General features: G+C 38.2%; 2 protein-coding genes across 5 annotated transcripts; both read left to right on the top strand.

Moving 5' to 3' along the window:
* The first annotated feature begins 2,721 nt into the window (after nucleotides 1–2,721).
* On the top strand, nucleotides 2,722–5,417 carry LOC139712923 (putative nuclease HARBI1). Its single transcript, XM_071624703.1, has 3 exons — nucleotides 2,722–2,971; nucleotides 3,370–3,559; nucleotides 5,213–5,417. The coding sequence occupies exons 1-3, from the start codon at nucleotides 2,722–2,724 to the stop codon at nucleotides 5,415–5,417; spliced, it is 645 nt and encodes a 214-aa protein (XP_071480804.1).
* Nucleotides 5,418–33,811: 28,394 nt separating this feature from the next.
* On the top strand, nucleotides 33,812–134,413 carry LOC139712915 (iron-sulfur cluster co-chaperone protein HscB-like). Of its 4 annotated transcripts, none has more exons than XM_071624695.1 (6): nucleotides 33,812–34,256; nucleotides 70,278–70,374; nucleotides 71,204–71,293; nucleotides 92,603–92,744; nucleotides 112,924–112,971; nucleotides 134,080–134,413. In XM_071624695.1, exons 1-6 carry the CDS (start codon nucleotides 33,826–33,828, stop codon nucleotides 134,166–134,168), a joined length of 897 nt encoding a protein of 298 aa, XP_071480796.1. In that variant the 5' UTR covers nucleotides 33,812–33,825; the 3' UTR covers nucleotides 134,169–134,413. The 4 variants fall into 4 exon arrangements, with proteins under 4 accessions (XP_071480796.1, XP_071480795.1, XP_071480797.1 ...); XM_071624694.1 differs by lacking the exon at nucleotides 112,924–112,971 and adding an exon at nucleotides 95,611–95,723; XM_071624696.1 differs by lacking the exon at nucleotides 134,080–134,413 and adding an exon at nucleotides 95,611–95,723 and having other exon boundaries at nucleotides 112,924–112,959.
* Nucleotides 134,414–137,175: the final 2,762 nt, after the last annotated feature.

Raw genomic sequence — 137,175 nt, 5'->3', positions numbered from 1 at the left:
CATCCTATTCACTACATAGATATTGTAGAAGAATGTCTCTTCTATTATTTCCATTGTATTTTATGAAAATAAAAGTGTCTTTGCTATACGACCGGAACTACGACTTTTTAAAGGCATGTGCCCATCACAGAACATATTGTCTTTTGCATTGATATTACTGCGTTGTTTCTATATGCTGCCATAGGGGTGGGGTAACTTTGAGAACCTCCCACAACTTTCTTTTCATAGGTACATCCTACTCACTATATAGATCTTGTAGAGGAAGGTCTCCTCTATCATTTCCATTATATTTCATGAAAATAAATGTTTCTTTGCTATACGGTCGCAACGACTTTTTATAGGCATGTACCCATAGAACCTGCATATTGCATTGGTATATTATACTGCATTCTGTCTATGTCGTTCCGTAGGGGAGGGGTAACTTTGCGCACCTCCAACACCTTTCTCCTCATAGGTGTACCCTAATCACTATATAAATCTAGTAAAAGCAGGTCTCCCCTATCATTTCCATTACGTTTCATGAAAATAAAAGTGTCTTTGCTATACGGCCGGAACGACTTTTTAAAGGCATGTACCCACAGAACATGTATATCGCATTGGTATATTATACTGCATTGTGTTTATATGTTTCCATAGGGGTGGGGTAACTTTGCGCATCTCCCACCGATTTGTTTTCATAGGTGCTCCGTATATTATATTATATCATATCATATAATCATATAATTATATATATATATAAATATATATGTATATATATATATATATATACATATATATTTCTTGTAGAGATATGTCTCCTCTATCATTTCCTTTATATCATCACCTTATTGTCTACAAAGACTGTAAAAGACTTATCAATCAAACAGATTAACTTTATGTATTTTGAACTGTTTCAGTGTTAGCCAAAACAAAGAAATATATTAAGGTACCACAGTCATGTAAACTTTTGTGAAATGACTACTTTATCATTCATGAATTCGACTACTAAGATCCAGTACCACAAAAATATAATGTCGTAGCAATAACAAATTTAATGTAGTTAAGCAGAGTTAGAGAGAGGGGTAATGGAGGAGAGTGGGGAGAGGGAGGGGGGAGAGGAAGGGATTTGACAGAATAGATCAACATAAACCAGCAGAGTTCAGATGGGATTAATACTTTCCATGAATTGTGTGTACATATCACATGCATACTCTATAGGGCTCACACGGGTAGATATTTCTGTTGTAACTTGTGTTTTATCTTGCGCACTCTTTGCCTGCGCATACCATTGTCTTAGGGTATGCGCACGCGCGTAATAGTGGGCGCAAATCTATGTACCCATTGGATTACATGGTATTCTGAAAACTGTTTTATCTTTTGTTGTAACTCATACCACGTGTAAATATATGCCTCTGAGATAAAACAGGGTGGAGAGTGTTTTATCTTCGTACGCGACATAGGATACTAACATCATGGCGGCAATCTTTCTAGCGCAGAATTATCTCGGCCGCGAAGAGAGGAGATATAGAAATCGCATCAATCTTGCGAACATTCCCGAGGCATCATTTCGAAGAAATTACCGTCTCGGGGTGAATGAATTTGCTAACATATGCGACGAGATAAGACATGATGATATATTCGTGCATCATTGCGACAGAGCACTTTCTGTTGAATTACAGGTAAGTCTATGATTTTTTTCGAGTTTGTGTTTTATACATATTGTACAGTGTACATGGAAAAGAATGACAAAAGTAATATAATCTACCTATATCAGGGAAAATAAAACTACATAACTATGCATAGATTTTTTTTTTAAAACACCGTTAACTTAACCAAATATTAAAACTATGTCGCAAAGTATGCCCTAATTCTAAGTCAATTATCGCCTTCTTAAAGCTTTTGTTGTTCCATTATTGACTTATTCTATTTAAGTATCAATGCATGTAGGCCCCTATTCTGAGGTTTATTTTACATGTAGTAACAGTAACCGTAGTCCTACAAGTACAAGCAAGTAAATTAGATCTAGGTGTCAGTTCTATGTGATGAATTTAGTTTTCAATAATTTTGTACACGCATAAAGACAATCTTATGGTATTATGCGTTTCTAAGGACTGACTATTATTATTATTATCATTATTATTATCATTCATTTCTGTAAGCGACAGACCGTATAATTTGCTATCAGTACATCTGTTGAAAATATTTCCATCATATTCTCTCCTCCAACGTCACCGTAAAGCGCATAAGCTCCAGTCACTTTCTTATTAGTCTATTGTCGTAAATGTATTCGAAATTATGTATAAGATTGCTTATGATATGATACTTGGATAATTTTTAGAATATAATGATGGTTTATTATGGAAATAAAATGAGTGAAAGAATCAGACTGGACAATTTATACGACTATCAGTTACAAGCACTTACATTACATTATTTCATGCTACTTTCATTTATCTTATTACAAATCTTCTTTGTGCCCCCCCCCCCCCAAAAAAAAGGCTTATACATTTCTATAACTCTTATTTCCAATCACAACATAAGGTAGCGACAACGTTGAGGTTCTTGGCGAGTGGAACTTTTCAAAACGTTGTGGGGGACGTCACGGGTATCAGTCAACCTTCCCAGAGTCGATGCATCGCTGCTGTGACCGACGCCCTTGCTGACAGAGCAGGTCACTACATCAACTTCTGGCGGCATGGCAACGCAGCCACAAAAAAAGCATCATTTGCTGCCATGGCTCGGATGCCGAACACCCTTGGGTGCATCGACTGCACCCATATTGGCATCCGATCGCCGAAGGATAACGAACATGCGTATGTCAACCGGAAGGGCAGACATACCATGAATGTCCAAGCGGTGGTAGATTCGGATCTCCACTTTTTGAACGTTGTTGCAAGGTGGCCGGGGTCTACCCACGACTCGTACATCTGGGATAACTGCCGTCTCAACGACGAGTTCAGAGAGGGACGAATGCCTTCTGGTTGGCTTCTCGGTGAGGATTTCAGTCTATTAAATAGATATAAGGAAAGTAATTACTGCCGACCTCACTTAAAATACGGATAATGCACTTCTGAAAGTTATAGTCCTTCTATAAAAGAAAATGTATAGTCAAATAGATTAGATTTTAATAATAACCGTATATTTTGGTGTACACACTCATACATCATATTGAGAAGAATGATTAACGACTTTTGTTGAAACATATTCATGCAGTGGAAAATATGAGAGAATAGAAATACATTGTTTGTATAAATGTTCTCTGTTGTAATTCTACAGAAACACGTTTGACATTACGATCCTTTTAGTTTCGTATTGTATATTTGTCCAATTACGTCATATGAAAATGAATGAATGCAATTTCTATTTCAATTCCATGTCAAATACATATAGGGGATAGTGGCTACCCCCTCCAGCCGTGGCTTCTTACGCCAATCTTGCGGCCACAAAACGACTCGGAGGAGAGGTATAACAGAAGCCTTGTCCACACCAGAGTGTGTGTGGAAAGAGCGTTCGGCGTTTTGAAGGCACGCTTCCGCTGCCTTGATGACTCCGGAGGAGTTCTCTGCTACCCAGTGAACAGGTGAGGTATCGTCAGTTTTGAGATTAATGAATTGCTCTTTAACAAGACATTAAATCCAATAACGCAATGGAATGGTGAACTCGAATGTCTTCATGTCCTAATAATAATGAATAGAGACTTACAATAGTTGCTTATACGATATGCCAATCTGCATGAATTTTGTCACGTTTTATAGAAAGATATAACACTTAAAAAAAAACATTAACATACGATTTGAACGCAAGTTTCCTCTTTCAATCATGCGTTTGTTATTGATAAAACTGGTAAATGAACACTTTGATATTGTGTACTTCAAAAGTGATCGTAGTCAGGAGTAACTTTAGTAATCTGATACAGTGCAATAAAAATGATTGCCTTTTACTACTTGCCCCGTCATAATATGAAAACTTTACAGAGGCATTCAAATGAAGAATGTAGTCGCTTTGCCTATTGTGCAAGTAATTCACAACTTGCTCTTAATCGCCGAGTAAATGAAAAAAAGAAAGAAAACAGAGCCTCGAAGCAATAAGTGTTATGTGTTGATCATTCTGCGTGTAATGTAGATCTATATTGGAATGCATTGTATGTAGTTCATCTGTTAAGCAGTGATCATTATTATGAAAAAGAGGAAAAAAGTTATATCAATCAGAAAGGTTATAATGGGCAATCCGGTCTACAAAAAGAAAATGAAATAAAGGAAAATGAAGAAAAAAAGGGAGGTAAAAATGAAAATAATTAAGATTATAAAAAAGGATAAAACTATTAGAAAAAGACAGATAACAATAGCGATAAGAGAAAGAAATACAGTAAAAGAAGGGTCGAAAGTAAAGTGACATGATTAAAAAAAATGTATATTATATATATATATATATATATATATATTACATATATATATATATATATATATATTACATATTATTGGAATTTTCTCCGTGTTTGGACTTCGACGAATGTTATAATCATAAGAAGAATGAGTCTCAAAAACGTCATCTCTAGATCCAACTGGAAGGTTAATTTTTGTTCACAAAATTTTCAATCTGCCTCGGGCCTTCGTCAGTATAGGATTTACAGATGGTGTATAGTATAATTGAGACTCATATTATATATATAATATGTAGTATACAATATAAAATATGTAATATATAATATAAAATATGTCATAATACTTATGTAATATATAATATATAATATGTAATATATAATATATGATATATAATATATAATATATAATATAATATATATATATATATATATATATATATTTTTAGAATATATTGTAGTTGCTCCGCGTATTGATAAAACTAGAAATAGCAATAATAATGTCACAAAAGAGGAATGCATTAACTACAAAATGCTTTCATTTTAATTCAAAATCCGAATTTTCGGGGCTTCCCCCTTCGTCAGGGATGACGGTATGATTCGCACTGTCATCCCTGATGAAGGGGAAGGCCCCCCAAAATTCGAGTTTTGAATTGAAATCAAGGCAATTGGCATTTGATGCATTCCTCTATTGTGAAATTATTATTGCTATATCTTGTATATTATATATATTATTGCACATGTTGAGATGATAATAACTACGTGTTTGTATTTTTGTTCGTGTGTGTGTACATTTGTTTTTATTCGTTTTAATTTTCAATTAAAGTAATTCATGTTCACTCTTCCATATTTCAGAGTATGCAAAATTATCATGGCCTGTTGCCTACTTCACAATCTTTGCCTGGAAAGGAACATTCCTTTGCCAGAAGACGCGCAGGAGAATCACGCCGGCCTGGAAGACCGAGAAGAGCAACACCATCAGCCATACCAAGCCAACAACAACCACCGCGAAGGACTCGATGTGCGAAATGCACTCGTTCAGACTTGGTTCACACGTTAATTATCATTTAACTCATCGACATCTCATTGTTTGTGGTTATATGATATCCATCTCTCGTTGACGTACTTGTTTGAATGCAATGCTTCCATAGGTACAGATTTTAGTCAGTGTATTGACATATAGTAATATCTTGACTACAGAAGACTTTTTTGGGGTGAGGGGGTTGGGATTGTAACGGAGTGATATTTTCATATTGTGCTAAAAATGGTTTAATTAGTTAATTCAAAATGTCAATTTTGAATGTGAAAGTATGAAGACATTTAAATGTATAAACGTTGTAATTCCAAACAAACATACTGCGCATTAAATCATTATGTTTTCTAACCTGGTGAACCTCAAGATTAAATAATCATTGATGCTATTATTATCTGAAATGCATGTATGCATACTTGTATCTACACGCGTACATGATAACAGTGCCAATTTACAACAAGCGTCAGTTTTTATAATAACACAAGACAAGTGACACATTCAGATTCTTCTATATGGGTGCGATTCATGTTTAATGAAAAGAATGAATACACTGCGTCCATTTCTTGACGTTGGGCCTACAGCATGCGGTTGTCTTACATCTGTCCGAACCCATTTGACGAACACGGCAGCGAATCACCAATTCTGTTAAAAGATATCAATGAGAATATTGTCTACAACAAAGTCGTAAAAATGATGTAAATGTCTGATATGAGCTCCATTTCCTGTATATATCAAAACTGAAAGTAGCTCTTTGGAAACGTGAAGAATAATTTCCAAAATGACGAAATACATCCTGATGATGTATTTTCCTCTTCATCGCAAATTATGTTGTTATGTTAGCCTGTTGTAATGCAGTAAAAGTTTGGATGAGACAAAGGTAGCAATACATTAAAAGGACTGACTACCTTATCATACTCTGAGTTTACATTATGTATTGTGTTTGCTCTTGATCATTTCTTTAATATAAAAATTCCCATTTTTATGTACACCTTATATAATTCTAAAGAATGCAATAGGATATTATACCCGAGTCTTCTCTCCTCCAGCCTGACTCGGTATCGCTCCAGCTCTAGTCGTTCTCTTTCTATTGAAAGTCTTTCCCGCTCAACTTCAAGGCGCTCTTCTTCCATACGCAGCCACTGCTGCCACACATCAAAGAAGTCTTCACTCTTCCTCTTTTTCCTTTTCTGGGTCGGAGATGGCGTGCTTTTGACCGAGATGGGTTCAGAAGACCCTTCTGGATCTTAAAAACAACAACAAAGATGGTTACGAAAGATAAGATAGTAAAAATAAACAGATTATTTAAGAAATTAAATAGAGAATGTCGAAAATATTATTTACTGACACTGCATCCTTGTGATTGAGCCTGTATAGACTCCTACTCCAAGATAATCTTATTTTGCTAAAAGAGTAATGGGTAGCATTCAATGGATGCATTTTGAAACATCTTTAAAAAATGAAAGAAATACACGTGATTAAAGATTGTGTATTTTTATTTGAATACGATACTATACAATCGCACTTGCAACCTTAATGAATATTTCCATACATACATGGTATTACGTCATGTTGCATGTAAACTAAAACTTGCCATACATAACATCATATTTTAGGCAAACATGAACTTTTTAACTGGTCAGTTGATAAGCACAATACGACAATACGCCAACTATAAGGGTGTGAACTTGACTAGGAGAGGAATAAGTTTAAAGAGTGATAATGATAAATCAATATAGACTTTAGTCTGCAGCATTTTGTAAATACATACCAGTGGGAATGACTCCAGATGCGAGACTAGCAAGCGTCTGCAACGCATGGTCTTCGTCACTTGAAGGATTATGAACCGGCTGGACAGGACATGCAGGACCTGAATGAATGACGATGAGATTTTAGAATTGTATGGTAGATAATTTTAAGTCTTTTAAAGTGATGTGAATGATTTCAATCATGCTGTTACGTGCATGCGTTCATTACTTCTTCTTTTTTTTTATGAGAGGGATGACTGACACTGTACTCTCTCTATGGATCAAACAACCCCCAGTTATATCCTACCTTATTCACGCCTGTGCATGTAGAGTATTAAATGTAAAAAGAAATAAACAAATCTTATATTGTTATCAGACTAACAAGATCTTCGCACAGTCGTAGATTCCCCACTCACTTATACAAATTATATTAATTGTCCGAACATTTACGGTATCGCTCCCCCCCCCCCCAAAAAAAAAAGAAGAGAAAGAAATAATCAAAACTAAACTAAACGAAAAACAAATACGAAAACAAAAGTTACCTTTGACAGGCGTTTCAAGGCCTCCTTCAACTCCGGAAACAACTTCTTCTCCCATTAAGTCTAGAAGCTTCTCCTCCCAATCATCCAAAGACGGAGGAGCTGGACCTCCACCAGTTCCTTCCTCGTATCTCCTCCTCTTACTGGCTTTCTTCTTCACTTTGCACTTTTCTTGTCTCAGCTTGGCCTTCATTTCCTCTGCACCTCTGTTCTTGCCACACACGGCGTTAACACTTTCTGTTACCATATCCCACGCTCTTTTCTTCATTCTGTACGTCAGATTAGCTGACAAGGGATTTTTTTTTATGATATCCTCTCTTGCTGCAACCTCCATGACCAACCTTTCTACTTCCTCTGGGAGGAAATTATCCGCTCGTTTCTTAGCCATGTCTATTCGATTGTGGCGCTGACAGAAAACATTGCAAATTCTCTCATACACGTGTGTGCCAAGCAGTCAACTAAACGATGCGCCAACGCCAAAAATATGCGCTTGTTAAAACGCGCATAGTTGAGGCAAGGCGCGTTCCCGCGCCTTTGCCCAAGGTAGCAATCTCATTGGTCAAAACGTCTCGGATTCCACTTGCAACAGTATTTCCTATTGGGTATGGTTATTGCGAAGGGCGTGGCTTTCATGACTTACAACACCGCTAAAACAGTTTTCAGAATACCGAATAACGACTGTTTTAGCGGTGTTGTAACTCACGGACTTACAACAGTAGTTACAACAGAAGTTACAACAGAGATAAAACAGTGTTCAGAATACCACCCCGGACTTTTTTTATGCCTCCGCCACGAAGTGGTGCCGGAGGCATTATGCTTTCTGGTTGTCCGTCCGTCCTTCCTTCCGTCCTTCCGTCCGTCCGTAATGAATTTTGTGGACAGCGTAACTAAAAAACCCTTTGAGGTATTCTCATGAAACTTGCCATGTATGTGTATGGGGGGGGGGGGGAGTTGTGCCTATCAACTTTTGGGTGCACATGCTCAAGGTCAAAGGTCAAAAGGTCAAGGTCAAATACATAAAATTTCACTATTTCCCCCTTATCTATGCAATGCGTGAAGATATTTTCTTGAAACTTAGTGTATACATGTATTACCCAATTGAGATTCTCTGGTGAAAGTTTGGGGTCATGAGGTCAAAGGTCAAAAGGTCAAGTAAAAATATTAAAACTTCACTTTTTTCTCCGTAACTTGGAAATTGTTCAAGGTATCTTCATGGAACATTGTATATACATGTACTGACTGGCAGTGATTATCTAGAGAATTTAGGGTTCATGGGGTCAAAGGTCAGGGGTCAAAGGACAAGGGCAACAATTCAAAATTGTACTATTTCCCCCATTTATGCAATGCCAGCAGGATAATGGTTTTTTTTTACACTTGGTGTATGCATGTATAACCTAATAGAGATTCTCTGGAAACTTTCTCTTTTTTTTTTGCCTCAAAGGTGAAAAGGTCAAAGATCAAGGGAAAGTGCTGAACAAACTTTTTCCTCCATATCTCGGAAGTGGCTCAAGTTATCTTGAAACTTTCTACATATTTATGCATGTTCTGCCTGACAGTGATTATCATATGAATTTAGGGTCAAAGGCCAGATGAAAATGGTAACAATGTACTTTTCAATACAGAAATTGCACTTTTTGAAAATTACTCAATACATAAACTTATGAATGGATCAAAGTCAAGTTAAAGTCCTTAAATCCCCAAATACATGCTCTCCTACTCATCCAATTAAACCTAGGTCAAGGAAGGTGAACATTCAACACATTTGTGACAAACTTGTCATTTTAATATTTTTCCCAATTTTGTGAAAATGTAATCACATATTGTCCACATGTACTATAGACCTATCAGGAGAATCATGCATTATGGCGGAGGCATACCAGTCGCCTTAGCGACATTTCTAGTTAAAGCCATGTACACATAAAATCACTCCTCCTTTTGGTATTGGAGACTGCCACTTTAGTGTAAATCTCACTGTACAGTAAATCTCACTTAGTAAAAACCTGGTAGGTGCCAAAATTATTTTTCCATCCATAGGCAGCGCTCCGTAAAAAATAATCCAAGCAATGATCAACGGATATACTTCGTTGTTGTTCTTGTACTTTAATATCTTAAAAAATGATAGAACAATATTTGGCAATTCTTCCTTTTTTCTCCAAAAGGTGCTGGAAATGATGGAGAAAATATACATAGGTTTATATAGTTTCTAGAAAGAATCCAACGAATATTGGAAATGGAAATTATGCATGTCAAAGTGCAGTAATTATAATAATGTGACGTCGATCCAGAAGCGGGCGTTTTTCAATGACAAAGCGAATAACACTTCCCAATATCTATAGCAAAGAGGGTGCGTATTTAAAGGTAAAGGCCAGAAGGCGCTGGACGTGCTCAAAGTTACCCCACCCCCGCGTTCACATCTAAAAACATGTAGTGTGTACTCCAACGGTATTAGAGATGCTTATACATGCCCTTAAAGACGTCCCGGCCCTATAACATAGACACTTTGCAGGGGCGGATCCAGGATTTCTGTAAAGGGGGGGGGGGGGTGTGAGTAATATTTCTGGTGTCACTTCCGGGTTTCATTTCATTTTTTTTATTTTATTTTTAACGAAAAATAAAGGGGGACGTGCGCCGGTTGCGCCCCCCTCTGGATCCGCCACTGCTTTGTACTTTCATGAAACAACATGGCAATGATAGAGGAGACATGATTGCTCTTCAGTATCTATATTAGTCAAACTGTGCACATTCAAAGGTAAAGCTAATCAGGCGCGCCGAAAGCAGTTTTGGATTGGGGGGGCAAACATTGGAGGGGGCTCAAGATTAGACCATGCATATGTTACACAATATACACATACACACACACACACACACACACACACGCACACACATCTATTATATATATATATATATATATATATATATATATATATATACATATATATACATTTATATATACATATATATATATATATATATATATATATGTAAAGTGGCGTACGGTGGGTCGAAACATGGGGGGAACCATAAAGTAATTTTAGACGGTCTGTATGCTTACAAGTGCGTGTGTGCGTGAGCCGCTGGGACTACAATACATTACGGAATGTGATACATTCAACAACACAGTCATTGAGGAACATTGTAAGTTTTCCTTACATGGATTATGGAATGACGGTGTGAAACAATCGACAAATTATATACTGTCAGCAACATAAGGTGAATGGCATAACAATAAAATGCGAGCGAGCGAAGCAAGCGAGCTTGAAAATTTTGATATTCTACAGTTCCAAAACTGGAGTTTTAATTGTAGCTATATATTTCGCTTTGGAAATAAGTGGGGGCGCATCGGGCGCAACTGCTGGCAATTATTGGCAGCAACATTAGGAGAATGGCATAACGATTCAATGCGAGCGAGCGAAGCAAGCAAGCTTGAAAATTTTGACATTCTACAGTCCCAAAACTGGGGTTTCTAGCTATATCTGTCACTTACGAAATTAATGGGGCGGCGCATCGGGCGCAACTGCTGGCAATTACTGGCAGCAACATTAGGAGAATGGCATAACGATTCAATGCGAGCGAGCAAAGCGAGCGAGCTTGAGGATTTTGACATTTTACAGTTCAAAAACTCCCGTTTGTAGTTGAATATCTTTCGCTTTGGAAATTAAGGGGGGCATCGGGCGCAACTGCTGGCAATTACTGGCAGCAACGTTAGGAGAGTGGCATAACGATTCAATGCGAGCGAGCGAAGCGAGCGAGCTTGAAAATTTTGACATGTTACAGTCCCAAAACTCCCGTTTGTAACTATACCTTTTGCTTTGGAAATTAAGGGGGGGGGGTATCGGGCGTAACTGCTGGCAATTACTGGCAGCAACATTAGGAGAGTGGCATAACGATTCAATGCGAGCGAGCGAAGCGAGCGAGCTTGAAAATTTTGACATTTTACAGTCCCAAAACTCCCGTTTGTAGCTATATTTATCTTTCGCTTTGGAAATTGAGGGGTGGGGGCATAGGGCGCAACTACTAGCAATTACTGTCAGCAACATTATGAGAATGGCATAACGATTCAATGAGAGCGAGCGAAGCGAGCGAGCTTGAAAATGTTGACATTCTAGAGTCCAACAACTGCCGTTGTAGCTATGTTTTTCGCTTTAGAATTTATGGGGGAGGCGCACCGGGCTCAACTGCTGGATGCGAGCGAGCGAAGCGAGCGAGCTTGAAAATTTTGACATTTTACAGTCCAAAAGCTGCCGTTTGAAGCCATATTTTTTCCCTTTTATTCATATTTTTTATACATATTTATTTTATTTTCTTTGTTTATTCATTTATTTTTATTATTATTATTTTTTTTTTTGGGGGGGGGGGCTTTTTGGGGGGGCAAAAATGCGTTTTGCCCCCCCACTTTTTGGATTGGGGGGGCGGCCGCCCCCCCTGCCCCCCCACTTCCGGCGCCTATGAAGCTAATTACCCCATAACCCTCACGTCAACTTTGCAAAATGCTGTATACCAACGCAAATAGAGTTTTTCTATGTGTACATGCCTTTAAACTGTCGTTCCTGTCGTATAGAAAAGACAAATTTATTTTGATGAAATTATTCATACTCCAACGCGAATAGAGTTGTTCTATGGTTAACTAAATTTCTTAGATTGGAAATCAATCTATAAGATTGTAGTGAGGGACAAATTTAGAATTAGACTGAGGAAAAAGATTGACTTCTTTATCTATTAGACTGAAATTTTCTATCTAATTTTGGATTTGTCCCCATCTCAATCTAAAGAATTAAGAGAGTAGGACCTACATGCCTTTAAAAAGGGCGTATAGGAAAGACACTTTAATTTTCATGAAAAGGCATGAAAAAGATAGGATAGACACTAACTCTGCAATTTCTATAATAACCGTATCAAAAGCTGACAAATTAAAGGCAATCCCGCGTGGAAGGGGTCCGAATGTTTATCCCCGTACAGCTCCATAGAAACATGCATTATACCAACGAGGATAGTAAGTGAACATGCTTTTGAAAAGTCGTTCCCGTCGTATACATAGCAAAGACTTTTATTTTCATGAAAATGTATGAAAAAGATAGAGTAGCCATTGCTCTACAATGTATTTACACATATTATAGTCAAACGCTTACACATTCAAAGGCAATCCCATGGATGGGATGATGGATGAAAACGATAGAGGTGACATGACTCTAATGTCTATATATTAAAAAAAAATACATATATATATATATATATACCAACATGGACAGTTATTTTATGTGTACACGCCGAATAGTAAAAACGCTTTTGTTTTCATGAAAATAAATGAAAAAGATAGAAATGACATTACTCTACATTTTATATAAAGTTCGCAGATTCAAATGCAATCCCGCTGGAGGTGCTGAAAGTTTACCCCCTCTCCTACAGCTCCGTACAGAAAACATGCATTATAATATACCAATGGACAGTCAAAATGCTGTTATTTGGTGTGTATCTCGCCCTTCACAAGTCGTTCTAGCCCTATAGCAAACACATTTATTCTCATGAAAATGAGTGAAAAACATAGAGTAGACATTGTTCTATCAAAGGTGTCTATACAATGTCACAATGTCTTACAGTCAAAAGCTGGCACATTCAAAGGATCTTCCGTGGGAGGTGCAGAAACTTTATCCCCCCCCCCCTCCCCACTCATAGCTTCGTATAGAAAACATGCAGTATAACAAAGCCGGCATTTTCTCATTCTATATGTAGAATACATGACTTTAAAAAAGTCTTTCCGTGGCCGTATCGCAAAGACACTTTTATTTTCGTAAAAAGGCATGAAAAGATAATAATAATAATAATAATAATACAATACATTTATAAGGCGCTTAATACCGATGTTTCTAAGCGCACAGTTTACCGGAAAATTAATATCTATACCAGAATAATACAAAAATACCAAAATACAAGTACAAACATACCAAAAAGAAAAAAAAATAGATACAGAGTATAATTACGATAAATAATGAAAATCAAAACCAGTGTGCACCTCCATTGACCGACCCACAACTGTACTATTCCAAAGAACTATCTACTAAAAAGATAAGTCTTAAGCAAAATCTTAAACTGATTAACGGAAGTGGCTTGATGTATATAGGCGGGTAGAGAATTCCAGAGAGAAGGGGCAATTGTAGAAAAAGCACGATCACCGTATTTTGTGGAAGTACGTGGTCCAGGAGTCAATTGCATTGTAGAGGACGAACGGAGGGGTCTTGAGGAAGTAATGGAACGTAAAGAAACAAGATCTGTGAGATACCTGGGGGCTTGCCCATTCAGAATTTTGTACGTAAGCAAAAGAACTTTAAAAGATATGCGGTGATGTATGGGAAGCCAGTGGAGAGAACGGAGGATTGGAGTTATGGGCTCGGATTTCCTGGAGAGGGAGACAAGTCTTGCGGCAGAATTTTGTACCCGTTGAAGTGGGAATATATGTGTCTGAGGGAGGTTAGAAAATATGGAATTGCAATAATCTAGATGACAAGAAACAAATGCATGAGTTAATTTGGCAGTTGTAGGTCGGTCAAGTAGTTTCCTCATCTTCCCAATTTTGAACAATCCAAAAGATGCTGCCTTACAAATGTGCTTAATGTGGTGTTGAAGGGTAAGATTTTTGTCAATGATCAAACCAAGATCGCGTACCCATTCACTACACTTGGTAGAAACATTATCAGAAACTAAATCTGGGAATGGATTGGTGTTTCTATGTTTGGAATATATATGGATCATCTCTGATTTTTGTTCATTGAGGCAAAGCTTATTGTTTGAGGACCAGATTTTGATGTCCTGAAGACAGTTCTGAAGTTTTTGAGCTGCTTCAGCCGTCTCATTTGGTTTGAGTGTAACATAAATCTGTGTGTCGTCAGCATACACCAAATGCTGAACGCCTTGGTGAGATTCAATGACTTTGGACAATGGACTGGTATATAGAAGAAAAAGGAGTGGCCCAACCACAGAACCTTGCGGAACCCCGCAGGTCAGGGGGAATGGTGAAGACAGCGTGTCATTGATGATGATTCGTTGAGTACGGCTGTGAAGATATGAACGGATCCAGTCAAGAACAGTTCCGGATATCAGGAAGTCTTTTTCAAGGCGGCGAAGTAACACACTGTGGTCAATAGTGTCAAAAGCAGCTGTGTAGTCCAGAAGTATTAACGCTGCTTCATTTCCCTTGTCTACGGCCAGTAGAAGATCATTGAAAAGTTTAACCAAGGCAGTTTCTGTCGAATGATGATTTCGATATGCGGATTGAAAAATAGGAAACATGCCAGAACTTTCAAGGTAATCTTTGAGTTGTGATGACACAATCCTCTCCAAGACCTTACCCAAAAATGGAAGATTAGCGATGGGTCTATAATTGTTGAGTTCATTTGGGTCAAGTGAAGACTTCTTCAGGAGAGGGAGGAGTAGAGATGACTTAAATGGTTCTGGGACGAGACCAGTGGACAGAGAAAGGTTGAACAACTTGGTAATGACAGGAAGAATATCATCCAGCGTGTCCTTCAACAACCAGGTAGGTATTGGGTCCAGTTTACAGTACTTCGGTGGTAGTGATGCAATAAGTTCCTTAACTTCCAGATCAGATACAGGACAGAATTCTGAAAGTTGAAACTGAGATGGACCAATCAAAGCTGCGGTTGATGACACTGGAACAGAGTCGGGGAAGGCAGATATAACGTTGGCTACCTTCTCAGCAAAAAACTTTGCAAATTTGTATGCAAGTTCAGAGTCCGACGAGCGTTCAGGAAGAATCAGTGAGTGATTTGATGAGGAGAGTGATTTCACAAGACTGAAGAGTCTCTTGGTGTCAGCATCAGCGATGAGATTCTTAAGGTAAGTTGACTTAGCCTTGAAGATGCATTCGTAGTATGATTCACACTCGTAACGATACTGTTCCCGATCAAAACTAAGTCCTGACTTGATCATTCGACGTTCTGCCCGGCGTCGTCTCCTCTTTGCCTCTCGAATCTCGTCATTGAACCATGGTGCTTGAGGTCTGATCGTTACAGTTCGCACCTGGAGAGGAGCGTACCTATCTAGCAGAGAACGGAGACAGGTGTTGTAATGATCAGCAACTTCAGTAGGACAAGTCAGATCAAGAGAAGAACTGACTAACAAGTCAATGTCACTACGTAGAGAGTCCATGTCGATGTTGCGAAAGAAAAGACATTGCTCTACAATTTCTTAGTCATAGTGGTCAAAAGCTGGCATATTCAAAGGTAATTCCTTGGGAGGGGTTCGATCCCTCCCCCCCCCCCCCCCCCCCAGCTCTGTGGGAAATATCGATTACCAACGAGGACATTGTTTTGTTCTATACGCTATAAACATGCCTTTTAAGCGTCTTTCTGGTCGTATAGCAAAGACACTTTTATTTTCATGAGAACGAAAGGAATCAATATAAATAAAATTGAATCATTAAAGATTAATCCCTTCAATACTAATTCAGCGAATCATCAATCACTCAATGTTGATGAAAGTCAGGAAATTATTTCCAATTTTCCTGATGTTGATTGAAAATATGTAGACAAAGAAATAGAACAGAGTACGAAAAGACACCCAGGTACCTTGGATCTCAAGATCAGTCCTTCGTTCAATTAATAGGAAAAATCGTTTGTATTATAAATACAAACTGGAAAAAACTGAGCGATTGAAGAATAGATATACATCATACAAAAATACTTTGACAATGATTTTACGTTCTGAAAAGAAAAGATATTATTTCAAGCAATTATCGAGAATTAATTTTGATATGAGAAACACTTGGAAAGTTTTAAAACAGGCTATGAGTGTTCCTAGTAAGAATTCTGCCATTGAATGATGAATTGAAATAATCCTCTTCATATTGCAAATATTCTTAATTCTTATTTTTCAAAAATAGGTGAAAATTATGCTCAAAATATTCCTGTAACAGAAATTCATTTTACTGAATTTTAGGTCAGCGTAACTCTGATTCCATACTTTTTTTTTACACCAACTAATAGATTTGAAATTATTGATATAGTTTCCTCTTTTGAAAACAAACGAAGTTCTGGTTGTGATGAGATTGATAATTTTATACTTAAGGGTGTTATTTCCTCGGTTGCTGATCCACTTTCACATACATTTAATTTGTCAATTTTTAACGGTGTGTTTTCCGATAAAATGAAATTAGCTAAAGTAATCCCAATATTTAAGAAAGGTGATAAACTTGTAGTCAATAATTATAGCCCAATTTCATTATAATCTTCGTTGTCTAAGGTTTTAGAAAAAACTTATTTACAAGAGAATGATCAATTTTTTGAAGGTACATGAAGTTTTTACGAATTCTCAGTTTGGTTTCCGTGAGAAACATACTACGCATGCTCTTTTGCATTTAGTTGATAGAGTGGTTCATGGAATTGATAATCATTCTCAATTAGTTAGTATTTTCTTGGACTTCTCCAAGGCCTTCGACACCATCAATCATGACATTTTACTTTATAAGTTATCGCATTAAAGAATACATGGGAAGGCCTTGGAGTGGTTCAAGAGTTATTTAGTTGATAGAAAACAATTTGTTACAATTAAAATGATGCTTCAGTTATCAGAGAAGTTAAATGTGGCGTCCCACAAACAAGGTGACAAGGAAGTCTTTTAGGGCCGCTATTGTTCATTTTTTATATCAATAGTTTTTGTCGCGTATCTGATGACCTCTCTTTTATTCATTTTGTAGATGACACCAATATTTGCTCATAATGATATTAATTTTCTCGTTCACAAAATCAATATTGACTCGAAAAAAGTGACAAACTGGGTCAGAGCTAGTAAGCTATCACTCAATGCTAAAAATATATATATATATATATATATATATGCTTTTTAGTAATGCTGTTGATAGTTTAAGCAAAATATAGCATTAGATGATTCTCATTGCAAAGACTATCACACATCAAATTCCTGGGTGTCATTGTAAATTAGATGACAAATCTTCTAGTAGAGGCTACTATGTAATCCCGTGCGATTTTTGTGCCAAAATTGATTTTTTTTTTTGGCTAACTTTGTCAATTTGGGGGTGCTGAATCCAAAAAACTTTGGTTCCATCTTTTCCGACCACGTCTGTGCACAAGAGATTTTGCATATTTTGAATTGAAATTCAACGATCTGGTGCACACTTTGAGTGAAATATTAAAAAAATATATATATCTTGATGAAAGGTTGCAAAGGAGACCCGCTTCATGTGCATGCATACAGTATACACGCATTTTTTTTCCGCCTCCCAAATTCCCGGTCGAAATCTTAGGGTGGGGGGGGGGGCGATGGGGGCGGTCTGCTCCCACTGGCTATGCCAGTGGGAGCAGACAACATGCGATGCAGTATTAAAAGTAAAGCAAAGATCCATTAGGAGAATGAAAATGTCAGTGTCTATACGTAATAATCATCAATATCTCTGAAATTCCCTGTTGCTCTTGAAGTAGCATCTAATACATGCAATGGAATGAGGATATCTGCTTCCTCGTTGTGACGGGTGACAGCTCCCATGGCGTCTTTGATGAACCCTTTGTTTGTTTGTTTGTTTTTCCCCGTTCTATAATGTCAGATGGAATTGACTGATCAGTATTTCAACTTTCAGGCTGATTATTTGGCTCAGTTTTGTGGGTTTCTAAGGCATGGGTATGAAAAATGAACCTTTTTGTTAGTGAGAATGAGGAGAAGGCCATAAAATTGTGAGATGAAGAGTGATTGTGGAATTACTTAATAGAACAGTAGAACTTATAACTTCCGATAATTGTATCGTCCAGCAATGACTGGATAATGACAGGTCTATCAGACTGTTGTACCGGTAGAAGTGTGATAAGAAGGTAATGGTCCTCTTAAGCTTAATGACTTTTGATCCAATCTTACATGGTGTATTTCAATTGCAAGAGCTGAATGTCTGGCCTTTCTCATATTATCCCAGACAGATTTTTTTTTTTAATTCTTTCAGATACAAATTCTTAGAACAGAACATGAAAACTTCCCTTTTCATCTCTTTCTAGAATAAATTATCCTCCTTGAATGTTTCCGATACCTGATTGCCAAACACCACATTCATCAGTTTCAATGCAGTGACAATTTTTGAGATTGTCACAGAACTGAGCTATTATTGCTCCTTTGTAATTTTAGAGTCATTGGTGGTACAGCAGTAAGCATCTTGGAAGTCTTGATAATTGAGGATAACCCACACAAGGGCAATCAGGAAAAACCTACTCATTGGCATTCCTTATTCATTCTGTGTTATTCCAGAAATACATCCAGCAATTATGAGCTCCCTGATGAGTTGTTTCATTTTGTGGTCAACAAACAAGCGTGTGAATGGGATGCCTGGTAGGGTGACCATGGCATTTCTTGCCATTGCGAGACTTTTCCTTGTTTGTCTTCATTCTCTCCAGGCAACATCAAGTTTTTGAAGATCACCTTTAATCGTATCAATGCTTACTTTTGTACAAATATTTAACGAGGTTCCACGACACCAAATAATGTTTTGCCTGAGAGGCAAAAACCAATCACGTGTAAGCGAACCACATACCCGCTTGGCGCTATTATGGGACGTGGGATGTAACGCTTACACGCTTGCCCACACTTATGGGAAGTGGTATGGGACCCCTCCCCTCCCCCCCCCACACACACAGTTTTTACCCCTCAGGATGGCTTGATGACGTCATTGGAACCTCGTCCTTACAGTCTGAATTTATGGCGGCCATTTTGAATTAAGATATGGCTGTCGTTCTGCGTGACCTGAAAATGAATTCGGTCTAACTAAGACAATTTTGGCAAATTTATCTAAGGCGCTTACCACAGTATGTTTTTCAATGGCCACCATCTTTAATTTCAAGATGGTGGCCTATCTAACGATCGACAATAGGAAACAGCTGTACTGGAACGTTGGACACCATAAGCATGTGCATTACTGAAAACTTGATGCTCCTACAATAATTGCAACATGAGAAATGGGTAAAAACGCTATGGCGGCCATTTTAAATTTCAAGATGGCAGCCGATAAATTGTATCAAAACAAGCCACAATAACAGAAAATGATATATCAGAGTATCTGACATCACAAACCATGCATTTTGCACCAAATTTGAAGCTTCTACAATGCTCACTGTATGAGATATGGTTCAAAATACTGTTTGCTATGGCGGCCATTTTGAAATTCAAGATGGCAGCCTACAAATTGTATCAAAACAATCCACAATATCAGAAAAAGATATACCAGAGTGTCTGACATCACAACCATACATTTTGCACCAAATTTGAAGCTTCTACAATGCTCACTTAATGAGATATGGATAAAAATACAGTGCACAAGACTTATCACTTATATTCCGAAAACTCAAGGTTCCCTCATGTATAAGGGGAATTTCCCCTTTTAATCGACCCTTTCCTCCCTCAGTCCCCCCCCCCCCCATCAGTTTTTTTTTTTTCTTGTGATTTCCCAAATGTTGATTCCATCAAAATTTAATATGCGTACACGAGATATCTCAATTTCAACCTTAAAAAGGCAAAAGCTCCATCGGAAGGGAAGGGTGGAGATAACACTCGCCCACGCCTTCTCCCTGCTCGCCCGCCCCTCCCCCCCCCCCTTCCGCCATGCATAGAAGTAGACTGTGGCTATACCCAGATCGCTTTATTTCAATTCTAAAAACGCAAAAGCTCCGCGAGCGGGAGGGGGAATCCCCCTTCCCCTAAGCTCTACCTCACTAGACTTCATACATACACACAGATGGTGCACATCCGGAATAAGAGCTAAATTCCGTGATTTTAACACTTCGATGAAAAAGTATTGCACCAAAAATTTGCACCAGATCGCTGAATTTCAGATCTGAAAACGCAAAATCACCTCCGTGTGGGAGGGGATATGCCCCTATCTACACCCTCGTGTGCATGCTTATTCTGTTTGATTGCTGAACAGACAGCGTTCATGATATTCAGTGTAAGAATTAATACAAGAAGATTATTTAAATGATACCATTTTATAGGCAAATTGTTCAATAATAATCTACACTAAAATATACTGCAACCTTAAACAAGTGGGACTGTTTCAACTCGTTAAAACACGCAAAACATGCATCAAATCGCACCATTTCCAACATCAAAATGCAAAAAGTTCTCACGTGGGAGGGGGGACACCCCCCTCCCACACCCTCCCCTCCCCCTTCGCTCGCTCCGCTCGCTCGGGTTCAGTCGTGTTAATATATTCAGGGAAAAGAATTAATACAAGAAGTGTATTTAAATTATACCATTTTATAGGCAAATTGTTCAATAATAATCTACACTAAAATATACTGCTACCTAAAACAAGTGGGACTGTTTCACGTCGATAAAACGAGCAAAAACATGCATCAAATTGCACCATTTGCAACATCAAAATGCAAAAAGTTCTTACCGTGGGAGGGGAGACACAACCCCTCCCACAGCCTCCCCTCTCCCCTCGCTCGCTTCGCTCGCTCGGGTTCAGTCGCGTTCATGATATTCAGTGAAAAGAATTAATACAAGAAGTGTATTTAAATTATACCATTTTATAGGCAAATTGTTCAATAATAATCTACATCAAAATAAACTGCTACCTTAAACAAGTGGGACTGTTTCACGTCGATAAAACGCGCAAAAATATGCATCAAATTGCACCATTTACAACATCAAAATGCAAAAAGCTCTTACCGTGGGAGGGGGGGACACCCCCCTCCCACACCCTCCCCCCCCCCCCCTTCGCTCGCTCCGCTCCCTCGCAGACTAACCGCCCCCCCCCCCCCCAAGATGAAATCCTGGCTACGCCGTTGTCTGCTCCATCACTGGAAAAGGGGAGATGATTAAGTACAATTGACATTGTTGAGAGATTATGTTCTGCAAATTGTTGTGATAAACAAAGGTCTGCTTGGTCATGCCTTTCATGGCACAGGCTGAAGTTGAAAATTTGAGGATGTCTCAAAGAGCAGATGGATCATGAATTCTCTTAGCCTTGAATCATGCAGAATGTGCAATGACACAGTCCATGCCTTCCAGAAGTTGGGCGTGGATGACTTCAATCTGGACAATCTCCCGCTTTGCTCTCGTAGAGTCTTGATACAACACATCCAGAGAACAAGCCTTGTAAACCTTCACAACCTAATTTGTGCCTCTACTTACAGGGGAATATGATATGGTACATTGTAGTTATTTCCAGCGGATACACATAAACTGTGCAATTAAATGCTTTGAGCTTCCTACACCAACGGTAGCCACAGAATTCATTATCATGTTCATAATAATGGCAAGAAATGCAAAAGTCATTGTTTCTGGAAGAATTTAGAACCGATTCTCCCCTGTGTACAGCCCTGTATACAAGTGCTGTGTCTTTAAAGGACAAGTTCACCTTCATATACATGTGGATTGAGTGAAGGAAACAATGTTAGTAGAACACATCAGTGAAAGTTTGGGGAAAATCCGACAATCCGTTCAAAAGTTATGAATATTTTGAGTATCTGCGCAGTCACTGCTGGATGAGAAGATTACTACAGTGTATGATGTCACATGCGTACAACAATATAAGGAAAATAAAAAGAGACTTTCACAAAACTTGACTTTTTGAATAAAGTGCACATTTCCTTGACTTGTTACTGACTTATGTTAGGGGTAATATTATTCCCCCTGACTTCTGAAAGAGAGAAGTCGAGTGTTCTTTTATTATGTGAGAAAAGTGAGAATATCTTGAACTTTCTTTATACTTTCTTTATATAGTTGTACTCATATGACATCACAAGCTATAGTAGTCTTCTCATCCAGCCGTGACTGAGCAGAAACTTCAAAATTTCATAACTTTTGAATGGATTATCCGATTTTCCTCAAACTCTCATTGATGTGTTCTACTAATATTACTGCATTTACGCAACCCACATGTCTATGAAGGTGAACTTGTCCTTTAAAAACACATGCAGGGAATGAGCCTAGAAGACGTTAACTAAGTAAATTTCCAATAAATTTTCTAGTACACGGCTAATATTGTTTATTTAAACTCTACAACCAAATCGTCTAGATGGGGGCATTTAGTCACTCAGACACAGTTATTGAGGCACTTTTGAAAGTCATTTGCTTTGACACCAGAATCACATGATTTCCCATTCACAAGTTTTACCCAAATGCAATGCTCTAAAAATGAATGTTTTCCATGGCAGCCATTCTGCATTTCAACATGGCAGTGTACCTACAGGAAGCAGTCCCTATGCAATAATACTATTTATTGAAGTGATTGACTTTACACATAGGTCCTACATGAAAGTGCTCCAGAATGCTTGAGTTTGCAGAGTAAAGATTTTACAATGGTCACCACATATGGGTCGAAATCCATCTTGAATTTCAAGAGTGGCAGCCAATGCGAATAATCCATTATTATAGAATGTATATAATTATGTCTGTATGTCTGTGTTTGTAAAATAATGTACAATATGCCTAAAAGATGCTTGATAACCATAGATATTAGCTGAAAAAGCGGTCATTTTGAATGATAAAATGGCTAGCCTCAAAATGATCTGCAATTTTAGGGAGGGGATCAAAGTACATCCTGAATGTTCAACATCATGAGCCCCGGTTTATGCCCGAAATGTGAAATTTCTGTATTGTTTACAACATGAAATATGGGTCAAAATATATATTCTGTAGGCGGCATGGCGCCATTTTGAATTTCAAGATGGCCACTTATAATATCAAAATGGACCATCATTTGAGATAAAGATGTTTCAGAAAGTCTGATAGCAAACGCATGCTCTTTGCCCCAAGTTAGAACCTTACACAATGCATACGATATGAGATATAGGCCCAATTACATTTGCTACGGTGGCCATTTTGAATTTCAAGATGGCCGCCAAACCAAAATTATCCATCATTTAAAACAAAAATATATATGTTAGCATATCTTGATATCATAAGCATGCTTTTTGCCCCAAATTTATACTTTCCATAATTCTTACAAGCTGAGATACAGGTAAAAAATACATTTAGCTATGGCGGCCATTTTGAATTTCAAGATGGCAGCCCTCAAATTGTATTAAAACAATCTACAATATCAGGAAATGGTGTATCACAATGTCTGACATCATAAACATGCTTTTTGCATCAAATTTGAACCTTCCATGATGCTCACATTATGAGAACTGGGTCAAAATACAGTTTGCTATGGCGGCCATTTTGAAATTCAAAATGGCGGTTGAAGACGTGGTCGAAAAAATGGAACCAAAGTTTTTTTGGATTCAACACCCCCAAATTGATCAAGTTAGCTAAAAAAAAAATCAATTTTTGCACGAAAATCTCACGGGATCCAATATTTCGACAAAGCAGACCATACTATTCCTGGAAATCTGTTGATAATGTTTGCAACAGTGATAAATAGATTGAAATTTCATATCCCCACAAAAATCATTACTTATGTTATATTCGTCGTTAACATTGCCTCATCTTAATTATGGAGTTTTAGTTTGGGGTAACACGAATCAGAATTTATAAGAAAGAGTTTCCCTTTTGCAAGAGAAAGCTCGCCGCGTAATCTGTTATTCCCCTGTACGTTCTCATACAAATATATTGTTTACCTCTAAGAAGCTCTTAAAAATCAAAGATTAGTGTTTTCGTTTAATTTAGGGCAATTTATGTACAAGTACAGCAATAATTTGGTTCCGTCTATTTTTGATTCTATGTTCCTCAAAAAGCAATCATTATTCATGAATATCCCACCAGGCGTTCCAATGAATTTCATTTACCTCTTTTACGAACGATTTTTGCTAAAAAATCACTTATTCATGTAGGCCCAAATTATTGGAATTCTTTGAATCATGACATTAAAAAAAAGTCCTTTTTATTGCAATCGTATGACTCTACAGTATACTGAAAGGGACTCTACAGTACTGGTTGAGGTGGTGATTCAGGTTTTAACATTCCTAGGTGAGATAACGAGAAATCTCTTATGAAATATGAAAGAGCATGTAATTTTAAGAAGGATTCGACATTTATTTGATGAAAATTAGTTTTCAAATGGCTGAGATATCCAAAAAAGTGATAATAATAAATGGCGACAGGCCACGCCTTTTATTAGGATCTCTTTGTTTCACCTTGTTTTTGGATATCTCAGCCATTTCAAGACAGATTTTCATCAAATAACCCTTTGATGCCCCTTAGAATTGCATGCTCTTTGACATCTCATAGAGCGGTTTCTGAATATCTCGCAAAACATTCAAAGCTAAATCCTCACCTCAACCAGAACTACACCCTTTAAACTATATAGCCATTTGGCCTTCTTTCTTACATACTGACTTACTCACTTTGTCTCCTCTTCGAAGAATTAATTGTATTTTTTTTATGTTTATTGTCATCTATGCTATTGCCCAAAGCGTCTATAGGAGCAAGCAATAAGCAACAACAAAAAGAAAGAAAAAAGGTCTCTTCAATTTTTTTGCTACCACTTCTCCACTTAAAAACAAAAGAACAAAACGAATGAAAAAACAAGGGACAAGCTCAGGACCCCCCGACCCCACCCCCCCCCAAAAAAAGACAAAACAATAAGGAGCCCAAGGGGTTTAAACCCCCTAACCACACCTCTGATCCCCCCCCCCAGTAGATCTGCCACTCACATTTTTTGCTGCCACTTCTCCACTTTTAAACAAAAGAACAAAACGAATGAAAAAAAAAGGACAAGCTCGAAGGGGGGGTTAAACTCCCGACCCCCCCCCCCAAAAAAAAAGACTAAGGGGTTTAAACCACCTTACCCCCCCCCCCCCCAGTAGATCTGCCACTAAACCCTCCCCCGCACCAGAGCCCTCTCCCATTCTTTTTTTTCTTTATTATTATTATTATCATTTTTTATTTTTTTTACTTCGTGTTTTTTCACGATGTCTTTATAGGGCTCACACCTGTAAATAAAATGGACTGTCCCAGACCCCTTCACAAATTCGTACCAAAATACCAAAATAAATGAAGAAAAAAATTAATTAAAAATCAATGATGTAGTTTGGCAAAAAACTGAATAGCTGTAGATATTGAGTATGAATTCCTCTACAAACTGCATTTTGGTTGGAAGATGAAAGCTTTTCTGATGGAATTTGAGGGGACTATATTTCATTGGGTACGTGTACGGAAAATAGGTGATTTTTTGAGTGACAAGAACTCGTAGTCTGGCTTTGCGGACCCCTGGACAGAATTAGAGCAGAACAACCCACCCTGGCAATCTGATGGATGAAAGGTAATATCTCACTTATTCAGGTTAGTGAAGATGAAACACCTCATTTCTCCCAGCTATTTTACAGAATTTTTTGAAATTTGAATTTTAACACACGTCTCTATGGGGAATTATTTACCCGTGTGAGCCCATTACTGCACTGGCGTTCCATAAGTAGCCATCGTGCGGATCTTAGCTCTTAGGGCGGACTCACACTGTGCGATTTTTACTGCGATTTACCCTTTGCGATGTCGCACGACGAGAAATCGCACAGTGTGAGGATGTCTGCGATACGACAACCGGCGATTTGGGGATATCGCAGGGATCGCAGCCCCATCGCAGAACTTTGAACATGTTCAAAATTCTGCGACAATCGCTTGCGACGATGATCGAAAACTTTCAGTGAAGCAAGGTGGTAGAAGAAGTACAAATCAAGATTTGGCTGGATATGCTTCCTTTATTCCACAATTGCTTACTGATCTATATCTACATGATGACGAAGATGAGATGGGGAGGGAGTTTTACAACGACTAAGAGTGCAATCGTGAGTAATTCTACCATGAATATGGGCTTCTCGCGTCCATTGCAGCCGTTTTTGTCCATACGTAGTCCCATGTATAGAGTTTGAACGAGGGCAGATTACACAGTCTGTGGGTTGGTTAAAATTCTGTTTGCGTACCGCCGGACCGGTACTGTATCATATGCATAGCCTTGGACTAACTTGTTAAGTGTTTTAGTCTAATGTTTGAATTATACTAAGCCTAGGCCCTACTGAGTATGCTATAAAACTAGACCCATATCTAGCTAGGCCTAAATACGTGTGTGGGCCTAGAAGTGGTTCTAGGCCTAGTCTGCCCTAGATCTATGTACATACGTGTTCCAGTCGAATTTTATAAATTAAATCGACATAGATCTAGTCTATAGTACACGTTGTATAAACTAAGTTACTAGGGCTAGGCCCCTGGTCTGGACAGGCTCTTGTAAGTCTAGACCATAATGGCTTAGTACTATTGCACTGCTACTGGATCGACTGACGTGGACGTGAACACTAACACTAGTAACAGTAACAGTAAACACATAACGTTAGGGCCTAACGTTAGACGTGGTTTCTGTCTAAACGACATAACGTTGAAAAAGAGTAACCAACAGTTAGAGATCTAGTCTAGTCTAGAGGCTTCAAATGTGAAACATTCTTCCTGCCCAGCCTGCACATACGACCATACTAACACACAGTTACAAAACGTTGGTGGAGTACAGTTAATTCTGAGTAGACCTCTATACCGACGGAACCGGAACAGAAACAGAAACAGATCCAGATATTTTTTACACGTTGATAGGAAAGGATATTGATAATTGAAAGTCTAGCCCATCAAGATGTAACTGATATTATTAGTGATAAGATCTCTAGAAATCTACATTTTATTATTAAAGTCTTATATAGATTACCTAAACTAGTCTGTCTAGACCCTAAGCACTAGATCTAACAGTTAATTAGTCTAGCACTAGCAGTCGTAGCATGCACTAACGTTAGCACTACTCGCAGTCAGCAGGCTTCTTCTTAGTTTTAGACCCGTTCTACAACATTAAACGAAAGTAATGTTAGTCCCTTACGGTGATCTAACGTAAGGGTACTAACGTTAGATGGGTCTACATTTTTTTTTCTTCCAAAATGTGCTCATGGATTTCCAAATCATACGGTTGGTCTACTCTGGTTAAGCTAGTGATGGCTACAGAAATACAGTGTCGATTATTACTTAGGCCTAGGCACCTACTGGATCTAGATTGTCAGTAGCTGTGCTAGCCTTTCCTGTCCTTGGCTGTGGTCTAACCCTAGAACCGTAGGCTTAGACCTATTTTGTATCAAACGTTAGAGGAATTAGAACTCTAACCGTTGGAGTTAGACCTACACTGTAATTGAGATCCATTGCTATAGTTACAAGCAGTATGAATCCAGATCCTAGACAAAAAATAAACAAACTGTTCCCAAACTTTTTTTTAGAGTAGACGTAGTGTCTAGTCTCATGGAAATTACCTAACTAAGCCAGGAGTATAGCACTCTAGATTTGTAACAATAAGGCGCAGACTAGTGCTACAAAGTATTTGATTATCCGGCAGTGCGTCATTTGTTAATCTGTGTCGATAATAAACACAGCCTTGTCGTTGCTGCCTCAGCAAGTCACAAACGTGCTGTGCACAGCACTTGGTAAGGCTATATAGTATACAGTACAGTACCGGTGTACATGTCATACTCTCTGTTAACTTTAATTGCCCTTTAATTTCATAACAAAGTATATCAAAATGAACTCTCAGTCTGAAATCATCAAAGACCCTGCCCCAATCTGTAGGGTGTACAAACTGTACTTGCAGTTTGATTGCAGAATGTAAAACATCATTCAAGGGCAATCATGAATTATCCAAAATTGCAGATTGTAGGAAACAATGCTGTGTGCGTCATGTGTTACACATGTATGTATATTGACATACTTGTACTAAACATACACTATATGTAATGCATAGTGTAATTTAGTTAAGCTTTCGAGCCCTTAGACCTTAGTAAATGACTGAAATAATTATGATTATGATATATGAATTTATGAAGCACTTATGTACAGGCCTGTCCAATGATCAACAATGGTGAATAGTTGAATAAATTTGTTTATCACTATATGTGTTTGTTAACTCTAGATTCATTCCCAAATGTTGTCCTTTTTACCCAAATGGTAAATTTAGAGTCTACTGTAATTATCATAAATGCCTGAAAATAGTTGTCCCTTTGTGTCACCCTAAACAGGTCTGAATAAAAATGAAATCTCTAAGGAATTCATACTGGAGGCTTGTCTCAATGTTGAAAAGGAAGAGCAGAAAAGGAGCAGCTGGCAACTGGTTGTCCTGCAGAAGTACATGAATCCCTCTCTTACCTGCACTTTCTGAGGACAAACATGCCAAGAGGATACCTAACCAATTTTGGAGACTGAGGTATAGTATACATGTATATGTTAGAAGATAAAATAAACACTTTTTCATACTTTCCAAAATGTTTATGTGACTGCATGTGTGAATACATCAGTTTCTTTTTCTTTTTATGGTGGCTTGACAATTAAAAAAAAAACAACATTAAGTTGCGAGCAAGAAAGATATTATTTCAAAAAGTGTAATTTAATTGGTCTTTTACAGTATTTTGAAGAAAATAAAAATTTCATTCATGCTACCCTAAAAGTGATGAATAGTTTGTTCATAGAACTTCAAATACAGTCATTGTAAGCAATTTCTAGAAATAAATGAAAACATCATTTCTTTGAAAGAATGAATCCATTGTAAGACATAGGGGGAATGCATCCCTCTTCATCATTCTAATTCAATGCAATATGTAATCATGTTTGTGTGGTTTTTTTTCTTTTTCTTTTTCTCCTATTTACTAGGAATTACAAGATGATAAAGACTCTACCAGCAAGGCGTCAAAGGCTGAAATGCTACACATAAGGAGCAGGAGAAGGAGAAGCAGGACCTGTCAAAGCAAAACCTAAGAAGATAAGGAGGAGTCAAGAAGCAAAGGAAACCAAAATCTTATCAGCAGTAGGTACCCTGCTGATGCACTAATGGAAAATGTTTGCCTTACCTCTAAAATAGAGAGAGAAAGAAAAACAAAAAAATGCTTGTTGTTGCTTTTTTTTTCCTCTCTCTCTACAGACAAGTGCAACATATTTATATATTTGGGGTGTACCCGAAAATCCCAAATTTGATTTACATACTTCAAAGAACATTGTTGAGTAGACTTTATTCAAAGATTTATCATCCAGGGATACTTCTTTTTGTCAGGGCGTTCAGATCTATGATCACTGTCGAAAGGATTATTCAGGCGTAAGTTCTCTAAGTATAAAATAAAAACATGCCACATTGTTCTTTTACTTTTTCAAGAAAATAAAATTCCACGGTCAGTTCCATGGTCGAGGAACTTCATAAAAACTCAACTCGATAACTCAACTGTGGTTGTCAGTTGCTAATGTGTGTAGTTCAAGTGCTGCAAACACTGTAAGCAAATGGGCGGAAAGTTGGAGGCGTCCTAAACTACAAACATTTGCTTCACAGGGAACCTTATGCATTTTTGTAACAATATTTCCCCTATTTTCTCCCTTTTGCTCTCTTTTTTGTGTTTGTTTAGCCCTTGTCATGTAGTTCACCTCAACACTTACACCTGTAACTGCAAGATCGGTGTGGGATGACATTGCTGTCTCTCTGGGACTTACTGGAAACAAAAGCTACTACAAAGCTACTACAGCAGGCAGTCGTGAAGGTGGAACTTGAAGAAACTAACATATTGACTTGTTTCTTTCATTTGTGTTGGACCAGTGCAAGTTTCCATGAACTTTACATGCATTTGATGTTAACTTACAATGATTTGATTTCTGTTTTCCCACCAACTACAAACACAGCTACTCTCGAAAAACTCAAATTTACGTGCAATCACCGTGAGTCATTTTTTTTTTCTGAAATACCATCAAACAGCTGAAGAGTTTCAATGTGCAAGGTTTTGTCATGATTTTAAGGCGATTTTGCACTGTTACTCCGACAATGCACTTTCCCTTTCTCTTTAAAATGTATCCTGCAACTTTAAATCATGTGCAACAAATGCAGGGGCGGATCCAGGAATTCTGTAAAGGGGGGGGGGCGTGACTAATATTTCTGGTGCCACTTCCGGGTTTCATTTCAGTTTTTTTCTTTTTATTTTCTTTGTTTTTAACGAAAATTAAAGGGGGGGGGCGTGCGCCGGTTGCACCCCCCTCTGGATCCGCCACTGAAATGTACCATGTTTTGTTTGTATCACTGGAAAACTGGAGAGGGAAAAATTCCACAAGCTTTTGTTTGATTTGTGAGGGCCATTACAATGTTCAGAGACAATTAGCAACACTCTTTCCACTACTGTTTAGAAATGTACTGTTTTGTGCAACTTTACAATAAACTCAACATGTGGGCCAAACATTGTTTTAATGGCTCGAAAACTGGGGAAGAAAGCTGTTCTTAAAGCCGTTACATAACTTTGAGGGCAATTAGTGCTGTTACAACGGCAACACACTTTGCAGTGAGCTGAACATGCAAGCAAAACTTCTTTTGAATCGATGGAAAACTTCAGAAGTTCAAGAGATGTTTTACCTTGAAGTTGTTGTATAATGACTTGCACTGTTGCAAAAGTGGTAGTGACATGACATCATATTTCTTCGTCACTCACAGGACTGCACAGAGTAAAAACACCTTAGGCCTTTGTGGAAGTGAGAGCTTATTGCAAGTTGTCTAATATTAGTTTAACTTGACCATTGAACAACTTAGTTTTGTAAACTTATTAATCACCCAAATAATGCCAGTCTACATCAACAAGGCTTTTAATAATCATTGCACAATGATGGAATTGCACAGTGTGTTTTCATCGCCCTTGTCTAAGCGTATTGAAATGTGAGTCTGACAATGATACATGTATTGCCAGAAATGTTTGAGCTAGAAAAATGGAGAATGGCACACGTATCATTGCAATAAGTTGTACTATAGCTGCAAACAAGAAATCATGTTACTGTGCAATTCTGAATTTAGAGCAATGTGAATGCAGCTGTCAGCGTTCTGAGATAGCTATTTTTTTCCTATGCAGTCGTATATATGCTACCGTATAAGTGCTGCATGGTATTTTAATCATACATATTTTAACTGCTGATCTCCCCCCTCTGCACAAAATTATGTTTGTTTGTTTGCTTGTTTTTTATCATACCTCTATCTGCATCGATGGATAACATTTATTACTGGACTCAACATCTGAGAGTTTGAGTCAGAAAATTGTTATACTGTAGTTGGATTTGCTACATTGTAGGCTACAATTTGCCACTTACCCTTATCAGTCAAAGCAATTCAATGTTCATTCATTTGTATCTTCCTGATTTATTGGTAACACAGTTGTATATTTCTTGCTTATAAGTCAATTCTGGAAAGTAATATGTGTAACCAAAATTACATGTACTCTAGCCTTGAACCTTTTATTTTTTTTCTTCCGCACATTTTAACCAGCACATCTTCTTCTTGCAAAGAATGCCTAAGGTAGGCACCAACATAATCTGGGATGGACAGAAAATGGGCAATGTTGAAGATGAGATCTCCTGTAATGATATTCATTTTTAAGTTATACAATTAACAAGGTTCACACACAGTTGGAATTTCAATTCAAATGACTGCTTTGCCACAGTATTTTGCAGTGTATGCAGTGTCTGATTAATCTGGATTAGGACCAGGAGCACATCTAGTGCATCTCAAAGCACCCCTTCGGATGCTGGTATGATCATTTCAATTTGGCATTTTTCAAAATACACTATATGTTTGCAGTAAGTGTTTATGTACCTTTGTACACAAACTCTAACTGTAAACATTGCTTGTAGAGTATGTTAGATTGCAGCAATTTCCTCTCTGAGGTTTGTTTGTTTGTTTTTGCAACATTATTTGGGAAATTGTAGTGGCATAGGTAGTTGTCTCATGCAAATTGTAATGGTAACTCGTTGAGCTGAACTTATTGTAGATGTTCAAGTTGACTGAATTTATTCATTGTTTATGTGGAAAAGAAATGGAAGTTGATGTTTTTTTGTCACTTTGTGTGATACTTTTAAGAACTATGACATCCATACTGCAGTATGTATATATGAATTGTACAGCACGATTATGATATTGCTTTTCCTACTAGTTTTGCATTTTTTTTGCATTTTTTTTGACAGTACAATTGTATTGAACTAATTGAAGCATACAGCTGTAGTCATGATATAGAAAGACAAATCGACAACTTGAACTGCTTTGTACCATCTTATCTTTTTCTTTTTTGATGATGGAAATAAACTATTGAATTGACTTTAATTGTGATCAATGTGTCTATATTTAAGATTTAATTTAATGACTTGAATATATCATCTTTATTCTTGTCACGTTTTTATTTGTGAATCAATATATATTGTAAATAAGTGTGATTCCCTTACATCTGGATGGTAATTACATACCGTACACAAAACAAGAGTGAATTTTTCAAGGGCCACTCAGAAAAATATGTCAGCACAATATTTTATGTGTTTGAGAAACCACAATGCTAGAATTCCACTATCAAAGCCTTAGAAAAGCACTCAGAGAATACAGACCTCCACCAAGCAGTACTTTTTCACCCTTACTCTGATTTCTACCCATTGTAATAATTACATAAATATGCGTAATATGCTGTAAATGACTATTTCCAATGATCAAGAATCCTACAACCACGTAACCCCCCCCCCCTCCTCAAAAAAAAAAAGGGGGGGGGGACTTTGATCCAGGCAGTGATCCAAATTAATACCAAAATATGGCATTTCTTTTTTCTATCATTATTAACTTTATTTCTTAGAATATACACTGTTATTCGATTCATATCTAGTAATTTCTGTAGTTACTTTGGAATAATAAAAAAAGCAAGCTTGAACATACATGTACTTTTCAAACCAACGTCGCCAAAAAAAAAAAAAAAAAAAGTCACGAGTGACTTCTATTCATGGTGACCGTTCTTTATGATGAACAGGTGCCGTAATGTACGATGTACGCATGCGCACGGTGTAAATCGTAGGCCACAAATCGCACAGTGTGCGGTGTACATCGCAGCACCTGCGACAGAGTGCAACAGGCTGCGATATCGCACATTGTCGCAGCGCAGCGCATCGCAGTAAAAATCGCACAGTGTGAGTCCGCCCTTACGATTTACTCGTTTTTACCTGAATTTAGCAGACTATGTTTTGGGGCTTCCATAGACAATGCACGTGCGGAAATCGCTAAAAGTAGTCTGAGCGTACTAGATTGGCAACAACATTTGGGCCGACTTGCGCTGTTTACGGTGCATTTCGACAACACGCGTTCCGGCGGATCAAACACAGAGTTCTTGTGGGATCAACCCACGGGCGCGGGTTTGTGAGTACAAGTAAGCCATGGCCGATCTGACAAAGTGCATGGGAATGACTAATCGTACCTTCTCCTTTTGGCTCAGTTTCTCGCCTTTACGGATTTTCGTGAAGAGGAGACTACCGCCTCACACAGAAAGTAGAAGTCTACCAAGAACGTTACATTCACAGCTCCTCCAGTCAAAGAACGTTTGTCAGCGAATGCGGCCACCACCGCGACCAGTTTGCCATGTGAACAGTAGCGTTAGAGATCATGTGAACAGCGGTGTGAAGTACGTCCGTTGCTCTTCTTCGACAACCAGAACCTGTTGGAACTGTCACGCTGTGCTTTCGGGCAATTTGTCGGCAAGCGCAGGCCATGAAGACGCCCTGCGTCCCTCCATCGCGTTTTTCTGTCAGTCATGCAGTATGATACAACCACTCGATGAAGACCTGAACCATTTCCAGATCCTGGGAGTGTACGTTGCCGTTACGTTAGAGAGAGTTCAATATGTACATGTAGCATTATTGTTCTAACTTCTATTTATTTAACAGTCTAACTTGCTATTTTAGCTATCTAGACCATCTAGATCTATTATAAATGAATGTGCTATGGGATGTGATCGCAGGAACACACGTCTCTCTGGTGCTCCCAAAAATTTTTATATTTTCTCACTATTTACATGTTTCAAGTCACTAATTTGAGTAAACCTCATTGAAAATATTAATGACTGGCCACCTAGACTTATTCTGAATGAAAATTTGTCATTCCTGGATGCATATTTTACAATCTTTTTCTTATGATTCGCGGGTATTCATCAAGACTTGTGCAGCCATCTTAAAAAAGCCAACCTGGCTCAGTCCCACATATGCAATTTCTATGTTTGCATGAGACATGGCATGACAGAACGAAACTTCCAAGACAGAATGCGGTGATGTATACAGTATATGAATTATTGTTATCGACGTGATTTTGTTTATGACAAGCCATCTGGAATTATTTAGTTGTTTGATAAACAGACTTTGCTAGATGCATGCTGTCTACAAAACCGAACTTCCAAGATAAAAAATGTGGTGATGACTGAGACTTTTGAATGTGGTACGTGATACTGCGATAGTGATCAGTGATCACGTTGATATTTGGATGATGCAAAGGTTACAAACTCTGGAAGCATCGCTCACACCTACCAACCGCAATCTAAGCGTGCAGGCCTTAAAACCAAGACTCGTCGTCGGAGTAATATTTTTTGTTAGAAGAGTTTCAGATCTTGATTTTCACTGACGTGATAAATTGCTGTTTGATATTTCGTGGATTCCGCAAGCTTATTTTTTCATTGCTTTGTGGTGATAGTGCATTCATTAGTAGCCCATACAACGTTTCTCGATACCCTTTACGCGTTATTAAGACGAATCATGTTCAACTCTCAGGTACTAGCTGGGCTCCTCTTTATGCCCATTGTCATGACGAACATTATGAACCATGAGCAACTCGTTACCCCAAACTCGAGTGAGACAGAAGGGAAAACTTTAGACTTCGACCCTGATCTACGTCATCCAGCTGTTTGTTTCTCGAAAAGAAGTCTTCACATAACTTACAAATTTCTCCAAGCCTCATGGATGACATCTATGTCAAGCCTTACCCATTCTAGATTTAGACCTGAACCCAACAAGAACTCTGTGTTAATGTATCTTGCAGTACTTTTAATCATTCAATCTCATGACACGGAAATCAACCCAGGCCCACGCACTCCTAAATTCCCATGCGGAGTCTGCAAGAAAGCCGTCCGCTGGTCAAAAACAAGGACAGCAGTTGCTTGTGACAAATGCGATACTTGGTACCACACAGACTGCATGGGAATGACATCAGAATCTTACGAGAGGGTCAACAAATCCAACGTTACCTGGATATGCATGGTCTGCGACAGCCCTAACCATTCACTTTCTCTTCTCGACTCGTACATCAGTGAATCTGACAATAACTTCCAAGCGTTACTAGATGAAGGAGATTCACCTGCTAATCGTACAGATGCCAGTACGTCATTACCTTGTAATGACTCAGACCTACCAGCCACTCCACCCTCCATCTCGAGCAACACCACACAGGCTTCTCCAAACTCAGAGATCAACCCTGGACCTCCTGTACACCAATCCTCTCCAGTGATCAAAAAAGGCAGAAGAAGAAAGAATGTTGCAAAGCCATTGAAGGTCCTCTCAGTCAACCTGCAAAGCTTGAGCGCCAAAAGAGAAGCCTTTTGGGAAGCAGTTGATGCAAGTCAACCCGATGTCATTGTTGCAAATGAAACTTGGCTGAAGCCTTCGCTACTTAATGCCGAAATGATGCCGCCAGGTTATAACCCACCCATCAGAAAAGATCGTCCCGATGGATATGGAGGTGTACTGCTTGCCACCAAAAAGGATTTAATCGACTGTAAGATTCAAATTGTCAATGACTGTGAACTTGTTGCATCCAAAATACAAGTTTATGGTCAGCAACCGCTCATCATCATCTCTGTTTACCGACCACCAAAAAATGACTTAACCTATGCACAAACAATGTGCGAGTCTATCCGACAAGTGGTTCTTAGTAACCCTTCTGCTGTAGTGTGGGTCAGCGGAGACCTGAATCTTCCTGATATCAACTGGAACTCATCATCAATAATTGGTCACCAGTACACAAGCGTCATCAACAATCAATTTTTGTCCACTTTCAGTGATATTGGATTGACTCAGATTGTCAATTTTCCAACAAGGAATGATAAGACTCTAGATGTGTTCCTCACAAACAGGCCTGCTCTTGTAAGCAAATGTGTGCCCATTCCAGGAGTAAGCGACCATGACATGGTTCTAACACTATCTGATGTCCGTGCCAAAAGGCAGAAACCAATCCGCCGTAACATCTTCTTGTGGAAGAAGGCTGACATGGACAAAATCAAGTCAGAAACTAGAACCTTTTGCGACAACTACTTGGAGGCAAATACAGTCAGAACAGACATTGATAATCTTTGGAGTCAGATATCGACTGAACTGCACAGGATCATCAACACTATGGTCCCCTCCAAACTATCATCAGCACGTTATAGTCAACCATGGATAAACCAAAATCTTAAGTCACTCTCCAGAAGGAAAGGGCGAGCCTACAAGAAGGCTCGTAGGTCAAAGAAGATTAAGGACTGGACTCGCTACAAAAACCTCAAAAAACTAATGCAACGCGAATGCAGATCTGCATACCACACTTACATCAGTGACATGCTATGCGAAGAGGAAGGCAAGCCAAAGAAATTTTGGTCATACATCAAAAGCAGAAGGTGCGAAAACTCTGGAGTTGCTCCTCTAATGAAAGATGGCTTTCTTCAGACTGAACCTGCTGCAAAAGCCAACCTGCTGAATGAACAATTTACATCAGTTTTCACCCAGGAGACCACATCTGACCTGCCAGACCTTGGAGAGAGCCCACATCCAACAGTTCCTGTCTTTTCTGTTGACAAGGAAGGGGTAAGGAAGCTTCTAAGCAAACTCAAGCCCCACTCTGCCAGTGGTCCAGACGGTCTACCAGCCTATCTCCTCAAAGAAGTGGCAGATGAACTATCCCCTGCTATGACACTCCTCTTCAATGCCACACTCCACCAAGGAAAGATCCCGCAAGAATGGAAATCAGCATATGTCACACCAATCTATAAAAAGGGGGACAAACACAGACCGGAAAATTATAGGCCCATATCTCTGACATCTATCATCTGTAAAGTTGTTGAACATATAATACACAGCCAGATTATCTGCCACCTTGATAACCACAAGCTTCTTTCTGATTGCCAGTTTGGCTTTAGGAAGAAACGTTCGTGTGAGTCACAGCTCTTGGTAACTGTTCACGATCTTGCCACTGGACTTAAAGATAAAAAACAGATGGATGCCATCCTGCTCGACTTCTCCAAAGCTTTTGATCGAGTACCACATGAGCGCCTTCTTCAAAAGCTTCATTTCTACGGAATCAGGGGACAGATCCTACATTGGATCAGGGACTTCCTCACAGGGCGTACACAGCAGGTCATACTAGAAGGGACTAAAAGCAACATCACACATGTAACATCTGGTGTTCCTCAAGGCACTGTCCTTGGACCCTTGCTCTTTCTGGTGTTCATCAATGACCTCCCAGAGTGTGTCTCTTCAAATATCCGCCTGTATGCTGACGATGCCCTGTTATACCGTACAATTGACTCACCTACAGACATTGACATTCTTCACAGAGATCTTGCTAACATACAGGAATGGGAGAGGAAGTGGCAAATGACCTTCAACACGGAGAAGTGTGAAGTGTTCAGGATATCAAACAAAAGGAAGAACATCGTAGGAGATATCCAGTACTCAATCCATGGAAAAGCACTCCGCACTGTTGATGAAGCGAAATATCTCGGAGTCACACTTCATCGCAATCTTAGCTGGAAACCACACATACAAAATATCTGTAAGAAGAGTAATAGTACACTTGGTTTTCTTCAGCGCAATCTGAGGAGGTGTCCGTCCAACATCAAGGAACAAGCTTATAAGACATATGTCCGCCCAACGCTTGAATACTCCTCCTCAGTTTGGGATCCCCACACCAAAGAACTCATATCTGATATAGAAATGGTCCAACGACGTGCAGCAAGATTTGTGACGGCTGACTACAACCAACAAAGTAGCGTGGCTCTAATGTTACACAATCTTCACTGGCAGTCTCTACAGGAGCGTCGTGCGCACAACAAGGCCATCATATTATACAAGATCATCAACGGCCTTATTGCTATCCCTGCTTCCCCACCATATCTGTATCATTCATCAGACCTGACCAGAGGCCACCACACCCAACTCCGGCAACATCACTGCAGAATCCTCTCTTATCAACACAGTTTCTTCCCAAGTGTTGTTTGCATCTGGAACGGCCTTCCCACAGCTGTGGTTTCAGCTCCGTCTCTCGAGACCTTTCGGAGCAGTTTGAAACCACTTACACTCCGATAACCCTCATACTAAGGAGGTTTTTTTTACTTGCACCATTAACTTTATCTTGCACCAGATGTTATGTTTGTTCCTGTAGTCACACCTATAGCACCCAGTACGACAATACTCTTTGAGAGTGATGTACTTATTGGAAGAAGAAGAAGAAGAAGAAACCTAGCCCGACCAGACGCTAGCTCTCCGACTACCTACGTTGCTGTACGTTGTAGTATACGAGAGTGAATGCCATTCAAATAACACGCAGATGAGGAGTGAAGCAATAAGGACGTTTACAGACCTGATTTCAGCCACAGATTTCGGTGAGTGTTTGACGTAATTAAACAAAAAAATCGCGTACCGATTATTGAATGATTATCATAGATTGCGATAATTCCTTGTATTTTAGTTTTCCATGATTAATAAAGATATTCATGAAGGAGTCGCACAACCACACTGAAAAATGACAACGTCTGCGAGGGAATAGAGGTGCAGCCGCGTCGCGCTTCGTGACAGCGGCTGCGTGTAGTTATGTATTGACCTAGTTATTATAAACCTAACTCAGTAACTGCGACCAGCCCCAACACGCAGCATAACTGTGTACACGGAGCGTCCCGGGGTTATTTATAATTATTCTTTAATATAAACCTAATGTTAACTGGTGTTAGACAGAAAGATCCGGAGCCGGAGGAGTCTTTTTTGACGTTATCGCTCTCCTCTGTATATGAGGGGATCCGTGAAGCCAGACACAGTCTCCATGGAACATTTCCCCGACGACCAGATACAGACTGATCTTTCGGTCAAGATCTAACCCTGAATCCAACCTATCCCTGGGGCGCTCCTTGTGTAACGTTAGCCCCAACGCTTCGCGACCAGCTCCTGGTCGCAGTTAAAATCCAACCTAGCTTAGACAGAAAGATCCGTCTGTCTGGAGGAGTCTTCTATTTTATTTATTTTTTTGACGTCATCACTCTCCAGAGAGGGGATCCGTGAAGCCAGACGCAGTCTTTGTGGAACATATCCCCGACAACCAGATACAGACCGATCTTTCGGTCAAAACCTAGCTAGGCTTAACTAGAGAAATCTTTGTCTACCCCTGGTACACAGCCTTGCTGCTAACGTCAGATTACGGCGACAAGATAGATTATTTATATAGATAGATAAATAGATAGCTGGTAACTTCTATCAGATACCATACTCGAGAACTGAATCACATTGTCATTTGTCCTTTCCAAGAACAGTAAAGGACCTGGAATTCCCTGTCAGAAATTATTGCAGCGCCATTTCGTAACTGACTAATGGTTGGCTAGTCTTTTTCTTCATGTTTGTAAATATCTTCATGCTTGTAAATATCTGCAAATCTGTAAATAAACTGTATTTAATAACACAGTCTGCAAGAATCTTCAGATTATTGAAGGAGGCAGTCTAATAACCAGCTAAGAAGAAGAACATTTAACGGCGATGGGGGGGGGGGGGGTTGTTTCACAAAGTCAAACTTGATTCAAGATTGACATAAAAATTATGGTACAAGTGTATGCCACTGGTTTCCGTTGTTGTTGTTGTTGTTTTTGTATTTGAGGCGCGTCATTCCCAATTCAATTTCATTAGCCTAATCACCACCCACTTCGAATTATCATTAATGTTTATTTTATCTTGTACATGTATTTTATCAATGGCTACATGGAAAAAAAAAAGTCTCCAAAATCCTCATTTTCATAGAAAGTTGAGCAACATTGAAGACACACACAGCATACCATAATTTTTGTCAGTCTTAAATTTTATTTACCCCCTGGTCTGGCTAACTAGGCCAAATCAGACACTGCATAGTACAGTTGGGCTAAGCCTAACCACGGGGCGCTCCTTCACGCAGTTTAACCCAATTTTAACTGGGCTATTTAACACCAAGTTGTTACTGGGGGGGGGTTCAATTTGACCCCCCCTTCAGATCTCGGCTGCCAATCGCGCGATCGCCGCAAAATCTGGCCTGAACATAGAGCCGGTTGTTAACTACAAGATTACATGGTCATGCAGTAGAAAAATTTTGATTTTATATTCTTAGTAAATTAATTATGGAAATTTACGCATGAAATCATATTTTCACCTACAACTCCATTAAAACGACTGAAGGATTGCTAGATTTTTTGCGTCAGAGTTCCTCAAGACACATGGAGCAATTTTCTTGAAAAAAATAGCTCAATTGAAATCATTTTCTTTTGTTTTTCATTTGAATTTCTTACGTATTTCATTGTTTTTTAAACTTTTGTTTTCTATTGTTTTTTCGCCAAAATCTGTTGCTGGTACTTTTTCAAGCTTATCTTCATTAGAATTGATTAATTTCAATGGTCAAAAGTTGAAATAATCTACATGTAATTCATATCAATTTAAGAAAAAAAAGACAATTTGCATACGATATAAATTTGAGCGGTTTTCAGGTTGACAAGCATATGCAAAACATTACGTAACTTCAGAACGGTGTACCCGGACGTCGCAAATTTGGTCTCAAAATATGCAGGAGACTTCAATGAAAAAAGTCGTGAAACGACGCGGCAAAATCATAGTGCGTTGCGGAATCGTGGCACGAAATGTCGAGGGGGGTCAATTGGAATAGGGTTAAAGGTGCATAGTCCCAGTAGTGTAGAGGGTGCTGTTAATGATACTGTCGATCACCGTTAGCATTGATACAAAGATTGCTGAAGTTAAGCTGTCGTCAAGAGTAAAGCGCGTAGGTGTTGCTAAGTAACGTTGCCTTGGTTGTCTTCTCTGCGCATCACACAGTCTGTAGTAATGCCAGGGTGCGTGCATATGTGCTTATTATTATGAGGTCACAAAAGAAGTTTGCTAAAGCTGTCATCTCCACTCAGCCGAATCACGAGCCGAACTGTGATCGGACCACTGACTACAGTGGATCAGACTTCTTCGGACTCGGAGAAGTAGGTCACAGCGTAAGGGCTAAAGAGGAGTTGATAGCGTAGGTCTCTATAGGAAACTTGCGCCGTGCGCCCGCGTACGCATTTGACTAAACCACCGGGATCATGTGCCTTTCATAGGCTAAGCCTTGACCGAAAGATCAGTCTGTATCTGGCCGTCAGAGATATGTTCAAAGACTGTATCTTGCTTAGTGGAATATTCCCTGAAGTCTAAAAATGATAAAAGACTCCTCTGGACAGACAGATTTTTTCTGTCTAGGCTAAGCCCTAACCACTCCATGTATGTCCTGCAGTACAACATACATGTAGTACTACATGTAGGCCTACTACGAGCCAGACCCTGCTAGGCACAGCACTGTCGCAAAGCACAGTGTTTATTTGGCTACCCCAATAGGCCAAACCCTCATGTTAATCCTAATCTTCGCCGGGGCTGGGGCAGTGCCAGTGAGGATGTTTCACAAAGAATGTTATGTACAATATTGTAAGTCGATCCTAAGTTCACCTGTTGAGGACAAGTCCTGAGTATACTCGGGCAGGTGTCTGTGGGAAATGCATGTTGTAGCAAAATCAGTCTGTCCTCAACGGGTTAAGGTTAACTTGAAATTATAGTAGCCTGTGCCACTTGATTCCCTGTTCAGTTTGATTCACTCTTTTCAGAATCCACTGCACTGCAAATTGTTAGCAAAATTATGTGGACAGATTCCTTTGTCCCTTGTTAATCTCAATACAAATGGATCATGGCTGCATGGAGAAAGCAAAAGCTCCCTAGATATTATTTTCATTAGGAAGTTAAAATACGGTACCATTGAAGAGATACACAGATTTTGATATTCAGCCGATCTTCACTATTTAAATAAATACGATTAACTTAAATTCTTGAACTCTGTGAAACACCCCCCCCCCCCACCCTGCCTTCCTTGTCTAGCAGATTTGGACAGATCATGACATGTGGTCCATTTAGAGTATAGAGTAAAACCACCACTACTTTTATCTCAATGTCGGTTTTGTTAAAGGAAACCAAAATCCAAAGAGAAATGTGGATTGAGTCAAAGCAGCAACATTACTAGAACACATCAGTGAAAGTTGTAGGAAAATTGGACAGTCGATGCAAAAATTATGAATATTTAAAGTTTTGGTGTTGGAACCGCTGGATGAGGAGACTACTAGAGGTTATGATGTCAACAACAACAACGTTATGTGTGGACAACAATACAAAATAAACTAAAATTAATTTTTCATGAAAATTACATATTCCATCAACTTGATACTGGCATATGTTAGGGGAGCTATAATATTATTCCCCCTGCTTTCTGAAAGCAGTTAGTCAAGTGCTGTTTCGTTATGCTAGAAAAGTAAATTTTTATGAAATTTCCTTTATATTTTCTTTATATTGTTGTCCACGTATACGTCATAACCTAGTCTCCTCATCCAGCGGTTCCAACACCAAAACTTAACAAATGCATAACTTTTGCATTGATTGTCCGCTTTTCCTCAAACTTTCACTGATGTGTTCTACTAATGTTGCTACTTTCACTCAATTCACATTTTTCTTTGGGTTTTGGTTTCCTTTAAGTACTGGCACATCATAGAATTTCACAAAATCCCAAAATATATCACCTTAATAATCTATCAGAATCCATGCTGCCCCTCCAGAATTCGGATGGGCGCTATGCACGTTCAATGTCAAAAAAAAAAAAAAAAATGCTCTGCGCCATACCTTGGTGGCTGACACAAGGTTGCATCGGAGAAGTTGTAGCACCCATTGGTGTCCAGATTTTGGGGAGTCGGCACTTGCATCAACCCCTGTACATTTAGTCACTGCATTGGCATGTACAGAGATTTTGTTTTTCTTTTGTGTTTTTGCAGGTCATATACCATCACAATTTGTGCTTGCAATAAGCGAGAAAATCTTGCAACAGAATGGCATGGTTTTCGATTGTTGGCGCTTTTTCTGCAACCTTGATTCTTAATACTGGACTTAATTCGTGCGTGCTTTTGAAAAGTGCACCAATTCTGCTTTTTTTACAGCAAAATTTGGGATTTGGGATGGATTTCTGGGAGATGACTAAGGGACTTTCCTGGTGTGAAGGACAGTGCCATTATGTGAAATGATACAGTGATATATGGGCCATTCTCCCAAAAAGTGTGCAAAACTGTGATTTTCATGATGCCAGCATGTTCATGCAGTTTAAATCTATATTTTGTCCCTTAGAAATCAATATTTTTTGTTCAATTCACCAGAGAGGTTAGACCTGTAAAATATATGTCAACTAGAGCACCGCACAGGAGACCCGTTCGAGCCCATGTATCTCCTGAACCCGTCTCCCATACCCCATCTAGATGACTTTTTAGGCAAGAATGTTGTATGATATGGCAACTGTCGCAGGATACAATAAAATCCGACGAGAAATGAGGCTGGTATATAGCACATACAAGGAATATGATATTTCATCCTATAAAAGTTTGAACAATGAGTGCGCTGGCAATGAAAACTTTTGTTACCTAGAATAACTCCCCACAAACCTCCATAGCAAGTTTGAATAAAATCCGACAAGAAATGTGGCTTATAGAGCATATACAAGAAATGTGACATGGCCTCCAAGTCTGAACACTGAGGGCGCCGTCACCACAAACTGTTGTGTCCTTCATGTAGAATGACCACCCATACACCTCCTTAGCAAGTCTGAGTAAAATCCAGTGAGTAACAATCAAGTTATTGCATAAATAAGCATTTTTGCAAATTTTGTCCTGATCAGGGTGACCTTTGACCCTGTAAAAGGTGGAACAGTGGGGGCAGCAGTATCAATAGGTATAGGTGTATAGATTTGACTATGATACATTTACATACCAAATTTGAAAAAAAAATTGGTCAAGAAACAAGGCCAGCATCGCACACAAAAGCAGACCCTGTTAAATTTACCTTTTCGTGTATAAAGACAGAACAAGTGAGGGCGCCATCACCAAAAACAATAGGCTTCTTTTGAAGATGATCTAAGAAGAACTGCAGCCAGTAGAGCGCTCACAAGAAAATCTCTGCGGCGGACGCGGCGGCGCAACGAGGCCAAATCCATACTCTGAACTCTGTTGGGGGGATACACTATTTATTGGGACATCTGGGATAATATTAGAAATACGATCCAAAGTTAGATATAACCCGAAATACCCCTTGTCACCAGAAAATGAAGTGTTCTTATCAAGTTCTTACTCGTTAATATGTTCAAATCAAGCCCTATTGTACTTCATTCCATTGCCCCTCAATTGCCTGAATGACAAATAATATTACATAACAATATGAAGTTTTGATAATTCTCTAGGAGATCATTTATATCATGTCGCCAAATTGCAGTCAGACACGATGCCCTTTTTAAGACTCTTAATCTGTTGACGACTGTTTGATTTTGCTACAACACGCATTTCCCATAGACGCTTGCCCGAGTATACTCTGGACTCGTCCTCGACGGGTTAAGAGAAGATCAATGTAATGCCGCATAGCGGTGTAATTTAATATGTTAAACAAAGTCAACCTCACGCATACATGGAACCATGATTTATTCATTGGATCTCTTGTTCCAAAAAAAAAAAGAATAATAATATATATATCTACTGATCCGAAGCCATGGAAACCTTATTAAATTTAAATTTCGTTTATGTCCATCATTCCACAAGGATAAAAAAAAAACCACATGACATATAAAAAACAAAACAACGTTAACACAAGGTATTGTTACATTCATATGCTATACAAATCAGCACAAAGTACACAACTGTAATGATGAAAAATGGAATGCACATAAGAAAGCCCTTAAATGGCTTGTAAGACTGTGCATACCTAATGTATAGAAACAGATTTGATCTGAGAAAACAAACAAGCAAAAACATACAGAAACAAACAAACAAACAAATTAACATGGTCAAAATACATAAGTATATCACCCAAAATCTAAAACCGAAACTTTCACATAGAACTTCAGTATAAACTCAGAAGAATCTTTTTATACTGTTTTTAAAAAATATTATTAAATTGTACATTAAAAACATGGTTCACGTTCAAATCATTCCACAATACAGGTCCAGTATACCGTAATGAATATTTGAACCTATCATTTGAGAAAGACCATCGGTGAATCTGGTAACATGATCTAGTGTAATGTTAGGATAATAATGTTATGTTAGGATGAGCTGATATTCAGATGTTACTTAAACTTTGTTTCATTTAGAAACTAGAAATGTCGCTATGGCGACTGGTATGCCTCCGCCATAATGCCTGATTCTCCTAATGGGTCTATAGTACCAGGTACATGTGGACAATGTGTGATTACATTTTCACAAAATTGGCAAAATATCAAAATGACATGTTTGTCACAAATGTATTGAATGTTTACCTTCCTTGACCTACACGTGTATGTTTAATTGGATGAATTGGAGGAGAGCATGTATTTGGGGATTTAAGAACTTTAACTTGACTTTGACCCTTTCATAAGTTTATGCACCGAGTAATTTTCAAGGTATGGAGAAAAAGTGCAATTTCTGTATTGAACAGTAAATTGTTATCATTTTCATCTGGCCTTTGATTTATAAGAGAATCACGGTCAGGCAGAACATACATAAATATGTACTAAGTTTCAAGATAACTTGAGCCACTTCCGAGATATGGAGAAAGAAGTTCAGCACTTTGACTTTGACCTTTTGACCTTTGACCTTCTTGGCAAAAAAAAAAAATCCCAGATAATTTCTATTGGGTTATACATGCATACATCAAGTTAAACAAAATAATCCTGCTGGCATTGCATAAATATAAGGAAAATAGTAACATTTTGAAGTATTGCCTTGACCTTTGACCCCTGACCTTTGACCCAATGAACCCTGAATTCCCTAGATAACCACTGCCAGTCAGTACATGCATATATACTATGTTTCATGAAGATACCTTGAACAATTTCCAAGATACAGAGAAAAAAGTAAAATTTTAACACTTTACTTGACCTTTTGACCTCATGACCCCAAACTTTCACCAGAGAATCTTAATTGGGTAATACATGTATACACTACGTTTCAAGAAAATATCTTTAGGCATTGCATAGATATGGGGGAAATAGTGAAATTCTAATCATTTGACCTTGACCTTTTGACCTTTGACCTTGAGCATGTGCACCCAAAAGTTGATAGGCACAACTTCACCCCCTAATACACATACATGCCAAGTTTCATTAGGATACCTCAAAAGGTTTTGGTAGTTACCCTGTCCACAAAATTCATTACGGACGGACGGAAGGACGGACGGACGGAAGGACGGACGGACGGACGGATGGACAACCCGAAAACATAATGCCTCCGGCACCACTTCGTGGCGGAGGCATAAAAAGTATGCTGTAAACAAAAGCAAAGCCCAGGTACTTTTGAATACTTGGTAATAATGATAATAATCATCATTGTGGATTTATATTGCGCAGTTTCTATGGAGCATTTACAGTATACTCAACCGCAAATAGCTACATATAATTTAAAAAAACACAAATAGATTGATAAGAAAGTAACACAATCTAATGAGTAAATGAAGATTGTACAATATAATGACATTATGAAATTTAAGGACTAATACTTACATAATCATAATTTATAAAGGATATCTGATATCTGGGAACCATGCAGAGATGTAATGAACTGTGACGACGGGAAACTCTCCTGAAATAGATGTGTTTTAAGAAGATTTTTATGGTGCCGGAGGCATTATGTTTTCGGGTTGTCCGTCCGTCCGTCCGTCCGTCCTTCCGTCCGTCCGTCTTTCCGTCCGTCCGTAATGAATTTTGTGGACAAGGTAACTATCAAAACCTTTTGAGGTATCCTAATGAAACTTGGCATGTATGTGTATTAGGGGGTGAAGTTGTGCCTATCAACTTTTGGGTGCACGTGCTCGAGGTCAAAGGTCAAAAGGTCAAGGTCAAATACATAAAATTTCACTATTTCCACCATATCTATGCAATGCCTGAAGATATTTTCTTGAAACTTAGTGTATACATGTATTACCCAATTTAGATTCTTTGGTGAAAGTTTGGGTCATGAGGTCAAAGGTCAAAGGTCAAAAGGTCAAGTAAAAGTATTAAAACTTTTTTTCTCTGTAAATTGGAAAATTGTTCAAGGTATCTTCATGGAACATAGTATATACATGTACTGACTGGCAGTGATTATCTAGAGAATGTAGGGTTCATGGGGTCAAAGGTCAGGGGTCAAAGGCCAAGTGCAACACTTCAAAATTTTACTATTTCCCTCATGTTCATGCAATGCCAGCAGGATTATTATTTTTTGTTTACACTTGGTGTATGCATGTGTAACCTAATAGAAATTCTCTGGAGAGTTTTTTTTTCTTTTCTTTTTTTTTGCCTCAAAGGTCAAAAGGTCAAAGATCAAGTGAAAGTGCTGAACTAACTTTTTCCTCCATATCTCGGAAGTGGCTCAATTTATCGTGAAACTTACTGCATATTTATTCATGTTCTACCTGAAAGTGATTATCTTATGAATTTTAGGGTCAAAGGCCATATGAACATGGTAACAATTTACTATTCAGTACAGAAATTGCACTTTTTCTCCATACCGGTACCATGAAATTACTCATTGCATAAATGTATGAATGGGTCAAAGTCAAGTTAAAGTCCTTAAATCCCCAAATACATGCTCTCCTATTCATCCAATTAAACCAAGGTCAAGGAAGGTGAACATTCAACACATTTGTGACAAACTTGTCATTTCAATATTTTGCCAGTTTTGTGAAAATGTAATCACACATTGTCCACATGTACTATCTAGACCTATTAGGAGAATCATGCATTATGGCGGAGGCATACCAGTCGCCATAGCGACATTTCTAGTTTAAACTGTCGATTGATGATGTATGTCTGATTGAGGGAGGGAGGTTATTCCTCCCTCTTAAGGTAATGACTAATCACACAACAGAAATTGCTTAAGAAAGTTAATATTTTTGTATTAAGTGTGAGAACTGTAACAACACATCAGATACGTTACCAACAAACATGTCATATACCTTACCAGTAAAATGAATCGTGCATCAAAGTTTAAACGTGAAGCGCTTTTGCGCACGAATTTAACCGGTTAACATCATGCTCTATGTATATGACTTGCTAACAGGACAATGCAGTTCTAAGAGGAATTAAAACTTTATTTGATGAAAATTGGCTTTGAAATGACCCAGATATCCAAAATAAAGTAAGAGAAAGAGGTCCTAACAAAATGTGATGGTCCATCTACTTTTATGTGGACATCTTTCTTTTCCTTTAATTTGGACATCTCAGCCATATCAAAAGTGATTTTCATCAAATAAATTTTTAATTCCTCTTAGAATTGCATGCTTTTAAGTATTTCGTATAAGCAGATTTCGATTATCTTGTGAAAAGTTAAAACCTGAATCCTCATCTCAACCAGAACGGTACTATCCCTTAGAATTGTGGCATTAACAAAAAAGGCAGTCAGATATATGTTACAAATCATTTTATTAGGTGATCAAAGTATCCTCTCGGATCACCTTCTGTATCTGTACTGATTCTTTCTTTATTCCTTTCTCACCAAATGTTGTGTAGAGGTTAACTCAAAAAGTCCTCAGACTATCAACTTCAAACTTACACCATATATGCATCATGTCATAAGGACGACAGATCTAATGTTTCATTGTGATTAGTCAATCATGACGTCATAGTGACGTCATCTGAAATTTCCTTCTCATTCATATCTCATTGATGAAATGGAATTTTTCAATGAAATTTACATCACATATATTACAGGTCAAGGTCTTTCTACTCATGTTCTCAAAAATCATCTGTACACTTAAAACGTATGCGTACGTGCACGTTGAAATATTAAGATTCTTCAATCGAGCTCAAAATTGTTTTGCACATATTTCAGGTTATTTGCATAAAATATTTGATAAAAAGTCGACGTACGCGCACGTGCACATACGCACGCACAACTCATATGCAATAGAAATTCCCCGTTTTCTCACATGGAGCGGATGTGTAAAATGTCAAGGTATAAATTTACCAAGTTTCAAGTCAATCCGACTCAATATGACGTCATACGGGCCTGTCAAAGTTGAAATTCCCCGCGCGTGTCAATGGCGATATACAGTGCAACTATGCCAAAAAACCGGCAATTTTAAATCCGATTTTACTCGTCGGGATGGACGGTGACCCCCCTTTTTTTTTTTACATATTCTGAAAGCTGATGAGTTGTACATGTAATTCCATGGGTTGACGATGCTGGAAAAATGATTAAAAGATATCAAATTTCTTAATAAAATAAAAAAAGTAAATTTTCAAAATGACGTCATCAAATTTCAAGTTCACTTGAGCGTATCTCACTTATCCTTTGCCGATTTTCACCCAGATTTCAGTATGTTGTAGCTTATTAAATGCTCTTTCATAAATGTAATATCAAAATTTTGATTGGATGATGGCATCACCTCGTAAAAATGGATTGAAAGTAACCTTGTCAAATTTGACCAGTTTACGTGTTATCTCTATGATAGTGCAGTTTTTCTGGTAATGAAAATTGACATGACTATCTTTTTTTAGCCCTAGCTCACATATCCTTCGATGAATTTCTCCCAGATTTTAATATGTTCTAGCTGAGACTTTGGGCTATCGTGAATGGACCCTCCATTTTTTCATACGACGTCGGGATCACGTTGAAAAACTTCGTTAAAATTATCACTTGGCTTCGATGTAGCATCATTTTGCTTAATACACAGAGCCTATGGGGGATGAAATAGCTCAGTGGATAGCGCATCCGACTTTTAATCTAAAGGTCCTAGGTTCGAGGTTCACCCCAGCTTTTTGCTTTTTTTTAAAAACACTTTTTTCTTCTTTTTTAGGTGATCCGAGTATCCTCTCGGATCACCTTCTGTATCTGTACTGATTCTTTGTTCTTCTTCTTCTTCTTTATTTATTTCTTCTCAAAAGTTGTGCAGAGGTTAACTCAGAAAGTCTTATGCCTATCAATTTCAAAATTATACCATATATGTATCATGTCCCAAAGATGACAGATTTAATAAGATCGTTGTGATCAGTCGACTGTGACATCACTATGATGTCATTATATGAAATCACATTCTCATTCATATCTCATTAATGGAATGGAATTTCTCAATGAAATGTACGTTTCATATAGTTCAAGTCAAGCTCTTTCTACTCATATTCTCAAAATTCATGTTTACACTTGAAACGTACGCGTACACGCACGTTGAAATGTTGACATGCTCCAATCGAGCTCAAAATTTTTTTGCACACGTTTCAGATCATTTGGAGCATTTTTTGAAAAATTGAAAAAAATGGACGGACGCGTACGCGCACGCACATGTACGCACGCACAGCTCGTATGCAATACAAATTTCCCATTTTTTGACATGGATCGGATGTCTAAAATGTAAAGGAATAATACTACCAAGTTTCAAGTCAATCCAACGCAATATGACGTCATACGGGCCCGTCAAAGTTGAAATTCCGTGCGCGCGTCAATGGCAATATACAGTGTAACTATGCAAAAAAAAAAACGGCAATTTTGAATCCGATTTTACTCGTCAGGATAGACCGCGACCCCCCATTTTCTTTACATATTCTGAAAGCTGATAAGTTGTACATGTCATTTCATGGGTTGACGATGCTGGAGAAATGATTAAAAGATATCAAATTTTTCAATGAAATAAAAAAGGCAAATTTTCAAGATGACGTCATCTCACTTATCCTTTGCCGATTTTCACCCAGATTTCAGTATGTTGTAGCTTATTTAATGCTCTTTTATAATTGTATATAAAAATTTTGATTACCGGTAGATGATGTCATCACCTCATAAAAATGGATTGAAAGTAATCTTGTCAAATTTGACCAATTTACGTATTATCTCTATGGAAGGGCAGTTTTTCTTGAAATGAAAATTGACATGACAGTCTTTATTGAGCACTAGCTCACTTATCCTTTGGTGAATTTCTCCCAGATTTTGATATGTTGTAGCTGAGACTTTGGGCTATGGTGACGGTGCCCTCCATTTTTTCATACGACGTCGGGATCACGTCGAAAAACTTTGTTAAAATTGGCACTTGGCTTCGATGTAGCGTTATTTTGCTTAATACACAGAGCCTATGGGGGATGAAATAGCTCAGTGGATAGTGCATCCGACTTTTAATCTAAAGGTCCTAGGTTCAAGGTTCACCCCTGCTTTTTGCTTTTTAGCTCACCTGAGCCAAAGGCTCAAGTGAGCTATTGCGATCGCCCTTCGTCCGGCGTCCGTCGTGCGTCGTCCGTCGTCCGTCGTCCGTCGTGCGTCGTGCGTAAACTTTTTACATTTTCATCTTCTTCTTGAAAACCCCAAGACCGATTTTCATCAAACTTGGCAGGTAGCATCCCTAGGGGGTTAGGAACTCAATTTGTTAAAATGGGCACCATGCCCCACCCAGGGGGCCCCCAGGGGGGCCCAAACCCCCCAAAATTAAGGAATCTGTAAAAATCTTCTTCTCTAGAACCAGAAGTGATAGAGCTAAGTTAATACTATGAGTTAGTACATTGATGACTGTAGTTTCAAGTTTGTTCATGGCAGAATCAGGGGTGCCCCCCTTGGGACCCAGGGGAGGGGGGTGGGGAAGGGTTCTAATGGGGCCTAAATTGTACATTTTCATCTTCTTCTTGAGAACCCCATGACCCATTTTCACCAAACTTGGCAGGTAGCATCCCTAGGGGGTTAGGAACTCAATTTGTTAAAATGGGCACCATGCCCCACCCAGGGGGCCCCCAGGGGGGCCCAAACCCCCCAAAATTAAGGAATCTGTAAAAATCTTCTTCTCTAGAACCAGAAGTGATAGAGCTAAGTTAATACTATGAGTTAGTACATTGATGACTGTAGTTTCAAGTTTGTTCATGGCAGAATCAGGGGTGCCCCCCTTGGGACCCAGGGGAGGGGGTGAGGAGGGGTCCTAATGGGGCCTAAATTGTACATTTTTATCTTATTCTTGAAAACCCCATGACCCATTTTCACCAAACTTGGCAGGTAGCATCCCTAGGGGGTTAGGATCTCAATTTGTTAAAATGGGCACCATGCCCAACCCAGGGGGCCCCCAGGGGTCCCAAACCCCCCAAATGAAGGAATCTTTATAAATCTTCTCTAGAATCAGAAGTTATAGAGCTGAGATAATATTATGAGTGAGTACATTAATGACTGTAGTTTGAAGTTTGTTCATAGGAGATCCAGGGGTGCCCCTCTTGGGTAGGGGGGGGGGGGGGTGGTTGGAAGGGTCCAAATGGGGGCCTGAATTGTACATTTTCATCTTCTTCCTGAAAACCTCATGATGGATTTTTGTCAAACTTGGCAGGTAGCATCCCTAGGGGGTCAGGATCTCAATTTATCAAAATGGGCACCATGCCCCACCCAGAGGGCCCCAGGGGGCCCCAATCCCCCCAAATTAAGGAATCTTTAAAAAATTGGGCCCTTATTGTACATTTTCATCTTCTACTTGAGAATGCCTGGTCAAATTTTAATTTAGATTAGTGACTGCGTGAAAGGTGAACTTGCGATACTCAGGTGAGCGCTAGACCCGCGGGTCTCTTGTTTTTTTAAACACTTTTTTCTTCTTTTTTAGGTGATCCGAGTAACCTCTCGGATCACCTTCTGTATCTGTACTGATTCTTTGTTCTTCTTCTTCTTTATTTATTTCTCCTCAAAAGTTGTGCAGAGGTTAACTCAGAAAGTCTTATGCTTATCAATTTCAAAATTATACCATATATGTATCATGTCTTAAAGACGACAGATTTAATATTAAAGATCGTTGTGATCAGTCGACTGTGACATCACTATGATGTCATTATATGAAATCACATTCTCATTCATATCTCATTAATGGAATGGAATTTCTCAATGAAATGTACGTTTCATATAGTTCAAGTCAAGCTCTTTCTACTCATATTCTCAAAATTCATGTTTACACTTAAAACGTACGAGTACACGCACGTTGAAATGTTGACATGCTCCAATCGAGCTCAAAATTTTTTTGCACACGTTTCAAATCATTTGGAGCATTTTTTGAAAAATTGAAAAAAATGGACGGACGCGTACGCACGCGCACATATATGCACGCACAGCTCGTATGCAATAGAAATTTCCCATTTTTTGACATGGATCGGATGTCTAAAATGTAAAGGAATAATACTACCAAGTTTCAAGTCAATCCAACACAATATGACGTCATACGGGCCCGTCAAAGTTGAAATTCCGTGCGCGCGTCAATGGCAGTATACAGTGTAACTATGCAAAAAAACAGCAATTTTGAATCCGATTTTACTCGTCAGGATTGACCGCGACCCCCCATTTTCTTTACATATTTTGAAAGCTGATAAGTTGTACATGTCATTTCATGGGTTGACGATGCTGGAGAAATGATTAAAAGATATCAAATTTTTCAATGAAATAAAAAAGGCAAATTTTCAAGATGACGTCATCTCACTTATCCTTTGCCGATTTTCATCCAAATTGGGAGGGCAGTTTTTCTGGAAATGAAAATTGACATGACTGTCTTTATTGAGCACTAGCTCACTTATCCTTCGGTGAATTTCTCCCAGATTTTGATATGTTGTAGCTGAGACTTTGGGCTGTGGTGAAGGTGCCCTCCATTTTTTAATACGACGTCGGGATCACGTCGAGAAACTTGGTTGAAATTGGCACTTGGCTTCGATGTAGCGTCATTTTGCTTAATACACAGAGCCTATGGGGGATGAAATAGCTCAGTGGATAGCGCATCTGACTTTTAATCTGAAGTTCCCAGGTTCGAGGCTCACCCCTGCCAATTCTTTTGCTTTCTTTTTTATGCCTCCGCCACGAAGTGGTGCCGGAGGCATTATGTTTTCGGGTTGTCCGTCCGTCCGTCCGTAATGAATTTTGTGGACAAGGTAACTATCGAAACCTGTTGAGGTATCCTAATGAAACTTGGCATGTATATGTATTAGGGGGTGAAGTTGTGCCTATCAACTTTTGGGTGCACATGCTCAAGGTCAAAGGTCAAAAGGTCAAGGTCAAATACATAAAATTTCACTATTTCCACCATATCATTGAATGCCTGAAGATATTTTCTTGAAACTTAGTGTATACATGTTTTACCCAATTAAGATTCTCTGGTGAAAGTTTGGGTCATGAGGTCAAAGGTCAAAGGTCAAAAGGTCAGGGTCAAATACATAAAATTTCACTATTTCCACCATATCTATTGAATGCCTGAAGAGATTTTCTTGAAACTTAGTGTATACATGTATTACCCAATTAAGATTCTCTGGTGAAAGTTTGGGTCATGAGGTCAAAGGTCAAAGGTCAAAAGGTCAAGTAAAAATATCAAAACTTCTTTTTTTTCTCCGTACCTTGGAAAATTGTTCAAGGTATCTTCATGGAACATAGTATACAAGTATACACGTACTGACTGGAAGTGATTATCTAGAGAATGTAGGGTTCATGGGGTCAAAGGTCAGGGGTCAAAGGTCAAGTGCAAGACTTCAAAATTTTACTATTACCCTCATTTATGCAATGCCAGCAGGGTTGTTTTTTTACACTTGGTGTATGCGTGTGTAACCTACATGTAATAGAAATTCTCTGGAAAGTTTTTTTTTTTTCTCTTTTTGCCTCAAAGGTCAAAAGGTCAAAGATCAAGTGAAAGTGCTGAACTAACTTTTTCCTCCATATCTCGGAAGTGGCTCAAGTTACCTTGAAACTTAGTACATATTATGCATGTTCTACCTGAAAGTAATTATCTTATGAATTTTAGGGTCAAGGCCAGATGAAAATGGTAACAATTTACTATTCAATTCAGAAATTGCACTTTTTCTCCACACCTGTACCTTGAAAATTACTCAATGCCTAAATGTATGAATGGGTCAAAGTCAAGTTAAAGTCCTTAAATCCCTAGATACATGCTCTCCTATTCATCCAATTAAACCTACGTCAAGGAAGGTGAACATTCAACACATTTGTGATGAACTTGTCATTCAAATATTTTGCCAATTTTGTGAAAATGTAATCACACAGTGTCCACATGTACTATCTAGACCTATTGGGAAAATCATGCATTATGGCGGAGGCATACCAGTCGCCAAAGCGACATTTCTAGTTTAAAAATACTCTTTTCTTCTTTTTCTTTAGTTAGTCTTATTCTCCCTTCCTAACTTTATCTTTTTCTGATTTTTTTAATGCTTCTCCTTCAAATTTCTATACAAATACAATACCTTCTTTATTTTTCTTTCTTTCTTCCACTTTCTGTGCAATAGATCAACAGCAACAATGGCTATCAACCCCATATTTTGCACACGTTTAGTTCATGTCACGAAAATCATTTCATAAAATAACAACTACTTCCTCCGACACCCTCTTGGGTACTTAGGTAAATTAGGGTCAAAGGTCAAAAGTGTTTAATCCTGTATCTCTGTGAATACGCGTCTTATCTTTCCCACATTTTGCACATGTAAGGACCAGATTGCAAGAATCATTTCACAAAATAACAAGGTTTTGCTCAGATGCCATCTTGGCTGTATTAGTGGGGTCAAAGGTCAAATATACTTCATTCTGTAACCTCATTAGTGTATATGGTTTCACCGCCATACTTTGCACACACATGGGCCTCGATAGATGGATCATTTTGTGAAATAACAACGCTTTGGTCGGACGCCATTTTGGCTGTGCAAATGAGGTTCAAAGGTCAAATATTCTTTATTTTGTATCTTGCTTACTAAATACTCAATCAGGGCCAGATTTTGTACATAAATGGACTAAGGTGTCTGGATCATTTCATAAAACAACGACTTTTGACTCAGATGCCATCTAGGCTGTGCGAGGTATATAGGGTTAAGGGTCAAGACTACTTTGTACTGTATCTTGGTAACTACATGCCCTATCACTCCCATATTTTGCAAACCTTTAGCCCATGGCATATGGATAGTTTCGTGAAATAACAACTTTCTAATCGGATGCCATCTCGGCTGTCTAAAGTAGAGTCAAGGATCAAACCAATTTCATCCTGTATCTTGGTAAATACATGGCATATTGCACCATATTTTGAACAGATATGGACCTTGTCAAGAGGATCATTTCATAAGATAATGGCTTTTTATCAAAGTGAGGTTCATTGTGTCTCTTTGTTAACATAATATGCCCTTTCCATTTCAAATCTGTTGAGATGAAAGATTTGATTCCCTTTTCTTCAATGAGAATCTCAGAAATCATTTGTACATCTTATCACCTAATTTGTCAGTCTTGACAAATTCTCGGATCTAGTCTTTAGTTAGTCGTATTCTCCCTTCCTGACTTTGTCTTTTTCTGATCTTTTATGCTTCTCCTTCAAATTTCTGTATAATACCTTAACTTTTTCTTTATTTTCTTTCTTTCTTCCACTTTCTGTGCAATAGATCAACAACAACAATGGCTATCAACCTCATATTTTGCACATGTTTTGTTCATGTCACGAACATCATTTCATAAAATAACTACTTCCTCTGACACTCTCTCGGGTAGGTGAATTAGGGTCAAAGGTCAAAAGTGTTTAATCCTGTATCTTGGTAAATACATGTCCTATCTTTCCCATATTTTGCACACGTAAGGAACATGTTGCAAGAATCATTTCACAAATTAACAACTTTTTGCTCAGATGCCATCTTGGCTGTGTAAAGTGGGGTCAAAGGTCAAATATAGTTCATTGTGTAATCTCAGTGTATATGGTATCACCGTCATATTTTGCACACACTTGGACCTCGATAGATGGATCATTTTATAAAATAAAGACGCTGTGGTCGGACGCCATTTTGGCTGTGCAAATGAGGTATTATCTCTATGCGAGTACATTTTTTCTGGAAATGAAAAATGACATGACTGTCTTTATCGAGCACTAGCTAATTCATCCTTCAGTGAATTTCTTCCAGATTTTAATATGTTGTAGATGAAACTTTGGGCTATCGTTTATGTGATCCATATTCTTATTGGAAGTCGGGATTACGTCCAAAGACCTGGTTGAAATTGACGCTTAGCTTCAATGTTGGGAGATATGTCTTTCTCTCGGTGACTTTCTTTGCAATAGCTCAAGAAAAACATGCCCTTTCACCCCCACATTTTGCACATGTTTAGTCCATGTCAAGTACATCTTTTCATGAAATAACAACTACTTCATTAGACACTGTCTTTTCTAGGTAAATTAGGGTCAAAGGTCATAACATTTATTTCCGAATATATCGGATCGCCTAATTTGTCAGTGTTGACAAAATCCAAGTCTAGTTTCTGCTTTGTTTTGTGTTTGTTTGTTATTTGTGTGTGTGTATGTGTTTTGTACATGCGTATCAATATAACTTTGTGTCTGTAAAAATCAACTTAGAAGGACTTCAAGGGCTGAAGTCTGGTACCCACCTTCTGTTATCAACTTCAGAGCAAACAAAGCTACATGAATGGTCTACCTTTGTTCTTTATAATTTTGCATCTTATCTACATAAAATGCGCTCAGTATTATGGTTTAAGTCAAGAGCACTTCCTTAGTTGCATGTTTATGCTCTGAAAATGACAACAGGATTTGATGTCTAATGTTTTTGCATCAGGTTTTTTGAATCATGTTTGATCAGGGCTTGATGTAAATCAATAGTTTAATGTGTCAATGAACATATATGCTGTGTCAGATACATTACCATCGTTAATTGATTCTTGAGACCTTATTTTTTACAGACAGGAAAAAAATTAAATTCATGTGTATTATTTGCATAGAAATCTTTTCAACTTCATTTTTACCATCTTCCGTGTAATTACAAAATTTCAGAACTATATCAGAAAAAATTGTGGATTTGTGTGTTAGGTTCTTGTATTTCACGTATACCTCAAAGTTTTATTGAAGAGTTATCTCTTATCTTCTATCTATGAAGAGAACATTCTGTACTTTTAGAACTGTGGTGTTTTACCAAAAATAGTCACATATCATTGTGATGTTATTGCTAGCTAGTTGTAGAATAAATATATATTGGCATGATTGATGTTGAGTATGAAATTATATTATAACGCATGCTAACGGAACTTCTGATACGTCAGATACGTTACCACACACTGTTCTTTCAATCCAAAATGTATTTAACCTAGCAGAGATGTTACATGGCATTTGCTATTTATGAAAGTGTAATACTTATTCATGTTTCATACATAATCAATGAGATTATTGATATAATTCAATGCAGGTAAAAATTTAAATTAGGGTTATATATCTAAAGCTGGAAGATATGTTCTTGATTTTTATTTAGCCTTCACTTTATGAATCATGATTATTTTTATTACAGATTAGATCAAGGCTAACTCCAAAATGTTTCTGTGATGTTTGTTTATTTGTAAGCTTGTAATTTTACATCAAGGCATTGCCATTTTAAAGCAAGAAATAAGCAGACAATCAGCTACTTTCTATTAAAGATGCTATCTCTGGTAATGTATCTGATATGTGGTTTTAACATGTAAAAAAGGACTGCATTTGGAAATGTTTCTAGGAAAATATATGAGCTTTCAAATATCACTCTTTGATTTTTATTGTATTCCAAAGGGATTAAAGTTTCTGAATAGATAAAAAGTGAATGAAATCTTTGATGTTAAATTTTTGTCATTTGTACAACTGTAATTGCACACTATTTTGGAGAATGGCCCGTATGCGTTTGTTGTGATAATAAAATTTGCTGGCTTGTGATTATAGTGATAAGTGTCCAGATTCTGGTTGGTGGTCGAAAACTGAGGGTTTCACTCTAAACCGGAAATCTACAATACTTACTGTAAATGTCCATATTTTTGCACGATTAATTTTTCCCACTCTTGCAGTCTCTTGCACAATCTTGCAGTGCAAATTCAAGAACCCACAAATATGTTTTTATATTTGTGGGTTCTTGAATTTGCACTGCAAGATTGTCAACCCGTTCATATGTGTAAAAAACATTGTAACGATATTTTCACAGGTTTTAGAATTCGCGCTAGAAAAAAGTAGCGCAAAATGCAAAAAAAAAAAATTTATGCACCCAGAATTTTTTTTTGCGTTTACAATATAGTTCAGGGGCCTCTTGTTATTACTATCTATGTGGTAGATAATGGGCAATACATCTGTTTTTCTTTTATTTGGGGATTTCTTCTTACCTGTGTGGTAGGTATTACAGTCTACAACACAGTTAACAAGAGGCCCCCAAACTATAAAGGCAGATTTATCTGTCTAATAGAATCATAAACAGGCCCTAAATATTCAATTGATCCCCAAAATGTCTCAACTCTTGTAGATCCAGCAATATGTTCACATGTACACACACACACAAGTCAGCATGTTATGTTTGTATTATTTGTTATATTATCAGAAGGAATGTGATATTTTCTAACTATACTTTTATCAGTTATAATGCAGTGTTACAATGTATTATGTGGTTGAAGCTGCTGTGTTTGATGTGTGGTGAGATAACCCTGTTCAGCACCTTCATACCACTTCACTGGAGCACCCCTTCAAGTTATGTATTGATGTATATGTAATATCTCTGTAAGTATGAGCCTATGGGACTCAACACCACACATATTTTGTCAGGTTGCCTGCTCGGACCACGAAATCTTTAAATCTGAAATTGTGATGGCGCAAAATAAAAGCAAAAGTAACAATCCATTTTGAATCTAGTTGCCTGTCAGGTCACCAAAAGATAAATTTGGTGGCTTGGCACCAATTTTTAGTGGCCCTCATCCACTCGGCCACTGCTTGATGTCAAACCATGATTTTACACACTCACACATACACAATAATCTCATTGGAGTAGAAATAATGAGAAAAGGAGGGGAAAAATCATCAAGATTGCTCTGACTGCAAGTATACTAGACTTGTGTTTCCACTCTGTAAGGATGCTGGAGGAATTTTGGAAGAATTTTGTCTTCATGTTACGTCTTTCTATCCATCCATATACCCACATCTAGTTAGCATGACTGGAAACCTCAGTGTGGATTTGCATGGAATTTAGCCTAGTCATTAGGTATAGATGTACTGATAAACATTAGGATGTCAGTTTTTCACACCAACAGTTGCTTTGTGATATTTGGAGAGAAGGTAAGAATAGATGATGATTTCCATGATTGCACTTACTGTAAAGCAAGAAGGCCTTTCTCTGAGCATGAAATTTTCGTGAATTGTCACTGGTATTCAGTGCATATAGTGCTGTGGACAAGAACTTACACATGTTTCGCAAATCTGTGCTCTTGCAAAATTTGCAAAATTCAAATGCATGAGAACATTCCTTGTTTTCAGTAGCTGAAATTCTGAGTGGATTTTTTGAAATGATGCAATTCTTTTACAAACTTATTATGAATGATAACTGCATGGCAACTAAATGAGTATTATAATTTATATTATTTTGCCTTCTCTCACCTACATGTGTGTTAAAATGATCAACATGTCAACACAACTTCCCCTTTTTCGCTATTGCTGCCACAGTGTAAGATGACACGTAATCTCATAATATCACATGAAATATGGGCACACTAGTGCATAATATCAACCATAATATCACACGCAAAGTACCATGCACATTTCTTAAAGGACAAGTTCACCTTCATAGGCATGTTGATTGAGTGAATGCAGCAATATTAGTAGAACACATCAGTGAGTGTTTAGAAAAATTGGACAATCCATTCAAAAGCTATGAATTTATGAAGTTTCTGCTCAGGCACTGCTGGATGAAAAGACTACTACAGCTTGTGATGTCACATGTGTAGAATGATACAAAGAAAATACAAAGAAAATTCAACATTTTCCCTTTCCTCACATAAAGAAATGACACTTGACTTGCCTTTTTTAAAAGGCAGGAGGGAATGATATTATCTTTAATAAATGTCAGTGACAAGTCAAGGAAATGTGCACTTTTTTCTTTGTAATGATTGCATTTTTGTTTGTATTTTCATATTTTGTCTCCGGACCTTGACCAAAAACAGCTCATGCTTTCAAGCAATCCTGAATTAATGTGTTAATAAAATGAAAAATAAAAATAAAAAATGAAATTTGTGAAATTCTCTTTATATTTTCCTGATATCAGTTTACGCATGTGACATCATACTGTAGTAGTCTTCTCATTCATTAGTGACTTCACAGATACTTTAAAAATTCATGTGTTATTGTATCCCCCAGCATGTATGCTGGAGGATACTTTGGATTCAGCGGCATTACGCCGCTGCGTCACATTCTTGTGTGCACTCTAGCGGCCACAAACCGTGACAGATTTTTTAAAAACTTTGTATGGCGGTTCATATTGGTAATATCTCCACACCTGTAACTTTGGGTGATGCTGCCCCCAGTGTTCCGTCTGTTATAGGGTAAAATGCCATATTTTTGTGCATAGTTTGTGTGCTATCTATAGGCTACACTGGTTAATGGATTTTGTTCAAATTTGGTATGGAGGTTTATCATGATGTAATCTACAAGCCTATAGATATTGGATGTGCTGCCCCCAGTGTTCTGTCTTTTACAAGGTCAAAGGTCATATTGTTGATGGATCCTTTGTGTGCAATCTATAGGCTACATTTGTGAATGGATTTTGTTCAAATTTGGTATGGAGGTTTATCATGATGTAATCTACAAGCCTGTAGATTTTGTATGTGCTGCCCCCAGTGTTCCATCTTTCATATGGTCAAAGGTCATTGTTGATGGATGGTTCATGTGCCCTCTATGAGGCTACATTTGTGAACAGATTTTGTTCAAATTTGGTATGGACGTTTATCATGATGTAATCTATTAGCCTATATATTTTGGATGTGCTGTGTTCTGTCTTTTATAGGGTCAAAGGTCATATTGTTGGTGGATGGTTTATGTGGGCTCTATAGGCTGCCGGTACATTTCAAATTTTGTTCAAATTTGGTATGAAGGTCTACCATGATCTGAGCTACAAGTCAAAAGATTTTGGATGTGTCTATACTTCATGTAATTATTATTATTATTATTATTATTTATTCGGCTTTCAATCACAAATACATTTTTCGAAATCAGAAAATTGTACATTGGAGTGGTAAGGGGGCACCAGGTTGGGTAGCCCGGGTCTGGAAAGAGCCAACTAAATGACTTAGGCCTCAGGCCATCCTCCCCAACCCACCTGGTGCACTCAAAACAGTCAGTTTACAATATAAAAAATACAAATTTCATTAACAGGCATACATAAAAAACAAAAACAAAACAACTGTTTCTTTGCAAGTGTCAATTTGAGATATGTGAACCTACCAATCTTTCTTATTCCATTCAGATATCAGAGGTCATTTTCTAAATAAAAAACTAAGAAAAAAAATGATACATTGCATATAATATGTCAGCTCTTGAATGACTACCGACATCAAAACCTATACTGCGTGTAAAAATGCATACAGTTAATGAACAATGTATGAATTTGAAATTTCCATGTAAACTATATTCCCTTGCAACATTTCATTTTAACTTCATTATATTTGGACAGATAACAAAACAGAACTGTGAGAGAGAGAGAGAAAGAGCGAAAGATAGAGAGAAAAATAATAAATTCATAGATAACCAAAACTATCTCTCAACGTGAGTAACACCCCTACCCAACACCCATGGAGACAGCTCAGCCAGTAATGATCATCTGCATGTTTTCTATTGGAGAAAAAAAAAAGAATACCATGGGAATGTACCGCTCAACATTGAACAAAATGTACACTCTGCTCACTAATACAGCATGTAGTCACGTGTGCCATGTATTATCTCAATTCAAGTGCTCATAACCCGAGTAAGGTATTGGAATAAACAATGATTTCAATTAAGGAATGTTGTTACCATGGCAACACAATGTTTGACATGAAGATAAAAAATATGGGGGAAAATGAAATTTGCACAACTACACAATATATTTCATAGCTGTCACATGTGCCAAAATTTAAATGAAATTGCTCAAATGCTGAGGGAGTTAAATAAATTCACAATAACATTATGATTTTCATTCAAAATATGCTGTTAACATGGCTACACATTTTGTAACAATGACGAAAGATCAATTTTGTACAGGAACCATATATCTATCAGTCATTGACCACACATAAAGGAGAAATACTCGGTTTTTAGCAAAGAAAGTCAGATCCATCGACCACGGAATGTTGTTACCATGGCAACACAATGTTTGACATGAAGATAAAAAATATGGGGAAAAATGAAATTTGCACAACTACACAATATATTTCATAGCTGTCACATGTGCCAAAATTTAAATGAAATAATGCTCTTATAGATCCACTTTTTTTTACAGGGACAAATATCACATTCTAATTTTTGTCTTGATTCCTCTCCGGCAATCACCTTTTTATGCCTTCGCCACGAAGTGCTGCCGGAAGCATTATGTTTTCGGTATGTCCATCCGTCCGTCCGTCTGTCCTTCCATTCATCCTTCCGTCCATCCGTCCATCCGTCCTTCTGTCCGAAATCAATTTTGTGGACAGCATAACTAAAAAACCATTTGAGGTATCCTAATGAAACTTGGCTTGATTCCATTCAGATTTCTAAGAAGCACCATACATGTACTTTACTCTACCTGATTTTATTCTGATGCTGCCCCAGTGTTCCATCTTTTACAGGTCTAATGTTGCACATTGGTTGCTGTCTTGCATGCATTTGACAGTCACATTTTAGACTGACTTCTTCCAGATTATGTATGATGTACATCATAGTTTAGATTATATATAGTACATCATAGTTTACTCTTCCACAGTTTTTGATGCTTCTCCCGATTTCCTTATACATGGTCAAATATCACATTTTAAGCCTCAGTCACACAGTTGCTCAAACAATCCTCTGCGTCCAGCGTTGCATCCAAAAGGTCCATTTAAAACTTACACTTTTTGTGATGCAACGCCAGATGCAGAGCATTGTTTGAGCAACTGTGTGACTGGGGCATTAGCAGCTATCCAGTAGCCATTTCTAGTTTTATTATGCGAGAAAAGTTAAAATGTTGAATTTGCTTTATATTTTCTTTGTATCATTCTACACGTGTGACATCACAAGCTGTAGTAGTCTTGTCATCCAGCAGTGCTTGAGCAGAAATTTCACTCAATCCACATGTCTATGAAGGTGGACTTATCCTTTAGATACATGTATGGCAGCCTTTAGAGGTTCATAGATTTCATTGTTTAATGATGGAGAATGGGATGAAACCCTGTGTTTAGTAATGAGTAAGTGTGTGGTCTTTTTTTTTTATTAGTGGAAAATTGAGCAAAGAAAATGGGATTCGAACCCGAGACCTCCAGATTGCTAGCCCGGTGCTCTACCGACTGAGCTATAGAAAGCCCTAGTTTAGTGTTCGTCCCAGAAACCCTGAATTCTCAGTGCTCGAATGGTCAGAAGCTATAGCAGTGTGTTTGTGTGTGACACACACGCATACTTGCCAACATTTTGAAATCCTGAAGAGGTAGATTTTGCAAGGGAGCGAAGCGACCAAGCCCGAGCGCGCTTGCGCGCAAGGGGGGGGGGGGAGGGTGTGGGAGGGGGGTTTCCCCCTCCCACGGTGTGGACTTTTTTTTGTTTTTCAATATCAAAATATGAGATTTGGTGCATGCTTTTTTAACCTTTTTGAAGGGTTCTTGGTATTGATAAAAAAATATATAATCCATGTAAATCTATGAACTCTTTTGTAGACTATACATATAAAAATAGAATCAGACATATTGGTAAATAATTTTTGTAGGCTAAGCATATGTGAAAAAGTAATCAAACATATTGGCAAATAATTTATCCCCTTATAGTGTACTTTCTATTGTGGAGCTAGTTTGATGAATAAGACATAATGTTGCCCTCACCAAATCTAAATTAATTAGTAGATGACCTGGCTGTGAGATTCCTGTACGTGGCAGATTTTGCTCTCTTCTGCAGTGTTTGGGAGGGTTTCCATTCGTAGCATTCACCGTCTTGCAGAACGTGAGCTACCAAAACATTACTATTATGCGTGGTTCTATATAGCTACAAGTACACGTGTACAGTAAGTCTTGCACGCACGTAGATATGATAGAGATTAGTGCGCTACTGCAGTGTGCATACATGTGTGCATATTAGAAGGCTGAATACGGCGTTTTTGAGGAATGAATTCCTTGAAATTATCATTAGTATTCTAATTACTAGCTTATTTTAGGGAATCAACGCACAATGAAGGGAAAATATGACTTCCATTTCATTTTATGGTAGGTTTGCTACAAAATCAGTAGATCAGAAGAGAAAATCGGTAGCCGGGTCAAAACCTCTAAAAAGTGGTAGTCTACCGCCCAAAGCGGTAGAGTTGGCAAGTATGCACACATACACACTTGAACGTGGCATAAACCTGAAGGATAATTAGGTGATACGCTATCAGCGTATCATCTATGGTGTTTGCTAAAATCTTCCTTAATTTTTTTTATTCTTCTTTCTTTCTGGACAATTTTGTGTCGTCTATATCTCAACAATGACATGACGGAATAACATGAAATTTTCAGTCAACATATCTCATGACAATATCTAGCGACAATAACATTTTCATGATGATAACATGTCTCTGACATCATCTAGGTGCCATTTTGTGATTTTCAGACAATGTCACATGATAGATCATAACTAAATGTCATTTCTTCATCAATTTTGGTAGACATAAAGTTTAAATCATGACTAATCGTCCATTACCATGCTAATTACCCAGGTCATCATGACGCAGGCGTACGTGTGCGTTAAAAATTTAAAATGCTCAAATCAACTTCCTGACCGGTTTTCTCGAAGTTTCAGACAATTTTATTTAAGCGTTTCAAAAAATTCCGCGCGTACGCATCTGTCCGCGCATTTTCACGCTAACAGCACGTAAGCAACATGAAAATGCACTTTTTTCAACTGATTTGGATTCCTGATACTTTGAGTAACAGTATCTATTGATTTCCGATCGATTTTGACCTGTAACAAAGGAATGCACTGGCGTCAAAGTTGTCTGCGCGCGCGTCTACATGCAAATATAGTGAAAAAACATGTCTTTGTTTATTTCGCCATAGCTCTTTAAAACGTCCAGCAACCCTATGTTTTTATTGCATATTACAAAAGCATATGAGTTGTAAATAACATTTCAAGTATCAATATTTTGAGGAAAACTCGATGACGTCATCATATTGTCATCTGAATTCAAAAAAGTGGAATCATTTTTTTTAGGTACTGTTTCTGCCATTCATTTGCTGGTATTTTTTATTTATTTATTTATTTATTTCTAATCTTTTGTCAGGGTAGCCCATTCACCAATAAATAGTAGTCTTCCATGGAGCCCTGAGTAATATTGATGAACATATGTACATTAAATAGCAAAACGTATATACAGAAGATGACATACAGTGTAGATACTTGTACATACCAGCATACTGTACATTGCAAAGTAACATAAAAAAAAGTACATGCCACAGCAAGAGTTCACCAGAATGCCGAAATAACAATTAAAACGCTATTATACAGGAATGAGAAGCTAGCCCAGAATAAATTTCATGTGTTTCTTACAAATAACAACTTTGCTTAAACAATCTTTTAAATGAATATATGGAAGAAGCTGATCTAATTGAATGATCTAGCCTGTTCCATTCAAGTACAGAGGATACAATTGGGCTGCACTTGTGACAATCAGAGTGAAATCTTTGCACACGTAGATTTCCACTGTCTGTTAGCCTTGTGTGATGTTCATGTACATCACTAGGCTTAACTAAGTGCACCTGAAGGTTCGAAGGTGCTAAGTTATGGACGCATTTATATATCATCATAACGCGACTGAACTCAAAACGTTTTGAATAAATCATCCAACGGTGTGTCATATGTTTTGTCCAAAATTATTCGTGCTGCCCTCTTTTGAATTTTTTCTAACAGTAGCTTAGTTGTGTGGGATTGAAATCTGTTTGACCAAACAACAGAACAGTAATCAAATTGTGGTAACACTAGACTATTATAAAGTCATTTTAGGGATTGTTAGGGCAAAAAGGCCTTCGCTCTCTTTATCATGCAGACACTTTTTTGGGTACGTTTACATACATTTTCGATTTGTTTAGACCATTTCAGTTCTTCATCTATTAAAACACGTAAACATTTAGTGAACTGAACTCTTTTAATCAGACTACCATCTAATGAAATACTGAAATTTTCAATTTTCCCAAGATTAGCATGGGAGCCGATAATCCTGACAGAAGGTTTGTCAGCGTTAAGGACGTGACAATTTTTCTTAATCCACCCCATTACTTTGTTTAGTGCAACAGTTATCTTTTCTTCTAAAACTGCTGCGTCATTAGCACTGACAGTGAGAATCGTATCATCAGCGTACATATCTATAACACCTTCTGAAGTACACTCGGGTAGACTGTTGACATAAATTGAAAATAAAAGGGGACTAAGAATTGACCCTTTAATTGATCTCTGTTGTTTTAGAACAATATTATCCCAAATTCAGATATGTTGTACTGTGAACATTTCCCTTTCAAGCCCATGTCATTGTTTTGAAATTTGATAATGTTTTCATACTGGAAATTGTGATTAAAGACAAAGACTCAAAATCAGCCAAATTTATGTGTTATGTCTATGGGAGGTGATTTTTCTCACAACCATGCATTGACTTGACAATGTTCTAGCACCTGTATCTCAGTTGATTTTGCTCTATGTCTTCTTAAACTTAGGTGTATTGTGGCTGACACAATCAGCTGTAGTAATCATGCATTTTATTTTTCCAAATATCCACATCATGTTGACAATTTTTTAGTTTAAAACTGAAAATGAGAATGGAATCTGGACGAAACGATTCCCGATTTATCTTTGCAAAGTTCTGTATATTGATCGAACCAACCTGGCCAGTTGTGGGAAGTTGAATAGCGCCATCACAGTCAATCACAGTCACTTGAAGACGTGATTATTGTTCAGTGCAAGTTCACGTACGTGGGCACGTTTTAGTTTTGCTCTATTTCATTTGAAAGTCAAATATGTTTTACCTGAGACGACAAATTTTATCAATTTGGCATGGAAATATCAATCAGACACTATCAGGGCAAACATTTCAATATCGAAGTAAATTTGTGTGGTGAATGGTATCAAGACGAAGAATTTTCGTATTCATTTGTGTTATATAGAGTTAAGTTTCGCATCTGACATTTGGGAGAACCGTGTGGCTCAGTCGCTTAGCGCGCTGCGTGTTCATAATGCCATACTGGAGGACGAGGAGTTCGAGTCCCAAAGGATGCCCTTTTGATTTGATTTGATTTTTTTTTTTCTCTATTTCTCTATTTTTCTTTTTTTCTTAGAAAGTTCAGCTTCACTCCAACGTCATTTATCTTACTATTTCATCAAGTATAAGCACCCCTACGAACACAAACACGCAATTTCCCTTGTTTTGTATCGTAAGTTACAGTGCTTCTATTGCTCATGTGAATTTTTAGTTATCGCCAAATTACAATTCATCTAGCTGAACATGGATACTCAAGCAGCAGAGCCCTTAAAAGGGTTCAGTGAGTAGTTACAATATAGCGGCATAGTTCATCCAGGTATAAATCCCATTGTCATGTAAAGGCACACACTCGCTCTATTTCGCTTTGTTTTGTATTGGACGCTTCATTGTTTTACTGCCGGAAAATTTTACAGGCTTGTATCTGTAAGAGCTCTCCCAACTGATCATTTTATATAATGACAGGATTAGATACAGCAGTTTTGGTTATGCAAATAAGGGTCAAAGTTCATATTTGAAAAGACCAATATCAAAGTCAAGATATGATCTATGAAACACTTTATTGTCATGTTTCAATTTGTTTGTGTCAAGGACGACATGGTACAGATACACTGTACTAAGAAAACCTGTTAATCTACTTAGGCCTACTTGCACACGCAGACACACACACACGGGACTTTCCATGTGGTTTGCGGATGATGACAAACAATTTGATCTGAATTATAAAGGTACAAAAAATTTGACTTCACTCAGATATTATTGCAACAATAAAACTTGAAGTCGCTATATTACACGGGTGACCGATATCTGATGATTCCCAGCGTATCACCTAACTTGTCTTTTACAGTGACGAGTTTTCATGTCTCGTTCAACTTGGGGATAAATGCTGGGGATCACTGAAATGATGCAGGCTTTTTGAGTATGTAACAAACGCAAACAGAAAAACTGACCAGAAATTGATATTATATATTAGTGGAAAATTGAGCAAAGAAAATTTTTCATATAAATCCAGCAGATATGGTTCTGGGTAGGGCCAAATGTTTTCTGGTATGCCCTTCCATGCCATCTGATTTTGATGTTCAGTGCAGCTGTAGAAACAGCAATTGCAATCTCCAAGGGATCAAAAGGTTAGGTAGTTACGTAAATATTCAGTATTTATCACAAAAATGTTTTAGTAATTATTCAATTTAGTAGTACAGGGAACTTTGTTTCAAGTAACACATTGATATCATAATGGGTATCTTGTTATATCAGAAATAAAAGTAATGAGACCTACAAAATTAAGTTGTTATACCAGATATCTCCCTATATCTAGGTCCCATTTTATTAGTAGGGATGGTTAGACTGGAATTGACTTAGATTCATATGACATTTTATTTTTCTGCAGAGAAGAGAAATTTGATGTGGATATTGCAGATCTGACAAGCAGGTTTCGAAATCTTCAGCGAGTGCTCCATCCTGACAAATTTGGAAATACTTCAAAGGTTTGTGTTTACCTGTAAGATACATTGCATTACAAAAATAAGGATTTCCAGGGTGTGATTGATCACATTCCCTTTTAAGTACTGCACAAATTCTCAATATGGGGTTTTGATGCACCATCATAGAATCCTTAGATCCTCCATGTAGTCGTCATTTATTTTTATGTAACATTATACTACAAAGCATTCCCACAGAATGGTTGTGGCTACTACAGTTAGCAAGATTATTGTAGTAGAAAACAAATGAAGTTTAAAATATTTATTTTAAGGAAAATATTCATCAAATGTAAAGACAGTGTTTATTTACTGTGTTGCTGTCCAAAATGATAATGATAGTATTAGTATAAATAACAAAACATAAAGCAACTGCACTCATTTGAATTCAGGGCAGGGAAGCCATCATAATTCCTGGGTATTGGCAAATCCTCAGAATTTGGAATGAGCACAAATAATTACACTGTGCAATGTATTTTTTTATGTTGATTCCATTAAACAGCAAAACAGTGCTTGATTTTTAAGAAATCATATGTCAAGGTAGAAATTTTTTCCACTTGAACTGAGAAAAACCAGGTGAGTGAAAGAGATTTGGTTCAGTGCAGGTATTCTGTGCTATCAATAATGTCACATACTAAAACACATGACATTGAATATGAATTACACTGAACAACAAAATAATGATTGATTATTTAGAAATGACATGTTAATGTAAACATTTGTCCACTAGATCACTTGTATGAGAAATAAACAGATGATACAAATAGAATCAGTTCGACATTCTGTGCTATCAATCTTGTCACATACTGAAACATACTTGCGTCTTTTTATCACACAGATGGAGCAAAGCTTTTCAGCATTGCAGTCATCTGCTGTTAACAAGGCGTATAAAGTTCTCCTCAAGCCCTTGTCAAGAGGCATGTACCTGGTGAGTGCAGTTGCTTGATACAATGGTCCATGCTTTTGCTAGTTGTCTAGATGTTCCTTCTTGCACTCCAAAATGAGTATAAAGGTTTACTGTGTGCAGGATATTCCATGTAATTGAGGGAAGCTTTCCAGTACTGTGGGCATCTCTGTCATCTTGTGTTTGTTATGCCTCCACCACGAGGTGTCACCAGAGGCATTATGTTTTTGGGTTGTCCGGCCATCCTGACGTCTGTCTGTAATCAGCTTTGTGGACACCATATATCTTGAAAACTATTTGAGGTATCCTAAAGAAACTTGGCATGTGAGTGGACAAAGTTCTGCCTTTCAGCTTTTGGGTGCACTTGCTCATGGTCAAGATGTCCAGTTCAAATTTTTACAATTTCACTGTTTCCCCCTTTCTATGTAATGCCTGGAGGTATTTTCTTGAAACATACTGCAAACATGTATTGCCAGATAAAGATTTTCTAGGGAAAGTTTTGGGCTACAGGTTCAAAGGTCAAGTGAAAGTGCAAAAATTGCACTTATAGTCAAGGCGCTAATTCCTGTAAGAGGATTAATTAAGGAGTTCGTTCAACCCACCCCGCAGAAAAGGTTTGACCAGACAAGGTGGTAGATGGGACCTCTATTAACATCCCCAGGTAGTATGTGGTTCCAAATTGTGGTGTCAGTAGAATTTTACTGGCCACTTTTCATCATGATTTGTTGGAACAAACGTAAAAGAATCTGCGCACGCCAAGACTATTACACGCACCACTAGCACTGCTACAGGCGCCAGTGCCAGTGCTGCGTGTAGTAGTCTTAGCGCGCATATACTTTTTCTTCGATAAACAAGGGTTTTGCCTGCAAACTAACTTTTCACGCCAAGCCGGGTTCGGTGTAGTGTAGTTTCTAGCCGTTTTTATTTCGTCTTTATTTCAAGAGTTCAAGCAAGCCGAGTGAGAGCGCATACCCGGTGATTGTGACGACCGAATCGCAATCACTGGGTGTGTGCTCTCACTCCTTTTAGCGCAATATATACAGCGGGCTTCTGCATAATACACAAGCTGCAACTCAGAGAAATAAAGACGAAAAAACGGCTAGAAATTAAGACTAGGGTCAGTAAACGCTTGTCGCTATTTGGGGCACTGAAAACGACAAACTCACACAGTTTTTGCATTTATTTCATGAAGAATTCATCAAAACTGCATAAAACTATATATGTACATGTTGCTAGAGATGTCATCCATACAGTGGAATTCATTGTAAATTATAATATTGTGCATGGTTACCATGGTAACCGGATGCCTAAAGGTGACTGGTAACCCCCAAAATGCCTCCTGCTGCTGCAAACATTGTTTTTTTTATCTTATAGATGCAATAAAAAAACAATTTTTTACTGATTTTCGTTAAAAAAGTTTTCCCTGTTGCCATGGCAACCAGTATTATCCAATCAGAATTTAGTTGTCAATAACTCAAAAACTAAAGCCCATAATTTCAAAAAGCTCAATAAGCATGTCCTTCCTTCTGCATAAAGTGTATGACATAAGGTATATGTGAAGAATATTTTGAAGCATTATCAAGTTACAGCAAAATTTGTAAGCAAAGGCATAATAAACGGCCATTGAAAGAAAGATATCATTCTCGAATAGTAAAATGCATGAAAAAGTTGCATCCGTCGTACTTTCAACACAAATTTGACTTCAAAGCATAGGCAAATGTATATAGTTTTTAATAATGTATGGACACAAATTTCCCTTACAAATAAGATGAATACAGAAAGCAAAGCCAATATTCTATAGTAGCTCTTTCGAGTATTTACAGAGCGATGGTTATTCAAAACAATCCTGGAAAAGAGCTGAGGAAAGCAATTGATTGTTTATGTTCTTAAAGGAAGTTTATTCAAGAATACCGATAAATTCCTTTCTAAAGAAGGAATATACACGTGCGCTGGATTATCCATCAAAGAATTAAGCGTACTTTTGTGTTCGTTAGCTATTGTAAAAAAAAAAATATATATATATATATAGAGAGAGAGAGAGAGAGAGAGAGAGAGAGAGAGAATAAAATAATATATCATGATAGGTAGATTTTATTCAAAAAGTGCAGTAATGAATTAATGCTGAGGAGAGAATGAGGGAAAAATCTTGGGCGTCTTTTCCCCTTTTATCCAGACTAATTTTACAGTGTAGAGCTCATCTACAATGAGTGATGTGCACGAAAGGCAAAAGAAACAAACCTGTCTAAATTCCAGATATTTTTGAGAGTTACCAATCACCTGTAGGCATCCGGTTACCATGGTAACCATGCACAATATTATACCTTACAATGTATCCCATTGTATTGCTGACATCTCTAGCAACATGCACATATATAGTTTTAAGGCGTTTCGATGATTCCTTCTTGAAATAAATGCAAAAACTGTGATAATTTTGTCATTTTCAGTGCCCCAATAGCGACAAGCGTTACCGACCCTAGTCTTAATTTCTAGCTGTTTTTATTTCGCCTTTATTTCTCTGAGTTACAGCTTGTGTGTTGTGCAGAAGCCCGCTGTATTGCGCTAAGCCGAGTGAGGGTGCATGCTCAATGATTGCCACAAAAAACGGTTTGGGCGTCACAATCGCTGGGTATGCACTCTCACTTGGCTTGCTTCAACTCGGAGAAATAAAGACGAAATAAAAACGTCTGGAAACTACACTACACCGACCCCAGCTTAGCGTGAAAAGTTAGTTTGCAGGCAAAAACCGATGTTTGTCGCGGAAAAAGTCTTTGTGCGCTAAGACTATAACACGCACCACTGGCATTGACGCCTGTAGCAGCACTAGTGGTACGTGTAGTAGTTTTAGTGTGCGCAGACGCTTCCTCGAAGAATATGGTCATGTCGCAACTAAAATGGCCTGTAAAATTTCATCGATACCACAATTTGATATCACATACTACCTAGGGGTGTTCCAGAGGGTCCAACCGACCACCCCATGCAGTCAAACCTTTTCTGCGGGGTGGGTTGAACGAAGTCATTTTTTCTGGGTCGCTGCGCCTGGACTATTATTTGTCCGTATCTCAAAATGGCTGAGGTATCATCATGAAACTCGGTACATATGCATTTACTGCCTGACAGCAATTCTTTTAGAAATTTTTGTGTCATTGGGTCAATGGGCAGGTTGAAATGTTAAAAATTCTACTAAATTACACTTTTTCTTTACACCTTGGAGATTACTCAATGCATAAAGTTGATAAAACTAGGTGTAGGCCTATGGGTGAGAATTTTTAACAATGGACAATTGCTAATTTTCACACCTGACGACACTCTTCTCATCAAACACACTAGGATGATCTTAGAAACTATTTTCTTTCATGTCATAAAAGCCTGCTAAATTTCCTTTCAGGAAATGAAAGACGCCATATTGGCTGTGTAAAGCAGGGTCAACGATATATCTTGATAAATACATGGAGTACTGCTCCCATACTTTACGCACATATAAATCATGTCAAGAGAATCATTTCATAGATGTGCAAATTAGATTCAAAGATGCAAAATTTTCTTTTTTTGTCTCTTTGTTGGCATAATATGCCCTTTCCATTTTAAATCTATAGCCATGATAACAGGTGTGATTTTCTTTTTCTTTGATGAAAATCTCACAAATCACATGGCCCTTTGCCCTCAATCACAAATATAAATCAGATAGGGTCATCTGAATCATAGTCGGGGCTCAAAAGCTTTATTTCCAGATACATCAAATCACCTAATTTGTCAGTATAGACGAATTCTTGAATCTAGATTCTTTATTATCTGCACTATTTTAGGTTCTCAAAGTTACGCTAACGGACGTTCGGTCCAAGAAAAGAAATATCTGATGATTACAATAATATCATTGCACGATAAGTTTATGTTACTTGAAAATATTACTAAATCACTGAGTCTCTTATACCCAAAAGCGAATAACATTCAGCCTTTAATTTAACTGTGATAAAAGAAGTAAAACATTTTGCTCACAGATATGTGCATTCGTAGGAGAAATCCATGGATTACGTAGTAGAAGGTAATAGTGACAGATGCTCCCCGGGTATATCTGTTGAGTAAGATAAATGAATACATCCATTTTTGGTCCCCATCAGGGATGTTCGGTGTACATGTAATTGTCATATTTTCTATGCCTTATTTTTCCCTTCACAACAATTTTTCTCTCATTCCCCATATTTAGCATGAACATGCCACGGCCAAGAAGAAAAAAGGACAAATCCATAAAGTGCTACGCAATCATAGTCGGAATTGAAAGGAAAAGGATGAAATGATGGCAGAAATCTGTAATGTGCAAGAGACAAGAAGGAAACATAAAAGACTGTGGGAGCAGTTGAGTGAAAATGAGAAGAAACAGAGAAGGGATAGAGTTCCCATGCACAAGAGAAAAAAAGTTCAAGTGCACTCCTGTTGTAACGTGATGAAAACACAGAAACCCTGCATATAAATAACATTATGTTGTTTTTTTAAACTCATAGTTTGCTGAAGAGCAATGTTAATTGTATCTCTTAAATTTTGTTGAAATTTTACTTTTAAGAGACAGAGAGAGCATTGAGTTGCTTGTGCTTTCGTGCTTACTATGAAAACACATGTTCAAAAAATGGGTATAAAGCACATAATTTGATAGGTTGGCTATTCCAAAGGTTCGTTATTCGGAAGGTCCATTATTCCCTTGATTCGTCATTCCAAAGTTTCATCATTCCAAAAATGGAAAAAATGTTTTGTAATAATTCCTGAGATGGTTCTTTATTCCAAAAGTTCTAATTCTGAAAGTTTGTTGATCCAAAAATGAAATACAGTTTGCCATTCAGAAGGTTCATTCTTCTAAAAGTGGAATAAGCCTGATATTCGTTTAGGTGAAAAAAAATTAATTTTTTTTTTAATACCGAAGGCTTTGGTTGTTAATTTGTTTCTCTACATTTAGATTAACAAACCGTATTTCATGTTCAAACTAACAAACCTTTGGATTAATGGCGATTCCTATCACTTACCGAATAACAAACCTTCAAATTAGCTAAATGATGGTGATGGCGCCCTCGCTTGTTCCGTCTTTATACATGAAAAGGTAAATCCAATAGGGTCTGCTTGTGAGCGCTCTACTGGCTGCAGTCCTTCGATAATCTTCAAATTTGGCATGAAGGTGTATTATGGTAAGATAAAGAGGCCTAGTGTTTTTGGTGATGGCGCCCTTGCTTCTTCCGTCTTTATACATGAAAAGGTAAATTCAATAGGGTATGCTTGTGAGCGCTCTACTGGCTGCAGTTCTTCTTCGATCATCTTCAAATTTGGCATGAAGGTGTATTATGATAAGACAAAGATGCCTATGGTTTTTGGTGATGGCGCCCTCGCTTGTTCCATCTTTATACATGAAAAGGTAAATCCAATAGGGTCTGCTTGTGAGCGCTCTACTGGCTGCAGGTCTTCTTCGATCATCTTCAAATTTGGCATGAAGGTGTATTATGGTTAGACGAAGACACCTATTGTTTTTGGTGATGGCGCCCTCGCTTGTTTCGTCTTTATACATGAAAAGGTAAATCCAATAGGGTCTGCTTGTGAGTGCTCTACTGGCTGCAGTCCTTCGATCATCTTCAAATTTGGTATGAAGGTGTATTATGGTAAGATAAAGAGGCCTAGTGTTTTTGGTGATGGTGCCCTTGCTTCTTCCGTCTTTATACATGAAAAGGTAAATTCAATAGGGTATGCTTGTGAGCGCTCTACTGGCTGCAGTTCTTCTTCGATCATCTTCAAATTTGGCATGAAGGTGTATTATGATAAGACAAAGATGCCTATGGTTTTTGGTGATGGCGCCCTCGCTTGTTCCATCTTTATACATGAAAAGGTAAATCCAATAGGGTCTGCTTGTGAGCGCTCTACTGGCTGCAGGTCTTCTTCGATCATCTTCAAATTTGGCATGAAGGTGTATTATGGTTAGACGAAGACGCCTATTGTTTTTGGTGATGGCGCCCTCGCTTGTTTCGTCTTTATACATGAAAAGGTAAATCCAATAGGGTCTGCTTGTGAGCGCTCTACTGGCTGCAGTCCTTCGATCATCTTCAAATTTGGCATGAAGGTGTATTATGATAAGATGAAGAGGCCTCTTGTTTTTGGTGATGGCGCCCTTGCGTGTTCCGTCTTTATACATGAATACGAAAATTCGATAGGGTCTGCTTGTGAGCGCTCTACTGGCTGCAGTTCTTCTTTGATCATCTTCAAATTTGGCATGAAGGTGTATTATGATAAGACAAAGATGCCTATGGTTTTTGGTGATGGCGCCCTCGCTTGTTCTGTCTTTATACATGTAAAGGTAAATCGAATAGGGTCTGCTTGTGAGCGCTCTACTGGATGCAAGTCTTCTTCGATCATCTTCAAATTTGGCATGAAGGTGTATTATGGGATGAAGACGCCTATTGTTTTTGGTGATGGCGCCCTCGCTTGTTCCGTCTTTATACATGAAAAGGTAAATCCAATAGGGTCTGCTTGTGAGCGCTTTACTGGCTGCAGTCCTTCGATCATCTTCAAATTTGGCATGAAGGTGTATTATGATAAGATGAAGAGGCCTCTTGTTTTTGGTGATGGCGCCCTCGCTTGTTCCGTCTTTATACATGAATAGGTAAATTCGATAGGGTCTGCTTGTGAGCGCTCTACTGGCTGCAGTTCTTCTTTGATCATCTTCAAATTTGGCATGAAGGTGTGTTATGATAAGACAAAGATGCCTATGGTTTTTGGTGATGGCGTCCTCGCTTGTTCCGTCTTTATACATGTAACGGTAAATCGAATAGGGTCTGCTTGTGAGCGCTCTACTGGATGCAAGTCTTCGATCATCTTCAAATTTGGCATGAAGGTGTATTATGGTAAGACGAAGACGCATATTGTTTTTGGTGTGGGCGGAGACATCGTTGCCATGGTAACAAGAATTTTTGTGGAAATAGCAGAGATTTCCTTGTGAGCGCTCTACCGGCTGCGTTTCTTCTCCATGGGTACGATTGGGTGTTAGGTTCAAGGCAGACTAAAGATTTGGATTAGGGTAAGCGTTAAGCTTTATGTGTGCTTCAACACTAGGATTCCTTGCCGGAGCATTTGTCATCACAGCATTTATCATGGAACCCGTTTTGTCAGTTAACAAAACAATAAAATATCAGAAGTGGAAACAAAAAAAAAACAAAAAAAAATTGTCTGCATTGATACCTGTTGTCACCTATTGCCATATTATACATTTTTATCCCAAATTCATCCAAATCGTAGATTGGAAGAGGGTTAGGTTTACAATGCATCCAGATTACTCTATAATTGTATTCCCTCACAGGTACTACCAGAGGATACTTTAGATTCTGCAGAGTTACACCGCTGCATCATATTATTGTCATCAAATTTGGTACCCAGAGGCAAAATGTAGAGAGGATCATTGTTGCCATGATAACTGTATTTATTTATGGAATTTCTGTGTGAGCTCTATACCGGGTGTCCCAAGAAAAGCGGAACGGTGGGTTTTCAGTACCTTGCGTTCTAAAAGTGATATATTTTTTGACAACATTAGAAAGAGCATCTTTCACAGAAGACCATGATACCAAAATCATTAACTTTGGTTCAGTACTTTTTATTCTACACCAATTTCTGTAAATGCAGTCATTTTCAATTTTTTGCGACTTATGAGATAATGATTTGGGTGCGACACGCGTTCCATACGGTGAATTGTGGAAGCTCGCTGATCCATGTCAACAAAAGATAACACTTTCATATTAGGAGCGCTCGCACACACACACAGACACACACACACACACACACTGTTTTTTTCCTGGCCCGTGCCCAGTGTGAAAGCTGTATCTTTTGTTGACATGGATCACCGAACTTACACAATATTCACCGTATGGATCGCGTATCGCACTCAAATTATTATCTCATAAGTTGCAAAAATCCGGCAAAATTTGAAAATGACTGCATTTTCAGAAATTGGCGTAGAATAAAAAGTACTAAACCAAATGTAATGATTTTGGTATCATTGTCTTCTGCGGAAAATGCTCTTTCTAATGTCAAAAAAATTTTCACTTTTAGAACGCAAGGTACTGAAATCCACCGTTCCGCTCTTTTTGGGACACCCGGTATATTGCGATGATGTATGATGCTGTGGGTTCGGGGGATACATGTGCTCGGCTGCACGACCCGCCGAGCACCAATCTCTAGTTACCGTTTGCACTAATAATTTGAGTATGCTTACATAGGAAATTTTTTAGTAAATGCGTGATTTTTCACCAAGATGTATTTTTGTCGTGCCGGAAAAATCCACAGCGAGCGCATCCTCTGTAAACTGTGTATAGATAAAAAGTCTCATAGGTAAACCACGCATGTGTATGCTATTGGATCTGCCTGTGTTGTCTTTGCATTTCTACTTGTATTGTTCCACTTGGATGCTGTCCTGTGGGATCTTCTTTAATTTTGTCCCTCAGAGAGATTCAGCTTTCATTCATCGGTCAAGTCTTTCATCCTTTTGTCTAAGTGGTAGACTTCACTAATTGTCCCCATGCTAACATACAAAAGAAGAAAAGGCTTTTGTTTTTGTCTATGTACACATACAGTGAACAGAAAGTAGACCTGTATAATTATGCCACTTGGTACCACACGTAGGCCCTTAGTTTGTTTTGGTGTGATCGTCACTGCTCATCTCCTAATTCAAAGCAGAGTAAAAATCAAATCAGAAATCTATTTGCTACCTCAGGATTGCAGACAAAAATATAGAGTTAAAGATGAGAATTATTTGGCTACGTTTAGTTTCAGAATTTAGGGCAGCGTTGGTGAGGCCCAAAGAACAAGTTATTTTGAGCGACGACATACAATTAGGTTTTTGCCCAAAACCACTTTGGCTCAAACTTACAAAAGTGAGTAGAAATAACCCTATGTAGTATTTTCGTGATATTGGCACAAGCTGGCAGTGTCAATTTTGAGACATATTCATAGATACGAAAGTACATTAGCGCCTGATTCTCTTCATGATTGTGACGATGTGAAAAGCATTCAAACTATATTTCCCAGACATTTGTTTTTGCACTTGCATTCACTGCTGCTGTTCTACTCGCTTCAATGTGTTTGTTTTTATGCCTCCGCCACGAAGTGGTGCCGGAGGCATTATGTTTTCGGGTTTTTCCTCCGTCCGTCCGTCCGTCCTTCCGTCCGTCCGTCCGTCCGTCCTTCCGTCCGTCCGTCCGTCCGTCCTTCCGTCCGTACGTAATAAATTTTGTGGACAGGGTAACTATCAAAACCTTTTAAGGTATCCTAATGAAACTTGGCATGTATGTGTATTAGGGGGTGAAGTTGTGCCTATCAACTTTTGGGTGCACATGGTCAAGGTCAAAGGTCAAAAGGTCAAGGTCAAATACGTAAAATTTCACTATTTCCTCCATATCTATGCAATGCCTGAAGATATTTTCTTGAAACTTAGTGTATACCTGTATTATCCAATTAAGATTCTCTGGTGAAAGTTTCGGGTCATGAGGTCAAAGGTTAAAGGTCAAAAGGTCAAGTTAAAATATTAAAACTTGCTTTTTTCTCCGTACCTTGGAAATTGTTCAAGGTATCTTCATGGAACATAGTATATATACATGTACTGACTGGCAGTTATTATCTAGAGAATCTAGGGTTCATAGGGTCAAAGGTCAGGGGTCAAAGGTCAAGTGCAACACTTTTTACTATTTCCCTCATATTTCTGTAATGCCAGCATTTTTTTTTTTTTAACACTTGGTGTATGCATGTATAACCTTATATAGATTATCCGGAAATTTTCTTTTTCCCTTTTTTTTTTTTTTTTGGGGGGGGGCGGGGGTTTGCCTCAAAGGTCAAAAGGTCAAAGATCAAGGGAAAGTGCTGAACTAACTTTTTCCTCCATATCTTGGAAGTGGCTCAAGTTATCTTGAAACTTACTACATATTTATTGCATGTTCTGCCTGACAGTGATTATCCTATGAATTTTAGGGTCAAAGGCCAAAAGAAAATGGTGACAGTGGACTTTTCAATACAGAAATTACACTTTTTCTCCATACCCTGAAAATTACAGTATTCATACACTTATGAATGAGTCAAAGTCAAGTTAAAGTCCTTGAATCCCCAAATACATGCTCTCCTATTCATCTAATTAAACCTAGGTAAAGGAAGGTGAACATTCAACACATTTGTGACAAACATGTAATTTCAGTATTTTGCCAATATTGTGAAAATGTAATTATACATTGTCCACATGTACTATAGACCTATTAGGAGAATCATGCATTATGGTGGAGGCATAGCAGTCGCCTTAGCGACATTTCTAGTTGGTTTTTCTTTGTTGTTATTTTTCCGAATTGCTGATGAAGAGAAATTGTTCAATATCAAGCTATCAAGTGGATTTTCGCACTCAAGAGGAGATCATGTCAGTGTGTCTATTCGTAAATTACAATATGTATTTAAATGTGCTAAGATTATCATTACATAGAACTTTAGGAAATATGAGAGAGATAGAGAGAGTGAGAGCAAAGTAATGTCAAACATTCTTTGTCTGGAGGCAGACCTTGAAAACTTCAAAATATAAATCCCACTGCAAAAACAAAATAAAGTAAGAAACAAATCCCTTATGATGCTGTTTCATGAAGACTGTGTCACTGTGCAGTGAATATAAATGATATCATATTCATGAGTAGAAGTACAAAACTAACACTCATCGGCTAACCAGTATAGGAACTACAGCAGTGGGGTGATGTTATAATTTCCATGAAAGATCAAAATGATATTGCTGGTTGCAAGTCGTTCGGCATAGAACTTAAGGTGCCATGTGAAAGTATTGAATGTACCACTGAATGATGCCAGATAATCAAGTGCAACTAGCGAATGAGACTAAAGAAAATCAGAGGCAACAACATTGAGAAAGCACACCAGCAATGTAAGATTGGTTTCAAATTTGTTGTTTCATGTACATGTAGGTTCAATAGATCACCATTTACATTTTTGTCTTCTTGCTATGACCAGGCCTACTGTCCTTTTCTGACTTTTGAACATTTCAAATCTGACTAGATAGATTTGTTTGCAAGGTTCAAGTTACTTCAAAACTCTGGCCGCAATAATGGGGCGATCTTTAACGGGCTGTTAATGATCGCCCCAACACTGTACAGGCATGCTAACCTGGAAACATTGAACTGAGCATTACTTGAATATAAGACCATTCTGAAGCAAATAATTTTCACTCAACAATAGATATATAATGTACTCTTCAATGAATCCCACAAGGATTGAAACAATCATCCCCCAGCATTCCCACTGATTCCCACTGATCAGTTACTAGCCATCCCCTTTAAAGAACAGACTCTAAGCTTTAAAATTATATATAGCTCAATTCAAATCAACTCCTCTAACCTATCTAAATACCAGAAAGAAAGCACACACTCTGGAAAAAAAAAATGTGAACTGAGAAAAGAGGCTTTAAAGTACAGTACCAAGCTGTGCTAGCTGTACAATGAAAGGGACAAAACATAGGATGTTAACCACAGGAACAACAACAATGAAGGGATTATCGGATTAAGCTGAAATTGAGCATGTTCTATTAACACATTCTCTCCATGATTAATGCCAACTTTCCAAGCAGTAGAGTTATCCTTTCAAAAGTTATTAGAATTGAAAGTGAAGAGTGTGTTGAAGGATTACAAGTAATGAAAAGGCGACTCTAAGACATACCTAATCATTCTATTCTCCCCCCTCCCCCCCCCCCCCCCGCAAAAAAAAAAAGAGTAGTAGAAAACTGCTGAAAACACACTTTCCCATGCATGTTATGATCCCAAACTAAACAATAATGTAGCAGAAGGATAGCTCTTTCTGAAAATATGAAAAACTCGAGATTGACTTGGTTGACCCATTTCACCTTTTTTGAGTCCTCACGTAAAATCAAGGGATGCAACTTTTTGTTCTTTTTGTGGTGCACGGTCACATATGTCAGTATCAAGTTGATGGAATGTGTAATTTTCATGAAAAAAAAAATTCCCTTTGTATTGTTGTCCACACATGACGCCATAACCTCTAGTAGTCTCCTCATCCAGCAGTTCCAACACCAAAACTTTAAAAATTCATAACTTTTGCATTGATTGGCGGATTTTTCCTCAAATTTTCACTGATGTGTTCTACTAATGTTGCTGTTTTCACTCAATCCACATTTCTCTGTGGGTTTTGGTTTCCTTTAATGGATACTGAAATTACACTTTTTCCCCACACCTTGGAGGAGATTACTCAATGCAAAAACTTATAAAATGGTCAGAGGTCAAGTAAAAATCCTCATATCCCAAAATATGTGCTCACTTATTAAAATAATATAGCCATTCATCCAATTGTGAGGAAAGTGAACACTCATTGCTCACCACAAGCTTTGCTTTTTTGAGGTTCTACCTTCCTGTACAATAATTCCATGCATGTGATTTCCTACATGAAAAAAAAGATGGAAAATAAATGTTATACAAACTTGAACTTGAACACAATGCATTTGTGACAAAATGTCATTTCAGTTTTTTGCCAATTGCGTGAAATTGTCATCACACATTGTCGAGACGTACTGTAAACCTATTGGGAGAACTAGACATAATGGCGGAGGCATGCCAGTCACCATGGCAACATTTCTAGTTAGATTTTGTAGCCAGTTATCAATTCTAGTGGCCCAGGCAATCGCTAATGACCAGCCCTGTATACATGGATATATTAAACGAACTTACATACATAAATTCTTCATATACTGTTTTCTCCAGCAATGAGGCCACACCTCCACATACCCACATGCTGACTTTGTCGACAAAAAGAATAAAAAGAATGCGGAAGGATTTTAATTCAACACTTTCGTCCTTTTTTTTTCTGAATTTTGACATGCAAACTTTGTTTGTATTTCTACCTGGGTTTGCATGTTTCCTCATTCTCTGTGTGTGTGCATGTGTGTACATGTTAAGTTTAGATGATATGAACACTGACTGATGCAAACTATGTGTCCTGTAATGTGAAGGAAAATTTAGTGTGTGTGCCCAATGTTCATGTATCAAACTATACAGAATATAACTGCAATCAAAAGGAGCATACACGTTTGTGTTTTCATTCACACAGCTTGCTGTACAATAGCGGAGGATTGTGCTGCATGAGATAGAGCTATGATTATGATCATTGTGTGATGTTTTGTGGACTATTGTAATGCAGGCCCCAGCAACTTGTTGGCGCTGCGCTTTATCTCCCCAAAATTGGTGCAGAAACAACAGCAGTTTGTGATGCCAAAAACTCAAGTTGTCATTTAATTGTTGAACATAGTGTTATCTCTAAGATTGATTGATTCATGGTATGATATTGATTTGCTCTGTGGCACATTGCATAGTCCCTTACATGATTATGTTGGATCAGCAGCTTTTTTGCTAGGTTGAACAGGCCATGATTTGGTTGTGATGCCGTATTGACCGATTCTGTGACGCGCTATGTGTATTTTTGGCATGGGCAGCGCCATTACGCGGTGTCTTAGCCATCCTTTCCCTCCCCTCTCCCCCACCCCCTTCAGCGCACGGAATGAAAAACTGATACATGGTTGTTTTAGCCAATAGGCGTCTCGTACTGAGAGCGCGAATGCTTGCAGAGACTCCAACCCCAAGCACCTTCTGATCTGGAGATTCTCCCGCCCGAAACCCCTAGCAAACGGGAGACTCCAAGTTGATGTGTGCGAACCGCGAAGTTCCTAGGTTCTAGATGTTCTCTGGTGCTATCTAAGGCTAATTTTTTTCAACATACGATAGCAATGAGTAAGAAATCCTTTCCAACGGGAGACACAGAGCCAGGGCAGGAGAAATGAAATCTTCAGCGGGAGAACGGGAGATTCTGCAAAAATGGGATTTCGGCGGGAGATCTCCCGTCGAAAACGGGAGAGTTGGAGTCTCTGTGCTTGCTTAGTGCGCGAACCTTTGTTACAAGTGCGCGGTAAACATGTTGCCCGGGGGGTGGGGGAGAGGAGGGGGGTCGGCTAAGACACCTCCAAATGAGCTCATGGCTGCGCCCAGTGCCACAAAATGTCTGCTGCCCTCAACGAACCCGAATCGGTCAATAGGCCGAACGCTGAGTTTACTGTAAAACACAATATACACTCAGCAAAAAAAGAAAGTAAACGCTTTTTAAAGTTTAGATTTCTCATGGATCATTTGGCTGAAAGCTAATGTATTATATACCATATTGAAGGTAATTTAATTGGCTATTAACCTGGTAGGCCAACAAAAAGGGAAACTTTACGCATGAGTGAACACCATTGTTTTTCTCTTCAAGGGCACAAAAGTAAAAATTGCAAAACTGAACAAGTTGTCATTCATGGGTATGCGCTCTTCCATAGAACAATAAGAACAAACAACAAATTTCACACAAGAAGAAACATGAATTAAGTTGCAAAAACAAACCTTTGATCTCTATGATATCTTTAAAGCCTAAAAGACCAATGAAGGCGAAAAGTAATGGAGGAAAATAAAGCATCTTTTATCAAGTCTAAATTCAAATGAGATAAAAGAAGAAGTAATAATTAATAAAAATGGAACAAATTTGAGAGTTTTTTTCAAATTAGGAACTTGTAAATAATGTTTGGTTCTTGAAATTGTCACAAGGAGTTTAAATCACTAGTTTAAAAGAAATAAAAAAATTATCCTCATTCAAACATCTTTATGCTTTTTATTCCCTATGTCATTTGAAGTTTGACTTGACAGAAAATTATTATTTTTCCCCTTTAGTTTCCCACTTTTTTTGAGGTAATAAAGAGATAAAGAGAAGAAAAACTTATTTTTGCTATTTCATTCATGTCTCTCTTTGTCTTTAAAGTGGTCTTTTGTTGACAATGTTATCGTGAAGGGCATAATTTGCAAATGAAAAAGAACGTCAATTTTTTCAATTTTTGATTTTTGTGCCTTAGAGGAAAAAAATGAATGTGCTCACTCATGCGTAAAGTTTTCTTTTTAATTACCCTGTGAGCTTGATAGCCAATTAAATTACCTTTAGTATGGTATACAATACATTGATTTTCATAAAAATCTTCTATGAAAATTTTGACCTCGAAAAAGTGTTTACTTTCTTTTTTTGCTGAGGGGTATTTGTGGCATAAAATTTTGCTGATTAGAGCCGACAGCCTTTCTTGACGCATGAAATTTTCGCGAATTGCCACTAGCATCCAATGCATATTGTGTAGACAAGAACTTTCGTGTGCAATTTAATTTTGCAAATGTTGGCGCTCGCGAAATTCGCAAAATTAAAGTGCTCGCGAACATTCCTCGTTTACAGTATTGCTTCTTTTCTGTGAGAATTAGTGCTGCCTTATCGCCAGAGAATACGGTATATAGTAATGTGAGGTGACAGAAAGATACCTGATTTTGCTGCAAAATTTATTAAAGGGGATTGCTAGTAACTGATCAGTCGGAATCAGTGGGAATGCTGGGGAATGATTGTTCCAATCCTTGTGGGATTCATTTAAGAGTACAGTATATATCTCTTATTGTGTGAAAATTATATGCTTCAGAATGGTCTCATATTCAAGTAATGCTCAGTTCAATGTTTCCAGGTTAGCATGCCTGTACAGTGACGGAGCACACATCACGAGCACGTAATAAGCAATATTTCGCAGCTTATCTCTCTTTGTGCTGCTTACATTCAATGTTCTCTCTCACGTTTTGCACACCAGTGTCTAAGTATGTGTACCAAGTAGTTTGATGTTTCTTATGTTGTGCACATGTTTTTCACATGTTTGAATAAATTTTATTTTGAGCTTAATACAAATTTTTGAGGGTGTTGCACAAGAATTTGAGCATGTTACAGCAACATGCTGAAACCCCTCGTGGACCATCCTAATCTTTCTGGACTAGTGATGACTGTAATACAGTCAACCTCGGTTACCTAGACGTCGGATTAGCCGAATATCACTTACCTCGGGGGCAAAATGAAAGTCCCGATTGTTCCTATGGAGTTTGCGTGTATTAAAACTTGCGTAGCTCGAAAAAACTAACTCGAAGTTCGGTTACCTCGAAGGGAAATCTAATGTCCCAATCTTAATTAATTTATTGTTTTTCCCAGCATGTTGCTCGAATCGAAATTGCAAACATCACTCAGCATTTCCGATTAAGCGCGCATGGACAGCGAAGACATGTCACAAATCTTGTCACACTCGATTCATTGTAAATATTCTGAGACCAGAACAATCGTGCACCCGAAGAAATACCCGGTACACAGCTGACAAGAAAAACCCCTAACACCTGCCTGCACACGTACACGGTATGCACATAGCACCCGTGCTTACAATAGCACTACGCTCTGTTCCATCATCTTCTTTACTTTAACCACTGTGTTCTGATTTGCGATCGTGATAGTCATGGTGTGTGCGTAGATTTCTTAACTGTCGTGGCACTCCTGCTTAGGTGTTGACAGTAATATCTTCGGCATTAATCACAGTCCACTGTCTAAACATCAATCTCCTGCGTAGAGCTTCTTTTAAAAACTTTTTTCCTTTCACGAAGTTTGTTTCATTAATTCTCCCCCGAGAATGCAAGCACTGAATACTTTTTTTTTTCAGCAATTGATGCCATTATGAAAATAGTGTGGTATATGATCTGGAAGTATAGGCCTAGCATAATAAAGAATAGAATAGACAGGGCTCCACACTAACTTATTTTTGGTGGCCCGATTGGGCTACCAATATCATTTATTTTTAATTTTTGGTGGTCGAAAGTAAAATTTGGTGGCCCAAAAAAATCAAGAAAAACATAAAAACTAAATCGGTCCTACTAAACATAGAAATTAAGTATTACTGAAGAGATATAGGTACCCATGTCTAAAATAAATGAATAGAAAATTCAATCATCTTACCATTATTCTGAGTTCTAAGAGTTAGCAAATAGGCTTAGAGATTATCATAAAACTTGATGCCTATTTAGGTGGTCAAAACTTACGTTTGAAATGAGAAAGTGGGAGCATTTGCAGACATTTGTAAACATCTGACATTTGTTTTAGCATTGTAAAGAGCCAAAAGTTACCGTTATTCATTTCTCATTGTAAAAGCAATCATCCAACATTTACCAGTATTTTAGCACCTTACTGAGCCGAATGATCACAGTTAATAATTTTCAAATGTAAAAGCAAACAGCCAATATTCATTTTAGCATCTTCTGGAGCTGAATGTTATCCTTATTCATTTCCGAACATGAAAGCAAGCATCCGCTATTTATCTTAGCATCTAACTGAGCGGATTGATACCATTGATCATTTCCAAATGTAAAAGCAACAATCTGTTATTCATTTTATCATCGTACGGAGCAGAATATTACTGTTATTCATTTCCAAATTTAAAAGCAAACATCTTACATTTACTTTATTATCGTATGGAGCCGAATGTTACTGCTGTCCACTTCCAAAAGTAAAATGAATCATCTGACATTTATTTCATCATCGTACAGAGCTGAATGTTACTGTTTTTCATTTTTGAACGTCAAGGCACACATCAGGCATTTATTCTACCATCAAACGCAGCTGAATGTTACTGTTATTCATTTCGAAATGTAATAGCAAATATCCGATATTCATTGTAGCGTCGTATTGGGCAGAATGTTACTGCTATTCATTTCCAAACATGCCAAACGTTAAAGCAATCATTTGACATGTATTTTAGTATCTTCCAGAGATGAATGTTATTGCTATTTACTTTCGGACGTAAAAGCAAACATCCGTTATTTATTTTATCATCGTATGGAGTTGAATATTATTGTTATTCATTTCCGAACATCAAAGCAAACATTCGACATTTATTTTAGCATCTTCCAGAGCTGAATGTTATTGCTATTTACTTTCGAACATGAAAGCAAACATCAGACATTTATTTCATCGTTGTACGGAGTTGAATATTATTGTTACTCATTTCCGAACGTCAAAGCAAACATCAAACATTAATTTTACCATCGAACGCAGCTGAATGTTACTGTTAATCATTTCGAAATTTAAAAGCAAACATCCGACAGTTATTTTAGCATCGTATGGAGCAGAATATTACTGCTATTCACTTCCGAACATAAAAGCAATCATCTGACATTTATTTTAGCATCTTCCGGAGCCGAATGTTATTGCTATTTACTTTTCGCAAGCATAAGCAAACGTCCGACATTTATTTAATCATCATATGGAGTTGAATATTATTGTTTTTCATTTCCGAACGTCAAAGCAAATATTCGACATTTAATTCAGCATCTTCCGGAGCCGAATTTTATCCGTATTCATTTCTGAATGCAAAATCAAATATTTGACATTAATTTTAGCACCATACGGAGCTGGATCATTACCGTTATTCATTTCCAAAAGTGTAAGCAAACATCCGACATTTATTTTAGTACCATACCGAGTCGAATATAACCGATATTCATTTCCAAAATTAAAAGCAAACATCTGACATTTATTTTAGCATCTTACGGAGCCAATTGTTACCGCTGTTCATTTTCAAAAGTAAAGGCAAACATCCGACTTTTTTTGTGGGGCCACTATGTTGAACATCGATAAACGTCGGATAAGTCGAAGAAAATTCGACATACGCGTACCTCGAAGTTTGCGTACATCGAACCATTTTCTTCAGTCCCGACTAATTCGAGGTATGCGAGGTTGACTGTACTGGTTTCCAGTTTACGTACTGCCTTCAGGTGTATACAAAAAAGTAGGAGTGTAAATTGAAACGTGGTAGGATGTGTCAAATTGTAAGCCTATGTTTTCCACAGCACTATTCAAGCATCTAGGCATTGACTTTTCTCCATGGAGAATGTGCTGACAATTATCTATTGTATCCCCCGAACAGAGTTCGGAGGATACTATGGATTTGGCCTCGTTGCACCGCCGCCGCGTCCGCCGCAGAGATTTTCTTGTGAGCGCTCTCTACTGAGACCATCTCTCAAACTTGGCATGAAGGTGTTTTATGGTAAAACAAAGAAGCCTATTGTTTTTAGCTCACCTGAGCCAAAGGCTCAAGTGAGCTATTTGCGATCCGCCCCTTCGTCTGGCGTCCGTCGTGCGTCGTCCGTACCGTGTCCGTCGTACCGTCCGTCCGATCGTCCGTATACGTCCGTCGTGCGTCGTGCGTAAAACTTTTTACATTTTCATCTTCTTCTTGAAAACCCCGATGACCCATTTTCATCAAACTTGGCAGGTAGCATCCCTAAGGGGGTTAGGAACTCAATTTGTTAAAATGGGCACCATGCCCCACCCAGGGGGCCCCCAGGGGGGCCCCAAAACCCCCCAAAATTAAGGAATCTGTAAAAATCTTCTTCTCTAGAACCAGAAGTGATAGAGCTAAGTTAATACTATGAGTTAGTACATTGATGACTGTAGTTTCAAGTTTGTTCATGGCAGAATCAGGGGTGCCCCCCTTGGGACCCAGGGGGAGGGGGGTGGGGAAGGGTTCTAATGGGGCCTAAATTGTACATTTTTCATCTTCTTCTTGAGAACTCCATGACCCATTTTCACCAAACTTGGCAGGTAGCATCCCTAGGGGGTTAGGAACTCCATTTGTTAAAATGGGCACCATGACCCACCCAGGGGGCCCCCAGGGGGCCCAAACCCCCCCAAAATTAAGGAATCCGCAAAAATCTTCTTCTCTAGAACCAGAAGTGATAGAGCTAGGTTAATACTATGAGTTAGCACATTGATGACTGTAGTTTCAAGTTTGTTCATGGCAGAATCAGGGGTGCCCCCCTTGGGACCCCAGGGGGGGGGGGGGGTGAGGAGGGGTCCTAATGGGGCCTAAATTGTACATTATTTATCTTCTTCTTGAGAACCCCATGACCCATATTTCACCAAACTTGGCAGGTAGCATCCCTAGAGGGGTTAGGATCTCAATTTGTTAAAATGGGCACCATGCCACCGCCCACGGGGGCCCCCAGGGGGCCCAAACCCCCCCAAATGAAGGAATCTTTAAAAATCTTCTCTAGAATCAGAAGTTATAGAGCTGAGATAATACTATGAGTGAGTACATTTAATGACTGTAGTTTCAAGTTTGTTCATAGGAGATCCAGGGGTGCCCCTCTTGGGGGTAGGGGGGGGGGGGGTGGTTGGAAGGGTCCAAATGGGGGCCTGAATTGTACATTTTCATCTTCTTCCTGAAAACCTCATGATGGATTTTTGTCAAACTTGGCAGGTAGCATCCCTAGGTGGTCAGGATCTCAATTTATCAAACTGGGCACCATGCCCCACCCAGAGGGCCCCAGGGGGCCCCAATTCCCCCAAATTAAGGAATCTTGAAAAAATTGGGCCCTTATTGTACATTTTCATCTTCCACTTGAGAATCGCCTCGTCAAATTTTGGTAGAGCTGTGAATAATTTAGATTAGTGACTGCGTGAAAGGTGAACTTGCGATACTCAGGTGAGCGCTAGACCCGCGGGTCTCTTGTTGGTGATGGCGTCCTCGCTTGTTCCATCTTTATACGTGAAAAGGTAAATTTAACAGGGTCTGCTTGTGTTTGCGACACTGGCCTTGTTTCTTGACCGATTTGTTTCAAATTTGGTATGTCAATGTATCATAGTAAAATCTGATGCTGCCCTCACTGTTCCACCTTTTACAGGGTCAAAGGTCACTCTGATCATGTCAAAATTTGCAAAAGTGCTTATTTATGCAATAACTTGATTGTTACTCAACAGATTTTATTCAGACTTGCTAAGGAGGTGTATGGGTGGTAATTCTACATGAAGGACACAACAGTTTGTGGTGACGGTGCCCTCAGTGTTCCGACTTGGATGCCAGTCACATTTGTTGTGCATGCTCTATCAGCCACATTTCTTGTCGGATTTTATTCGAACTTGCTATTGAGGTTTATGCGGAGTTGCTCTAGGTAACAAAAGTTTTCATTGTCAGCGCTCTCATTGTTCAAACTTTTATAGGATGACATGTCATATTCCTTGTATGTGCTATATACCAGCCTCATTTCTCGTTGGATTTTATTGTATCCTGCGACAGTTGCCATATTATACAACATTCTGGCCTAAAAAGTAATCCAGATGGGGTATGGGAGACGGGTTCGGGGGATACATGTGCTCGAACGGGTGTCCTGTGCGAGTGCTCTAGTTTATTTAATTATTTATTTATTTATTTATTTATTTATTTACTTGTTCATTTATTTATTTACTTATTTATTTATTTATTTTTGAGAGGTCAGGGAGTTCTTCAAATTGTAGCATTGGGCACATGTTCAGTGATATATATAATTAGTAATATGTTATATAAAAGATGCCTCGAAACGTCCGAACATAGCCTTGTAGAACTGTAAAGATATCTTTATGATGCCTTTTCTTTTTGACAACCAGCTAGAATTACATGGCCATTCTATTGAGGAAGGAGAGAGCGGTATTGACCCAGCATTCCTAATGGAGGTAATGGAAGTGAATGAGGAGTTAGCCAATACAGAAGACTTGGCTGCTGTCCATCGTATTGGCAAAGACAATTCTGGTGAGATATTCTTGTATTCTGAGCTAAATATTTAGAGCTTAATTGTACTTCTGTGGATGGAACAAACTAGGGAAACCTTCCAGAAGTTTTATATCTGTGTTTAGAGAAATATAATGCCAAATGTAGAGTGTTTCTATTAAATGCAGATATTAGTGGTGTGATTAGCATGCAAGTCATGCCTGTCAGTCGGATGTAACACTAGCTGAGTACTCTTGATAAATATCTCATTGGCAAGGTGTTTCAGCATAACATTTAAGGTAATGGATGCAGTGTGACCGAAATAAGTTGTGTACCTTGTTATCTTTTCATATATGGTATGTACATTAGATAATTCTTATGTTCTGCAAGCACACGGAAGAGATCACAAAAAGATGGGAAAGAAATGCAATTGTCATAATAACAATGTCTTTTGAAATTCAAGTGCACATTATTTGTATTTATATATCTAATTGGTATTTTTGGTCAGTATTGTAATGAAATAGACATGCACTAAGATCAGTGTTGCACATTTCATGGGTATAGGGAAAATACCCCCTGGGCAATTACCCCGGACCCTTACCCTAACCCTAATGCTAATCCGAATCCTGATCCTAATCCTTTCCCTAACCCAAACTCTAACCCTTAACCTTACCCTAACTGTAATCTACTCTAACCTTACCACTAATCACTATTTAGCTGGGGGGGGGGGGATGATTGCCCCCTGAGGATAATTACCCTGATATGCATTTAATAGCTGTTAGATCAATTTATCAGGCCCCCAAAAATAATTTTTCATACAAAGTATGCATTCCATTGACTTGTTACTGAAATATGTCAGTGGCAATATTCCTCCCAGCTTTCTGAAAGAGGTAAGTCAAATACTTTTTTAATTGTGGAAAAAAAGAGAAAAAATATGTTGAATTTTCCTAATATTGTGTCCACCATGACGATGTCCTGAAGTATAGTAGTCTCCTTATCCAACGATGATGGCACCAAAACTTCAAAGATGCATGACTTTTGAATTGATTGTCCGATTTTCCTCAAACTTCACTGATGTGTTCTACTAATTTTGCTGCTTTTACTAAGTCCACATATATATTTGGACTAGTAGATTCCTTTAAAATGGCACCATAACCACTCCCTCTACTCCAGGCAGGCCAAAGCCCCCAAATTACAAATCTTTAAAATCTTCTCTTGAACCAGAATTACCTTAGTAAGTATTATGAGTTTGTACATTGGTAACTGTAGTGTCAAGTTTGTTCTGGGCCCTGTTTTATCAAGATAAAGTTAGCGTTGATTGTGAAATCAACGCTAACTTTATCCAACTTGAAGTCTGCTATAACTTTAAATCAACAGCAAGTTTCCGTTTTACGAAGAGACTGAACAGTCGATTATAGTTATAGGTGATCATCGTGACTTAATTATTGATTTAGTCAAAACAAAAAATACGGGACGAGGCTGGTTTCCGGTACTGTCTGCTTAAAAACAATACAGTGGATTTTTTACTTTCCTTGCATTTTTTTCTGCTTATAATTAACTTGCCTACTTGGGTTTGATTTGATTATTTTTAATTAAGTTTCAAGCTACATTTGTCTTTGGATAGCAACTCTTGAATGACAACTTCCCATAGCAACAGCCAATCAAGAAGCTAGATTCTTGTCATTACCATGACAATTGCCATTCTGGCAAGAGGTGCTATCATATCAATGTTTTGTGAAATGGGGTTCAGAATGACTCATCTATAAGTGCAACATGTGGATTGGATGACTGTATTCCAGCACTAGAGTTCCGTCCCCCTTGCAATGCCAGTATGATAACTACAAACTTTAAGGAGCGACCTGACCACCACAGTTCAATCACATCTTCAGAATCAGGGGAACAAGATGAAGAAAATCTCATAGAAAATTCTCCATACGGTCTCTAAAGCCCCTTCTGAGGATCATGCATCCAGCTCTGAGAATTTCAATTCACACCTAGACAAGCTCAGAAATCTCCTAGCTGAGGTGGTTAAGCATCTTACCCATTCACACAATCAGACCACTAGCCCTAGCCATGCAGCAGTGGTGCATATGGACACATGTACATCTGTGGTTGAGGATTTTTCCCGTCTTCCAAACATCCACCATTTTTGGGACAAGTTCAATATGTCTGACAGTGAGCATGATGTACCACTCAATTATTACAAAGAGGTAGAAGAGGTTCCCGCTGCCTCACAATTGGCAACCAAGTATGATATTTCCCTTGGGATTGGCAAGGCAGTTAAGGGAGATATGACTGGATATTGCTAAATAATGTCAACTATCTTATCAGCAATAAACTGTAGGACAAAAACCATCGAAGAGACTGTTGGCAATTACCCCCCTCCAAGCTATTGCACCCACCTCAACACACCAAAAGTTAATGCTCCCATTTGGGAACACCTACAGTCTGTGACGTGTAATCATGATCTCAGATAACAGAGAAAGCAGAATTGTTCTGACGTGCGGTATTGGGACCCTCCTTCGCTGTCTTGATGTGCAGGATATTTCCAAGTCTCAGCAAGATGCGCTTGCCCTCCTGAGTAATGTGAACTTTGAATTGAACTGGTTGCAAAAGGACCTGATAAAACTGGACATCAACTCAGATATTTTCACCTCTGTACACTGTCTACACCTGTAGTTTGGTTACAATCTCCCTGAACAAATAATGAACTTCAAAGAGCAACACAAGGCCTCTACATGCTGGGGCCATGAGAAACAGATTCCCTTCTGAGCAGCTCTTTTCTTCCATAGAAACTATTCAACAGCGAGTTCACTGACAGGCTTGCAAAGCTGGCTTGGCAGACTTGTGTATCGCTGCAGCTTCACGTTTCATGTACAGTATTGCAAATCACCCTTTTTTGGATCAGTGCTACCTGGAAAAGCCGCAACCTCCCCCACAGCAACTGCCGCAGAGCAGAGCTCATGCACAGGCCAGAGGGAAGACTCTCCACAACAAGTAACTCAGCAGCTCTCTGAAGAGGTAGGAAACTATGATTCAACAGATTGTTTCAGTGACATGTCAGTAAATGACTAGGATACACAAGATTGTTTCAATGACATGTCAGTAAATGACTAGGATACACATTTGTGACCCGCGACAACGGTTTCAGGCAAAAGTCGCAAGAGCACATTCTCTCCTAGGCGGGGTACAAAGATTTTGACCATTGTTTTAGTAAATTTAGGTTTTTTGCAGAAATCGACTTTATATGTTTTCTACATCTCCACTAAATTTCATAGCATAAGACTGAGTTTTTCCTATCGAAAATGGAATTTTGAACACCCTATGTTGGATCACACTCGTCAGTTTCGAGCTTCTTTCGAACGCCGCGCCAATATCCCCAGTGTTTCTACGGTGCAGGGTCTCGCATGCGAATGGCTGGTGAGTCGCACACATTTACATATTTCGGCTTTCAGAGACACCAATTGCATTATTTCGGGAATGCTTTGTCCACACGTGCATGATTACATGCCCCGTTGTTCTTGCTACAATAGATACACTCGCTCCGTAGTGTGTGCTCTTTGCTTGGCTTTCTATCCGAGCTATTCTACCACAATGTTCAACAACGGAAGTGAAACAAAAAATGAACAGCAGCGCTAACTTTCAACGTGAAAACAGATGCATGGGGAACATGGTTTGATCACATCAGAGTCGCGAATCACTACACAAATCATGTATCATGCTATCGGAAACTCACTTGTCACTTGCAGCATGACATAATCGTGTGAAAAGAAAACAAACATTCTCAAATTTGTCTACTCATATAGTAAATGATTAATATGACAGCAGGCAAACTCAAGGGACAGTAGACGAGAGGAAAGGAGCGGTGACATATGACCAATATTCAAATACTACAGGTCAAGATTGCACCGAACTAACGAGTCGTGTTTGTTTAAATATAATAAACACCACCAAACAAAGCAACATATGCACTGCTTGTAAAAAAAACAAAACAAACAGGAAGCGTGACCTTTGCCAGGTCTAGCAATTTTCTGCCTTCAAAAGGGTCCCCAATGATAAAGACAAATCAACCACAATGAAAATGCGATATGTAAATGCGTGAATTTGCCACCTGCTCCTGTTACATGCACACGGTCATGGCATGTGGATGCCATCGGGTAATGTGTGCACCATACACACGTACACCATCAAGCTTGCAATTATCGTATTCGCCATCTTGAAAGACATACTGGTAAACAAACCGAGCGAAACGCATTGTTTTTCGGCTCCATACACTGCGTTCCGAAGAAGGTGCCTGGGAAATTTGACTCTCATTGAGCCAATCGGAAGGCGATGTGGTTGCTGGAGGCGGAGTTTAATATCGATTGGCACCATCGTACGGATGGGTGATTCTCACCTCGCATCGCTGCTCGGACATTGTGTTTGAGAAAGAGGTGAATCTTCAAAGCCCGTTTTCTCGCAATTTTGTCAGGCTAACAACAAAAAGTGCATTATATTTCGCTCTTTATGCCCACTTACAGTGCCGAAGAATACAATTGTTTTATATCAATGCAAAGCTTAGGAAATGGGCAATGTGATTTAGTTAAAAAATTGATTTCCAAAATTCCTGACTTTTGCCTGAAACCGTTGTCGCCGGTCACATTCAGCCTATGGTTCTAGAAAATACCTGTGTACATGACCTTCCAGTTAGCGGTCAACGAGGCTTCATGCTCTTAGTCTGGAAAAAATTAGCTTAGGTTCCCACTGTACTAACAGGCTGTAAATGGCTATAGACTTGAGTTCACACTGGTCAGAGTGCTTCCCACCCGAAAGAGATAAGCTTTTGATTCAATGCAAAAGTATAGAATGAAGACTTGGCTAACATCCAAGCTGAAAATGATGCAATGGCAGCCAAAAATGTTATGGAACCTTGCTTTCATGATAAAGGACAATTCATCTGTAATATTTTCACCCACCCAAGGAGTGGTAGCCTTTGAGTCATTCTTTACTTCTTGGAATTGAATGAAAATTTAGTCTATCAGCATTTTAACCCTAACTAGGCCAGGCTGTGTAGGTAAATGATAGGTTGGAGGGGTACCAAGCCTCCCTCCAGAAATCAGCCGTCGACTGCATGACGCAACAAAAACTGGCACACACATTGCTTTCGATGTAATCTATAAAACTGTGGAGTTCATTCAAAATGTTAAAAAACACACATTTACGCTAATTTTGCATAATGTTTGCATGAAATCAGACTTTTTGCTATAAATCACTAAATAAAGCTCTAAAAAGAACTACTTTTGGTGTACATGGAGTGTTCTTAGCAAATGTAAGTGAAAACTGCATTTGGGAATTTGTCAAGACTGACAAATTAGGTGATCTGATGTATCCTGAAATAAGTGTTTGAGCCCCGACCCCAATTTCAATAACCCTATCTGTTACATCTGTGTTTAAGGCGAATGGCCATGTGATTTCTGAGTTTCTCATCAAAGAAAAGGAAATCAAACCCACTGTGACTACAGATTTTAAATGAAAAGAGCATATTGTGCTAACAAAAACACAAAATGAAAATGTTGTATGTTTGAACCTCATTTTTACATACAAGCTTGTGTCTGAGAAAAAAGCTGTTATATTATGAAATGATCCCCTTGACAAGGTCTATATCTGTGAAAAATATGGGGGCAATATGCCATGTATTTTCCATGATACGGGATGAGATGTTTTTGATCCTTGACCCTACTTTACACAGCCAAGATGGCGTCTGATTAGAAAGTGTTATTTCATGAAACAATCCATATGACATGGGCTAAATGTGTGCAAAATATGGGAGTGATAGGGCATGTAATTACTAAGATCCAGGACAAAGTAGTCTTGACCCTTCACCTTACCTTACACAGCCAAGATGGCATTTGAGTCAAAAGGGTGGTTTTTTTTAATGAAATGATCAGGTATACATGGTCCATATATGTGTAAAATCTTGCCCTGATTGAGCATATAGCCAAGATACAAAATAAAACATTTTTGACCTTTGAACTTCATTTGCACAGCCAAAATGGCATCTCACCAAAACGTCATTTAACAAAATGATCCATCTGTCGAGGTCCATTTTTGTGCAAAATGTGGGGGTGACTGATACCATGAACACTAATAAAGATGCAAAATGAAGTATATTTGACCTTTGACCCCACTTTGCATGGCCAAGATGGCATCTGAGCAAAAAGTTGTTATTTTGTGAAATGATTCTGGCAGCATGGTCCTTATGTGTGCAAAATATGAGAAAGATAAGACAAGTATTCAACGAGATACAGGATGAAACATTCATGACCTTTGACTGTAATTTTCCTACCCAAGATGGTGTCTGATTAAGTAGTGGCTATTTAATGATATGATGTTCATGATATGACCTAAACATGTGCAAAATACGGGGTTGATAGGGCTTTTTGTTCTTGAGCTATTGCAAGAAAAGTAGAAGAAAGAAAGGAAAATAAAGAAATAAGTTAACCTATGGTATAGAAACTTGAATGAGAAAAATGAAAGGATCAGAAATAATAAAGTTAGGAAGGGAGAATAAAACCTACTAAGAGTTTAAAAAAGCAAACGAAAAATGAGATATGAAACTCATCACCTGAAGACAAGTTAGGTAATACGCTGGGGTGTCATCAGATATCGGTCACCCAGCATGAATGACAACCCAAGGGATGTGATATAGCGACTTGAAGTTATATTGAGATACGTTCATAAAGTCAAGTTCTTTCTACCTACATAATTCAGATCAAATTGTTCCTGTCATGCAACCAAATGGAAATTCTGTGCATGTGTCTGTGTGTGCAAGTAAGTCGATTTTACAGGCTATCTGAGTACAGTCTATATACCAAGAGGTCTTTGACATGAACAAATTGAAACATGACAAAGTGTTTTAAAGGTCATCTTGACTTTAAAATTGGCATTTTCAAATATGAACTTTGACCCTTATTTGCATAACCAAGATGGCTATGTCTAATCTTGTTATCTTTATATGGTATGATTAGTTGGGAGAGCTCTGACAGCTAAAAGGGTGCAAAATTTTGCAGCAGTCAAAGCAATGCTCCCTCCAATACAAAACAAAGGGAAATTGTGTGTGTGTGTGTGTGTGTGCGTTTACATGATAATGTTATTTATACCTGGATGAAAGCGGCATTACTTCAATTAGAAAAAAAAGTAAAAGAAAAGCTATTCTTTCTGCATCCTGTGGGGTTCTAAACTGCACGGGTCCAAACTTACATCTCTGGCGACAGAGACAGCACCTTTAACAACATAGCTATATGTGTCCATGAACCAAGCGTGTGGAACGGAAGCTTATAATATGTGAAAGATAAATGATAATGGTCGCAGGTGACACATCTTCAAAGGCGATAGTGAGAAGCTGAAGCAGTAGGCCCCTACTATTAAAGTATTGTCTCATCAATTCAAAAGTAATAATACCCTTACATAGGCACACCACAATGTCGCCTCTGAATCAATGATAGCACTCATGCACGAGTGATTGCGTCATGTATTAACTTCCCTTTATAAGCTACCATTGAAACGTGTCATAACATATTGTGTAATTCAATCACCAGTGAATGACTTTTAAGAAGAAAGATATCAAATTGAAAGCTTTCAGTGTAACCCAGGGTGATTTCAGCATGATACTCTTTTCTGTACTGCCCCAGACGCCAACAATACACATCAACCACAGCTGCTAGTGAAACAGTTATGACGAAAATAAAAGCTTCACCTTTTCCAAGGCAGAACGACACAGAACCCCTTCATACACACTACACTAGGCAGGGTGTGGCACGAAATACCTCTTTCCCAGTAAAAGCCCATACCTTTCCTGCCTGTCTACAACTCCAGTATTGGGTCGAACAATAACAACCTGAAATTTCAAAGAGATGAGCGAGACACTATACACCTGACCTAGAGTTAATTAATTCAGTTCCCATTCCTACTCAAGTTGGGTTTTATAAATGCACACGTTCCCTCCTATCCTGTTGTCACTAACAAGAAGAAACATAGACAAAAGGGAAGAGAAAACGAGAGGTGGCAAGGGGAACACTGCATAAGGGCATTTTATAACCTTGAGTGTAAAAAATGAAGCAAATCTATGTATTAGACAGACTTTCTAGAGCTAAAATGATATGAAATTCCATATGCGCATAGTCCTACATAATGTGATAATAGTACTTCAGCATAGACTTTTTAGCTCACCTGAGCCGAAGGCTCAAGTGAGCTATTGCGATCGCTCTTCGTCCGGCGTCCGTCGTCCGTCGTCCGTCGTGCGTAAACTTTTACATATTCATCTTCTTCTTTGAGAACCCCTTGACCGATTATCACCAAACTTGGCAGGTAGCATCCCTAGGGGGATAGGATCTCAATTTGTTCAAGTGGGCACCATTCCCTACCTGGGGGGCCCCCAGAGGGGCCCAAACTCCCCAGAATTAAGGAATCTTAAAAAAATCTTCTTCTCTAGAACCAGAAGTGATAGAGCTAAGTTAATACTATGAATTAGTACATTGATGACTGAAGTTTCAAGTTTGTTCATGGCGGAATCAGGGGTGCCCCCCTTGGGACCCAGGGGAGGGGTCCTAATGAGGCCCAAATTGTACATTTTCATCTTTTTCTTGAAAATGCCATTATGAATTTCCACCAAAGTTGGCAGGTAGCCAAGGAAGCGGGATGGGATGGGGGGGTCCAAATGTGGGCCTAAATTTTCATCTTTTTGCTGAAAACAACATAATGGATTTTCACCAAACTTGTCAAGTAGCATTCCCATAGGGATAAGATCGCAAAGTGTTTGAATGGGCACCATGCTTTCCTTAGGGGCCCCAGGGGGTCCAAACCTCCTAAATTAATGAATGTTAAATAATATTTTTCTGTAGTTCTAATCAAAAGTGATAGGGCTTTAAGTCTTTTTTACCAAGCTGCATAATCCAACATTCTATAAAGTACAGTGTACTTGGCAGGTATTGTTACCATTGTGATGGAATATGTAAATGGACACCATGCCCCCATTCTCAAAGCTACCCCCAATGTTTTCAGGTAAGAGTCTGCAAGAATGCATGGATGTTTTCAGGTAAGAGTCTGCAAGAATGCATGGAAGGTGAACTTGCGATACTCAGGTGAGTGCGTGACCCGCGGGTCTCTTGTTGTACTTTTTAAAGGAATCTTTAAAAATCTTCTTCTCTAGAACCAGAAGTGATAGAGCTGAGTTAATACTATGAGTTAGTACACTGATGACTGTAGTGTCAAGTGTGTTCATGGCGAAATCAGGGGTGCCCCCTTGGGACCCAGGGGAGGGGTCCTAATGGGGCCTAAATTGTACATTTTCATCTTCTTCTTGAGAACCTCATGACCCATTTTCACCAAACTTGGCAGGTAGCATCCCGAGGGGCATAGGATCTCAATTTGTTCAAATGGTCACCGTGTCCAACCTGGATGGCCCCAAGGGACCCAAACCTCCCAAAATTAAGGAATCTTTAGAAATCTTCTCCAGAATAAGAAGTGACAGAGCTAAGTTGATACTATGAGTTAGTACATTAATGACTGTAGTTTCAAGTTTGTTCATAGCAGATCAAGGGGTCCCCCCACCCCTCCCTGCAGGCAGGGGGAGAGGTGGGGAGGTCCAAATTGGGCATAAATTGTAGTTTCATCTTTTTTTTGAAAACCTCATTATGGATGTTCACCAAACTTGGCAGGTAGCATCCCTAGGGGGTTAGATCTCAATTTGTTAAAATGGGCACTATGCTCCATCCAGGGAGGACCCAGGCAAATTAAGGAATCTTTAAAAAAGTGTTCTTCTCTAGAACCATGACAGAAGTGATAGAGCTAAAATTGATACTACGAGGGGGGGGGGGATGGTCCGAATTTTGACCCTAATTGTACATTTTCATCTTCTACTTGAGAATGCCTGGTCAAATTTTGGTAGAGCTGTGTGTAATTCAGAGTAGTGACTGCATGAAAGGTGAAACTTGCGATACTCAGGTGAGCGCTAGACCCCCGGGTCTCTTGTTAATTTTTTTTTTTTTTTTTTTTTTTGCACATTTGCACTGTATATCACCATTGACGCATGCACGGAATTTCGACTTTGACGGCCCGTATGACGTCATACCGGTATTGAGTCAGATTGACTTGAAATTTGGTAGAATAACTCCTTCACTTCTTTAACATCTGATCCTTGTAATACAAAATGGGAAATTTCTATTGTGTACAAGCTGCGTGTGTATATATGCATGTGTACATACACGTACGTGGATTTTTCATCAAATGCTCCAATTCACCTGAAATGTGTGCAAAACAATTTTGAGCCTGATTGGAGCATGTTAAAATTTCAATGTGCATGTACATGTACATTTTAAGTGTAGAGATGAATTTGAGAATATGAATATATAGAGCTTGACTTGAGCTATATGAGACGTACATTTCATCGAGAAATTCCAGTCCATTAGTGAGATATGAATGAGAATGTGATCTGAGATAATGACGTCATACTGACATCACAGTTGACTGATCACAATGATACATTAGATCTGTTGTCCTGAGGACATGATACATATATGGTATAAGTTTGAAATTGAAAGTGGAGGGACTACTTGAGTTTACCTCTGCACAAGATTTGGGGAGAAAGAAATAAAGAATAAAGAATAAATAAAGAAAGAATCAGTAGAGATGCAGAAGATGATCCGGGAGGATACTTAGATATCACCTGAAAATTGTGCAATTGAAAAGAATTTTCTATGTATTTCTTTTTTTATTTCTTATGTATTTCTTTGTTTTTTTACTTTTTGTTTTTCATTTTTTGTAGGAAATTTGTCAGTGACACTTCTGAACATGAAAATATGTTAGTAATTGATTCTACTCAATAAAAAGCAAAAATAATCATGCCTTTTTGAAATTTGGCTGAAAGCACAATTTGCATTGAAATTGTACATGAATTCACAATTTGAGCAATTTTTGGTCTGACATGCTTGTACATATTAAGGGGTAACATCAAACCGCACGCCCGGGCATTGCAAATTTGGTGTCAAAAGATTCAGGAGACTCAAGAGAAAAAAGTCTTTAGGGATCAAACATCACAGTCATAGCTTTTTGCAATGGTGAGACGCTGCTGCTGCTGCTGCTGCTGCTGTGTTGCTGTATCCTCATAGAACCCTTCGTTATGGAGTTCCACAGGGTTCAGTCCTTGGTCTGTTGCTCTTCACACTCTACATTACCCCTCTTGGCTCTATTGTAGAGCAACATGGCCTTGGTGCACATTTCTATGCCGACGACACCCAGCTCTACCTCACTTTTGATCCAAAAGTTGGAGGTGCTGAAGAATGTGCTGCTGCTGCTGTTAGGGCCGCCATTGAGGAGATTCACTGTTGGATGAACAGCAACTTCATGAAGCTCAATGACAAGAAAACAGAGTATCTGTTGCTCTCATCTCCACATATGAGGAGCAGTATCATTGGTGCTCCAGTTCTAGTCAGTGAAGAAGCTATATCTCCCAACAACAATGAGTATGGAGAAACACATATATGTTTGTCAGTCAGCATACTACCAACTCCGCCGGATCGCTGAGATCAGACACTGTCTTACACGAAGTGCTGCAGAAAGTGTCATTCATGCTCTGATATCATCTAGACTGGATTTCTGCAACTGTCTCCTTGCTGGCTTGCCATCAACATCAATCAAACTCCTCCAGGCTGTACAGAATGCTGCTGCATGCCTTCTCACTGGCACCAAGAAGTTTGACCATATGTCTCCAGTACTTCGTGAGCTTCATTGGCTGCCCGTGCAACGCAGAGTACAGTATAAGATCTTACTGCTTGCTTATAAGGCTCTCCATAACTTGTCTCCTGGCTATGTGTCTGCACTTATCAGTGTACGACAGCGACGACCAGGACTACGTTGCACTGGCCTGACTCTCCATGTTCCCAATACCCGCCTAAAAATGTATGGGGATAGATGTATGGCAACATCTTCTGTTGCGCCACGTCTGTGGAACTCACTACCAGTCCAGCTTCGGAATTGCAACATCCTCAATACCTTCAAGTTTGAACTGAAGACCTATATTTTCCAGCAACTTTGTGAATGATGTGTGACATTTTGTGGGAGCCGGGCGCCTTTGAATGTTTCTACAGATAAATGGCGCTATATAAATGCTGTTTCATCATCATCATCATCAACTGTTGACATTCTCTTGTGTACATTTGCTCTTGCCACTGCCATTCCTTCATTCGTCCACATCCTGATGTTGTCAATCGATCCCGTTTTCCTATCTCCTCCTTCTACTGTCATCTGAACAAGGCCGTCTGATCGGCATTTCCAATGTCCATACATGGACAGGTTCCTCTTCCTTAGTTGGGCAAGCAGTCCTTCTTCTGAAACTTCTACTTTGGTGAATCCATACATTGGTCCTCCTATCTCTCTAGCTGACCTGAAGCATTCTGCGCCACACCCATAGCTCAAATTATTCTATCATCTTCATGTGGCTCTGCTCCAATGTCTTAACTTTCTGCACCATAGAGGTCTATGCTCCACATAATTGATTTCACTAGCCATTTCTTCAGTTTCAGGCTGATCTCTTTTTGCCTTCCACAGTCCAGTTCGTTGGCTGGTGGCATCTCTTTCAATTGCCAACCTGGCACAAATCTATGGTGTAGAGTCTCCATCAATTTTTACCATTGAGCCAAGGTGTTTGAAGTGGTCTACCTGGCTGATTGTATTTCCACCAAGGAAGATCTGTTCTTTGCTCCCATGAATCATAACATGTGTTTTGGTTGTGTTTATATGAAGACCAAATATGTAGCTGCATTTCTCTAGTTCCGCGGTTTGCTTTTCCAGTTCTATCCTTGAACGTGCGAGCAGGGTAGTGTCAACAATATAGTGGATATTCCATATTGCTCTTCCACCAACAACACTACCTGATCTTTCATCTAGTGTCTCATTCACCTGTCGCAAAATGGCTTCACCACAGGCATTGAAAAGTAAGGGGGACACAATGCAGCCCTTCCGAACTCCTTTCTTAAGTGGAAGCTGGTCTGTATGGCCACCTGCTAGCTTCTGAATATAGTCTCTCAAGGAGCCAAACTAGGTGTTTAGGGATACCGTAATCCTGGAGAGTTTTCCACAAGACAGCGTGATTAATCTTGTCAAATGCTTTGCTGTAGTTGACAAACATCAGCCACAATTGTTGATCTCAATGATGTTACAAATGGTGAGGATAGCATCAGATGTCCCTAATTTGCATGAGATGTCCCTGTTATCAAGGATTGCTTTCATGGCTTGTACAGCCATTTTTCCTCCTGCCTTTATCATTTCTGCAGAGGTCCCATCCAGACCAGGTGCCTCAATATCATCCTTCAGCTTCTTTATGACTGCTCTAATTTCACTGGGCATTACTTCTGGTTCCAGAACTTCTGGTGATACTTCTGGCAAGACATTGCATGGAATGTTGATTGCATCAGATTGCAGGTTTAGCCTCAGTGGACCTTCAAGATGCATACTTTTTCATCCCAGTTGACCCAGAGGAATAAGAAATACCTAAAATTTTTTGTGGCAGAGGCAACTTTAGCAATATCAGGCCTTGCGGAATAGGCTTATACCTCGTCTATTCACTATACATCTCGAAACCAGTTTTTGTCCCCGCCGATCGAGTTCGAGCAGGGGACTATGAAACGGGCTCCGTATGTGTGTGTGTCCGTGTGTGTGTCCGTCCGTGTGTGATCAAAATCTTCAATTTGCTACTTCTCTGTCATTTATAAGCCAATTTTGATTCTGTTTGCTTTATATGATAGCACTATGTGGGAGCTTTGAAACTTCTACACAGAATTTCAGTTGTGACCTTTGACCTTGACCTTGACCTATATTGTACATTTTGCTACAAAATGCTACTCCTTTGCCATTTCTAACCCGATTTCGATTCCGTTTGCTTTATGTGATGGCACTAGTTGAGGGCGACTTCTTTGACCTTTGACCTTGATTTTTTGACCTGTATTTTACATTTTGCTACAAAATGCTACTCCTTCGCCATTTCTGACCCGATTTCGATTCTGTTTGCTTTATGTGATGGCACTAGGTGAGGGCTTCAAAACTTCTACACAGAATTTTGACCTTTGACTTCTTTGACCTTTGACCTTGATTTTTGACCTATATTGTACATTGGCTACAAAATGCTACTCCTTCACCATTTCTAACCCGATTTTGATTCTGTTTGCTTTATGTGATGGCAATAGGTAAGGGCTTCAAAACTTTTTTACAGAATTTGACCTTTGACTTCTTTGACCTTTGACCTTGATTTTTGACCTGTATTGTACATTTTGCTACAAAATGCTACTCCTTCGCCATTTCTAACCCGATTTCGATTCCATTTGCTTTATGTGATGGCAGCAGGTGAGGGCTTCAAAACTTCTACACAGAATTTTGACCTTTGATTTCTTTGACCTTTGACCTTGATTTGTGACCTGTATTGTACATTTTGCTACAAAATGCTACTTCCGGCGGGGACATATATTACGCACCGCGTAAATTCTACTTTTCCTTGTTGCTTATCTAAAAAGAGCATGAAATATGGTAGTGGAATACCTATGTGATAACATCATTATTTGGAAGAGTGAAGCTTGCACCCAAAGAGCAGTGAATGCCACAACTGAGCTCCTCAAAGAATTGGGTTTCCTTGTCCACCTAACTTAATCATTGTTAGAACCCACTAAGGAAATCCCCTTTGGGGGATTTTTTTTTCTAAACCCCATGGACATGACAGTCATTCTTCCTGACTCCAAGAAGGACGATATCGCCAACCGATGGCGTATATATCTAGAATTCTACAGATTCTGTATCCGAGAAGTAGCAAGGGTAATAGTAAAATTAATGGCCACCTTTTCCAGCAGCTCAATGTGGCCCTCTCTACTACAAAACCTTGGAAAAAGATAGGATTTTGATATTGAAGGCCAATTGAAGTTATTCTGAGAGGATAATGAGCTAATCAAACAAAGCCAGATGGGAACTTACAAGTAAATGGTGGATTGACAACTTACATTACACCTCTAAGCAAATTCATATCTGCACCACTACCAGTGGGTTTTAATGGGTATCAACTGACATGTGCACAAAATATACAGGGGAAGAATGGAATGTAGAGGAGAGCAAAAAGGCTGATAGCAATGAGATCAATTATCAAGAGCAGCAGGATTGGCTCTGAAGTCCTTAAGTTCTTGCATGGAAAATTTCCATGTTCTCATCATGCTGAATAATACTACTGTTGCCTGTTATGTAAAGAACATTCATTCATTCATTCATTCATTTATTTTTCATTTCCAACAGAAACATATAAATATATTACAAAAATTGAATACAGTGCATAAATTTCATCATACAAAGTAAAGAATAAATTTACAGAAAACTTGTAGGTATAGGAAAATGTTGGAAATGGGGAGGAATGCTAAAAAGCTGAGCTTGTAGGCTGCATTCCCCCCACACGTAATACAAGAAATTATATGATCGATAGACTGATAAGCATTGAAAATGGATGAAACAAAGAAACTAAGACAAAAAGACCTATAACCTAACTTATCCAAAACAAAAACCCTGAACAAATCCCTACACTAAGTCGCTGTCATGCCGGAAAAGAGAGGACAGAAACAAAGTAGTATGTGTGTGTGTGTGTGAGTGTGTGTGTGTGTATGTGTATGAGAGAGAGAGGGGGGGAGAAAGCAGCTTAATGCGTGGAGTGAAGATAAAAGACAAAAAAAAATGGAAGGACACGAGAGGTAGTGGATGGATGGAGCCGCTTCGCTGTATTTTCACTAGAATATAAGGTTGGATTTTACACTTCCTTGCAACCAATAAAGAATCAACAATTCTTATAACTATTCAAAATATTTTTCTTCAGATTACTCTTAAAAGAACTTAAACTTGGAGATGTCCTCAAACTGTTAGAAAGGTTGTTCCAATATTTAGGTCCAGCAAATGTAAATATAGATTGTGTAAACATTGTTCTAGTTAAAGGCAGATGGAATTCATCTGAGTGACAAGTTGGATATTTATGGAACGAGCGGTTTCTCGCAAACATGCTCGTGAAGACAGACGGCAACAAATTATTAGAAAGTTTATACATAAATTGGCCAAGAGAATAATAATAAATATCAGTTATCTTTAAAATTTTGTTTTCAGAAAATAAAACATCGGTGTGGGCTCTCCAAGAAACATGACAAATTATTCGAAGAGCTTTTTTCTGGAGATGGGACAGTCTGTCGAGATATGTTGGATGTGTGTTCCCCCAAGCTATAATGCCATAATTCAAATAAGGTAAAATCAAAGCTGAATATAACATTAAAAGTGTGGGAATAGGAAAATAATATTTAACTCTATTAATAACACCAATATTTCGAGATATTGTGTGACAAATACTATCAATATGTAACTTCCATGAAAGTTTATTGTCAATAACCAAACCTAAAAACTTCATTGATGCAACTTCATCTATAACTATATCATCTATTTTTATATTATTAGGAAGATTATCTAAAGTATTACTAAATAATATACATTTAGTTTTAAGAAGATTAATAGACAACTTATTTGACCTTATCCAACATAACAATTTCTTTAATTCAGAATTTAACAAATCCACCAAAATATTAGGATCTGAATGAGAAAGAAAAACATTAGAGTCATCAGCAAAAAGTACAAAAGATAAAATATTAGAAACATTTGTTATATCATTTATATACAAAATGAATAAAAGAGGTCCCAGTAAACTACCCTGAGGAACACCACAGGTGACAGATTGGTTGCAGGAGTTTTGACCAGATAGAAAAACGTACTGTTTACGATCAGAGAGGTAACTCCTGAACCACTCCAAGGCCTTGCCACGTATACCATAGTGACATAATTTATGAAGTAATATTTTATGATCAATGGTATCGAAGGCCTTGGAGAGGTCCAGGAAGACACCCACTGTGTGATGAGCCCTATCTACTGCTTTGGCTACTTTTTCAATAAAGGAGAGAATTGCTTGAGAAGTGCTATGTCCTTTGCGGAAACCGAATTGTGAATCAGAAATGATATCGTAAAAATCAAGAAATTTAAGGAGTCTAGAATTAACAACTTTTTCTAACAATTTTGAAAACGATGACAACAATGAAATTGGTCTGTAATTACTAATGTCTTCCTTATTACCTTTCTTATAAATTGGGATTACTTTAGCAATTTTCATTCGTAGCGGAACAACACCACTGCTTAATGACAAATTAAAAATGTAAGTTAAAGGTTCAACAATATTCTCAGCTATATTTTTCAAAATAACGTTATCAATACAATCAGGTGCAAACATGGGGGGCTTCAGATCACAGGATTGAAACAGATTGTTGCATGACACAGGATTGAAACAGATTGTTGCATGACATTTGAGAATGGTGTATCAAAGGCAAATGTGGATCATGGCCACCTACAATACCAGGGTGACTCAATACCACTGCAGAATACATGTCAAGGAGGTTTGATGATCAAACAGAATGGATGCTCAACAAAGCCCAATTTAACAATGTGATAGAACATTTTGTCTGTCCTAAAATCAACCTTTTTGCTTCTAGACTTCATGCACAACTGCACAGGTATATCACTTGGCTGTCTGATCCTTCATCAGAGAAAGTAGGTGAATTTAACAGTAGATTAGGATCTATTACCGTTCTATGCTATCCGTCCTTCCTGCCTTACCCTAAAGTGATTGGCCTACACACTCATGGTTCCCAGCTCTTCAGGAGATGCTGATGGAAAAACTGCTGGTACTATACAGACATGCACAACTTTTTCAACCAGATTCTCTTCTGACCCACCCCTAACACTTATTTTAGGTGGTTCTCAATATGATGGCTACAAGGGTTGGTACTCACATTTTGTGGAGCTTCTAATTCTGGATCATGCATGCAAGCTCTCCCATTATTATAATCGTAGTCTCTTCTTTTGCCTTCCTCATAAAATACAATTCAAGTTTCAAACAGGAAAGTTCTCATTTGGATTTTCTATTCTTTTTGAAAACTCATGCTCAAATTCTCAACATACGTTACGGTATCATTGCCATTGTGATAGAATAGAGTGTACAAATGGATACCATGCCCTCCTGGAGGTCCCCAAAGCTTTCCAACTTTGCTATGTTCTTCTTGGGTAATAGACTGCAGGAATGTGTTGAGGGTGACCTTCAATGCTCAGGTGAGCATAAGACCCCTGAGTCTCTTGTTACCTCACCTTAACCTCACAAAAAAATGCTAGCTTTTGTGGTCCCTTAGCAGTGTGTCATTCATATGCCATCATTCTACATGTCCATTGTCAGTTGTCTGCATAGTCTTCTGAAGTTTCATCCACTCCAGTAATAGCAAAATTATAACTCTTTGGGGTAAGGAATATAAATTTGCTCGACTAGTACATGAGGCCTCCATCAGTCTCCAGGGGCAGGGCCAAAAGGCCCCTAGCCCCCAAATTTCAAATGTCAAACATTTATTCAGGGTTGCCACATCATGTGTAGAATTATTCTAAATATCACATGAGCTGTTCAAAATTGATTATATACTCTTTAAAAGAAAGTAACACTGAAGTAAAATTTCCCTAATAAGTATGCATGCACAGAAATTTCTTCTTCTTCTTCTGATTAAGTCTGCCTCCTTCAATAGGCTGAAGATTCTTGCAGACTGTGCTATTTGCACTGTAATACAGTTTATTCACAGATATTTACAAGCACATAACAAATTTGAAGAAAATAACTAGCCACTGTGATCAGCCATTAGTCAGTTACAGAATGATCCCACAGATGGTGCTGAAACAATTTCTGACGACGGGGAATTCCAGCTCCTTACAGTTCTTGGAAAGAACGAATGGCGATGCGATTCAGTTCTCGAGTATGGTACCTGATAGGAATGTGGTTGCATGGCTCTCGTCAACTGAGTAACCTGTTTCATGCTATAGTCCTTTTAATTTGTTTGTGTCTTCCATTAATTATATGGTGTATAATGGAGCTGACCACATGTATTTTTATTTGCATAGTTGTTGTTCAGTGATTTGAACAGTCAGCATGATGAACACATGGAAGAGGCACAAGTAGCCCTAGAAAAGTGCAGGATTCAGGACTTTCCTGTACTCAGTTAAAGACTGCCAGAGCAGCTATCACAATCGCAAGAATGAATGACGCTCAAAGGAACGACACCATCAGACAAATGGAAGCAAACATATCCAGGTGAGAGATTGTGAGAGTTTTCATTGTGTCCCCTCGAACCATTTCAAGATTATGCACCCTCTACAAGGAACATATATCAAGATCTGGTAGAACGCGTGTCACCCACCACTCCTGTTGAGGATTACTACATATGGTCAAGCAACATACATCAAAGGACGACCACTGCTACCTCTACTCTACTCATCAGATCTGTATTCTCAATACCAGGACTGTGCAGGATCTCTGACCAGCCTGTCGTGGTTGTGATTTTCACTCTGCAACATCGACAGTTTCGATTACAAAGTTGTCAAGGAGATGGAAGGATGAATTGCAATTCATGCACCGCAGACAGGATGGAATGACCAGTGTCTGCTGCTGAAGAGGTGAACATCTTGCAGCCAGTTGCATGCAGGAAGGGACAGTGCGATGGCAGGAAGTGGATTTCGTTACCTTGGTGGAGGAAATGCAATGATGTGGCCAGTCATTTCACACAATTCCAAGACAGGGTATTTGCACATCAAGCACTATGCCGATGATATCTTGCATCTGTACATCTTCCACAACATGGCCAATGGCAACGCTGTTCTCTAGCACGGCAATCCCCATCTTCGTACAGTCGTGCATCACCACAACCTTCCAAGCAATCAACAGCATCAGTTTTCTTCCATGGCCCCGCAGATCCCTAGATTTAAACCCATTCAAACATTTGTGGGATGAACTTGACACTTACATCCTCAACCTCAGACACTTCAACAGCTAGCTGCCGCTTTGGAGGGTGAGAGGGCTATTCAGCACAATGTCATCGATCATCTGATTCCTTCAATGGACAGGATGTACCAGACAGTACTTGACTTTTATGGGGTCACACTTATTGCTGACTGCACGTAATATCAAACGGAACCATCAGACATTACATTTCAAGTTTCTGCTACATTAGAAACATTTGATGAAAAATTTGGCTTTATGTTACTTTTTTTTTCCAAAGAGTGTATTTGTATTATTGATACACTTCAGTTTTGTCTTTTTCTTTTTCAGTAAAGCTGGATGCTCTCCTGAATGAGCTGAGAAGGGCATTTAAACATGGTGAGTAATAAACCACTGTCCAAAATGCATATGATGAAGCTTATCTTAGTGATAAACAAAACAAAGTTCAAAGTGCATATGAAAAAGCTTATCTTCAGAAGGGTAGATTGTCACAACCAGTGAAAGCATGTGATGGCTTGTTGGTCAGTGTTGACTACTTAGATATGGCACTCAGACAAAGTAGTAAAAACACAATATTTCAGAGAATTAGGTTTAATTCCTGTCTTCCAAAATTTGGATACGAATATTGTGGTGATACAAACAAACACACACACACATACTCACAGAAGGTTCAGTCGATGCTTATAAGACATCTCAACTTCCACTCTATGGAGATGTCAGTCTCATCCCAACCTCCTAACTTCTGCCTGAAAACCTAACAATTGCTTCACAATAGAACTATACTGTAAAACAAGGAATTTTCGCGCGCACTTTAATTTTGCGAATTTCGCGAGCGCCAAGATTCGCGAAATTAGAATGCATGCGAAAGTCCATGTTTACATTATAGGCATTGAACGCCAGTGGCACTTCGCGAAAATTTCATGCCACGAAAAAGGCTGTCGGCTCCAATTCGCGAAAAATTCATGCCACGAATATATCATGTTTTACAGTAATTACATAAGCTTTACTCCGATTGCTGACATAGGTTTACACCTGCTTCGTTAATGCAACACTCATAATAACTCATTCATCTTAAACTATCCTCAGGTGCAATTAACAATCAGTATTAAGTCCAATCTTCCTTCCAAAATAAACAAAACCTGGTAATGTCATACAGAAGTTGCCTTCATGGTTGTCGAACGTGAAACAGTTCCCAACATTGGCTGCTAATACAGAGTGGTCAACCCCTCATCAAGGCAACAACTGACATGCAGTGTGTGGTGGATTTACTTCTCTGTCCTGAAGTGACCTGTTAATGTCATCAAGTTATTGCCATCTACAGTGACAAGATCATAACAGCATAAAAACTACCTACCCTCCATACTATGCCATTCAATATCAGTGGACACAGATCCAAAATGATTTACCAGTGTAACTATCATTTTGCTGCCTACATAAACAAAAAATACATATTTTCAAATGCTTGTATACAGACCATTCTGACTCCAGTTAAGCATTCATCTTGTTTGATAATGCTTCCCACTGTACTACAATATCAATGTAAACCCTTCAGCACTTGGCCAGAAAATAAGTCACCATTTTGTAAGTAATTAGCATGAATACCGTACATCCTTCATACAAATTCAACCATCACATTGAAGCAGTTCAGCGGAATAACTTCTCTGCATTTCATGTTATCACATACGAATTCAAGCTGCTTTTTAATAGCTCGCACTGTATAATAATGAGAGGCTGTGCAAATAGAAAATCTCATCAATTTACCAGAACCACTTCTCCTTAACAGAGTACAGTTTTGAAATACAGTAACTCTGTGATAGTTTACAGCAAAAGAAATGATAATTAAATAATAAATATAAATACACAATGAAATTATTCACTTACAGTTTAACTGGTGACAAGAACCTGGGAACAGAAAAGGACCATGTCCACTACAGACAATGCTGGTGTAACAAGCCAAGAGGTCCCATAGTACTGCCATGCACAGTTCCACACCTGCAGCTCAATGTGTTGCTGTCACCTGACTTCATCAGCTTACAGTAGTCATCACGCAAAAAAAAAAAAAAACTTAATATTCATAAATAAAGTGAAATATAAATTTCTGGAAAGCTTTAGTCTGTAGAAATATGAATAATTAAGTTGAAAAATGTTAAATCGCACTAGAATGATGGAGAGATGGTGTTTTGAAACCCTTTTCTGATCGCCAGAACCCGAATTTTGGGACCGAAATTATGATGTTGTGCAAGGAAGAAATAAGCCCTGTGCTGATGCGCTGTTGCTACACAGCACTGTGGTTCAAACCGTGAATTCTGCATAATCCGTAGGCACATTTCAGTGAGATATCTTCCTAGAAAAGGAGATACCTGAACATTGTTCCATGTAATTGTCATAGATTTTTACTTATTGAATCTATCTTGTCAGAACTACCCAGTCTCACGCATTCTGCGTGATTCTCAAGCATTTAGGGTCCGTCTCACGTGTGGCACCCATTTTTCTCATGCATTGGGACCATAGCTCAAAGGATGAAAGTGATTGTTGCAATTGAAAGTATATTTCCTTTTTGTCTTTTAAAATAAGCAAAAAATAGTCATTTAAGTATGCACCAGATTGCACCATTAAGAGCTAAAAATTGAAAAAGCTCCCTACAGTGGCAGGGGGGGACACCCCCCTCCCACAACCCTCATGCCCATGCGCAGAAATGCCGAGTAATGAAAATCTCACTCATAAAAAATTTTTTAACTTGGCATCTCTGTCTTGCTTAGAACTAAGAATACAGATGTTGTTTTTTGGACTTTTTGCTGCTGGACATTTTCAAGAGTTATGGTGAAATAAACAGGCATGGTTTTTCACTGTATTTGCACATGGACGCGCACGCAGAATTTCAACTTTTACGCAAGCGCATGCCTTTGTTATTGGTGAAGATCGATTGAAAATCATTGGATATTGTCACTGGATCAGGAATCCAAACCAGTCAAAAAAATGTAGATTTTCATGTTGCTTATGCGCTATGCGCGCGAAAACACGTGGAAAGACGCACAAGTGCGGAATTTTTTGAAACACTTAAAATTGTCTGAAACGTTGAGAAAAGCCAGTCAGGAAGTCGTTTTGGGCATTTTACAATTGAAAATGTTATTGTCAGTAGATATTGGTATGAGATATCGTGACTAAAAATTTAACAAAATATGGTAGAAAGAAAGAAGAATTAAAAAAGGAAGATTTTGACTAACACAATAGGTGATACGCTGATAGGGTATCACCTAAAAAATAAAGGAAGATTTTGACAAACACAATAGGTGATACGCTGATGGTGTACCACCTAATGAACTACCTAAGTCTGCACAAAACTGTACAATAGTAACTATCATGACAAATAAATTTTTTAATCACTGGTGTAGATAGGGAAAGGCTGGTAGCATCCCTTGTGTGACAAAATCATAATTTCTTGAAATGTGCTCCAAATATGCCAGCCCCCAAGTATAGACTCTTATAAATGTTCTCTGGAACTGGAAGTGATAGAGCTATGCTAGTGCTGTGAGTAAGTACATTGGTAACTGGTTGTTAGTGATAGATCCAGGGGTGCCTCCCTCTGGGCCAAGGGACCATATTAGGGCCCAGTTTTCACCTTTCCCAGCTGCTTTGTGAAGACCCCTCAAGGATTTTCATCAAACTTGGCAGGTAGCATCCCCAGAGTGATAGGGTTGTAATTTGTCCTAGTGAGCACCATGCCTCCTCCCCCAACCCCAGAGGCCCCAAAGTCCCCAAATTGAGGAATCTTGCAAAACCTCTTAAACAAACAAACAAACAAACAAACAAACAAAAAAGATACAGCTTAGCTAGTGCTATGAGTTCGTACATTGGGGAATGTAGTTTCAGGTTTGTTCATTGAGAATCCAGAGGTGACTCCCTGAGGGATGTTTGGCCATGATGGGGGCCCAATTTTCAACTCCTTGAAAATGCATCATCAAATTTTCACCAAATTTGGTACTTTTGCTAGGTTGATAGACATACTTTGCTGTGACAGATTTTAGGTGATCTGTACTTGAAAGCGGATCACCTTCTGATTCTGTACGTGTTCTTTATTAACCCCCACCCACACGTAGTGCGTATGGGGGTATATAGGAATCACCCTGAGGTTGGGTGGCTGGGTGGTCAGTTGGTCGGGCGGTTGGTCCACTGCAAAATCTTGTGGATCTAACTGGTCTGAACAAACTCTCATTTTTTGAGCAATTGACTACAAATTTGGCATGTGTGACCACTATCAACGGTAGATGTGCTAGACACTTTTGCGTTAGTATCGCATAATGCGTTGCCATTGCAACGGCATATTTTTTAGAAATCTTACAAAATGTTGTGGATCAAACTACTCTCTTTGTTTGATAGGATATTTGAAATTTCTTTGGGACAAATAGTCAATGTAATGTGCAGTTGTGCAAGATGCCTGTATTGTGTTTGTGAATAAATCTGTTGCCATATAGCAGTTTTTTATACCAGTCATACAAAAATATGTGGATTGACCTAAGTCAGTTTTTTAGTATTTGACTTGAATTTGGCACATGTGACCACTACAGTATGTAGATGAGCAGAACACGTCTTCTGTCAATGAGGAACACTTTGTTGCCATGGTAACAGCATTTTTTTTTCACTAAAAAGCATACAAAATACTGTGGATTCAGCTAACTCCCTCAGTCTTTAAGCATGATATACAGCTGTAGCTTGAAATTTCACACAATGAGACCGCTATGGCATGTAGATGTGCAAACTTCATCTTTCGTCATTGTTGAACAATGCATTGCCATGGTAACAGCATATTTTGAATGAAAATCATACAAAAATACTGTGGATTCAGCTAACTCCCTCAGTCTTTGAGCATTTAGCTTAAAATTCGGCACATGTGACTACTATGGTATGTAGATGAGCAAACTTCATCTTTCGTCATTGTTGAACAATGCATTGCCATGGTAACAGCATATTTTGAATGAAAATCATACAAACATACTGTGGATTCAGCTAACTCCCTCAGTTTTTGAGCATTTAGCTTGAAATTCGGCACATGTGACTACTTTGATACGTAGATGTGCAGACTTAGTCTTTCATCATTGTTGAATAGTGTGTTGCTATTGTAGCAGCAGATTTTGAATGAAAATCATACAAAAATACTGTGGATTCAGTTAACTCCCTCAATCTTTGAGCATTTAGCTAAATTTGGCACATGTGACGGCTATAGTACAAAGATGGGCAAACTTAATCTTTCGTCATTGTTGAAGATTGCGTTGCCATGGTAACAGTATATTTTGATTGAAAATCATAAAAGATTTTGGATTCAGTTAAAACTCATTTTTTGAGCATGTGGCTTCAAATTTGGCACATGTGACCACTACATTCCCTAGCTGTGCAAAATTTATCTTTCATTATAGTTGAAAAATGTGTTGCGATGGTATCTGCATATTTTCAATGAAAATCATACAATAATGTGAATTCACCTAACTCCGTCAGCTTTTGAACATTTGACTTTAAATTTGGCACATGTGACGGCTATGATATAGTAATGCAAACTTCATTTTTTTTGTTAAAGGGATGGTACAGTATTGGTGGAGATGATAATTGGACGTTAAACTTTTAGTGAGATACCAAGAAAACACTTATTATATAGTACAGAGCATACCATTTTAAGAGGAATTCAAAGTTTTTTTTTATGCAAATAGGGTTTGGAATGACTGAAACATCCAAAAACAAAGTAAACAAAGCAATCGTAATATAATGTGGGTCTCACACTTTATCAAAATCGCTCTTTTTGGATATCTCAGCCATTTCAAAAGCAATTTTCATCAAATAAACATTGAATTCCTCAAAGAATTACATGCTCTTCCATATTTCATAAGAGATTTCTCATTATCTCACCAAAAATGTTAGAAACCTGAAATTAGGTCTCAACCAGAACTATACAATCCCTTAAATGTCAAACATTGTGTTTACCATGGTAACAGCATTTTTAATGAAAATCATAGAAATTGCTGACTTACTCTTACTCAGGTTTTGAGCACTTGACTTGTATAGATACATGTATGGCACATGTGACTATTAGTGAGCAAAATATACATTTATTCAATGTTGAACAATACATTGCCATGGTAACAATGTTTTCTTTCATTCTTTTATTCATAGAAAACCATAGAAATTGTTGATTTATTTATCTTACTCAGGTTTTGAGTACTTGACTGTTATAGATACATGTATGGCATGTGTGACTATCAGTGAGCAAAAAATACATTCATTCAATGTTGAACAATACATTGCCATGGTAACAATTTTTTTTAATTCTTTCATTTAATTTTTTTTTTCCAGTGAAAAGCATACAAAGTAATTGCTGGTTGAGCTAACTCCCTCAGTGTTAAGTGGGGTTATTAATCACATTGAGTGATAGTTCTAGTTGTTTCTGTTTTATATATTTCTTTCTTTCAGTGCAATCTTGTGAAAACATTTTCATCAAAATTACAATTTTAAATTGCATGAAACTTATGTCATCTTTGTTCCATGTCTCGAGGATAAAAAACCCTGAATCTCAGTGTGATCAGTCAACTGTGACATCATTATGACATCATTTTCTAAAGTGAAATTATCTCTACCTCAATTTCTAAACCTCATTTCACAGTAAAACTTGACAGATACATATTACATGCAATTGTCTATGTTTTCTGTATTAAAAAAATGGCATGACATGCACATCAAAATTTGCATACGTTTCAGACCATTTTGAGCATTTTTAAATTGTGCACACTCGTCATTTGCACCCATATGGGCGTCCGTGAGGCAAAATGAAATGTTTGCATGGATTTGGTTTTTAATGTCGTTTGAGAATATTTTCACAAAATTTCAAGTCTATCCAAACATCAATGGGGGATATACAGTGAAAAAAAAAGGATACATATGTTTTTTTAATCCATTGTAGCTCATTAGGATGGATGATGACCCTCGTAATTTGTTACATTTTGTGTCTTAAAGGCTGGCAAAATTATTCAAAGTTATTGAATTCCTGCATGAAATCAAAAATTTGAAATTTCATAATGATGTCATCAGATTTCAAATTCATTTGAGTGAATTCCATTAATCCTTGATGGCTTGACCAAATTGTACCCAGATTTCTGTATTTTGTAGCTTATTAAATTTTTTATCAAATTTATTTTATCATGTCATCATTGTTTGTTTGTTTGTTTGGTTTATTTCTGCATTTTCTTTCTCCGAATACAATTGCAAATGAAAACAAAATGATACAGATACATACAAATCAATACAAAGAAAAATCATTTGCGTAACAACATTCAGTCTGAAGTGACATAATTATGAATCAAAATAACATATTAAGGCATACTGTATCTATTAACAAAGGAGAAATCAATACAGGGGACCGTCATCATAAGCAGAGCTTGACGTGGATGAGGCCCTATCTGAATATGTGATACCCAATGTAATACAACACCAATTATATATGTACTCATAAAACTCTTAATCTTAATACACGAAACACATTTTGCTACAGAAAAAAAAAACAGAGAAGAAAAAATAGTGACTTGGCGCTTTAAAACAAGAAAAAAAAAACAGCAAGCAGCACCATTGACTACTGCATGGTATAGTAGACAATAAAAGTGTAGGTGTGTGCGAGTGACAGTGCGTCGTGTGTGCAGGTGACAGTGCAAGAGAGAATAAAGGCTGTAGCATGCCTATTTTGGGGGGTAAGGTATACGCTTTACTGAATGTATGCAATATCATTATCAAAGAAAGGAACGGGAGGGAATGAAAAAAAAAAACACTTTGCATGGATCAGGGCTTACTGAGACTTCAGGAAAAAAAGAAAAAAAATACATTGATCAAAGACTACTAACTGGAAACATATTTCGATAATAAATACTTTTTTAAATGAGCTTTAAAGGAAAAAAGTGAAGTACACTGCTTTAATTGATCAGGTAGGTTATTCCAGACATCGGGACCATAATGTCTAATTGATTTCTGAGCTAAAACAGTTTTGGGGTTTACAAGGTGAAAATCTGTCGAACGGCGAGTTGGATATGTGTGTATATTCGAATTTAAGTGAAAAATATTATGAAATAAAGAGGGAAGTTGATTTGTTGCATTCTTGTACATAAATATACCTGTTTGTAAAATGTGGATGTCCTGAAGCTTCAAAGTATGCAAACGGTGAGAAAAATAATTGAAGTTACCCTTGTAAAATGTGACCATTTTTTGTGTCATCTCTGTGGCAGTTCCTTTCTTTCTAAGAATGCCAAATGGCATGAGTTAATTCATTGAGCAGTAGCTCACTTATCCTTGGCCAGATTTCCCATATATGTGTAATGTGCTTCTCCCTTCTCCCTGGGATTAGTATCCTTCCCCAGACTTTCTATGAGTTTCCGCACACTCGTAATATTGGTATGTATTTTATTACTACCCATTATAGTCTGTAGAAGGGAAATATCCAAATATGTCCACAAATTTCCACAGGCTCAATATCTTCTGTATATTTCTTCATAGTATGGTTTGCGAAGTTGAAGACAGGTTTTCCCCTGTTTTGCTCCACAGAGCCAATATGGCGGCTGCAGTATTAATGTACTAGCCACAAATGTATGCTGTACTCCAGCATACTATTAAATACTATCCTAAATGGCATGAATTCCATACCATAGATTTGTTATGAATGTGTGACACAGGATTAATCCAATTGCTCTGTCACACAGAACATAAAATGTGACCGTGCATTGCAAAACCAACAAAAAAGTCACATTCACTGATTTTGTGTCTGGACTCAATATTGGTGAAATGGGTCAAACTAGCCAATCTTGAGCTTTTCATATTTTCTGAAAGAGCATGTCTTCTTCTACATGTTGCTAAAGTTTGGAATCATGAAACGAACAATGAGTTGTGTTTTTAGCAGGTTTTCTCAAACACTTTTTTAAGAGTAATGTGATTAGGTACCGGGTATGTCTTAAAGAGTCCCCTTTTCATTTCTTACAGACTGTGTACACACTTTGCACTTTCAATTCTAACAACTTGAGAAAGGATGATGCTACTGCTTTGCAAGTTGGCATCAATCATGGACAGAATGTGTTAATAAATCATGCTCACTTTTAGCTTAATCAGATATCCCTTTATTAATGTTGCTCTGGTGGTTTACATCCTGGTTTTTGTCGCATTCATCGCACTGCTAGCACGGTTTGGTGAAGAGTAAACGCTTGAATAGACCCTGTACTTCTCTTTTCTCAGTTCACACTTTTCCAGAGTGTGTACACTCTTTTCAATATATAGATAGGTTAAGGCCGTGTCACACCTTTCCGGGCAAGCTACGCGGGCTTGTTTCGAGGAGGGATTTTCCAGCACACAGAATTTTCTGCGGTCCAGCAAGAATGTTTGCGAGTTTTGCACTTGTTTCTTACCTACTAGACACATGCTACTTAACTTCTACGTGCCTGTATTCAGTGTGACCTGCATGAGAGCTTTGAAACCGATCCGTTTTCTGTTACGAGCGACTTGCAGGTACAAAAAAGTACCTGCGTTGGAGTTGCCTGCAAGGTGCTACCGGTAAGAGTCTCCTACTGGTGTTCTGCGTGTACCTGTGAGAGCGAACCCCCACAACTCACTCAGAACAAGTTTTGAGCATGCTCAAGGCCTTGTCATACCGTATCTAGGGAAGTTTTGAGGCTTGACTTGCGGGGAAACAAATTTGCTACCCGGAGCTCTCCGCAGTTGGTCCGTAACTGACAGTACCGGTACCTAGCAAGTATCTCGCCTGTAGTTGCCCAGCGGTTGCGCACACAATTCCAATTTAACCACAGCCAAGTTTTGAGCATGACCAAAACTTTTTCTGGGTGAGTGGCAGGGCTGCCCGGAGAGGTCCATGCAGAACGCCAGTAGGAGGCCCTTAGCGGCAGCACCTCGAAGACAACTCCCACGCAGGTACTTTGCAGTCCCCGTATGCAACCAAGATAATGACATTCTGTGGGACTTCTGCCATTCCTTCAGAGGAATTCCTTTACTGAGTTGTCAGCCCCCATGCGACTGGTACACAGGTCACACAGTTTACCCTCAAGTAGAATTTAAGTAGAACGCGTCCAGCAAGGAAGACACATGCACTGACTCGCCCAAATCCTTGTCCGCCCTCAGAAAGTGTCCAGTATGCTGGAAAATCCCAACGTGCAACAGGCCCGCGTAGCTTGCCCAGATCTAGAAAGGTGTGACAGGGCCTAAACATGATTGCGCGTAAAAAGATTTGCGTGTGCACCTCCAGGCAACTACAGGTGAGATACATGCTAGGTACTGTCATGTGCGGGTCATCTGCGGGAACCTCCGGGTGGTAAAAATTGTTCTTCGCAAGTCGCATGCAAGGCTTGCCTGGAAAGGTGTGACACGGCCTTTAGGAAAGTCCATTTGAATCGAGTTGTACATCATTTTAAAGCTTAAAGTCTGCTCTTTCAGAATCTGCTCTTAACTAAGAATGCATATCTGGTGACTTTTTGGTGGTTTTGTCACATATGAACTTTATTGGTTAGACAGTGTTAGGCACTTTGGTAAGTCCTTTATAGATCTTAATTTTGCATGGAAATCTATATCCATGCATTGAACCTAAAGCCAGTAGGAAGTGACATTGTTATTATATCCCTACCTACACGAAGTGTATAAGGGGGTTGCAAACCTTGCGTCGCCAACTCTTTCTACAGTTTTGATGCAATTTAGTTGAGACTAAACATGATGACAATCTGATGCAGATGTGCAAGACATGTTTTTTTTTTGTGTTTGTTGGAGAAAGCATTGCCCATGGTAACCACAATTTTCCCAAAACCTTGTGGAAGGTTTTGGTTCCACAGTATTTAAGGACGTTCCTCAGTTGAGTTTGTGCGCATCCTAGCTGCGCAGGTTTCAGTGACGTAACAAAGAACATAGATGAGCTGAGCCAGCTGAGCTGAGCACCTGCTACTGTAGTAGATGGAGCTAGAGTGTGGTACGTACGGATACCCGACAGCTCCCCACCGCGGCCGCGCTGGGGGGCCTCGCTCGGCTCGCGTGCCGACTGTACGCGTTGCAATCTGTACGTACTGCGTAAAGTTCAGCGGTCCGAGCCGCATGTACATGGTCATGGTAGCACAATACTGATCAACGGAATTGGGAAGCTTGGAAGTGGAACTGAGCTGTTTCCATTTTCAATCCATAGATCTGTTTTGTGACATGCAGTTCATTATCTGTTCATTAACATGGTCAAATCGAGTGCTAAGGTACCTGTAGGGCCTATAGGCCCTAGTCGGGGACAACTAGTCTACCAGACTAGGTGTTAAAAAACAACAACAGCAACAACCAAACAAACATATGACACAAATTTCATCTTCAGGTCTAACAACTAAAATAATCTGAATATCTCTGTTAAAATCTAAATTAGATCTAAACTTGTCATTGCTAATACAAAATATTGTTTGTTTGTTTTTTATTTTTGGTTACAAAATACAAGGTCACGAAAGTATTACCAAATATGTATTTATCACTTTCACCATTCAGATATTAATGTTTGATTACCAAATCTGGTGTAACAAAAGGAGAATCAAAGAATCATTTTTTTTTTCGGAGGGGGGGTACTCAAGGCACATATCCATATTTCACAACACGACCTTTACCAACCACTGCAACAACCAACACATGCAATAGTGCTGCAACCAATGTCATTATATTTTTAAGATTTGTTTTTCCTTTGGAGGACCGTCAGACTAATGCCAAAACTCCCATTTCCTCATATTTATTCTTCTTCCTCCATTATAATTTTCTGCACATGGTTACAGCAAGTGGGTAAAACAAACAAGCATGTTAATGTGGAGTTTTCCACGCTTGCGTCCACCTGATATCATTATGGCTGTGTAGGGGAAATAACAAAAAACGCACATGTTGGACCTGAATTTCTGAATATTTTTCCACCATATCACTGCAATTGTGACACCTTTTTTTTTTGAAAAAAAGAAAGAAAAGAAAATGGGGTTTTGAGTGAACCGCATGAGATTCATGCATCCTAGCAGCATATATCCCTGCATTGGTTCCTGATCAGATTTGGGGGTTTTACGATGATTTCTGTTGCAAGGAGGCTCTGCTAGCACAAAAGCGAGCACATGAACTCCCACTTTTGATTGTTTTTCTGGAATCAGTGTGCCTCTTTCTTCAATTTAGTTAATTTTCGTGAAATTGACATGGGTTTTGAATGTACAGCATAAGTTTTATGAACGCATCATGCCAGGGCATCCTTGCATAGGTTCCTGACCAGATTTTGGGGACTTACGATGATATATGTCGCATGGGGGCGCTGCTAGCACAAAAACGAGTACATGAACCCCTACTTTTGATTGTTTTTCTGGAATCAGTGTGCCTCTTTCTACAATTTGGTTAATTTTCGTGAAATTGACATGGGTTTTGAACGTACAGCATAAGTTTTATGAACCCACCCTGTCAGGGCATCCCTGCATAGGTTTCTGACCAGATTTTGGGGACTTACGATGATATATGTTGCATAGGAGCGCTGCTAGTACAAAAACGAGTACATGAACCCCCACTTTTGATTGTTTTTCTGGTATTAATAAGCTTCTTTCTACAATTTGGTCAATTTTCATGAAATTGACATGGGTTTTGAATGTACAGTGCGAGATTTATTAACCCACCCTGTCAGAGCATCCCTGCATAGGTTCCTGACCAGATTTTGGGGACTTACGATTATATATGTCGCATGGGGGCGCTGCTAGCACACAAACGAGCACATGAACCCTCACTTTTGATTGTTTTTCTGGAATTAGTAAGCCTTCTTCTACAATTTGGTCAAGTTTCGTGAAAATGACATGGGTTTTGAATGTACTGCATAACTTTTATGAACCATGTCCTTTTGCTCACCCCTAACAGAAAACGTCGATGAGAAGGATTTAAGAGATTTCGGTGTTTTCTGCCTCGTGAGGGCGCTGCTTGCTCAAGAATGAGAGTGTAAACCCTAACTTTAAAACCTTTTCCTCGTTTTGGGTACCCTTTTCTGCAATTCTTGCAAATTTGGAGAGAATAACGTGGATTTTGAAAGAATTATGGGAATTTAAGTTTGTCATTGCTAGACTTTGTTGCCAATCATGGTCTTGATCCTGTAACGCTATCATTTTGGTACAGGACGGCAGATTAGTCATATTCTTCAAAGTCCCGTAGAAGAAAAACAAGCACATGAACCTATGGTTTTATTACATGTTTGGGCTTCGGATGGGTCAAAGTTACGGTATGGAAAGTTTGAAGAAAATGACATGGACTTCACTTTAACTGAGGAACGTCCTTAAGCAATTTATTTCAAATATGTTATGCAAGACACTCTTTGTGTTCGTACCTGCCAAGGCATTGCCTTTGTAACAGCTTATTTTCTGGAAAATCTTCAGGAGTGAACTACTTCCACAATTTTGAAGCAATTAAGACATGATGACAATCTGGTGTAGATGTACAAGACATGTTATTTATGTTTGTCGGAGAAAGTATCGCCATGGTAACCACAATTTTCCCAAAACCTTGCAAAGCGAACTACTTCCATAGTATTTCAAGTTTGGCAACACAGTGCAATTGACTCACCAAAAACTTTTTCCCTCATCGCCTAATTTGCATAAAGTAAACATGTTTATGCAAAACTGCTGGAGAAGTGTTGCAGAACAATTGCAATATCTCACCGCAGAAGCCATCAAATGACAAAATTTATACAGCAAATTGAAGGAGAAACTATTCTCTAACTCGCAATTTTAGTTATTTTGAGTTTTATTGAGGATTAACCTGTCAAAATAATGTTGAAACATATCTTCCAAAAAAGAAACCTTGGTCTGTAAAAAAGTTTTATTTTCTGACATTTTTCTTTATTGCCAAAAAATGAAACTACAGTATATGACTTGTTGTAGCGTGTCCATACTGTGTTCCAAATATCTTTTCTGTCTTATTTGTCACACGGTCATGTCGGGAAAATCGAGATCTCTGTCTTTTGTGACCTATCAGATCTTCGCAATATGCACACGTAAAATCCATAGCATAAGCATTACACAGACCCATGTATCAGTTTCCGTGCTGCATGCAACAGTTGAAGCACACTGCAAGGTTTTCCTCACCGCCCTGTGGACCAAACTGTAGGAACAAACCCTGGCGCTGAACCTGACATCGCTAATTGGCTAAGCGTGCGCTGACCAGTAAAGTATGCATGTGCAGAAGGATGATCTAGTTGTGCATGTCCAGTATTTTCTCTTAAACTTGGTTGTCTATTTGCTCTGATTTTGACCTAACTACTTTACACAAACAAAACATCGCAAGTAGTGAGTCTGGAGTATACAGACTAGCAATATGTTACTACAGTTGAACCTCTCGTATCCGGACAAGTCGGGACCGGGGCTCATCCGGATAAGGGATTTGGCCGGATATGGGAGACTCAATGCTTTATACATGTACATGTATAAAGCATTGTATAAGCATTAACCTGCTTAAGTATGTATACATATACATACACATGTACTGATGTAGCCCATTGTAGTACCACAGATGTACAAATAGTAATGTGTATACTGCAACCTTTTCATTTTTACACTCAGTAACAGACCCCAAAATAGAGGTTCGTGTTTGCAAGAATGAAATCATTTTCTTTTATAAATTCTTGGGATGATTTACCTAGATAATTATTAAGAAATGTATCAAGTATATGTAATTCATGTGTGTTTGTCTAGGAGTTCTCAAGGAGTTGGGAATCCCCCTTTCCTCCTGTAATTATTAAAAAAAAAAAAAAAAATCACGGCGAGATTGCGTCCGTATAATAGAGAGATCCGGATAAAGGGAGGCCGGATAAGAGAGGTTCAACTGTATATACGCCAAATATTTTGCGAGGTTTTTATTTTCACGAATTTTGCGAGTCAGGTGCTATTCGCGAAATCACACAAAAATATTTACTCTGATCCCGATGTGGATGTGACGTACACATGTACATTTCTCCGCTCAAAGGTACAGAACTCCATGATTGCGAATTTAACCACTCGCGAAATCATCTGGGCTTCCCTATTCTCAGAAATTTAGACTCGCAAAATATATGGCATACCAGTATACAGTAATCAAATGCACATTCATGCTGTAGCAGACATGTGTTGGGGAAATAATCGTAACCCTCTCCCGCGATCAACTCAAACAGAAAAGTACAGATATCTCCAAAGATACATCAGCATTTTTGCCCAAATTTCGTATGGAGGATTACATACACGTGTACAGGTGAAGTTTCAAGAGATTTGGTAGCAAAATAAGGGAGATATGAGGAGGTGAACTTTCAAGATTTATTGTCCTTTGCTTCGCACAGTGCTTCGATGACCATTACGAATTCAAAAGCTTTTGCCTCTTATCGTGGAGTTAAATGCACTGTATTGCTGAGCCTGATTTAAGCAATTTATTTCAAATTTGGTATGTATAATGATCTGAGGTTGTTATGCCAGACACTCTTTGTGTTTGCACCCGACAAGGCATTGCCATGGTAACTGCATATTTTCTTGAAATTCTTGTGGAGTGAACTACTTCCACAATTGTGAAGCAATCAAGGTCACAAGGTACTCATATAGGCCTACACACACACAAATAAACAGAACCTTTTATCAAACCCTGGTTAAATTTTTTTTTTCATAGGAGTCTAAGCTGCTTAGTGTGGGTCTGCACTCTCAGAGTGCTTACTCTAGTTTAGACCTTTGTTCGTAACCAATCAGAAAGTGACTTCCTTCACCTGTTAAACGGCAATGTTCTGATTGGGTAGAGCGCATTTTATGCTGTAGCGTAAGCCATGGGTTCTTGATTTCAGAAATCTATCCATCATGGGGATGCGCACTCACCAAATGAAATCGTCCTCAATGGGTAAAAAGTACACTGTATTCAATTTTTTAATCTTGTCAAAGTATCAATAAACCCTATTTGAGGAGCATACTGTCAGAATTTTTTGTAAGTCCTATAATGTTCATTTCTTTAAGTGATTTTTTAATTGATTTCTTAATCTCTTAAATCGCTACAGTGTAATCAAGCTTCTTAGATTTATTTTATATCTTGTGCATACTGAACACTTTATTTTTTGAGTAGTAACCTTGTTCTTTCTTTTTAACTGGCATTTCCACATATTTGCTTTCCTCATTATTTGCTAAATATTATGTGCCATAACCTGTATATACAACCATGGTTATATTGTCCATTATTCAAAAATGTATTGAACAGTACAAATTGGCCCCTGTTCACATCTTCTCTGAAGCATCATACAATCTCACCAGCCATCGCATAATCTCACATCCACTCTAACAGCCATGCGATCGGTTGTGTGACTATTGATTAGTGTCAGGCCACTCGCAATCATGCAAAATTCGCATGTGAAAGCACAACTCGGAAGAGCACAAATACAATCAAATGTGACTTTGTGCAATAGGCCCAAAACCACTATTTCGGCGCAATTGGTCAAAAATCGTGTCGCTTATGTTCCTTCTCACCTAGGAGAGATAAAAAGCTCTTTCAAAATGCTCCTGTGGTTTTATGTGATGCCAAGGGACATATAGACAAAAACTGAAGTCATTACGAAGGCGAGATTATACCACTAAGCCATTGGTGGAGGGTTAAGTTCGGCCAACAGGCGTAAAAGTGCATGTCGCCAACGATGATTTTTTATGTTTTCTCAACTTTGTGGGAAAATATGAGCATAAAGAAGAACCTTACTCACAGTTTCAGAAAAGTAGCTTAATGTTCTATGAAAACCTAACACAACTTTTTAAGCTTATCATTCTTTAACAACAAAATACCTGATGGAAATGTGTCGCCAGATCTGCTGAAACATACGTTAACATTTTTTTACTGCAAACTTGGTAATGCTATTACAGTGAGTACTACACAATTGTATTGTTTTTCTGACCAAAAGGGGTCTAAGTTTATGTTAAAAAATATTTCATCACTCAGCTTCAAAAGACATGCGACTGCTAATCTCGCAAATATAGATTTTAAAAAGGTAGATTTAAGAGAAGTAACATACGTTACCATCTTTGTAAAAAGTATGAAGGTGCATGGCTCTGAATGATTGTTCTAGAGTTGAGACTAATGGATTAGATAGTCCTCATACCCATGGGTGGCAAAAGATTCATTATTATGTTGCTAACTACTATACGATTTAATCCACAAGTGTAACATACGTGATGTAACTTACATTACCACCAAATGACAGAAAGCTTAATTACCATCTAAATGTACATTTCTCGAATCTGTGCCGTAAATTTGAGGTCATGGGATAGCTCAGCAACCTCTTTTACTGGCATATTGAGCATTGTCAGCGTGCAAAATACCTTTACATGATGTGTTGAAAAACTGAGTAAGTATTTGATTGTTGGAAATGTGTTGTTGTTTTTCATAGAATCATGCTTTACTTCTGTTTATTGTGTGTTTATTAAGTCAGTAGATTCCACCGTAAAAATCCAGTTATTACTTTGCTGTACAAGTTTATTCTTTTGAAATAAATCACTCAATTTATTAAGTAACGTATGTTTCAAATTTTGGTAACGTAGGTTTCAAGATGCTGTCATGTTAATAACAGACAATCCACGGAAAAGCCCATTTAATTTGAGACAACTTAATTGTTGCAGTTATGATGCTGATGAGTTTCTCCGTCAAAACATATCAAATTCATTTACAGTTATATGTTTTTGTTTGTTTGGAGGATGCAGTAAAAGGGGACATAATCAAAATCGTTTGGTGGGCGTTGATGTTCAACTTGGCATAATTCAGGTATAAACAATGAATTTAACATTGTTTAAGAAAATTCAATGAATAGCTAATGAAATTAGAGATTATGCAGATCTCTACTTCAAAACTAGTGGACCAGATCCCTGCATTAATGTAGTAACGTAAGTTTCTAATTTTGGTAACGTAAGTTTCATCAATTCATGTCATTGAAAAAGGATATTTTAGAGAATGTGCGTGGATAAAAATAACATTTACTTGTTCTAGAACTATTGTTGAAGGAATTCTGTAGGGAAATACGTCTTTTCAATTGTATTTATCTTCGGTTATCATAAACCAATATGGTGACTTTAACTACCTGACTATTTTTAACGGAAAAAAATAAACTCAAATTTGTGTCGTAATGTCGTTGATGATCTCAAAGTGAAGAAAAACACATTTTGAATGAAGAAAAGGCAACAAAAATACAGTGCATTAAAGAAATGTAATTTCAACTATTACTGTGCATATCGATCAGGCCTACATGATAATAATAACGATAATGATAATTATAGTAATACATGTTTCAGTAAGTTATTTGTTTAAGACATTAACATTTTGTGTTCTTTCTTCTCGTTGAAGTTAATACAGTTGCAATGGGGAAGAGCAGTGCTAGGATTAAAACCCCATATATAGGGAACGTGTAAGCTGTAATCAGATTGGCGAAAAAGCATATCTCTAAGCAAAGATTCAAGAAAAAAAAACATTTTCCCGTCTCATAGTTAACAAAGAAAAGTAGCAAAGTCACACATCTTTTTTTTTACCCTACCACATCAGGGTAACTATAGGGGAGGGGGTTCAGGGTCCCCCGCCCCTTTGCCAGCAAACAAAAGGAAATAAAAAGAAAAAAATGAATCGCGGAATCCCCCTCCCCATGTGAAATTTTTTTAAAAAAACATGAAATTGGGCTTGTACTGGCAGCATAGAATTGAGCTGAAGCCTTTTTTTATATTTCTTCAATTTTCTTTTCTTTCTTTTTTTTCTTGCTTGTCAGTCGATGAAACCCGGCAAAAGAAATGACCCCCCCAAAAAAAAAAAAGAAAAAGAAAAAAAATGAAACGGGAGCTTTTATTTTTCTGCCTGTCAGGAGATCAAAACTGGAAGTGGTCGACTTTTTCTAACTCTGACCCCATCCCCCACCCCATAAAAAAATCCTACTTATACGGGCCTGCATGCCTATAATCATTATCAGTACCTTTGTTGTGCATGTATAGCAACTTGTTCTTTCACTTTTCTTTTTAAAGATTCAAAACATTTTTCCAGGAGACAATTTCAAGATATGGCAAGAATTATTAATGCAAGACCTGTTATTCTCGTTATCCTTGTGGATTATACTGTTTTATGCATACATAACAAGGAAAATCGAGTACATCATTCTACTAATGACAATTTCATTCATCCTACCCAGCATTGTGCTAATGAAACTGTGTAATTTGACGTTATTTCATGGACCTCATTTGCCATAGTAAACTTAGTAAAGTGCTCATTTATTTAATTAACAAAGAACATTTCTTGGTTCCTTCTTTCCCTATCTCTTGTTTACCGAGTTCAGACATTTTAAATACAAGCAATACGGCGTTATTGTTCATTATGAAGCACTTTAACAGAGTAATCATCTCGTTTCTGCCGTTTCTTGTTTCATACAAGTGTTAAAAATTTTGTGAATACTATTTTATTGCAACTGCTATTTTCAAACTGTTCCTGCATAGAGTAACTGTTACGACAGCTGATGAGTCTGCAAAGTTATGGATTCGAAACATATCTTTCAACAGCATGAAGATAACAAGTTACAAGACATCAATATGAAGATAACAAGTTACAAGACGTCAAGCATACGAAAACTTTCATTATGATAAAATTAAAGTGAAACCTACGTTACCCACCACTCGTTTTATATTACACGTACATCATGACAATATTTTCATCCGTGAAGGCACGAAACAGCATGTTCCCAACTCTTATCATTTCAATGCCATAAATTCATAGGTATGAAGCCAATTGTCTTCAAAATATCAACAGTTACGGATTACTGTTCTACTGAAGAGATTATATGCAGACATGTTATAAAGTCTTGCAGTTTTACAACTATTTTAATTGTTATTTTTTAGAATTGTATCGCCATAATATTGCGACATCGTGTTATAATATACGTTCACTTAGAGTTGACGAGAAATTAATGTAAGAGTATATACAAAAACCAAAAAGAAAATGTGCCAAAATTTGTTGCACATGTAGTAGTATTGTCTTTGGTTACGTTACATTATTGTGAAACATACGTTACGTGGAATCTAACGACTATATTTTTGCGCACATAGTTTCACATGTTTCATCGATGATACTCAAGAATTGGCTGGCAATTTGGGACTGATAAATGTTGAAAATATTTTCGGAAGAAAATCTGACGTCAAATTATCGAGAAAACAAATTAACATTTCCTGTCTAAGGTTTAACACAATAAGACATGCTGTGTTCAGTATAGCATACAGGTCATTTGCCATCCTTCCCATCTGCAGGCAGCATTTACAAACATGGCAACCGATGGTATACTTCACATCTGACGCATAATTATCTCAATCATAGACTGTAGTCACCAATCTTAATGCATTTGAAATAGAATGACATGGTAACGTATGTTACATGATGAAATTTACGCCCCATGAAAGAAATTATCACACCACAAAAATAAAGCAAAATTATGTTTTCATATTTTTCAACTACAAACTTGAATATTTGTCTCGTGGATTGGTATAAAAATGAAACCGATTCTAACAACTTTAATTTTCCCGTTTTGTGATTGTTCAATTGTGCCGAAATAGTGGTTTTTGACCAATAGTCTCTTCTAGTGGCTCTTGTTGTATGACAGCTGTTGCATTTGTGAAAGTCTTTATGCGACTTGATGAGATCGAGGGGCCATTGGAGCCTGTTGCTCCCTGTCATTCGTCCCAAATGGTCTGAAACTGTCACAGACCAGTTGTGAAAGCGGCTTTATGAATACTGTCACAACACCTGCATATAAGTGTATGATACAAGACAAATCCACAAACCAGCACTTTCTGCTACAGCATAATTCATGGGCTGATCCCTTTGCTTGGGCAGAATCAGCAAAGTCCACTGAAAGGAGGATAGAATTCCAAATTCCCTTTTCTTAAACAATACCACAGCTTTTGTAACAACATACTAGTAAATGAGTTCATGCCTTCCAGTGAAATAAAACAATGCTTTATTTCTTAAGTTAACATGTTAAAGCACAACCATACTACAGTTTGTGTGATTCTGTTAGGCACACCTTCACTTTGTCCTTAATAATAAAGCGTTATTTTACAAGCAGTACTCTGTACCCCTGACAACTTTTTCAAGTTTCGTATCTGTACAATTGATTGGCCTTAGTATAAGAATTAGTTATGATACAGAAAATTTTCATCGGTTTGAGAAAGATATGCTGTACTAGAATTATTGTACCTAATTTGCTCTGGTACAAAATTTCACAGTGAGTTGCCTCTGTGCTTGTTTTGGCAGTGTGAATTAAAAATGCTGAAAAGTTTCAATGAAGAAACTTCCCCCGCAGAAGAGGTGCATTGCCATTGCCAAGTTAAATGCACTGCACCTACTGCATTGAAATGGACATCGATGTGTGATTTTACAATCTGACCATTATCAGTGATCCTAGTTAATGTTACTTTTCATTCTATCTTTGTTCTTTGACATCAGGAAATTTTCCGTCAGCACGTGAGACTCTCATGAGACTGAAGTATTATGCCAACATTGATGACAAGGTGAAGGAGAAGCTTGGAACTTAGTGACTGTGATAGATGAGCAATGCAGAGGAAGAGGAAAAACACTGTGTCTGTCATCTGTCAAAGAGTGCACAGATAGACAGAATTCATCTGACCATTGAGAAGTTAATCATTTTGTGCAATTTTAATGTGTCATTTTCATATTAGCATTCAGCATGCAGAGTTTGTGGTTTAGTGCAGTTTATTTGGGGAAAAAAACACTAAATGTTTAACCATTGGACTGGGGAATCCTGTTCTAGTGTTTACATGATTATCGAAGTTTCTTTTCTTTCGAGATAAATTTATGGCCTAAAAACAGAAAAACAAAGAAGTTTGAGTGGTTATAACATTTGTTTTTAACCAGTACCAAACAGAATGCGAAGAAGAGTGCCACAAGTTCCTGAACTCTTTTTCTGAGGGCCCTGATGGGAATAGCAGTGGAATATGTAAAGGCTGTAGCCTTCAGTAAGGAATACATGGCACTATATAAATGACGAACGCATCAATTAAGATTATTCTTTGTGGCTTAAAAAGAGAATAGTCTAGTTACATGGATGTATCCAAAATGTTATGTTAATCTTCCAAAAGCTACATATCAAATGAGAGACACTGAATTACATATCAGCAGTAAAATACGATGAGATCATATGCTATAATTTGAAGCATGTCCTCAACATGATGCATTGCAACAAGCTTGCAGCACATAAGTATCTGTAAAGCAGATGTTCAGATTTTGGTATTAGGTATGGGAGTAATGTGATGTTTGGCATGGTTTTAAAGGAAATGAACACTTAAAGGATAAATTGTGATGTAGAATTACACATTTATTTTATTAGTATCAATTTGTCATAAAATGAAAAGTAGTCATAAGTAGCGTTTCTCAGCCATGTTAGGTATGCTAATCATATCGTATAACATATTCTTCTTCCAGTATGAAGGTCATTACCCATATCGGGCCACCTACGCGATATTCCGTAGTTCATCCGAACACCGCAGAGGCCACATACGGAATATCCCGTAGTGAATGAAATGACTTATGAACGACGTCATCCTTATTTGACAACATATCCTAGAATGCTTTGCAACACTGTGTGCAATAATTCAAGAAGGTTTTGTCAGTCGAATGCCAACAATATCGTAAAAATCGTTGAAAAAATGTGTGTTTACATGGAATAACGTGATATAACCACAAAGCGTCAGTGGGTGCTATCTACAGCTGTACGGAGTGCTCGATTTTGGATTTTCTGCCGCAGTTTTTGAGGAGGTTTGGACACTATCTGGGCGATGATATAACTATGATAATAGTCCCACATGTACATCCACAGGTATTTATCGTGAGGAGTTTCGCTTCAACAAACTAATTATTCACACATTATAATATCAATTTCCCACGCACTCGCAATGGATCATCGGCATAAACATAAACATAAACCTGCAATTATTGTATCAATGGTCATGATTTTTATATGTCCAGAAAGCTGACACTCTGATCATTTCATTTCCGGTACTGGATTTGTAAAATTACAACTTTTGTATTTTTAATCCATGAATGAAACAAACAAACAAAATAATTTCGTAACTTTTGGATTACTGTACTTCACTTCTGCTGAGTACTATGACTGCAATGTGTATTGAATGGCAGAGGCCACATACCATTCTAAAGGGAATTTTATCCTCTTTCAAATGACATATAACTTCTCTATGTTTTGTTCATTGCTTGCTAATTAAGAGCAATTGTTTGCAGAGTTGTCTGCCTGTCGGCGTGTGTGTCAAATCTAAAACAGGCGTCAATGAGCATTCAGAATAACAATTCTTTATATTATCGTCGCAAGAATACCTATGCACTTTCCCGTCATATTTCCTGTTTTTCTGTTCATCAATAAAGCGTCATCGTACAGTGCATGTAGCCCAGTTATACAGTGGACTCCCGTTATAATGAAGTCCTCGGGACCAGCGGTTTTCTTTCGTTTTTTCAAAAGTTTGTTATAACCCAACAAATAAACAGTGGAAAAACATACAGTGGATAATGCTGCAGCCTGAATTTTCAATTCGTTGTAACCAGAATTTCGTTATAACTATGTTCGTTATAACGGGAGTGCACTGTATCAGAGCTCGTGTATACAGTGTACATTTATTGGGTGTTTTTTCCAAGTATTCGGATATGAGAATCCACAACAAAATAAATCATTCGGAACTGACAATCTCGCTTAATGGGGTTCCCTTGTATTGTAACATATTGCAGGCTTTGAAAAGATTTTATACAATACATGTACTGTGTTGAGTGAAGTGCCCAAGCTCTAGTGTTGGAGACATGTGAGAAAAGAAGAGTGAAATGTGTCTCATACTAATCTTTCAGATTTTTGTTGACTCAGTGTTTAAGATTATTTCTCTTTCATCAATTTAGAACCTGAAAGTTGTTGGTGCTCTCTGATATCCTCTGCTGAAGCATAATTCTGTCTTACAATTTATTTGCATGTGCAGGCTACCTGTCATCATTGAAACTTTAAAAGATATGACAATGAAAAACCCAGCATGGTATGGTAATTATTGAACAATTCCACGTAAATGTCAGTGAAACCTAGAGAAGCATTTGTTGATGGTTAATAGAATCAATGTGTCTAATCTGTATGCAGGGCTCAACATTAGCTGTGGCATGCGGCAACTAGACATTGATGTTGGGCCACCGAATTTCTGGGAAAGTTCATGTTAGGCCTGATTTGGCAACTGAGATTCCAATGAACAAACCCATGAAATTGATAAAGATCATTTAAGCGCCATTAAATTTCCTTAAGTATCAGAAATTTATATAGAATATATGCATTTATCAAATATCAAGATTGTTGAAAATTTAAAAGTCGGGAGCGCAATATTGCTATTCTCCATGAACTGCACAAGGAAAGGTAAACTTGTAGGCTCTTGCAGTCTTTCATCAGACATTGCAAGTAAAATTTGCAAGATATTCAATGCTATTGTACAAATTTGAATAAAGAGATGTACAGTTCACTCCCGTTGCAATGAACAAGGTTATAAT

Source organism: Diadema antillarum, unplaced genomic scaffold (assembly GCF_040938485.1).
Source record: "Diadema antillarum isolate AM-2024a unplaced genomic scaffold, OU_Dant_1.0 seq00001875_RagTag, whole genome shotgun sequence".
Taxonomy (NCBI): Eukaryota; Metazoa; Echinodermata; class Echinoidea; order Diadematoida; family Diadematidae; genus Diadema; species Diadema antillarum.
The sequence above is the reverse complement of the archived record's forward strand: the minus strand, read 5'-3'. Positions and strand labels throughout refer to the sequence as shown.

What these genes read in the sequence shown, in the direction of transcription:
- LOC139712923 (XM_071624703.1), top strand. Translation starts at nt 2,722, where the DNA reads ATGCCGAACACCCTTGGGTGCATCGACTGCACCCATATTGGCATCCGA. An exon ending in GCCTTCTGGTTGGCTTCTCG is followed by an intron (nt 2,972 to 3,369) that starts GTGAGGATTTCA and finishes AAATACATATAG; the next exon opens with GGGATAGTGGCTACCCCCTC. An exon ending in CTCTGCTACCCAGTGAACAG is followed by an intron (nt 3,560 to 5,212) that starts GTGAGGTATCGT and finishes TCCATATTTCAG; the next exon opens with AGTATGCAAAATTATCATGG.
- LOC139712915 (XM_071624693.1), top strand. Translation starts at nt 33,826, where the DNA reads ATGGCCGATCTGACAAAGTGCATGGGAATGACTAATCGTACCTTCTCC. An exon ending in CATTTCCAGATCCTGGGAGT is followed by an intron (nt 34,257 to 70,277) that starts GTACGTTGCCGT and finishes ATTTTTCTGCAG; the next exon opens with AGAAGAGAAATTTGATGTGG. An exon ending in AATTTGGAAATACTTCAAAG is followed by an intron (nt 70,375 to 71,203) that starts GTTTGTGTTTAC and finishes TTTATCACACAG; the next exon opens with ATGGAGCAAAGCTTTTCAGC.